The sequence below is a fragment of the Barbus barbus genome (assembly GCF_936440315.1).
Source record: "Barbus barbus genome assembly, chromosome: 35".
Taxonomy (NCBI): Eukaryota; Metazoa; Chordata; class Actinopteri; order Cypriniformes; family Cyprinidae; genus Barbus; species Barbus barbus.
This window is the reverse complement of record NC_136763.1, coordinates 12,056,934-12,199,731: the sequence shown is the minus strand read 5'-3', so window position 1 is coordinate 12,199,731 and position 142,798 is coordinate 12,056,934. Positions and strand designations below refer to the sequence as shown.

General features: G+C 37.0%; 12 protein-coding genes and 1 pseudogene across 22 annotated transcripts; 9 read left to right on the top strand and 4 right to left on the bottom strand.

The window, feature by feature from the left end:
• Positions 1-4,047: 4,047 nt before the first annotated feature.
• LOC306855188 (transcription factor MafB-like) lies at positions 4,048-5,625 on the bottom strand. Its single transcript, XM_079393676.1, has one exon. It carries the CDS (start codon positions 5,411-5,413, stop codon positions 4,517-4,519), a length of 897 nt encoding a protein of 298 aa, XP_079249802.1. The 5' UTR covers positions 5,414-5,625; the 3' UTR covers positions 4,048-4,516.
• A 2,550-nt stretch (positions 5,626-8,175) lies between these two features.
• Positions 8,176-14,133, top strand: LOC306855184 (DEP domain-containing mTOR-interacting protein-like). The gene is made up of 9 exons (XM_079393669.1): positions 8,176-8,288; positions 8,483-8,661; positions 8,817-8,940; positions 9,900-10,078; positions 10,264-10,473; positions 11,391-11,510; positions 11,641-11,711; positions 11,795-11,899; positions 12,003-14,133. Exons 1-9 carry the CDS (start codon positions 8,206-8,208, stop codon positions 12,126-12,128), a joined length of 1,197 nt encoding a protein of 398 aa, XP_079249795.1. The 5' UTR covers positions 8,176-8,205; the 3' UTR covers positions 12,129-14,133.
• A 119-nt stretch (positions 14,134-14,252) lies between these two features.
• adnpa (activity-dependent neuroprotector homeobox a) lies at positions 14,253-21,344 on the top strand. Its single transcript, XM_079393651.1, has 4 exons — positions 14,253-14,607; positions 16,598-16,713; positions 16,978-17,067; positions 17,159-21,344. The coding sequence occupies exons 2-4, from the start codon at positions 16,606-16,608 to the stop codon at positions 19,856-19,858; spliced, it is 2,898 nt and encodes a 965-aa protein (XP_079249777.1). The 5' UTR covers positions 14,253-14,607; positions 16,598-16,605; the 3' UTR covers positions 19,859-21,344.
• Positions 21,345-22,134: 790 nt separating this feature from the next.
• Positions 22,135-29,438, bottom strand: LOC306855182 (GATA-binding factor 1-B-like). 3 transcript variants are annotated; one of them, XM_079393665.1, is made up of 7 exons: positions 27,687-27,823; positions 25,785-25,992; positions 24,722-25,213; positions 24,493-24,638; positions 23,588-23,713; positions 23,194-23,505; positions 22,135-22,764 (listed from the first exon to the last, which is right to left on the bottom strand). In XM_079393665.1, exons 2-6 carry the CDS (start codon positions 25,990-25,992, stop codon positions 23,221-23,223), a joined length of 1,257 nt encoding a protein of 418 aa, XP_079249791.1. In that variant the 5' UTR covers positions 27,687-27,823; the 3' UTR covers positions 22,135-22,764; positions 23,194-23,220. The 3 variants fall into 3 exon arrangements, with proteins under 3 accessions (XP_079249791.1, XP_079249790.1, XP_079249792.1); XM_079393664.1 differs by lacking the exon at positions 22,135-22,764 and having other exon boundaries at positions 22,802-23,505; positions 27,687-29,438; XM_079393666.1 differs by lacking the exon at positions 22,135-22,764 and having other exon boundaries at positions 22,851-23,505; positions 27,691-27,822.
• A 3,773-nt stretch (positions 29,439-33,211) lies between these two features.
• On the top strand, positions 33,212-36,654 carry LOC306855194 (ras-related protein Rab-7a-like; annotated as a pseudogene). Its single transcript has 5 exons — positions 33,212-33,264; positions 35,703-35,829; positions 35,997-36,220; positions 36,297-36,402; positions 36,567-36,654. The product of its transcript is annotated as a ras-related protein Rab-7a-like (transcript).
• Positions 36,655-37,018: 364 nt separating this feature from the next.
• On the bottom strand, positions 37,019-59,984 carry LOC306855169 (host cell factor 1-like). Of its 4 annotated transcripts, none has more exons than XM_079393643.1 (28): positions 59,825-59,984; positions 58,535-58,739; positions 57,270-57,418; positions 55,812-55,972; positions 55,516-55,724; positions 55,328-55,412; positions 55,123-55,229; positions 54,436-54,615; positions 53,923-54,261; positions 53,666-53,817; positions 53,332-53,526; positions 49,351-49,569; positions 49,156-49,260; positions 48,841-49,057; positions 48,461-48,603; positions 48,227-48,359; positions 47,896-48,083; positions 46,309-47,062; positions 43,651-43,778; positions 43,068-43,400; positions 41,868-42,093; positions 41,519-41,785; positions 41,108-41,211; positions 40,881-41,018; positions 40,590-40,775; positions 39,426-39,723; positions 39,266-39,329; positions 37,019-38,846 (listed from the first exon to the last, which is right to left on the bottom strand). In XM_079393643.1, exons 2-28 carry the CDS (start codon positions 58,728-58,730, stop codon positions 38,807-38,809), a joined length of 5,316 nt encoding a protein of 1,771 aa, XP_079249769.1. In that variant the 5' UTR covers positions 58,731-58,739; positions 59,825-59,984; the 3' UTR covers positions 37,019-38,806. The 4 variants fall into 4 exon arrangements, with proteins under 4 accessions (XP_079249769.1, XP_079249770.1, XP_079249772.1 ...); XM_079393644.1 differs by lacking the exon at positions 59,825-59,984 and adding an exon at positions 59,609-59,735; XM_079393646.1 differs by lacking the exon at positions 59,825-59,984 and adding an exon at positions 59,307-59,379.
• Positions 59,985-83,858: 23,874 nt separating this feature from the next.
• Positions 83,859-85,993, top strand: opn1sw2 (opsin 1 (cone pigments), short-wave-sensitive 2; the record flags this gene model as incomplete). The annotated part of the gene is made up of 5 exons (XM_079393675.1): positions 83,859-84,231; positions 84,344-84,512; positions 84,657-84,822; positions 85,318-85,557; positions 85,707-85,993. 5 exons carry the CDS (start codon positions 83,859-83,861, stop codon positions 85,812-85,814), a joined length of 1,056 nt encoding a protein of 351 aa, XP_079249801.1. The 3' UTR covers positions 85,815-85,993.
• Positions 85,994-88,553: 2,560 nt separating this feature from the next.
• On the top strand, positions 88,554-91,095 carry LOC306855186 (red-sensitive opsin-like). 2 transcript variants are annotated; one of them, XR_013782908.1, is made up of 7 exons: positions 88,558-88,765; positions 89,096-89,392; positions 89,518-89,686; positions 89,848-90,013; positions 90,097-90,336; positions 90,423-90,747; positions 90,894-91,053. XR_013782908.1 is itself a non-coding variant. In XM_079393674.1 (6 exons), the coding sequence occupies exons 1-6, from the start codon at positions 88,663-88,665 to the stop codon at positions 90,519-90,521; spliced, it is 1,074 nt and encodes a 357-aa protein (XP_079249800.1). In that variant the 5' UTR covers positions 88,554-88,662; the 3' UTR covers positions 90,522-91,095. The 2 variants fall into 2 exon arrangements, 1 of the variants encoding a protein (XP_079249800.1); XM_079393674.1 differs by having other exon boundaries at positions 88,554-88,765; positions 90,423-91,095.
• A 4,018-nt stretch (positions 91,096-95,113) lies between these two features.
• gnl3l (G protein nucleolar 3 like) lies at positions 95,114-101,647 on the top strand. The gene is given in 16 exon segments (XM_079393661.1): positions 95,114-95,182; positions 95,288-95,328; positions 95,967-96,074; positions 96,965-97,081; positions 97,452-97,535; positions 97,648-97,783; positions 98,281-98,384; positions 98,512-98,656; positions 98,787-98,874; positions 98,956-99,133; positions 99,226-99,368; positions 100,464-100,600; positions 100,674-100,837; positions 100,947-100,956; positions 100,959-101,039; positions 101,448-101,647. Coding segments are annotated over 16 exon segments (1,617 nt in total). The 5' UTR covers positions 95,114-95,169; the 3' UTR covers positions 101,516-101,647.
• A 954-nt stretch (positions 101,648-102,601) lies between these two features.
• Positions 102,602-112,075, top strand: tfe3b (transcription factor binding to IGHM enhancer 3b). 2 transcript variants are annotated; one of them, XM_079393662.1, is made up of 9 exons: positions 102,602-102,694; positions 103,641-103,876; positions 105,570-105,794; positions 107,207-107,302; positions 108,377-108,488; positions 108,574-108,630; positions 108,723-108,798; positions 109,233-109,380; positions 109,667-112,075. In XM_079393662.1, the coding sequence occupies exons 2-9, from the start codon at positions 103,685-103,687 to the stop codon at positions 110,105-110,107; spliced, it is 1,347 nt and encodes a 448-aa protein (XP_079249788.1). In that variant the 5' UTR covers positions 102,602-102,694; positions 103,641-103,684; the 3' UTR covers positions 110,108-112,075. The 2 variants fall into 2 exon arrangements, with proteins under 2 accessions (XP_079249788.1, XP_079249789.1); XM_079393663.1 differs by having other exon boundaries at positions 102,605-102,737.
• Positions 112,076-112,330: 255 nt separating this feature from the next.
• LOC306855189 (uncharacterized protein) lies at positions 112,331-118,738 on the bottom strand. Its single transcript, XM_079393677.1, has 6 exons — positions 118,701-118,738; positions 117,901-117,951; positions 117,264-117,411; positions 117,047-117,184; positions 114,977-115,210; positions 112,331-113,330 (listed from the first exon to the last, which is right to left on the bottom strand). Exons 3-6 carry the CDS (start codon positions 117,382-117,384, stop codon positions 113,017-113,019), a joined length of 807 nt encoding a protein of 268 aa, XP_079249803.1. The 5' UTR covers positions 117,385-117,411; positions 117,901-117,951; positions 118,701-118,738; the 3' UTR covers positions 112,331-113,016.
• Positions 118,739-119,222: 484 nt separating this feature from the next.
• Positions 119,223-124,652, top strand: LOC306855179 (CXXC-type zinc finger protein 1-like). Of its 2 annotated transcripts, none has more exons than XM_079393660.1 (14): positions 119,223-119,294; positions 119,751-119,866; positions 119,944-120,044; positions 120,146-120,270; positions 120,756-120,911; positions 120,984-121,121; positions 121,311-121,418; positions 122,300-122,478; positions 122,599-122,806; positions 122,939-123,049; positions 123,183-123,232; positions 123,597-123,693; positions 124,163-124,315; positions 124,397-124,650. In XM_079393660.1, the coding sequence occupies exons 2-14, from the start codon at positions 119,760-119,762 to the stop codon at positions 124,541-124,543; spliced, it is 1,680 nt and encodes a 559-aa protein (XP_079249786.1). In that variant the 5' UTR covers positions 119,223-119,294; positions 119,751-119,759; the 3' UTR covers positions 124,544-124,650. The 2 variants fall into 2 exon arrangements, with proteins under 2 accessions (XP_079249786.1, XP_079249785.1); XM_079393659.1 differs by having other exon boundaries at positions 119,242-119,447; positions 124,397-124,652.
• A 621-nt stretch (positions 124,653-125,273) lies between these two features.
• LOC306855175 (uncharacterized protein) lies at positions 125,274-137,236 on the top strand. 2 transcript variants are annotated; one of them, XM_079393654.1, is made up of 17 exons: positions 125,274-125,373; positions 125,892-126,259; positions 126,398-126,535; positions 127,309-127,432; positions 127,518-127,870; positions 127,965-128,047; positions 128,143-128,174; positions 128,255-128,425; positions 131,191-131,253; positions 131,357-131,389; positions 131,476-131,556; positions 131,820-131,984; positions 132,435-132,659; positions 132,746-132,820; positions 134,428-134,520; positions 135,366-135,500; positions 135,582-137,236. In XM_079393654.1, exons 2-17 carry the CDS (start codon positions 125,925-125,927, stop codon positions 136,056-136,058), a joined length of 2,583 nt encoding a protein of 860 aa, XP_079249780.1. In that variant the 5' UTR covers positions 125,274-125,373; positions 125,892-125,924; the 3' UTR covers positions 136,059-137,236. The 2 variants fall into 2 exon arrangements, with proteins under 2 accessions (XP_079249780.1, XP_079249779.1); XM_079393653.1 differs by having other exon boundaries at positions 135,366-137,230.
• Positions 137,237-142,798: the final 5,562 nt, after the last annotated feature.

Genomic DNA, 142,798 nt, shown 5'->3' with positions numbered 1-142,798 from the left:
ATCATGGTCGTTACGCCATACGAGCTGCTTTCAAGATCAGCAGAGACAAACACGAGCGGTAAAACACCAGCTGAAGGCATGAAAATGTTTTGCGCTCTTAAAAAAAAACTCTTTGTCTGATCATTTCTTTACTCGGACTTTGATATTATGACTCCTTGATATTAAGGAGACAAAAGGACAAACACTGAGATGAGAAGTTATTTGCAGGGATTTTAAAATTCGTCACTTGAAATAAAATAAACATTACCTGAAATAAGATAAAATATGAAAAACCTAAACTTATTTTATTTCAGTTATTTACAAATGCAACATTTCTCATTTTCATTTATTTAAGTTGAGGTACTAAATTTACTAAAACTAAATCAACTAAAACCTGATAAAAGCGATACAGATGAAAAAAATCATAAAAATGACAAAAACAGAATTACCAAAACCAACTAAAATTAAAATGAATAATCTATGATAGTAAAATATGTGTCACAGCATGAGTTACTTTCTCTCGTCCCTGTACAATTTCACATTTTGTTGGGAGATCATAAAACATTTTACGGGTGTATCTTTGTATCCTGAGGTGGCTGGGTGAAATATTCAGGATGTAGTCTTTGCGGCTCCAGACTTACTATTGTGCACTTTTTGTCAACTCAGTGCTCATGAAATGTTCAGCCTTTAAGTTTGTGGTGTTAAAAATAAAAGAGAGCTCATGAGGCTTTGACAAAAGCGTGACCCACAGAGTTTTTACAGCCGGTTTAATCCTGTACTTTAGCCAGGCTAAAAGGCAAGTGTATCAGTGGCAGAGGTCTGGAAGGGAGAAGGAAGTGACAGTGTGGGAGGAAGCCTGAATTCTCCTCAGTGGGTCATGTGTATGTTGTGTGCTCATGAAGTGCTGTCATCAGTTCTGACGCACAAGTGACCAGCAAGCATCTTCTTAGCTGAGGTTTTCTTCTAAAACATGCACAAGAGACTTGCATGCAAAGTTTCTAAGCACATTAGCTTCCACTTTTGCAAAACTTATTTGCATGCAGTAAAAAACTTGAGATATTGTGATTTCATTTACTCCCCCTTATGTCATTTCAAACATACGACTTACTTTATGACAGGTTTGGAATGACCATGAGGTGAGCATAATATAATTATTATTTTTGGATGAATTTTCCCTTTAATCTACAAGTTTGGCTATCCATTAGATTGCTGCACCACATAACTGTCACTACATAGCAAAATTAGTCCAGAACTTACGAAACTGAGGCGATTAACTGATTTCAAGTGCTTGTGAAACCGTAAATCAGAATGAATCACAACCCCACTAGCTGTCATGGCTCCAAACGCAGAAACAAGTGGACATCCTGAGCGGAAACCACCAACCCCACCGCCGCATTGCATTCCTTCACTTCATCTCCCCTCACTCTCGAACAAAGTCACTTGACCAGACCCCTATTTAGGAAGTGAAAGAGGAAGCCCCATATATCCCCATCCATCCTCACTGCCACATGGCTGCTGCTGTTCACGTGAAGGGTGAGAGAGATAGAGGACATTGGAATTATCCACACTACAAAACAGGCAGAAAGCAGGAACAGACCAGTTCTGACCAGCCAAGTTCTGCTTGAGAGATCAGGCACTTTTGACTCAATGTTCGGCAAGAGACTATTTAGTGGTCTAACCGCTCTTAACATGCTCTTGTTTTTACCATAACTACAGGCAACCGTTGTATGTACGAACAATTTTAAATGGTGCAATTATAAATGTTCTGCATGCCTCAAAATAGATATTGTTTTGATATAATTGACAAAATTGTATAAATGTATATTACAATTATACAAATAATGTATATTAAAATTATAAATTAAATAATTACAATTATAAATAAAATTATATGAAAATGAAATTAAAATTATATAAATGCTAAATGTTTTTAAAAATTGTTCAAATTTAAATATTTGAAATGGTGCAAATTTAATTCTCAATTTAATTAATCAGTGTTATTAAACAGTATTCAATATATACACTATTGTAATTTAATATTATTATCAATCATAATATATATCATAATATGAAATTCTAATTGTATATTACATTTTAAATTTAAACATTAAAACATAAACATTAAATTCATGAATGTAATATAACGAGTATCAAAATTCTAAATACAATTAATACATTTATACAATTATAAATAAAATGAAATCATATAAATTATCAATTTTTTTAAAAAGCAATGCCCATTTAAATATAATTCATATTTGTCATTGTTATTCATTAATATTATTATGTTATTGTTGTATACTATTAATAATATAAAATTATAAATGTAGCCTATATTATGTCAAATTTATAATTGTGATAAATATTAAAATTAATGTATTATATTATAAATAATATAAACAATTGTAAAGATATTACATGTAATAAACAGTGTATATTATATTTAAAATAAATGAATATAATTGTATTTATTTATTAGATGGCTGTAACAGCAAAACACTACAATAATAAATTTAATTCTTTATAAATGATAAATGATACATTTATAAATGTAATGATAATAATCAAACAGAATAAACAATTTTTTTAGCCAAATTATAGTTCTTAAATATAACTTGCAGTTGCTGAACAATATTGACAAATTAATACTAAATATTAACAATGTGCATTTATGTGTACAATACTTTAAACCCAGCTCAGAGTCATTACTAACGTTTTACAACAAGAATTTGAAAGCCTCTGTTAGTCTAATACCAACTCTTTTTGCGCTTTTGCTTGTTAGTAGTCTCTTCCTGCCTCAGTCTTTCTGGTTTCAGTGACCCTCTGATGCCACAGAGCAGCAGACACCTTGGACAGAGTGCTGACTCAATGCCCCCCTCCCCCTCGGGCAAAGGCAGAGTGGGGGAAGGAGGGAACGGCCACAATATCTCACGTGCAAGGAGAGGTTGTTACAGACTATTACAGCAGCACTGCTTTCCTGTGATAAAACACTGTACACCGAGTCTTTCTCACTACAAGAACAGCAATTAATGATACAAATAATTATCTACATTTAAAATAATACATGCATTTGTATAGAGTCAAACAGACCCCGAGAAATGATCAGTAGCCTACGGTGAATAATCCACAGAAAACGTACAGAACAGCTTACAGAATAAAAACGGACCTGAATGCATGCCAATAATAAGCTTCTATCTAAAGTCTTATGGCACATTAGTCCGATTTTTATTGATCTGACCATATGCTTTCATAAAAATCATTCTCATGAATGACAAGCTAACTTTGGGATGAGAAAGCTGTTAGTGAAAAACTGCTTTTGCACCTGTGACCCTGCATTGCACAGCTGGCACGTCACTACAAGGAGGTCAGTCTTGCGCTAACTGTTAAGGACCAGTTGACAACAAGGTCGAGGGTTAAAGGCTGTTTTGCCACACATGTTGTTTGGATCCTGAGAAAAGGAGAGTTGTGTAAAACAAAAATAACAACCGAAGATCTATATTTATGTCAGTGTTGTGAAAGTGTATCAGCACTACTCTTTTACTTCTTTTAGCTACCTTTATGACATTAAGTTTGAATATTTAAATCATTTTCGATTCATTACCAAAGAGCAAATGTTCCAACATTGTGGTTTAGAGTGTAGATTACTCATTTTGCTCGTAAAGTTTGTCATAATGGGCTGGTCTTTCCAGCAAAACCCTGTGTTACTGGAGTTCGTAGTACAACAATTACTTTCAAGAGATATAAAAAACAATTCAGATGGACGGCCTTTGCTTTCCTCTTAAGGAGAGGGCAAAACTTATTTCCACCTTAGTACAATCAGTGTTGTGCAGCTCTTCTTTGAGTCTCTCGAGTCATTAGAAACACAGTTGTCTCAGGAAACAGACGTTAAGCGAGGTCAAAGGTTGCTGCGAGCAGACATACCTGTATACTGCTTTTTTATGTTCTCAGTATATTTTGTGTGTGTTTCAAGTCAGTCTGTTGATGGGTTACATATAAAACATCCGTGCTACGTAAGATTCGTGTAAAAACTGCGTCCTGGGGAGGTGTACGAAAAATAAGGGAAAAATGTTTATTTTTTTCTTCAAAAATTTATTCTGGAGGTAACAATGAAATTCAAATCACAATCATCTCTTCAGAAGAGTTTCAAGGAACATATAATACAACTGATTAATAAAACAAATTAAAGATATATAAAATGTTCAAACAAACAAAAATACCAATGCAATGCATCTATTGCCAAAAAGGTCAAATGTCATTTGCATAGCTGAGATGACCAGCTGAGTCTGTTGTGAAAACTAGAAGATAAAAGATACATTATCAAAACCAGCTTGACATGTCAGAGATAAAGTTGAGTGAAAATATAAAATACAGAATAACAGGATTAAAACTTTCTCTTCTGCTGACAAAAACACCTAAAAGAAGTCGTTTGCTGGTCTTCCAGCTGGTTTTAGGCATGTTTCAGCTGATCAGACCAGCAAACAATCATGTTTTTTAATATTATTAAAGGAAACTTTAGCAACATTAAATATATGAAGAACTATCGCAAAAAATCAGGCGATGAGGGATTTTCACGAGAAGGTCCATTACTCTGGCAGTTCATTCCGACAACTAGCCTCTCGCATTTGAGTTTATACGCGTCCCTCTCGCGCACCAGCCTATTGAGCTCGTGCTTCAGCTGCTCCACCTGCGTCGCGAGGCTCGTCTTCTCGTTCTCCAGCAGGTGTTTCTGCTGAACGCGTTTGTGCCGACACGACTGAGCGTACCCGCGGTTTTTCAAGGTACGGCGTTTCTGCTTCAGCCGGATAATATCGTCCTTGCTCATGCCGCGGAGGTGTCGGTTGAGCTCGCGCACAGACATGGACACCAGCTGCTGGTCGGAGAAGCGGCTCTCCGAGCGCTCGCCGCGTCTGTGGTGCGTCTGCTGGTGGATATTATGCGACTTCAGGTGCGTCGCGCCTTGAGGTGCACAGTCGAGATGCTGCATTAACTGATCCACGCTTTTGCCGTGCGCGAAGTCGGGATTGTGGCCGAGTTCGGTGTACTGCTGCTGATGGTACGGATGCATGTTTGGTACATGGAACTGACCGACGCTCCTGTATCCATGCTCCATCTCTGCCTGGTGGAGCTGAGACGGGTGTGCATGCATGAGATTGGCACTTAAGGCTTCCCGGACATCCTCGGGTGTCAGTTCAAGGCAGTGGGGATCTGCGTGCTGCGGATAAGCCCCCGTGCTCAGGCTCCAGTAGAGATCTTCAGCACCGCTTCTCTGTCCGTTTGGGCTGAAGCTCGGGGATGAAGGCACGGAGCTGCATGGGGTGCTCATGGGTGTGCTGGACACGGAGCCAGGCACGTGTACACCGCACTGCTGGATAAATGAGCGGTCCGGTCCCAAAGCTGCAGCCTCCAAATTCAGCTGATGCTGCTCCGCCATCATGATTTCTGCTACTGTTTCGATGAAGCGAACAATTTGTTACTGCGGTTTAGGTTGCATTAATGTTCTGAAAACACGGTTCCGCCACTTATCAAATCGAGCTTGAAGTCAAGACAGCTCTTTTAGCCACCCTCCTAAACGCCTCAGCCGACAGAAAGTTTGCAAGTAGCTTTTTAGTTTCAGACGGTGTCTCGGAGGCCAGCGCAGGATGTAGCTGTGTTGAAAAGAAAGTAAATCACGCAGCTTTAAAAGCAACCGCGCAGCGAGGCCACGCCCTCTTTCCTATTACAGCTGTCACTCTCACCAAAAAAGTTACGTTTACTCCGAATCCAAAAAAAATTTATAAGATGTTTTATAACGCAAAATCAAATTATCACACTTTTTATTTTATTTAAAAAAAGCAGTCCATAAACTAAAGACGAACACGCTACTATCACAACCAGGTTGCGAACTACGGGGGAGCTATAGGGGGAGCTCAGCTCCCCTTAATAAGACATGGGCTCCCCTGAAAACGTGATTTGTTAAAATTTTTTTGGGGGGGTCTCAAAAATATTGACAATGTGTTATTTTGACGTGCAATTTCAGTTTTGTGTAATGTGATCATCGTGGATTATTACTATGGGGGCGCTGCGGTGCCAATCCATTCCACAGTTTAGTGCATGTAAACACTAAGATTCGTAGAAAAAATATAAACGTTGGATTCAACATTGGCCATAGATCTGCGCGCGCAGTCCTTGAAATCCATTCTCCAGTTAGCATCATATAGCCACCATGGCAAAAAGAACACAAGGAATTTCTTTTTAAAGTTGGCCTCTCTGGCAACTGTGACCAACAATAATAAAGTCAGAGCACAGTGTCATCCACACAAAAATGAAGGCTTTAACTAAATAACATACTAAGGATTAAGTAATTAACTAAATAACATAAATACAACATAAAGAATAATAAAAAAAAAAAACAGGTACAGTTGTATTTTTACATGTTGATCATTCCGGGGACAAATATGATCTTGACATGTTTTGGGCGAGTCACTTAGCTAAATTTACATATACATAGGCTACATACACACACACACCATGTATATACACTCATTGGCCACTTTATTAAGTACACCTTGCTAGTACCGGGTTGGACCCCCTTTTGCCTTCAGAACTGCCTTAATTCTTCGTGGCATAGATTCAACAAGGTGTTGGAAACATTCCTCAGAGATTTTGGTCCATATTGACATGATAGCATCACGCAGTTGCTGCAGATTTGTCGGCTGCACATCCATGGTGCGAATCTCCCTTTCCACCACATCCCAAAGGTGCTCTATTGGATTGAGATCTGGTGACTGTGGAGGCCATTTGAGTAAAGTGAACTCATTGTCATGTTCAACAAACCAGTTTGAGATGATTTTAGCTTTATTACATGGTGCATTATCCTGCTGGAAGTAGCCATCAGAAGATGGGCACACTGTAGTCATAAAGGGATGGACATGGTCAGCAACAATACTCAGGTAGGCTGTGGCGTTTAAACGATGCTCAATTGGTACTAAGGGGCCCAAAGTGTGCCAAGAAAATATCCCCCACACCATTACACCACCACCACCAGCCTGAACCGGTGAGACAAGACAGGATGGATCCATGCTTTCATGTTCTTTACGCCAAATTCTGACCCTACCAACTGAATGTCGCAGCAGAAATCGAGACTCATCAGACCAGGCAACATTTTCCAATCTTCTATTGTCCAATTTTGGTGAGCCTGTGCGAACTGTAGCCTCCGTTTCCTGTTCTTAGCTGACAGGAGGAGCACCCGGTGTGGTCTTCTGCTGCTGTAGCCCATCTGCTTCAGGGGTCTACGTGTTGTGCGTTCAGAGAAGGTATTCTGCATACCTTGGTTGTAACGCGTGGTTATCTGAGTTACTGTTGCCTTTCTATCATCTCTAACCAGTCTGCCCATTCTCCTCTGACCTCTGATATCAACAAGGCATTTTCGTCCACACAACTGCCGCTCACTGGATATTTTCTCTTTTTCGGACCATTCTCTGTAAACCCTAGAGATGGTTGTGTGTGAAAATCCCAGTAGATCAGCAGTTTTTGAAATACTCAGACCAACCCGTCCGTCAGCCCGTTTTAACGTGGAACAACCATTCCACATTAAAAGTCTCTTAAATCCTCTTTCTTCTCCATTCTGATGCTCGGTTTGAACTTCAGCAAGACGTCTTCACCACATCTAGATGCCTAAATGCATTGAGTTGCTGCCATGTGATTGGCTAAATAGCAATTTGTGTTACCAAGCAATTGAACAGGTGTACCTAATAAAGTGGCCGGTGAGTTTATATATATATAAGTTAAAATATATCTCTGAACGGAAGTTATTTAATAAGTTAAGATGGTATTTGGATCTCAGTCTAGATCCTCCGAAATCTCATGAGGTTTGACAGTGTATGATTCTCTGTTAACTCTTTTACTGACACCATGTGGCCATTATGTGAAGCTGCTGATATGTTTTCTAATTTCCGAAACAATGGATAATTTTTACATTTAAAGATGAACAGTTAAGACAGCATCAGTGCAACTGCCTATAAATGTGTTGTCAGTAAAGTCTTGGCTGTAAAATCACCCAAAACTAGGAACAATGTTTAAAGTTCTTGTAACAAGGATGTAGTCGGAATATAGGCCTATTTGTATACATAACATTCACAGTATTGAAGAACTGGTGCCTCGGTCCACTGAATATTATTTAGTAAACACAAAAGCACCAATAAAGAGAAGGAAACAAGTGCACAAAAGTAGAGACTTGACAGAACATTCATGGAGCTACTGGGAAACATTCAAAGTACAACGATGACAAGACACCAAAAGGTTGAGGTAATGATTGCCGGAGAACAACTAAGGTACGCAATATTAACAAAGTTAGTCCCAGGATTTACATACCATAGATTTTCAATTAAGATTTAAAATATTTAATTATTTGTTATATATTGAAACATTATTCTGTTATACAGTGTCTTAGGTAATATTATATTTAATATTTAGGTAATATATTTGCATAATAACGGTTGCTAATACAACTATCTTGATTTTGAAGATTGCGACTACATGATAGTAAGTTGATCAAGGACCGCAGACACCATTTGCGAACGTACCCAAATTGTTTTGTGGCTCAGGAGCTTACTGACTGGCTGATTGCTCATAAAGAAGTGTCTGATCGAGAAACTGCAGTCCAGCTCCTGCAGCACCTCATGGACCATGATATCATTCATCACGGTACAATATTATTTACTGTACACCAAATAACAAAGCGTGTGATACAACAACGTCATGTCTGTTTTCCTTCTCGGTTGACTCATATTAGGACCCATTTATTTGATACTTAATGTTTGAGAAAACAGATTGTATTTACCATCTTTTCATCTTTATAGTGTGTGATAAGTGGTCCATGTTTAAAGACGCCAAATACTTGTACAGATTTAGAAAAGATGACGGCACATTTCCTTTCAACATAGAGGTTAAGATCTTCATGCGTGGACAGAGGCTGTGTGAACAGTAAGACATTTTCTTATAGGAAGTGTAAAAAAAAAAGTTTTAAATGTTAATTTGGTAGGCTACAGATTTGTGAAGTAAGTTTTAATTGCAGAATTGTATTATTATGCTATGATATTTGGCTACTATATATTATACCTGCCACCAAGTGCATTTTGTTGTCTAGGGGTCTTTAAGCTACTTTCCCCAAAGACCTTAAGCCTGCTCTATACATGAACTCTAAAAGTTATTTTTATTTGGTAAAACATGTATGTGTTGAAACGGCTAATAATAAAATGTGACATTCTGTAGTTTTGTCTCATATTCATCTTTTAATCATATTTGCAAATGTCTTGACTCCACAGCCAACAAAGCAATTTTGTCTTACTGTTGCAATACTTATGGAGGGCACTGTATATACCATTCAATAGTCTGGGATCAGTACATTTTTTAAAGGAATTAACACTGACTTTTGTTAAGCAAGGGTGCATTCAATTGATCAAAAATGACAGTAGATACATTTGTAATGTTACAAAGGATTTTTTTTTATAAAGAAATGCTGTTAGTTTGAACTTTCTATTTGTCAAAGAATTCTGAAAAAAAGTATTGTGGTTTCCACAAAACTATTAAGCAGTAAAACTGTTTTTTGATATTGATTATAATTATAAATATCTATTGAGCACTAAATCATCATAACAATCAATAAATTACATTTTAAAATATGTAAAACGTTTATTTAGTAATTTTGTAAATTGTAATAGTATTTCACAATAGTACTGTTTGATATTGTTTTAATTATTGCAGCCAAAGAGACGTCTTTCAATAACATGCACGATTTTTACTAACCCCAAACTTTTGAATGGTAGTACACTAATAAACGGAGTAATTAACATTAATCTACATTAATAAATGTTGCAAACGTATTTTCATTATTAGTCTCTTTCAGACAATATTTTCAAAAATTCATCTGTTGCTTTTTACAGTCTGATTGCCAGCAAAGACTCCATCTTACAGCTGAGACAGGAAAAGGGAGTGGCTTATGAACGTTCTTTCCCTGGTTACATGTTAATTGATTGGCTGCTACAGAACGGTGAAATAGAGAGTCGACGGCAAGGACTAGATCTCTGCAAGGCCCTACTAGAGCATGGTATCATTCAGCATGGTAAGAACAGTAGAGTATGGCAGTGTGTGTTTTATTTCGCAATTAACAAGGTCTAGATGTCTGTTAAGTTAATCTAATACCTGCACACAGAGCGATGACCTCTTGAAGAATTATTATATCTGCAGTGATTTCGCTCTTCATTCTTTGCCTTGCTGAAACGGTCCACTCTTCATTTCACTCTGCAGTCTCTATGAAGCACCACTTCTTTGACAGCGGGCTGCTGTATCAATTCTGCATTAACTTTCACCGGCGGCGCCGTCTTTCTGAACTGTTGCATGAGACAGAGAATGAAGAGACTGAATGTATAACACATCAAAGCCTAGAAGACCAGGCTGACAGTCCCTTTACAGTGCAGAAAACCCCTCCACCTGAAGGCAACAGTGACTTCTTACCTGGTAGTAAAATCAGTACAAATACTACAAATATATTTCAGTGCTTTGATATGGAGCGTTAGAGCTTGAGAGGTGGTGCTTAGGCAAATGGCCCAATTTAACCAGAGGGAGTTTCAGCACACTAATTGCCTGGTCAACCCCTCTGCAGTAATGAAAGCAATATGAAGTTAAGTGCCTTGCTCAAGGGCACAGCTGGGATATCACAGCATAATGAGCTCAGTAACTCTCCATTTTCGTGGACACCCATACATGTAACCTGCAACCTTTGTGTCAGCAACCCAGCTCCATAACCTAGGGTTTCTCATTATTTTATTTTACACTAAAGGCTCCTTTTCATAACCCCAAACTACTCATGGACCCCCTGACACATGACAAAATCTAATACAAGTCTACCCATTAGGCCAACATGACCATTTGAGCAAATTACTGATATATATTTGTAATTACTAAAATAATTTAATGGGGTCGGTATATGATTTAAAAAAAAAAAAATTAGTCAACAGAGATGAAGGAAAAGTGACCGTAAAGAAATTGTTATGAAGGAAATCAAGCAGCACAATTGTTTTCGACAATGATAATTATAAGAAATATTACTTGAGGACCCAATCAGCAAAATTAGAATAATTTCTAAAGGATCATGTGACACCAAAAACTGAAATAACGGCTTTGCCATCACAGGAATAAATTACATTTCAAAATATATTCAAATAGAAAACAGTTATTTTAAATTGTGCTAATATTTCACAATATTACTGTTTTATTGTATACTCTATTGAATAAATGCAGCCTTGGTGAGCATAAGCGCATAAATCATGCTGAAGTTTCAAACGGTATTGTAGATCAATGTATAAACGTGTATAAACATGTATTCTAAATGTGTATAAGCTTTTCTAATTTATCATTCTATTTTATAATTCCAGTTCAACCTACTTTGGATGGACGATGTGTAAGTTTGACCCACCAGCAGCATAGTTCACGTGGATACCCACTCACTGCTTCTCTTAACACTGCCGGTGCAGTGCGATGCAATCCCACATCAGGTTATAGGAGAGGATTTGCATGTTTTTGAAAAGCTATTACAGGCACAACTGTAAAATTCCAAGAGACAAAGTATTCTATCAGTTTTCAAATTCTGATCATAAAATGCGTGTGTATTATTATTTTCTACAGTGCTGAAAAAACATGTAACCTGTGAGGAGCTGTTATCTCCAGGTGCTCCTTATGTAAAAAGAGTTCTTACTGTAAGTCTTGCATACATCACGCTTAGCTGGCCATGAAAAGAACATTGAACTGCAATTTGTTTATGTGAGTTTTATAATTAAAGATCCTCGGTGATGCCCTAGGCTGGGGCTTTGTAGTACGCGGAAAATCACCTTGTTATGTTCAAGCAGTGGATCCTACAAGCCCTGCTGCGGCAGCAGGAATTAAGGTGATCATAACACGTCAACACAAACACAGTTGCTTACGCAATAACATTTTTGAATCCATCATCAGCTGGTCTCCAATCTTTTTTTTTTTCTTTTTTTGCTTAGGTTCGCCAGTTTGTGTGCCGAGTGAATGGACGCAGTGTGCTTCACCTGGACTATCGTACTCTTTCAAAGCTGGTGATGACTGGGCCCCGTGTTGTTACTTTGGAGGTCATGGAACCACTGGATTAATTCAGTATTGGTGTAATTAAATATTAATATATAAATAGCATAGTAGGTGAAGGATGTGAAATATTTTTCTCCATATACCATGTACATCTAGTATGTTAACATTACATAATTAAAAAATATTAATTTGGTGTTTTCATAGAAACAGCAATGATCATACTGATCTAGCTTGATGTCTGCTTAGAGTTTTGGTTCTGGGTGAGAAGGGGTGTAAGCACAGTTTAGAGGGATATGTCCCCCCATACCCATATTTATATTAGTGGTCATCCATAACATGTGTTTAGAAAATAGATAAGGTGGATTTTAATTTCATATCAGCTTTAAATTATTAAGTTTGGTGCCTAAATCTTGAATATGTACAGTGGAGATAAAAATAAGAGAATCTATAAATACTTGATTTTTTTCTGAAATAGTGTTTATCTTCATCACTCAAAATTTGAAGGAATATTAGCTGTGAGCATAACACTGTTATACTAACATGTTTGACAAAATAACCAAGGCATTTCAATACAAACCTTTATGTGGAAAAGTGATGAAAATTAGAGAACAGTAACCACTAGAGCACAAAAGGAAGATTACAGCTGTCAAAAAATAGTAGGAATTGTAGGCCACAGGACATCGCTAGCTTCTTCTTCCACTCTCTTTCATTGCTAAGTAATTGTAGTGGGTTTCTTAGCCATATATTTATTGCCAAGGATTTCCCAGAGATTTTCAGTTGGGTTTAGATCTCTGAGACGGCCATTTCATTATTTCAGTGTTCTTCAAGGAACTGCTTTTCCTGTTTTGCAGTGTGAAGGGGGCTTTGTCTTGCATGAAAATTGCAGGCTGGTTGAGAGATGCTTGCAGGGAACACACTGCATGTTGTTAAAGGATGTTGCTGAAGGAGGTTCTGATAAACATTTGCATTCACCCTGCCATGTAGCTATAAGAGGCCCAACTCCTGCTGCACAAAACATCCCCCAAAGAAAGCATAACAGTTCCTCCTCCACCTTTCACTGACTTCTTTACAAACTCAGTCTTTCCCCAGTTTGACACAGAACATAATGTTTCCCATGTGACCAAAATAAATTAAACTTGATCTCATCACTAAAGTGAACTTTGGACCAGTTCTTCTTTCTCCACACAACTTGCTCCTCAGCAAATGTGAGCCTAGCCTTTTAATTTTTTCTCCTGATGAGAGACTTTGTAACTGCAGAGAGCATTTTCAGTCCGACTTCTCTTAAACGTGCCGAGACAGATTCATACCCTGTTCATCACTAAACTGGCAAGCAATTCCAGCTGCAGTGTTGAACGATTCCCCATAAAGAGTCAGAATTCGATTAATTTATTAAAAATTTGCTTCAAAACTTCTACTCCAGTTAGGATAATTTAAGACTAAGCAGTGAGCTTGAAATTTAGGAAATTATAGGTTGTTCTCTAATTTTGATCTCCAATGTATGTACAAGTGAGAACACTGTGTCATATACAAAGACACATTCCTGCTAAAAAAAAACAATAGACACCATCACAAAATTTATAATGGTTTCACTGGTTATAATGGGACTTGTATTGGTTTTAATGGAAACTGTAATGGACCCTGTGGGTCTCTGTAACTGGTCACCTTTTATTGGTGGCTTGTTAAAACCAATAAATCCTGATGGAATATGTACCAAAACACACTACAGAAAACAATTTTGTAATGGTTTTAATGGTTAAAAGTAGATTGTTTGTAATGGTATTTGTAGTGGAAACCATTAGAATTTTCAGTGATGGTTCTATATTGTTTTTTCAGCAGGGGTACATGAAACACTTTGGTTATATTTTATGCCAAAATATAGTTAATACAGCTAATTTTTAAATCCTAAACTTACCCTCATTCGTTTAAATTTTAATGTTGGACTGGCAGATATATGACAGTACTTGACACCTCCAATGTAGATGACCTCGGACCAGTACTAATCTTAATCAATAAAACAATTTCATAATTTCAATTGATGTGTAAACCCAAACGAATAAAACTAATGCAAGTACAAAAGCTGTAATTCATGAATTGACGACTTAAACCTACTTGGTAGCCTACTTGTGTGGCGGTGTGGCTCCTTTTGAACTTTACACAAATATATGTCATTTCCGTTTGCAACTGTCGGCCATTTTGAACAGGCTGGGCTGGTGTGTGGGACGGATCGGTCTCAAAGAGAGAAAAAAGTCTGTTTTGTGCCCCGTGTTTGTACTGAATTGACACAACAGTCTATCCAAATCGTATACTAAAGAACAAGTTCACGAGGTCGACAGAAGCTGCCCTGTAGCCTGTGTTAATCCGGTTGATGACACATGGTGCGGATTCTCAGGATGAGTTGCCGAAATCCACCGGCAGCGGCGCGAAGGACTGCAGCATCTGCCGAATAAACCACAATCTGTCTCTGTCCCCTCACCCTAACTCTTCATTGGGCCTGAAAGCAAAGCGCTTGAAGGGAATTCCATGCGAGACCGTGAAGTAAAGCAGGTAATAAACGTCTGCTTTTATTTCTTTGGCATCGCTGCTTTTGTGTGGAGTTCAGTGTGAACATCAAACATCCAGTGTGGCTATGCTAACGCGCTAGCTGCATATGTGTGCATGGAGTAACAATTGTTTTGTTATCGCTAAAGTTCGTTTTTAAATGAAATTATACGTTACAAGCACTTCACTCTAATTGTAAAGTTAGTACATGCGGTCAGGACAAAGCCAGCGTAGCCAGTCAAAATAAATGAGGTATTTTTTGCTGAGCCTCTCAAAAAGGCCTGCTGTGGCCTGTATTGTCTAGTGGAGTTGCATTTATAGGAGCAACAGTCCCAGTTGCAGGGCTGCAGTTGCTGCATGCATGCATTGTATTTCAGAAGTCAGATTTATATAAGAGTGGTTTGTTTACATTCTGCAAAATCTATCACACCATTGACCCTACAGTGCTGTTATGTGTAGTGTGGTTCATTGCCCATTACTGATTATTATTGGCTTACTGTATGTCAAAGGATGAGGATGTTAAGTCTTCTGACAAGTTTACAGAACCACTTTAATAATAAATGCTCATTACATTTAGATTAATTTGTTGTTTGCAATACAACATTTGGAGTGAACAGTGACATGCACTAAATGCAGAAAAGATAAGTGAACTTGTCAAGCGCTTGTGGAAGAAGTGTGTCCTCAGCTGCTTCTGAAGTGGTCTCAGCAGATTTTTATTTTTGAGCAGGGTTTATTTTGTTTGGGCAATGCATGCACATTTACACACTGATGCCCGGTTTCACAGACAGGGTTTAGACTAAACAGGATTAGGCCATAGTTCAGTTAGGACATTGAAGTGAATTTTATAAACGTGCCTTAGAAAAACACATTACTGGTGTCCATCTTGAGACAATACAAAGGCACTGATATATTTTAAGATCAGTCAGTGCAAGTTTCTTTCAGTTGAATCCGATCATACTAGTCTGGGACTAGGCTTAAGCCTGGTCTGTGAAACCGGGGGTGAGTGTTTTGTCATTTTCACTTGTTTTTAACGCAGCATAATAATTAATGTGTTTTTGTGCATTAAAAAGTTTAACATGGTTGTATTGTTGAAAAGAATAGTATTTAGTTCACCCAAAAATGAAAATTGTAATCGTTTACTTTCATGTTATTCCAAACCCATAAGACTTAAAAAAATATATATATTTTTAATGGAACTGAGAGATTTCAGTTCCTCCATTGAAAGTCAGTTCACCTTAAGTTTTGACCGTTTAAAAATGCACAACCATTTTTGCTGGACACCTGAGAACAAACCTCACTGGTTTTTGTGAATGCTCAAACATGCCAAAATGACAAGAGCAAACCTCATTGGTTTTCATGCTTGAAGCAAACACGGGTGCGTTTACCATCTTTGATGTGCTCTATGTATGTGCATTGATAACAAGTCTAAATCTTTTCATCATATTAAGCGATTATGTCGATTCAGAAGACTTGGATTAACCATTCAATTACTTTTACAAACTATTAATGACCTTTTTGAAGCATCAAAGTTTTCCCTTAATGAACTTAAAAGGAGACTGAATTAAAATTACTTCTGTTAGTGTTTCAAAGATGAACAAAAAGGGTTTGGAGTGACATGAATGGGAGTAATTGATTATATCATTTTCATTTTTGGGCGAACTATCCCTTTAAAATTGTTTAATGTGATGTGCAATCTCATGAGGCTAATAAAAGATGGGGGCCAAGATGTTGAGATCACATGACCAACTGAATAAAACTCATTTTTATCCCTGTAACACCTCAACATTTGTGGAATAAGTTAATTATGGCTGACTGCAAAGAGAGCATTTCTACAATAACATTAGTAACTGGAAAACATTGCTTTTGCATAATGCTGCATCTATACTATATATAAGTGCATAACAAGTCTATGTTGGTCTGCACAACATAATTAGTAATTCCTGAGTGAACCTTTAACAAATTGGGAGCTGAACTAAAAATTTTCTTTTTTTTTTAGAAGAAGAAATGTTTCAACTTCCAGTGAATAACCTCACTCGGCTTAGGAAGGCCAGGAAAAAAGTCAAGAGACTGCTGAGTGACATTGGCCTTGACTACTGCAAAGAGCATGTGGAGGTGATTATTCTTGAACTGTCATTGCGAACATTCAATTCCATTCAAGTTTATTTGTATAGTGTTTTTTACGATGCAAATCGTTGCAAATCAGCTCTACAGGAATTTAAGTTTCCACAATATATATATTGCAGAACCTTAATATGTTTAACTTATGGTCAAACATCAACATCAAATTAACATCAAATCAAACTTACATCTGTTGTGTTGATGCAAATACTTAAGACTTTGCTTCACAACTGTTATTTCCTGTCCTTTTTCCTGTAGGACTACAAAGATTTTAGTCCCAGTGATTCATACATGAAACAATTTTACCTTGACATTTGTATGTGGGATCCATCCTGGACAAAGTCACAGGTATGTCAGCCACTGCAACAGAAGTCTATTAAGAAATATTTTGCATTGCATAAATATTTTGTAATATTGCTTTGTTTTTCAAATGTTGCAGGACTACAGAACAAAGCAGTTTTGCTGCTCAGATTGTCCATTTGCCTCCAAGTATTTCTCTGCCTACAAAAACCACTTCCGCAATGTTCACAGAGAAGACTTTGAGAGCCGAATCCTTCTTAATTGCTCCTATTGCACATATAGTGGGAACAAAAGGACACTGGAAACCCATGTCAGGCTCTTCCATATGCCTCATAATATGTTGCGTCAGGGTGTCGCTGGCCCTCACGGAGCTCCAATCGGGGTTAGGGACGGTATGCGATTAGACAAGCCTATGCTGGGTGATCGAAAGGAGCTCCCGGTGTACTACTGCAAAAAGTGCACCTATCGAGATAGACTGTACAACGTGGTGCGCAGGCATATTTACAGGGAACACTTCCAGCACGTGACTACACCTTACCTGGGAAGAAACTCAGAGAAGCAAGAAAACAGTGTAGAGGCCCCTGGTAACAGTCATGGGATTCACTGCAAGAGCTGCCACTTCACACCTCGTTCTTATGAAGCACTGGTCCAGCATGTCATTGAGTTCCATGAGCGCATTGGCCATCAAGTCACCGCTATGATTGGGCACACCAATGTCATAGTGCAGAGGCCCCAGGCGAACGTAATCCAAAGGGGCGTTGCAATCACTCCTGGTGTGCGTCCTCAAACACCTCAAATGAATCGCTTCAGTATGCCCAAAATGGTGGGGTTACCTGCTGGCAACCATTTCAAGCAAACTCTTGCCGGCAACTCCGTGCCTGGTCACCCAGTTCGCGTTACACTACCTGATAAAGCTTTTGTATCTGGTGTGGTCTCCCAGTCACATACAGGAAAACACCTGGGCGGCTTTGGAGTCCATGGTTCTACACATCTTAATGCCCAGTCAGCTTCTTTCTCCCCCTCATTGAAGAGTCTACCTCTCTCTTCATCTGTCCATGCTGCTACTGCCACACTGACGTCACTGCAGGCCAAGAAAGCTTCAGCCAATGCTTTGAACACCTCACAAACACAAAAGTGGAAGATTTGCACCATCTGCAATGAACTTTTCCCTGAAAGCGCATATAGTGCTCACTTTGAAAAGGAACATCAGGCGGAGAAGGTGAGGGCGATGGCTAAATACATCATGAAGATTCACAACTTTACTAGCAAGTGTCTGTACTGTAACCGTTACTTACCCAGCGACTCCTTGTTGAACCATATGCTAGTGCATGGGCTGTCATGCCCACAATGTCATTGCACGTTTCATGAAGTTGAGAAAATTGTAGCACACAAGCATCTGGCGCACCCCAACGAACCAGGGGATCCACTGATTGGTGCTCCTCTAACATTCGATCTCACACTTCAGCAAGGAAGTCCTAAAAATGTTCAGCTTATTGTAACCACCTACAACATGAAGGAGACCCCTGAAGCCTCTTCAGCTGCCAATCAACCACCACAGAACAGCGCCATGGCTAAGCCTGCAAAGATGGCTGTAAAGCAGCCAGATATGCAAACTGGTTCTGTGGTCCGAAACATGTCTCAGTCTTCTGTGTCGCAAAAGAAAGAAGTTGGGAAAACACTCTGCCCGCTATGCTTTACTATTCTCAAAGGTCCCATCTCGGACGCCCTAGCCCATCATTTACGGGATCGTCATCAAGTACTCCAAACGTTGCACCCTGTAGAGAAAAAACTAACTTACAAGTGCATCCACTGCCTGGGAGTGTACACTAGCAACATGACTGCTTCCACCATCACGCTCCATTTGGTGCACTGCCGAGGTGTTTGCCAGACCTCCAAAGGCGCCAAGCCTATTATGCCTGGATTGCGCTCACCTGGAGCTGGGTCTCTCAAACGTGAGTTAGTTACCCCAGATGCATCTGACCCCAAGAGAAGGAAGATGGTAGACCAGTCTAGGTATTACCCTACAGCCTTTGTTGAGAAGCCAGAGGAGCCGGTCGTGTTGGCACTGGATCCGAAAGGTCATGGTGACGAGTCCTACGAAGCACGCAAAGCTTTCCTTACGGCGTATTTCAATCGGCATCCCTACCCTTCCCAACGGGAGATTGAGAAACTTGCTGCAAGACTCTGGTTGTGGAAGTCCGATGTTTCGAGCCATTTTGCCAACCATCGGCGCTCATGTGACCGGGACTTTGTCACCCGCAAACCTGTTGTGTTATTTGGCTTTAACATGCGGGCAATAAGCCAGCTCAAGCATGACATGAGCTTTGATGCAAGCTGGCTGTTCGAAGTCAATGACGATGAAAAAAGCGGATTCTCAAGGACCTCAAAATTTAGGCTGAAGTCTCCTGTTGGTTTCTCTGCAGACTTCAAGGGGAAAATGCAGCCATTAAACACTGGACAAAGTAATCAAAGCAACTGTGCCTTCAAGCCATGCCCTGGATCATCCTCAGAACCTATTGCCATTGACTCTGACAGTGATTCAGAGCCAGAAGTGATGCCTATTAAAAATCTCAATCAACCAACTACAGCGATAAGGCCTTCGGTAGGTCAATCCCACGCAAAAGGGGCATTGCTGCAAGAGAGCTTCCGTTGCGAAAGAGATGTCAGGGGAAGCAGAAGTTCTCCCAGAGTTGGGCCAAAAAGTCTAGATGGCTCCGTTTCAGGTTCCAGTCCTGACGAGGCGACCTGGTCAGGTAGCATGTCTTCTGAAGAGAGCCACTACAGACCAGCAGGACGATTCGAAGTGAAGGGGAAGAAAGTTGGGTTACTTGGTAGATGATGACTTTCGGTGATTGTTCCCTTTTTGTCTATCTATCCATGCCCAGATTTGTAAGTCAGATCTTTTACCTCACATTTGGTTGACATTGAACGTTATGTTATGAACTGAGTCTGAGAAGTTAAACCGTTTTACTGAAAGTACTGTTTACTCTCGAACAATTCTGCTGTCAAAAAGCGGAAAAACTAATATACTGTATAATTTTTTTTCCAACCGATCCATAGTCCTTGGTGAGTTTTTCTTCTTTTTTTTGTATACTGTTCTCTGTATTTAATCATACACTTGTTGGAATTGTAACAAAATTGATAAAACTATTGTTTTTTCCCTGATTAAATAAAAAAGGCAATGTAATTCACAATCAAGTGCTTGGATGTTTTTTTGTTGTAAAGAAATGCTGAATTCAATTAGTATACTTTTATATTTTATAAATAATATAACACGCAGACCACTATTTCAGTGCAATATGAAGCAGGTGCTGTAATATTTATTTGAGCTTCAGAGCATTTGGTTGTGCTCAATTAGTATTAGCATCTCCACAAATAAACATCATCTGCCCTTTATAATTAATTTTGTGTTTATTTTAATCCTCAAGAAGTCTTTTTGAGTAGAACTTTTCTCAATTGTAACTTGACCGCTATCTTGACTATTGTACTTACACCACACTGCCCTTAGAGGTCACTGTCTGTAAGATTAAAGTCATTCATTAATACAGATTATACATTTACATTTACTCATTTAGCTGATGCTTTTATTTAGCGACTTACAATTGCTATACAGTATATGTCAGAGGTCGCACGCCTCTGGAGCAACTAGGGGTTAAGTGTCTTGCTCAGGGACACATTGGTGTCTCACAGTGGATTCGAACCCGGGTCTCTCACACCAAAGGCATGTGTCTTATCCACTGCGCCTTAAAACCTGCAGTCTTGTCTTAGGACAACTTTAACTTTTTTTTTGACCCACTTCAAATGTTGTATAAACTACAGTAGTCAACATGTTTATGGCAGCTACATCTTTCCAATTCGACTAAAAACATTTATTTACAACAGTCCTAAAACCTGTTTATAGTCATGTTAGCCTGACAAATGCTTAAATAAAACAAAGTGGTCTTTGTACAGACACTTAATTACATGATTAGCATGCTATCATTCTGAGAAGTATTATGCAGAATTCACACTCTCCATGAGTGCTATTGCATTCATGGAGAGTGTGGTTGCTCAAGATCTTTAAATTAATTGATGTCAGTGAGAAATATGGAACGTGCACTGATTCAATGAAATATTGATCAAAGATTTGGTAGTGGACATGTAACATATGGGGTTTGTATTTGCAAGTATTAAAGTGAGGGAGGAGAGATTGAGACACGAGAACTGTAACGGATGTCGTTTCGAATTTGCTCGACTGGTCCTGTGGTTGCTAATCTCTTGCAGTCATTTGTCACCATTTCCCCAATATATGGCTGGCCGTCCCAGCAGATAAACTCAGCGAGGACAAAACAGAAAAAAATAGATACCCACCTGCCACTCAGTTTGTAAGTTCAACGTTTCAAACTTTGTTTATGGACACACCATATATGTTAAGTTTGTTTTTAATTATCAAACACTTGATATTTGTGCAAATGTCTGTGACTAGAGAGATTTTAAAAACGTATCTGTGAGTAGTGTTAAGATTCAAGATTGAACATCTGGCAGTTTAGGCAAGCCTTTGCAAACTGAGTTTTCTGAAACCGTTTCTGATTAATGAGTCAGCGAGGGGTCAGGATTAGGTGGTGTCCACAGATGTTCATGGTTCCTTGTGAGACGTGATCTCCACACTTGCACCTGACTAATGATCAATCATGCAATGATTTGCCCACAGAATATGCAAGTATGCAAATAAATATGTATTTCTGAAATTGTCCCATGAAGTATGCTAGTTCATTTTAGGGCCTTGCTGAGGAACAAAAATTGCAGGTGCTTGAGTTATGTTTGCAGTTTTCTTATAAAATGCAAAGATACAACTCACCCCTAAGGCAAAGATAAATATTTATTTAAATTTCAGAGATGCTTTAAACATTTGCAGTCATTATTTGGAAGCTGATCCCATTCAAGGTGGTTAAAAGACAGTAAATGTGATCTCCAGTGATGCTGTGTTAGAGGGTCAGTGTTGGGAGTATGATAAGGTATCATTTTCACAGCACTCTAAACTGAACTGTCCCAACACCTTGCATTAGCGAAAACAGCAGTTTTTAAGTGTTAATGCTAAAAGGTAACAACTGAGTATATTCCTTTTTTTTTTTTTTTGTATGTGTAGGTAACAGAACACACAGATCAAAGGTCATTGTCAACTGATGTCCAGGAATGTATTCCTACTAAACAAGTGCATACCTACAGAAAATACTTAATTAACAGTCAGATCCAGTGCATACTCTAGCAGTATGTGTATGTGGACACAGGCCAATTGTTTTTCAGCATATCTTGGTTCTAATATTCTCTGTGAGAATTTCAGTGCAGGTGCAATTATTTTGCCAGCATCTGGGCCGCATGGCCTGCAGTTGCGTTATGTACACAGATATAACAGTTTTTCCATGTGAGCTAAATTTAGGACCTGGCACAAGTGGAGCCTTGGTTAAATGCTTTGTCACCCTCCGCCAGCTTTATGGAAAGTGTTTTATTTGCATGTTCATGCTCCAAAAGCAGATCAATTGTTAAAGCCTCTGTGGAGTGGATGAATGGACAATGACACTATTATTGCATGGCTGGAATGACACAAAGTCCAAATAGCGAGCTCCAAACCACAAGGTCTAAAACAGTTTGCAATATTTAAATACATCACCACATTGAAAATGGTCACCTTTGATGGTTAAACTTCTAAATATATAAAGGTCAACATGTAACGTTGTTTGGTATCAGTGAGGGGTTACTTAAGCTTGACTGTAGGGGCAAATCAGAAAAAAAAAACACATTGATAGTATTAATCAGTAGGCTATGTAATGGTATTGAATGTGCAATATTTCATTAATATATATTTTAATACTTCTTTAAATTAATGAATGTAAAATGTCTCAAAACCTCATTTGATTACAAGGCATTTATTGAACGTTTCAAAATAAGTCATAGTATTATTATAGCACATACAATAAGCCATAAAATCATATTTACATTTGTCATTATAATATAGCTGACAGTTTCAGTTTTACTGTTCCACTATTTAAACTACATGACGGGTTCAAAATCACTGGCAAGCTGGTAGATTGCGACTGTTATGGAGCAGCTTTAATGTATTTTCTCTTTACTTAAAAATGTGATGGAATGCATTTATGCAAGAAGTATGTTTACTATAGGTAAACGTAATGTACATGCCTCGTTATGGTCCAATAGATGTTTCCTTCACACTAATGTGGGCATCATGCCAGAGTTTGGGTGGTGGATGTAGGGCAAATTTGGAGAGGAGTGCAAAGTGGAAGGGGGCAATAGGTGAGGGGTGTGACTGTAGGACAGGAGAGGTCCTGGGTTCAGAGAGTAGGGTCCTACATGCTCATCAGGAGGTGTGATGTGAGACATGTCAGGGTAAACCTCTGAAACTGTGCTCTTTTTGCCCTTCTTGTTTCTGTTAGACACCTTGCGATTCCGTGTCTGTATTCCATCCTTCTTCATAGTTAAAGGCCTGTTGATCTGCAAAAAGACATAGCAGAGATTTTAGGTTTGGCAGTTCCTCGTTTTTTCCTCTGATGAATGTATGAATGTGTGCACTCACATTGTGCAATTTAAAATAGAGGCCGCAGGCGTTGCACACAGGCTCGCCGCTAGCATTGCGTCTCCACAATGTCGTAGTGCTCGTGTGGCAGTTGGCGCACTGTGTTCCAGCGCGTTTGCTGACAATCTGACAGAAGCAAAGTTTATTGTCACTAAAATGTGTAATCACCAGATAATGATTTAATAATTAAAAATAATTTAGAAATTATCAATAGTGAATTACACAAGGACTATAAGTATATCTAACTTACTTGGATACATACAGTACACTCATACAATAAAGCAGTAAATACTATATAGGAAATCTCAGCTATGTGATTTTTACATTGTTGTAAACAATATTATCGCCCAGTGATTTACTGCATACATACAGTACACTCACATAAAGTAATATATAGAATATACCAAATCCCAGATATGGGATTCTTTATATTGTGGCAGGAATGTTTTATCAAACAGTTCTGTATATAAAGTTTGATGTACTGTATGTTATATATGACTTTTCACATACATACAGTACACTCATCTGAAGCGATTTATACTATATAGCAAATATCAGCAGCCTGATTTTTTTATTTTGTTGCCAAATTAAACTATATTATCGCCCAACTCTTTATGTAAAGCTGCATACATAAGTATACATACAGGATATTCCAATAAAGCTATATACTATATAGCAAATCTCAGATGCTTGATTGCTTATAGCATTGCAAAATGAAAACTATATTACCGCCCAGCTCTAATCTGCTAAATGCAACTCTAAAACATGAAGATATTGAGATATTATAAACCATAACTTAATGATTTTATTTGAAAAAAGTGTACTTTGAAAATTCTATATAAATAATAAATAATTTTAACTCGACATGGTATAATCACAAACTATCACCTTTTTTTTTTACGTACCAGCCTCTTTTTTGGTCTGATGAGGGGTCTGTTCTGGCCGTTCATCTTATGGTACAGTCCGCAAGCATTACAGAGGTAGTGGCCCGTCCCATCTCGGCGCCACAGCGGGGTAGCAGTGGCACCACAATTTACGCATTCACGGTCCTCTGTCAAATTCAAAAGTAATTATTATGCTGAGTCATGCATGATTTTAACTTTCTTCAATCAATTCCAGAGTACATTTACATACCCGGTGGCGAAAGTCTCATCTTGTTGCGAAGTTTGGGTGAGAATGATGAAGGGCTCATCCAGGGTCCCGTGGTAGAATAGAGCGCCGCTGAACTATAGTCCTGTGACGTGGTCATGTACGACCCGTATGGACCCAGCATGTGTGAAGAAGGACCGTACACACCTCCAGTGGCTGAACTCAGATTGAGAAAGCTGCTTCCGCCTCCACCAATGGGACTCAGGCGCTCCGCTTTCAGGACTTCCTGGAGCCTGGGACTTTCCTTCCCATCACGACTCTGGGACGGGAAGCCCTCTTTGGGGGAGGTGAAAGATGGGGTAGTGCTGTTTGAGTAGATGGACATGGAGGTGTGAGGGTGGAGAGGCATCTTTGTGAATGGGCTGCTTGCCCAGACAGTGGATGTGGGGTTGTAGGAAGAGTTTAGAGAGTGACCCGCCGAGTTGTCCAGCCACTGGATGTTTCCCAGAATTGATGGAGAGGAGTAGGATTGGCGAACTATTTCAGTGGATTAAAAAATTAACACATTTTGACTCAAATAGAACACAATATTGACTTAGTATAATATTATATTAAACAGTAATAGTTTTGAAAGATGTGTTTAACAGTTTTTGCGCATGAGGTGACAATGTAACAACATTGGACCCAACTGGCTTTTAATGTATGGACAAAAAAAACATTAAGACATTGTGTTGCACAGAAGGCCCTACAAATCTGAAACAAAAACTACCCTTTACATTTGTATAAATAGAGGTTCTTTATTGGCATCTATGGTTCCATAAAGAACCTTTAATTTTCATGGAGTCTTTTCATGTTCTGTAGATTAAAATTGTTCAGCTGTTCATCGAAACTTTCTTTGCGTAAACTAAAATGTCTCTTTTATGGCATGGCTGCAAAAAACCCTTTTGGGAACCTAATTTTTGAGTGAATGGTGCGAGGAAACCAGCAAAACAGTGGTTCCATGTTCTTCCTGAGCTTTTATTAAATTTACAATACCATTTGATTAAGGGTAGTGATGGTAGTGACTCCACATTTCACAATCTTTTAAATGCAGCCGTGAGAATCTCACCTGGACTGTGTCTGTAAGACGACGAGGCTCGGCTCTGTCCGCTAGTGGAATAATACGATGGCAGTAAGTCCATCTCAGAGCTGGAGTAAAAAGGCTCATCATCTTCATCGGGTGGCAGTAAACCAGGCTCTGTGGTGTAGTTTGCCAATTGGTCTGGACTGATCAGGCTGGGGGACACCCAACGAGACTGCTCGGATGAGTTCTCCATCTTTCATGTGGAAAAAATAATGTTCAGACTTGCTTACCAGTATAGGAATAATTATTAATTAATTTTAAAATTCATTGAGCTATTATTTAAAATGATGATTGCATAATTAATGTTGACAAACAATATTATAAATTAATAAATTCAAAATTCTATACAAAACTTTTTCTCAATCCTTACAGCTGAGCAACTACCATCAAGATGAATGGGAATGCTAACAGATAGCTTAATAGGTATTGTAGACCCCCTTGGTCAGTATAATACTTTAATAAGGTATCTAGGCAGTGTGGTCTATCACACTTCCCTTTAAAAGGTCCTCATTTGACTGTGGCAAAAAGTCAGCACTAAAAATATATCAGCATGTCTGAATTTCTCAAAAGGCATTCATAACAGTTAGCATTAGCTCACAACAACATTTACTCCCTTAGGGGAATTGACTATTAAAAGATTAACAGAAAGACTATTGACTTTGAAAAACAGAATAACTGTCGCGCAAGATCAGTATTGATTATATGTTTGTCCTGCAAAATAGTATTTTAAATTTATTTTCAGTCTAGAACCATCTTCTTTTTTTTAATAACATTTAAAAATGTCTAAATCGATTAATTTTTCTATTGCTTTAAAGGAAGTTAACCTCAGAATTGACAATGTTGGAACATATTTTCTTGTCATTTCGCTCAGTCAATTATGTTATCACGAGCAGAAAAACAATGTAGTTGAGTGATTATGAATAGCATCATATTCTCCTGTGATAACTGTGGCTTATCATGTATTATTATAATAATCGAATTGTGAATCAAAGCGCAAATGGCCCATTTTACCAGTGAAGACACTTAAAGTTACATGTAGGTCTAAGAAAAATGTCCTTGCTTTACAAGTAGTTATAGACTAATTTACAAATATATTCATATAATATTAAACCTATTAAAATTTTATATTTAATAAGAGTAGAATTATGTTAATATATGTATCATTTCTTTGTATGTTTATACAAGTCAGTTAAAACAGGCAGTAACCCATTATTATATATATATATATATATATATATATATATATATATATATATATATATATATATATGAAGCGTTTATTTTCAAAAACAGATAACTCCGAGGGTTTTTATTATGTTATCATGTGTTTTTATTGTGTTAGTTAGCTGTATTGTTTTGGTTATTTATAGTTATTAACAATTAAAATGCATTTTTAATAAAATGGGGGGGGGGGGGGGGCAAAATTGGAAAATTTTTACTTGACTTTAAGAAGTAACATCAGCTTCTTTCGTTTTCTTTTTTTATTAAATTATTGTTGCAGTCTAGTCTCTTAAATACAAAAAAACAGTAATTTGCTCATCTAACACCATTTCAAAATGTGCTGGTTTTAATAGCAAACAATAATTGCAGATATATATTTGTTAAGAAAAATGTATTGCAAACAGCACACATGTTTATATGTTAATTGCATGATTAAATTGGTTGTCTGGATACTAAGATCTAGACTATAACAAAATATCCTACATATTAGAACCAAGTAGATCAAATTTTTGGAAAATATTAAAGATGTTTTAATTTAATATTTAAATATATATATATAGCCTACTCCCTTCTATATCTAAACACAGAAAATAATTTTGTGCGTATAAAGCCAGGTAATGTGTTGTGAGACACTTTTACTGGCACTTTATGGAAGAAGTCACTTACCTACAAGTGATGTATGGAGTATGGTGTTTATCAACTGAGTAGATTCACACCGCTGCACAGATCATGGAGGGCGGCTGGAAAATGAGAGTGTACTGGTCCTCTGCTCACTTGCTTATCTCCTTCAGTCTTTGGGAACTAGTAACTTCATTTGAAATTGTAGGGCACCAATGGGTGGGGTTGGGGTACTGTTTTGGACACTCCTACCATATGGCCAGTTTTGAATATATGGCAGATCTCTGGCTGACACAGAAACTAAGTATAGACCAGTTTAACAATGGTGGTTTGTATAAATATTCTTGGCCATTATGATTGTGTATGATCGTCGATAACATGATTTTGAACAGAAAATGATTTCCTATTCAGATATCACAATCAACTTTCAATAAGTTACTGAGCTTTTTGTTTCACAAAAACGATTTTAACAAGACAGCTGTTATAAGGTTTACACCAATAAGAATTTTATTTTTATGTAAAGCTGTGTGACCTAGAATAACATTAGTAAAGTCCAGTAGTAAATTTTACCAGAATATTTTAAATATTCTGGTAAAATAATTTTTTACCAGAAATCCATATACTGTTCCACACTACAAACCCGAGGTTATATGGTTATATAACATTACCTGGTGTGTAAATACAGAAAAAGAGGCAAATCTAATCTTCATTGTCTGAGAAAATCCCTCAGAGCATATGAGAAACCCTAGTTTACAGCAACCATAAACTTATCGTTCATATGATTCATTCACTGTTCTGAAAAATTCATAGAACATGTAAGATCTCTATAGCACTTACATAATTAATATAGGAATTAAAACAGCACAAAGAAGTAACAAAGACTATTCCAAATGGAAAGGTGACTATGAACAAAGCAAATGAAAATGCAAAAGCACTTTTCCCTGGTGCAGCTCAGCAAAGAACCGTAATGCAAATAAACTCAAATGCTGCAATCATGGTCAGAGATACGGACGCAGCATGGCCTGCCTGAGCACAGGACTTAGACTGTCACTGTCATTTGACAGTCAAAACACTTTCAACTTCCCTCCACCATTGTGCATTTATAATTTTCAGGGAAACTGGGAAGAGATCCAGAGAAGCAAATCCTTCAACAAGGGCCAGTTTATTGATTTACATAGGGCCCCAATTTAGAACTTCATGTAGGCCAATACCTTGTTACATTAGGATAACTCCTCCAAAATTTGATTTACTCACCCTCATGTCATTCCAAACAGTTTGATCCGTTTTTCTTCAGTGGAACACAAAGGGAGTCGTTTTCCATTTAATGAAAGTGGATGGTGACTATAGGGCTGTCACGCTGCAAAAAGCGAATAAGAACAACATAAAGCACCACAGAAGTAGTCCATGACACATTTTGTGTGAGAAACAGGCCCAAACTCATCATTATTCATCAAATTTAGTTTTAAAACATCCATTGTCAGCATTCACTTTCACTGAATGGAAAACAGTATAGCTTGGACATTCTGTTTACAAAAGAAATGATGGTAAATTATTTGTAAGTTAACTCTAATTTTAAGAACAAACCAATGAATACAACATGACTTCATTTCTGTCCTGAACATGTTGTAAAGTTACAGTATTTGTGGTGACAAGGCATTGTCTATTGTTCTATAAAAAAATAAAATGAACTTTTGTAGATGTTTGGATCTTCTCACAAAAACTAGACTGCCAAACAGAAAGAACTCTATAAAAAGAGAGAGAGAGGCAGTGTTGAGGGATGTGGCTGGTGGCTGTGTGTGTGCTGGCTGCTGAACTGTGATAAGAGGTTATCAAGATTGGAGTCGGAGGCTGGGGAATCGACCAACCATGACACTACATGAACAAACTCACTGGAACAGTGACACCCTACAGTGGTAGTCAGACAACTTTCTCTTTTTCACGCACACATACACAACGTACACATTTACTTGGCTAAATGAGGACTTATTTTAGATGTCTATTTCTATATGAAGCTATTAATATAGACTAACTGAGCTCAAATCAGTGAATATGTTTCTCATTATAACACACACAACACACATCCATAAACTAAACTAAAAGAAATGTAATAAATAAATAGTATACATGCATACATACATTAAAAAAATTATGTAGATTAAAAAAAAACAATATACAGCGTTTAAAAGTTTGCTGTATTGTTTTTAACCCCATTTTGAATATGAAAGACTCAAAACAGTTTCTGACTGTATGCATATCTACACACTACTAAGAGTTTGGGATGTTTGTTTTGCTATTTGAATATATTTCAAAATGTAATTTATTCCTGTGATATGAAGCTGAATTTCCAGTATCATTACTCCAATCATCAGTGTCACATGATCCTTTAAAAATCATTCTGATAATACTAATGTGGTGCTCAAGAAACATTTCTTATTATCATCAATGTTGAAAACTGTTTTTCAGGATTCTATGAAAATTGAAAAGAACAACATTAATTTTAAATAAAAACTTGAATGTCTTTAATGTCACTTTTGATACATATAATGTGACCTTGCTAACTAAAAAACTGACCCCATAATATAGGTCTAAAAAATAACTAATTAAATTGGTCTCTAAAATAAAATAACTTGGTACAATTGTGTGCATGCAACACACTCTTGTGCCATGTGTTTGCAATCCAAGGTTTTGTTTAGGGGCAATGTGACTGACAACAGTGACAGTGCACTTCTGTTAGTACAATGATATACATTCCTGAAACCAGGAAGTTCTCAGATCCAGGTGCAAAATACACAATGCCCGTGTGGATCCATAAAGATGCTTCAGCTGGTGAGTGACACAAGACTCTGTGGGAACTGTTACTAGTCTGGGTGGTGTGGGGGCCGGGGCAGAAAGGCCAAGAGGTTGGGGGTAGGTGTAGGTTTTTGGGGCAGCACTTCAGTTCCAAGGAAAGAAACTTCCATGAAAGCAGGCCCTTATCTCTGCCTCACACAGCCAGCTGAGCAACTCAGTGTCATGAGGTACAGCTCAAAGGACCGCCTCTCTCTTTCTGCCTCGACTTCTTATTTTTATTTATATCCACAGTTAGAATTAATTTGTTTCAGGTCACATATGTAAGTGTTATTGCCAACAAGTAGCTTTATTCCCAAGTAATGACATATCTCATCCTCAAGACTCTAAAATCATTTCTAGCCAAAAGTCTTATCCCAAAGATAAGTCCGAGTGAGAGAACATAGAATGCTTCTTGTCTATGGGTTGCAGACTGTAAGAGGATATATCACACTGAAACAATTTCTAGTCTGTCCCTCCTCACACCACTGTACTTCATCCACAACATAATGAATAAAGCTGTTAATTCATGACGTCAATTTGTAGGCCAACCCAAAAAGCTATTTACCAGCTATTTACTAAATATAAGTATACATTTCTTTAAAAAAAAAAACAGAACTTGGTGACCCAAGTTTTTTTTTTTTTTTTGACATTTGACATTTGAGTGACTGTGTAATTTATGTACAACAACAAAATGTGAAATTATCTTAATGTTATGATATTTGTGTGTGTGTGTGTGTGTGTGTGTGTGTGTATCACTTGAATATAATTCATAGAGAGAGTGATGAATGGCATGTAAGACAGAGGTGAAATTCTAAACTTTCAAAGAAGAGGATGTCTACCTGACCGCAAAGCCACAGCTCCCATAAGTAATAGTGTGACTCAAAGGTACCAGCTAATTTTGAATGTGTTTTGTGAGGTAAATTAGTCAAAACCACGTTTCAGTTGAGGAGAACTGGTCTCAGTATTCACTGTTACAACTTACAGTTTTGGCCTCCACACCCTTAACTGACACAGAACAAGACACCTCCCATGTGAGGACCTCATAGCAGGTCCTGCCAAATGTTTGCCTCTATATTTTGTACTTTGAAAGCTAAATGAATGATTAAAAGCTATCCTTACAAAACAGTACTGTGCTGGTACCATGGTATCATATGTCTACACCACTGTACTTAATATACTGTACTTGTATACTAATATACTGTACTTGATATATAATATGATACTGAATTATTATTAAATGTATGATCAGAGCTGGGTAGATTACTTACAAATTGTAGTCCATTACTGATTCCAAATTATATGACCAACATTGTAGTTAGTAACGTAATCCATTACATTACATATTTTAGGTAATATAATCAGACTATACTTTTAGATTACTTTTGACCTAGCTCGTTTATTACATTTATTTAAATTGGACAATCTTGAACCATATTGATATAAAAACAAAGAGTAAGAAAATATATTCCTTTGTTATTAACAACATAAAGTGCTTTAAACATTACATTAGCCTAATTCAAGGTTTCCCAAACTGGGTTTCCTGAAGGATCCAGAAGGAACTGCAGGGGGTTCGTGATGAAAAAGCTTAAATGAAAAAGCTTTAATGAAAAGCTAATAACTGAATCATAAAAATGTCAAATTAAAATAAATAATTTTAAAATAACATCGAAATAAAGTGCTTACTAAAAGATCTAGACGAACACTGCAATAACTCACGGCCTAGGCCTATGTTTAAGTCATCTGAGGTCATTTTCACTAAAATCGATATGAAACAAAAGACCAGCAATGTGATAGCCTACAAGAGACATTAAAAACAGTGCCATTTAAAACAAATTCATCAGATCAAAATTGAACTAATTTTGCTCATTTTCAAACAGCTTTTAAAGTTCATTTTGAATCTGGAAGTTTTTTTTTTGCTTGTTTTTTTAAATCAAAAAGCCCTAAGAACTTTATCTCTGTTAAATGAATTTGATGTTTGTGATGTCCTTCAATTTTAATTCCATCCTTTGTATCAATTTATTTTTATAGCGTTTTTTTTTCTATTTGTGCTTATACAATGGTAAAATTGTGAAATAACTAATTTAAAAAACTTGCTGAATATTGTAATTTTGAAAGTTCTATTAAAAAAAAAGCGCCATTTCATCTTTTCATTCATTCATACGCTGATCATGGATGACTGCGATTACCCAACAGCTGCGGCGCTATTGACCAATCAGAATTGTCAATAATATAATCATCTTAATTAGTGTTAATTCCCGCATTTGCTAATGCATTTTTTATTTCAAGTCATATTCGAAAATCGAATATATAAACGATAGTATATTTCTAAATTAGTAGGCCTATTAACCTACATAAATAAATGCTGAGAAATTGTTCATTGTTAGTGCAAGGTGCAAATGCATAGATGCATAGGCCTACGTAAACCTTCCAAACTGTCATTATTGGCCTACTTTTAAAAATGAAGAGCAAGGCTATATGACGATTATATTTTCAAATAGCAGAAAACAGCCCAACAGGCGAAGTCTAACATTTTTAATAGCCTACACCAACTGTTTAGTTTAGCAAGGCGTTTGTTTACGTTGCACTGCTAAGGTGGTTAACCATTACCTATTTTGCTGTGTTTTCTTATGGATCCGTGATACGAACAGGACATTACAGTCTGAAATGCAGAATGAAGAATTGTTGTCTGAGATGAGCTCCTTCATGACCTGCTTTCATTGAAAACAACTTTGGTTATTTTTATCATGACAGAGTGGAGCAAACCTCACTTGAAAGTCATTCTTATTGGAAACTCTGGGTGAGTGTCTGTCTTAAGACAGTTTTGATGGTAAATCTACTAGTGAAGCATGTACATGTAGACCCACATGCAATTCTCATAAAAGGCAATATGAACAACTTTTCCCGTATAGTCCAGAATACTTCTGTAAGAACAACAAAAACACGAATGCCACCATTTGGTATCACTATGACTATAATTTTGATGTTTCTGAAAGAATGTTATACCTTTATTCACCGATGTTGCATTATATTGACTTTTTAAAAAAAAACTGTACATACATTTCAATAATTTTTCAAAGGATTTTAAAGGACAGTAATGGCTACTGAAAAAGGGGCTTGCCCATCATAAATAAAAAAATACCCTACATTTAAAAATATATATTAATTTTTTTTTAAGTTATTTAAAACTGTTATTATAAATATTAATGTTTTTGGTTGTACAACCCGAATTCCGGAAATGTTAGGACATTTTTAAAAATTTGAATAAAATGAAAACTAAAAGAATTTCAAATCACGAGCCAATATTTTATTCGCAATAGAGCATAGATAACATAACAAATGTTTAAACTGAGGAATTTTACAATTTTATGCACAAAATGAGCTCATTTCAAATTTGATGCCCGCTACAGGTCTCAAAATAGTTGGGACGGGCGTATGTTTACCATGGTGTAGCATCTCCTCTTCTTTTCAAAACAGCTTGAAGACGTTTGGGCATCTAGATTACGAGTTTCTGGAGTTTTGGTGTTGGAATTTGGTCCCATTCTCGCCTGATATAGGTTTCCAGCTGCTGAAGAGTTCATGGTCATCTTTGACATATATTTTGTTTAATGATGTGCCAAATGTTTTCTATAGGTGAAAGATCTGGACTGCAGGCAGGCCAGTTCAGGACTCGTTTGACCATAGAACACTTTCCACTTTGAAACAGTACATTTTAAATGAGCCTTGGCCCACAGGACACGATGGCACTTCTGGACCGTGTTCACATATGGCTTCCTTTTTGTATGATAGAACTTTAGTTGGCATCTGCAGATGGCACGGAGGATTGTGTTGACTGACAGTGGTTTCTGGAAGTATTCCTGGGCCCATTTAGTAATGTCAATGACAGATTCATGGCCAAAGACCACGGGCATCCAACAAAGATCTTCGGCCATGTCTCTTATGCACAAAGATTTATCCAGTTTCTCTGAATCTTTTGATGATGTTATGCACTGTAGATGATGAGATTTGCAAAGTCTTTGCAATTTGACGTTGAGGAACATTGTTTTTAAAGTATTCCACAATCTTTTTACGCACTATTTCACAGATTGGAGAGCCTCTGCCCATCTTCTGAGAGACTCTTCCTCTCTAAGACATCCCTTTTATAGCTAATCATGTTACAGACCTGATGTCAATTAGACTTAGTTCACACTGCAGGTCTTAATGCGCAGATCAGATTTTTTGCTGAAATACGTTTTTTTTTGCGCTGTTGTTCACATTGTCATCTAAATGCGACTGTCATCAGTCTCATGTGTGAACCAAATACGGCCCTGAAGTGACCCGCATGCGTAGAAGAAGACGTGACGTCAGACACAGGGCACTGTGTTTGCGGAAAAAAAATGAATGCTGCTCGTGTTAGCATGTGTTTAGCAATTTTTAAGTTAATGTGCAATCGGAGCCTAAATAACGAAGTGATATTATTGTCTATATATTGTCTGCCATTGTGATTTTAATCCTTCTGCCTCCTCCAGCGCAGAATTGTGACGTCTGTCACATTTCAATGACGTAAAAATCGCATGAAATGCGACATGGTTGTTCAGACTGAAGTTGCATTGCAAAACATCGGATATGTATCTGATTTAGGACTACATATGACAGTGGCCTGGTTTTGATTTGAAAAAATCGGATTTGTGCTGTTCAGACTGCCATAAGAAAATCAGATATGGGATTTGGGCCACTTTAGCCTGCAGAGTGAAATAAGCCTTAACTTAATAAGATGCTAGATGTTCTCGCAGCTGAATCTTTTAAAAATGTCTTGCTTTTTCAGCCCTTTTTTGCCCCCGTTCCAACTTGTTTGAGACAGCAGGCATCAAATTTGAAATGAGCTCATTTAGTGGATAAAAGTGTACAACATTTCCGTAATTCGGGTTGTATTTTGATCAGTTGCTTCATTACAAAATAATTTTGTTTGAAAAACATTTCAAAATGATTCCAAACTTTTGAATAACACTGTATTTTGATCCAAAAAACAAAGACCAAACTGTTAAACAAAATAAAGAAGTACAGAAAGAAACTAAAAGCAGTGTTACTCTCTAAACATGGAAAACCTCAACAGCTGCTGGTGTTTCTAAACATTTTGGAACATTTACAGAGGAAGCTGGTTCTGTAACTCAGTGTTAATGCAGTGTATTGTGTATACTAGTATAATTTCACAGTTAATTCTCTGGTTAGAATTGCTGTTTCTTTTTTTTTTTTTAATAGAGTGGGAAAGTCTTCATTTATGACCCAGTTTGTCCACCATCGCTTTACTAATTTGTATCGTGCCACAATCGGGGTAGATTTCCTTACTAAAGAAATCACTATTGATAAAAGATCAGTGATTCTTCAGGTGAGATACATTTATGTATGCTAAACCCCAGTTTTTCAAAATGAAACCAACATTCACTTCATGTCATACACAGGATCCACTGATAGTTTTCATTACAGTAACACAGGTTACACCGAATAGGGCTCTACAAACTGTCATGCAATAATACACAGCTGTTCTTGCACCAGATCTGGGACACTGCAGGAACAGAGGTTTCACTCTTTGGGTACCACACTGTTTCGTGGAGCTCACTGCTGCCTTCTAGTGTTTGATGTTACCTCGTCCGTCTCCTTTGATGCACTAGAGTCTAGACATCTGGAAGAAAGAGTTCTTGGTGCAGGCATGTCCCTCGGACCCCTCTGCATTCTCTTTCATAGTGCTTGGCAATAAAATTGACTTGGATTATCGTGAGGTTAGTCAATATTGAATTACGAGCTATAAAATCTAATGACTTTGCTTAATAACTGATAGCAGGCTTTGATGGAAAGGTGTCCCCAAGCAAAGCCAAGCAGTGGTGCAGTGAAATCGGAGCTGAATATTTGGAATGTAGTGCAAAGGAAGACATTGGCGTGGACACGAGCGGCCCTGCAGTATGTGAGTGCAAGCTGTCTGTATAAACAAGACTAAATCAGGATTTTTAACAAATACTTAATTTCGTTTTTAATCAGACTAGCCAGGGATAATTGAACATTTCATACTTCACTTGTACCAAAAAAGCAGCAGTATTAAGTTAGTTGTTTGTGCCACACTTTCTACAGCTCAAAAGTCACCAGGTGGAAAACAGAGAAGACATCCAGATTACACAGAAACAACAGGAGAAGCCAAATAAAAAAATGTTATTGTTGAAGCAAGGACAAACGCCTGTGCTACTCTTCATTGAAAAATTGGAAAAATGTCAAAAAAGTACAAAGCTCAGTTTTTTTTATTTTTTTATATATCTAGTAAGTATATGATTGTTTCACCAAGAATTTCAAGTCACTAAGAATTTTTCACATTTTTGTGAAATGTTTAAACATAAAACGTTTCTTGTCACAAGATTTCTAGTTGACAAAAATGCTATTTTCACTTACTAAAATTTGCCATTTTAGTCTGTGTAAAAAATTAATTTAAAGGATATTTTTATTAAAAAAAAAGACAAAAAAAACCCCACCACTGATCTTGATTAATGAATGTGTAAAAAGACATGAAAATAAAACCTCACAAACTACTTCATTTGAATACTATGCTGGGAAATCATTCCTTTATTTCAGCTTAAATAGCTCCATATTAAATGCAAACGAGTCAACCTCCTCGTCTACTTAGCTTTCTGATGAGTGTTTCATCAAATATAGCTACTCAAATTCACAACAATTCCGGAAGACTCTAAGGGTGGAATGAAATCTCAAGATGTGCTGCATGAAACTAAAGAAATTAGTCAAAATTAATCAGGGAGACAGTTTATATTTCTGTTTCTTTTATAAGTCAAGACAAAAAAAGGCAATCAGGAGATGACCAACATGTAAAAACGTTGTACAGGTAAATATATAAAAGGCCAGGATATCATCTTCACTTCTTGCATTATGAATGAACTATATTACAGTCGAATCTGAACTTGGCTTTCACCAAGCGTGAGTACAGCCATCCTCACCCACATGACACAGGTATACACCGAACATTTAGTTTGCATACCTCTCAGATAATCAAAAGTGAAAAAAAAAAAAAATCTTCATATGGACAACTTCCTTAATCTAGGGCCGAGAAAATTCTACAAAATTATGTTGTGAAAAAGTTACGAGGACAAGCCAGAGGAAGGGAAAAAGCTGAGTGTTTACTAATAAACGGCGGTTTGGTAAGATGAGGAATTAAAAAAAATGTTTTTTAATGTTTTTACGATTTTTACATCTCAAGGTTTGGCATACACAAACGAGTGTAGAAATATGCAATAAACAAAGTAAAAGCCCTTCAGATGTTTACATCCTTTTCAGCTGTAGCACATCACCACTCACATTGAGCACAAATACAATGTCTCTGTATATAAATGTAATTGATGAGAACGGCCCATCCAAAAGCCCTTCTTCCCACAAATCCTTAAACCAATGGGGATGGCCAAGAATTTTTAAAACAAAAAAAAAGAAAAATAGTGAGTTAAAAAAAAAAGAAAAAAAGCACACAGACAAACATACACACAGGAGAAATGCTTTAAAAATACAAAAATAAACTACACAAAAGATCATCATCGCTTGCTAATTTTTTGGGAAGTTTTACTTTTTTTTTCTTTTTTTTCTTCCAGTTTTCTTTTTTTGTTTGTATGGCAAATCTCAGTTCTAGCAAAGTCTCTGTCCTGCCAGTAATGTACTTCCATGGCCACTTTGTTAACTGCAGTTCTGTCTCTATTTCTGCTCAACGCTGGAGTCCAGAACGATTCCTTATGCAGATATTTCACCAAGCCATTCAAGTGAAAAATATCCCCTCTTGTCTGAGGACAAGTGCTTGATTTGTTCCCCCCCCCCTTTCAGTTTCTTCCCCTCACATGAAAAGGACACCAGTCATCTCCAATCAGAAATCCTCCCGCAGTGTCCACACATTTAACGTGAACAAACTTCACACTGATGTCCATCGCAGAAAAGAGAGCTACTTCATTTGAGCCCAGCTGTCAGAACAAACATTACAAATATCTTAAAACTGGTGTTTGAATTTACTGAAGCAAGATATAGGTTTTGAAAGAAATGGGGGAGAGCAGAAAGGAAGACTCTACAATGGAAAAAGCTAATTTGTTTTTTTCTTTCTCCCACTCCAAGTATGTCGAATTATACTCAAAAATAAGCAATGTGCTTTTCTCCATTTATACGATTAACAAGAAAAAAAGCTTTCCCTAGAAACTGTATTCTTAAACACTATTTCCTTGCTGATTTTGTGCTGTTTTGATGGATGGTTACGGTGGAAGAGGTGTTGAATCCGGATGGAGCGTTAGGAGTAGTGCAAGTCTTTCTGGTCTTGGAGGACAAATGGAGAGAGGTGCTTACTGGTCCATTCTTGCTTTCTTCTGACCAATCCCTTTCCTGTAATAAAATGTACAAACATTTTAATAAAAAAAATCAAGCATATTTCTACTACAGTTTAAAATTTCGGGGACAGTAATTTTTTTTAAAAGAAATTAACATTTATTTAACAAGGATGCATTAAATTGATTAAATATTTATATGACGACATTTATAAAACAGCTGTGCTGCTTAATATTTGTACACGTACATCAGTGTTACATGATCCTTAAAACTGGTCACTGACGTGATCAATAAATCCACATAAGAGAATGATTTTAAGGATCATGTGACCGTAAGGACTGAAGTAACGGCTGCTAAAAATTCAGCTTTGCCACAGGAATACACCGAGCATTAAAAAGAAAAACAGCTTAAATTGTAATATTTAGCATTACTGTATTCTTGATCAAATGCACTTTTCTTATACTGGAGACACTCACGTATCTGGTGAAGAAACTGCTCTTTTTGGGGTAGGCTTTGCAGAAAGGCCATCTTTGTTAGACTCTACAAAGCAAGAGGCGAAACAAAACAATTGTTAAAAATCTACCTGGTCACTGCCTGAAACAAAAACCTGTTTTTTCCACCGAAGAAAATCTTTACCTTGCAGCCATCGCACTTGTGTAGCCGGGCCATAACCTTTCTCGTTGCGTGCAGCGATGCGGAAGATGATGGCGGGTTTGGTGGTGTAGTCTATGTGGGCGTTGGACAAGCTGGAGGACTGGACCAGGCAGGAGGGGTTTGGCCCACAGTAAACACGCATGAAGGCAAGCTGGGCCGGGGCCGAGGGTTTCACTTCGGTGGTCTGGCTGCTCTGGATAGCCAGATACACAGAATACTCCGTGATCTTTCCTGATGTCACGGATGGGGGCTCCCATGTAAGGTGGGCACCGTCTGGACTCTAAGGAGAGAAACAAGTAAAGATGCGTTTTTATGGGTGTAATGATAAATTTAAAAAATATATATTTTTTTAATGTTTTATAATGGAGTCTCTTATGCTCATCAAGGCTGTATTTATTTGATCAAAAAAAAAAAAAAAAACTTATTGTAAAATATTGCAATTTCTAATATTGGTTTCCTATTATAATATACTTTAAAATATAATTTATTTCTGTGACACAGTGCTGAATTGTCATCATTACTCCAGGCGTCAGTGTCACATGATCCTTCAGAAATCATTCTGATATGCTACTTTATTATCAGTGTTGAAACTGTTGTGCTGTTTTGATAAATAGTTCAAAAGAACAGCATTTATTCGATATAAGTCTTTATCACTTTTTATCTATTTAACAACCTTGGCAAATAAAAGTATTAATTTCTTCAAAAAAAATATAAAATTTACTCACCCCAGACATTTGGAATAGTAGAGTAAATTGTAACAAAATTTATATTTTGAATAAATGCCATTCTTTTTAAATTATTTATCAAAGAAACCTGAAAAAAGTATCAAAAGGTCCCAAAAAATATTAAGCAGCAATTCAGCTTTGCTTCACAGAAATGAATTAACAGAATAAGATTCAAATTCCTAACGACTTTAGGCGATTGCGAGCCGACTCTTTTTTTTTTTTTGATAGACAATAACTTTATATATCGTGCACTTGCGGCTTCACAACTTTGCAGAAAGTTTATGTTCACATACTGCTACATGACACTGCATGAAAGGTAATATTCGAAAAGGCATAATAGGGGCACTTTAAGGCCTAATTCCCATTACATTTTTTTTTCCCTTTATTACAAAACCATATGTAACAAGAGGTAAATGCCAACCTTGCTGATCTTTATGGCACACGGTGCCCCTGGGAAGCCCGGTAAACAGGTCTTGAAAGCAGATATTTCAGAAAAGGCTCCACGGCCACATGTGTTTATACCCGCCACACGGAACTTGTAGGCCGTCCCAGGCTGAAGGTCCACCCTCTTCATCTGGCTGTAGTCAGGGATTGTGCCAGAATCATCCTGCAGCATAATACACAAGTTCTTGTCATCATCCTTACTTTTACAAACAAGCAATGACACAAGTTCTTAAAATATGGTTAGAAATAGAATCTCATTGTGGCTCACCTCAACATAAGAGGCGTCATCTGCAGGCATGTAGAAATGGGTTACAACCATATTGGTCACTTTGACAATGCCAACATCAAACCACTGGTTTTCTTTCTTCACTTGAGGTTTGATGGTAACAGTGGGAGGGTTTTGCTTCTGTGGGGGGAAAAACAGATAACAGGATTTTAAACTATTCTTTCGCACTTCAGTGCATATTACCGTGATTCTTTCCCCATGAAACTTACCGCAGCCTCAATACCATTGGCCACTTCAGTCAGAGCAGCAGCTGCCTGCATCTTAGCTGGACTGGTAACTACTGCAGGGGCCAATGTGCTGGATGGAGCCAAAGCTACAAAGAAAATAAACAATTAAACAATAAACAGCAAATCTGTAGTCACATCTTGACATTTTATTTATATAAACGTGATGTTTTTCTGTAAGCACTAAGCTGCCTATTGTCAAGTGTAGCGATGTGTTCACCATACCAACGCAGTAAATAAGCGTGACCAACTTGAACAACAGCTGTGAACGAACTTTAGACTATTTATTTTTAATCTTTTAAAAGCACATTTGAGTTAATGTGTTATTCAACTATAATAGCGGTTCAAAACAACTACCATAGTCGATACTATTGAAAAGTGAAACTTCACACATACTCTCTGCTGAGGTCCTAGGCAGCAGTCCAACAACTGTACTTGTGACAGCGGTGGCGATCTCGTTGTGTCCATTGCTTTCTGATGAAGGATCATTTAAGCTGTCAGCTGGAGCCAAGCCCTCAGTGGGCAGTGCGGCCTGGGCAGCAGCTTGTTGCTGGGCTGCCTGGAGCTGCTGTTGCTGCTGAACCAAAGCTGCTAGTTCCTGCTGGGTCAGAATAATGGGTATGGTGTGGGTCTGCTGGTCGTCTCCTCCAGCATCACCTGAGCCTGATGAGGAATGAGACGGAAGGAGACAGAATGAGCATGTGCAGGTCATAGGTTGGAATTCCGCAGATAAATGGTGACTTACTCATAACAGCCTGCTGTGCTGCTTGTAGTACAGCCTGAATGGCGAGGGCTTGGGCCTCTTCTGTCGCTGCAGCCTGGGCCGCTGCCTCTGCGGCTGCCGTGACGGCTAGCTCCTCTGGGGTTAGACCCGTCACCATCAGTGTTGTAGGTTGCCCGTCTGACATCAGCTCTGGTGGCAAGGCCAGCGCCTCGGCCTGTGATGCTGATGCTGCCTCTACACCCTCCATCTATTTTTAAAAATAAAAAAAAGTTAAATGGATAGTTCACCCAAAAATCTAAATTCTGTAATTAATTACTCATGTCGTTCCAAACCCGTAAGACAAATTAAGATCTTTCTGATCCTGCATAGACAGCAAGGGTACTATCACAATCAAGGCACAGAAACGTAGTAAGAACATTGCTAAAATAGTCCTGATGTAGTCCATGTGACATCAGTGGTTCAACCGTAATCTTATGTAGCTACGAGAATACTTTGTGCGCAACATTGTTTACATTTAGATCATAGCATGCGCATACATACTCTACAAAATGGCACCATAGTGATGCAGAGATGACGAATTGTTGAATAAAGTCGTTATTTTTGTTCTTTGCACATAAAATTATGGTTGTACCACTGATGTCACATGAACTATTTTAACTGTTTATACTATGTTTCAGTGACTTGATCTTGATAGTAACCTTGCTGTCTATGGGAGAGTCAGAGAGCTCTCGGATTTCATCAAAAATCTTAATTTGTGTTCTGAAGATGAACAAAGGGCTTAAGGGTTTGGAACGACACGAGGGTGAGTAATTGATATAATTTAAATTTTTGGGTGAACTATCCCTTTAAATATAATACTTTTTGTTAATTAGTTTGATTTCACAAGTTATTTGGAAAAATAGCTGTAAACCTTTACTGGAAATAAAACTTACATTAATCTTTATATTTGTTTTGTAAAGAAATTGATATTTTACTGTTTTCCATGTTACTACTATTTAAATAATAATAAAAAAAAAGTACAAAACACTTTAAAAATGTGTTTGAATTCAATTTATTTGCAATAACGGTTTAATTTTTCTAACAGTTTAATGTTTCTAAAAGGAAATTAATATTTTTTATAAGAGTTAAGTTAAGTGTTAATTTAAAACAAAAGTAAATATTGAATATTGGTCTTTGCAATAATAACTGTAAATTGTACATTTAGAATGCAACTGACTGTACCTCAGCTGTCGGTAGCTGCTCTTGAGCAGTTTCTCCCTCTGCCATGCTAGAAGCGTCATGTTCCATGGGCACTGCCCCTTCCTCTGCTTGGCTCTCTGCCTGCATGGCTACTGCTACCGCTTCTCCCTGGAAGTCACTCGGCAAGGCAGCTGCCTCCGCCTGGAAATCACTTGGCATTGCTTCTGCCCCCGCCTCTGTCTGGAACTCTCCCTGCATGGCGACTGCCTCAGCTTCAGCCTGGCCTTCTGCCTGCAAAGACTCTGCCTCTGAGCTCTCCATAACAACGGGCTCAGCTCCGGCCTCTGAGGATGACTCCGTGATTGAAGAGATGGACTACAGCAGAAGAAAAGAAAAAGAAAACCTGTGTTTACACTTACAAGTGTTGTAAATGCCTCTCTTTGCAACCCTCCCCTCGCCTCCAACACCCTTCAACATGATGCCCTCCACTAACGTTCAGGCTCTATAATGGTTTGCATTAGTTCCAAAAGGGTACGAACTGTCTTACCCTATATTATCTCTAATTCAATATCATGTTAATCAAATATAAGCCCAACATTTAGATCTCAAAACACAGCCCACTCACCGGAACAGCGGGTCCTGGTAGAGGTGTGGCCTGTGTGACTATAGTAATGGCTCTACTCTGGGGCGTTGCAGTGGATGGCAGGCCTTCCGTACTGGTAGTAGATTCTGATGCTTCGCCACTCTGTTGGGCTAAATGTACAAAATAAATTGTTATCGTCAATTGTTAAACGACATGAAAAGGACAAATTGCAAGAAATAAGAAAAAATTAATATTGGGTCTCATTCTCTAATTTGTGCATGAAATCTGTGTACACACTCCGATAATTACAATTATTTTAAGAGGAAATTCTATATAGACATTTAACAAGACATGTTTTTTTAAAGCACAAAATCAGCATTTTAGAATGTTGAAGGGTCATGTGACACTGAAGACTGGAGTAATGACTGCTGAAAATTCAGCTTTGCCATAAGAATAAATTCTTATACATAAAACATTGAACTACTAAATTAGAAACTTTTAAATCATAATTTCACAATATCAGCATTTTTACTGCATTTTTGATCAAATAAAATTGCAGCCTCTCTGAATACAAGACTTCTTTTAAAACCATTAAAACTTTTATGCCACCCCTAACAATAGCCTTATAATTATGTTAAGAAAAAATTCTATACATAGATATTTAATATTAAATATAACTGTAAATATTATACATATTTATATTGCCGTGCAAATCAAAATACCGTAACTTCGATTTTGGTCGAAAATTAGTTATTGATATTTTTGGGACATTCAAGACATCCTTTATCACATGCATAAGTATCTTGAGTCAATTTCGTTGTTTTTCTGAGAAAATAATGGGTCATCTTAACCGTAACTTCGAAAAGCCCCGGAGAAACCAAGGCAGAACACCGTATAACACCAGTTATGGATCTTTCACTTAGTTTGGAACGCTCAAAATGAGATATGGTGTTCTGCCTTTGTTTAGCCACGCGTCAATATGAAGTTACGGTGCCGGCTTGGAGTTACACTGTGTTCTGCTTTGTTTTACTGCCCATTAAAGTCTGTCGTATTTTAATTACGGTGTAACTTGTTTACTTTTATACATCTGATCTGTCACTAAAGCACTTTATTAGACAAACAAATTAGATCACAATTTACCAAACAGTTCCATATAACAAGGCACTGTAACGATACCTTGGCAGCAATACATAATCGTGAAAAAACTTTAAAGATTTTATTTTTTATTATTATTTTTTCCTTTTTGTAATGCAGATTATTCACCAGGCTGTTACTTCTAGTTGAACGCGTGTGTATAGTTGGGACGCCATAGCATGCATGATCAATCCTAAAATCAGTGGCCTACAAACAGTTCGCAATTAAATCCATATCCTACCTTTTCTTGTAACCCGATAAAATCAATACATGGTGATGAATGTCATCGGAAATGTTTAATCCACAAGGATTCTGAGCATTATTCTTGCTTGCTGGCGTTCACATCAATCCACAAGCCATTCTCTTAGGTTAGGCTATTTTCATTTAAGTCAATATAAAAACAATTATGCTATGCCTAGCATTCTTTTACTTTACTGAGCACAGTGAATAAATTGGTTGCAAAACGGCATCCATTCACATGTTTAACTTTTAGTCAAGTCAAGTCAAGTCACCTTACTTATATAGCGCTTTTTACAATGCAAATTGTGTCAAAGCACTGCACAATATCAAAAAAAAAGGAAAATAAAGTGTCAATAAGTTTGAATAGTGTCTTTGCAATAAGGTCGGCGATATCGCTGGAAATGAAGCGTCCCCAACTAAGCAAGCCAGAGGCGACAGCGGCAAGGAACCAAAACTCCATCGGTGACAGAATAGAGAAAAACCTTGGGAGAAACCAGGCTCAGTCGGGGGGCCAATTCTCCTCTGGCCAAACAAACCAGCAGTTCAGTTCCAAACTGCAGCAAGTCAGGTTGAATGGGCTCAGCTGGTTCCAGTGGTCTTTTCCGATGGCTGTCTAAGTGGCGGTTTTAGTCCGCTTGTTACGGTCAAAAAACAATTAATACAGTCACACTTCTATATGCAATAGCCTATATGAGATTGCCTGTGATCACTAGATTTTATACAGGTGTTACTGTAACAATTTTGTAAATGGTGATCAGCAACAAAATATTGATAATGTGGAAGTTACTGCCTTTTGCCTTGGTGTGACTTCTCACATTTTGCAGACAATGCAAAGGCAGAGTACAGTAACTTCAAAATAGCTCACAATTTTAATACAGATCATTTTCATTACTAAAACATCTAATTGCCAAATTTCCAGTGTCCTACCTATAATTAATTTGGCTGGACAAAAAAAAAAAAAAAAAAAAAAAAAAAAACTTTAAAGTAATTTTTCTCAGTTTCACACTCTAGCGAGTTAAGGTCTTTTGCCTTTGAAAGGCAATATATATGAGAAAACAATTATATGGATATGGTTTGGAGACGAATGTTTTATGCAAATGACTAGCCTCAGACACACAGTCATTCATTTTTTAAATTCAATAATGTTAGAATGAGGTTAAGAACAAAATTACGCAAGTGCATTTCTTGTGAATTAAGACTGAATTTTTTTTTCATAAAGTTCTTGTGCATATACAAATTACCTACACAATTATTAGCGAATGAGACCAATGGTTTGTAAATATTATAAATGTGTAGATTTAAAAATGTTGTGAAAATCTCAAGTACCTGTTCCCTCATCCGTCTCCATACTGCAGGTTGCAGTGGTTGCTGTGTTGGTGGTGCCCGTCTCGTGAGTTTCACAAGGTGGGTTTGAGCAGACCCTCTGCACCGTCCCCGTTTGATTTCCGCCCATGTTAGATGATGCTGTGGTTGCTGTGTTGGTGGTGCCCGTCTCGTGAGTTTCACAAGGTGGGTTTGAGCAGACCCTCTGCACCGTCCCCGTTTGATTTCCGCCCATGTTAGATGACGCTGTGGTTGCGGTGTTGGTGGTGCCCGTCTCGTGGGTCTCACAGGGTGGGTTGGAGCAGACCCTCTGGACAGTGCCAGCAGGAGCTGTGCCCATATTTGAAGATGATGTGGTAGCTGTATTGGTGGTGCCCGTTTCATGGGTCTCACATGGTGGGTTGGAGCAGACCCTCTGTACAGTGCCCATGTTGGCAGATGCTGTGGTGGCAGTGTTTGTTGTACCCGTTTCATGAGTCTCACAGGGTGGGTTGGAACACACTCTCTGTACTGTGCCAGCTGGTCCAGTGCCCATATTTACCGTCGCTGTGGTGGCCGTGTTGGTGGTGCCCGTCTCATGAGTCTCACAGGGTGGGTTGGAGCACACTAAAGTAACACTGCCAGAAGCGTCGCCTGCACCAGACTCAGTTGAGGTGGGCTGCTCAGAGGTGGGAGAGGCCAGAATGGAAACGGGCAGATCTTGGCCAGGCTGAGCCTCCACACCACTGGGTGTTGTTATGAGAGTCACCTGGGTGGGCTTAAGAAAGAACGAAACAAGATTAGTGACTACAGATTACGTTAGATTTTTCAGTAAATTGTATAAATATTGTAAAACTGTTCATTTTAAATACAAACATTGTCAATTTTTTTTTTGTCAAATTAGCATATAGTTTCTTTTTTATTACATTATTCATTACAAATAAAGTTTGCGGTTAGTGTGACTTTTTTTAAAGAAATTAATAGTTTTACTCAGCAAAGACATTAAATTGATAAAGTGACCATAAAGACATCACATTTTTTTACCCAAATCAACAAATCAAACAAAAATTATTTCTGAAGGATCGTGTGACACTGAAGACTGGAGTAATGGCTGCTGAAACTTTGCCATCACAGAAATAAATTACATTTTAAAATATTAAAATAGAAGCTTTTAAATTATAATATTTCACAATATTAGCATTTTTACTGTATTTTTGATCAAATAAAAATGCATCCTCATTGAGTATAAGAGACCTGTAAAACGTATAAAACCATTATAACTTTCAGGCCCCTAACAACAGTGTGTACATAATTATAATATATTATTTTTATAAATATGATTAATATTGCCATTAACCAGTATCATATCGGACATTAAATAAGCCATATCAGTTCATTACTACACAAGATGAAGAAATGGTGGTTTATAGGGAGAAAATATATTAATTACTACAAAGACAATTTCAGTTAGTAATTATTTATAAAAATATATAACTACAAAATATACTTGCATAATAACAAAAAAATAACTTGAAGATAAACTGAAATAATTAAGGAATAGTTATATACAATCGCCTTAGAATCTATCTGAAAAGGTTATGTGGTCCTAACCTGCATGGTGGAGGTGACAGTGCTCTGAGCAGCTGACACAGCGGTAGCATTAATGACCTGGCTGGAGAGGGTGGCAATCGAGCCCAGAGTGGTGATGGGAGTTGCCAGGGTGGCGTTGGCACTGGCTAAGTTTCCTCCAGCTAAGCTGGTAGAAACTGTTCCTGTGACTGTGCCAAGAGTTGTTACACCTGGGAAAGAGAACAGACACAGCGAGATGGAAATACTTTAATCATTCATAATAGAGGTTGCAAAATTACACTTGGCAAAGAGACACATGCAGTCTTTTAACAATGAACGTTAACTTTTGACTTTATTAGGCTAATATCCTTACCAGTTGTTCCCTTCACAACTAGTGTTGTCACAGTTGGCTTGACCCCAGATACTGGAGACATGAGACGCACTCCTCCCATCGGTACAGTGCGAAGGATGGTTCCAGGCTGACCAGGAGCTCCCTTTAGAACAACCTTCAGAAAGGAAATAAACAAGCCAGGTAAGAAAACGGGTTTCAAGGGCTTCAACGGCATCATGTTTTCCATTTTGCACCAGATATTCTGAACCCCAATACCTGTGTTAGGCCTTGTTGGCCAGCTGCTGTACCAATCTTAGGCATTGCTGTAATGATTTTGCCAGGAGTTCCTGTTCCAGATGTCATCACCTTTGTGGTGAAGATGGTAATAGGACCCTTCACCCCTGTACTACTAGTCATACCTACAACAGATGCTCATTAAGACCAAACAAAGCCACCTAAAATATCATCATCATCATTAAAAAAATAATGTTGTTAATTGACAAACACTATTATTAAAGTTATTAATTACACAAATATAAAATCCAACAAAAAAAAGTTAATAACAATAGAAGTAAATACATGCATTAATGATATTTATAATCTTTATTGTGTATATCAAAAGACAAAGACTTCTTGACAATAGCTTATTTCTTTACCTGCAGCTCCCTGCTGTAGAGCAGACATGGGGATTGTTTTAAAAATAGTGGTGGTGCCCGGTTTGGTGGTGTTACCGTGGGACATGCCACTGATGCCCAAGATAGTGGGCTTGTTTCCTGTGCCACCTGCTTGACTGGTGGTAATTATGGTGGTTGGTTTTCCATCCGCAGATGTTACCAGCTTCAGAATGGTGCCGGGTGGGAGGGGACCCTTTGTCTATGAAATAAAAATGACATTGAAGTTGAGATTTCAAATTATAATTAATGTGAGTGTCTCAGAAACTTAAAACTAGTTATACTATAGGTTCAATGTACCTGTATAATCTGAGTCACTGGGTTGGAGGAGGCCTGTCCCGTCACAGCAGCTGTCTGCACTGGTTTGGTCTGTACCACTGACATCACCTTGCCCAAGCTGGAGAGCTAAAAAAAAAAAAATTAAGAAATAAAAACTGTCCATTCGATCTTTTTACCTTTCTAAATTTTCCTATGCCAGAATTTAAAACACTGTACCAAGTTTCCTCCCATGGAAAGCGGGCTCTTGACAAGAGTGATGGTCTTGGTAACTCCGCCCACCACCGTGGTCATAACTTGAGCCTGCTGGGCTACGGTAACTGTGCCAGACTTGTGCACAGTGATGATGGGCCGAGCAGCTGTAGTGGGACTGGACACTGTTGGAGTGGCCACCTGTGCAGCCGCAGTCTTCAGCATGCGAGTGGCAGGGTTGCTTACCTACAACAAAATAATTATGAGCCACGATATTAGAGCTAGCCAAGACTGCAACGTAAACAAATTCAGTGTTTCCCCTACCATTATTTTAGGGGGGCGGCGCGAAAATTAAAGTCAAGTTAATTTTATTTTCTCTGTAGCGCCAGATCACAACAGAAGTCATTTAAAGTTACCTTTCCTATAGAACAGGTCAATACCTTGTTCTTTTATTAAACAAACTAAATAGCCTTATTTTATTTATCTTATTTACATTACGGCATGTCATTTCGTTCTCTACGTAGTCACGCTCTCTGTATCGCGCACAGCAGTGTTCAGCCCGATGCGTGCAGACACAGACACACACACACACACAAGTGAGCACACTCCCACTCATACAGGTACATCTCAAAAAAATAGAATATCGTGAAAAAGGTCAATATTGTCACTCATTTCAGAAAGTGAAACCCAGATATTATATAGATTCATTACACAGAGTGAAATATTTCAAACCTTTATTTCTTGAAATTTTGATGATTATGCTTACAGATAATGAAAACCCAAAATTCAGTGTCTCAGAAAATTTGAATATTACATAAGATCAATAAAAAAAAATGATACATTAAACAGGAATGTCAGGCTTCTGAAAAGTATGTTCATTTCTATGCACAATACTTGGTTGGGCCTCCTTTTGCATGAATTACTGCATCAATGCGGCGTGGCATGGAGGTGATCAGCCTGTGGCACTGCTCAGGTGTAATGGAAGCCCAGGTTGCTTTGATAGCGGCCTTCAGGTCATCTGCATTGTTGGGTCTGGTGTCTCTCATCTTCCTCTTGACAATACCCCATAGAGATTCTCTATGGGGTTCAGGTCAGGCGAGTTTGCTGGCCAATCAAGCACAGTAACACCAAGTGCTCTAAAATTTCCTGGTAAATGGCTGCGTTGACTGTGGACTTCAGAAAACACAGTGGACCAACACCAGCAGATGACATGGCAGCCCAAATCATCACTGACTGTTGAAACTTCACACTGGACTTCAAGCAACATGGATTCTGTGCCTCTCCACTCATTCTCCGGACTCTGGGACCTTGATTTCCAAATTAAATGCAACATTTACTTTCATCTGAAAAGAGGACTTTGGACCACTGAGCAACAGTCCAGTTCTTTTTCTCCACAGCCCAGGTAAGACACTTCTGACGTTGTCTCTGGTTCAGAAGTGGCTTGGTAGCCCTTTTCCTGAAGACGTCTGAGCGTGGTGACTCTTGATGCACTGACTCCAGCTTCAGTCCACTTCTTGTGAAGCTCTCCCAAGTGTTTGAATCAGCTTTACTTGACAGTATTCTCAAGCTTGCGGTCATCCCTGTTGCTTGTGCACCTTTTCCTACCCAAATTATTCCGTCCAGTCAACTTTGCATTTAATATGCTTTGATACAGCACTCTGTAAACAGCCACACCTTTCAGTAATGACCCTCTGTGACTTACCCTCTTTCTGGAGGGCGTCAATGTTCGTCTTCTGGATCATTGCCAAGTCAGCAGTCTTCTCCATTATTGTGGTTTCAAAGAACAAGAGATACCCAGAATTTATACTGTAGGGATGGTCATTAATTGAAACTCAAATGTAAATATTCTAATATTTTAATATACCGATTTTGACTTTCATGAGCTGTAAGCTCTAATCATCAAAATTGAAACAAAAAAACTTTTGAAATGTTTCACTTTACATGTAATGAATCTAAAATATATGAAAGTTTCACTTTTTGAAATAAGTTACAAGAAAAACTTTCACAATATTCTAATTTTTTTAGATGTACCTGTATTTGTAAATATTAAGCCGCAAAAGACTATTTAGCCCTTGTGCATCAATAAAAATAAAATGTAAAAAAAAAAAAAAAAAAAAAAAAAAAAAAAAAAAAAAATAGTGGACAAAAATGTCCATGTCAAAAAACTGTCATAAAAATTTTAAGCTTGGGAGCACAGACTTAAATTTGGCCTCACTTTAAAGAAGACCCATGACAGATTATTGTTGAAGTAAAAACAAAAAGTGAAAAAAAAAAAGTTATACAGGTTTAAGTTCTTGAAAATTATGAACAATTTTATATAAAATATATATTTTATGAAACATGTTAAAACTCTTAACCTGCAAGAAAATCAAAGCCATACATCTAAAGTTGTGTTCCAAATTTGAGGTTGATATTTAAAAAAAGAGCTTTAAGTCAAATTTTGTTTGAGCGCAGTGCCAAATTTTCCCCATTAGATGCCAGCAAAACTCCGCTGGTGCTCACAGTGGTTGGATTTATGATTTACAGTATAGTTTTTTTCTCCCTCAAATATTACAAGCACACACACACTTTTTTTTATGACACACATACAAACCACACTATGACAAACCAACACTCCCACAACAATTATAGCTGCATTATTTATCCAATTGTTATCTATAATATGCAGAAGCAGAAAACAGGAATAAAGAGAGTATTTGCTTTATAGGCCAAACCTGGAAAAAAAAGGTACTATCTGGTAAAAAATAGTCAATTTAATTTTGAAGCCATGCCAACAGAATGAAAGCCTATTAACAAAAATTACATAATTTCACAGTTAAACGGCACGGCGATTAAAAATAGCAGATTTAATGGGTTTCAATGGGGACATTTTTGTCCAAAAGGCGCTGAGGGGAACTATTTTTGTACCTAGTGTAAAATAGATTTATTATAGGAAATGAGGGTGGAACATTAAAATTCCAATACAAATATACACCTGAGACAAAATTTATGCAGTTAGCATTAACAGGCAAATAAATAAATAAAAATATTATATATATATATATATATATATATATATATATATATATAAAAATTGACAAATGTCCATAAGGTTGCACAAGGGTTAAATATGAATTCTGCATGTCTCTGTTATGAATGGCGCAGACGCGCGGTTTTGTTCAAAAAAAAAAAAAAAAAAACATAGGGCTATTGTAAGAATACATTATTGATATAAATTGAATAACTTCTAAAAAAAAAAAAAAGAAAAGTTTTTATGCTTTCAAATAATTACATGCAAAACACAGAATTTGGTAACAAACATAAGGTTGGAAAACAATAAAACATTTCATAGGGCCCTAAACGTAGAATTTTTGTTAAACCTTTAATAAATTGATGTTAAAGTGTTCAAGTTTGATGATTTTAATTAGCAACATGCTTTTTGATTAATAAAAATGAATTTAACCATTAAAAAGGAATCCAGAAAAATTAAAACGGAAAAAAATGGAAACGGAAGATATTAAGTTTTTACATTTTTTTTATAGGAAGTTCACTAAGGCTGCATTTACTAGATCAAAAACACCATAAAAACAGTAATATTGTGAAATATTACACCAAAAAGATAAATAAAGTGAAAATGTAGTTTATTCTTGTAATGGCAAAGCAGAATTTTCAGCAGCCATTACTCCAGTCTGCAGTGTCACATGATCTTTCAGAAATCATCCTGGTATGCAGATTTGTGCTCACAACATTCATTATCATCAATGTTGAAAACAGTCGGGTTCCTTAATTTTTACAGAAAGCGAAATACTTTTTTTTTTTTTATCTTTGATAAGTAGAAAGTTCAAAAGAACAGCCATAAATTATCTTTTGATCAATTTAATACAACACTGCAATTCAATTAAAAAAAAAAAAAAAAATCATACTGATCTTAACTTTTTGAACAGGAGTGTATTTTTGCAAATAAATAAAGCCCAAGGGGCAAGTGGTAATATGAAGGACTACACACAGTGATAATCTTAAGATAATTACCATGACAGGTGATGCGACTTTAACTGTGGCAGGGAGAGTGGTGGACCCAGGTGTCACAGACATTTTTTTAACAATTGTGGCCCCAGCCGGCACATTGAGAACAGTGGCTCCAGGGGAAGGAGGGATTTTCTGTGTGGCTGCAGCAGCTGCGGCCAAAGCTGCCATTCCACTCATCTGAGGGTTGCTGCCGATGGGCTAAAAAAAAAAAAAAAAAAAAGAAAGAAAGAAAGAAAGAAAGAAAGAAAGAAAAGAGGGAAAAATACACATTTAAATAAAACAGTATACAAGACATCAACAGTTTTATAGATTCCAGCTTTACTTTTTCACTTCATACCGTTCCATGAGCAGTCTGTGTTGGCACTACCATGCGAACACCTGCAGGAAGTGATGTCATAGTGACTGGGGACTTTCCGGCCTGGGTGGCCTGCCGCACAGTGACAAATGACGTCCCGGTGCCTGACTGAGGGGCTGCAACTTTCAGAATAGCTTAAAAATAAAATGAAAAATATTAAACTAAACCTTTCATTAGGGGAAAAAAAATAAAATAATAAAAAGTCAAATTAAGCTACTAACAATTGAACAAATTGGTACCTGGGCCACGTGCTGTTGAGGCAGCCATGGGACTTGCAGGTGTGCTGGGCAGGACTGAGGCTGTGGGAGAAGCAGCCTGGGGCACGAGGGTGATGCCACTTTGCGGCAGACTCTGAGCAGACGGAGCTGCTGCGGCAGGCGCTGGACTCTTAGGCGAGTTTCCAGGGAGGGAGGGAGCTGCGTTGAGGGCTGGTGATGTGGCAGCAGTGGCTGATGGGATCTCATATTTCTGAAGCTGAAGCAGGTACATGTCTGCTGTAGACACCGCTCCCCAGCTAACCTCCAAAGAATTTGTGTTGGCCCGGACAAGCTGTACCCGTGAAGGAGGATTAGGTCGCTCTGCAAAGAAAAAGTGCAATGCCGAAAACCAGTCAAATTACATGGTTTAATACAATCAACTGATGCAAAAAAAAAAAATACTACTCCGTGTGAAACATTTTATGCATTTGGGTATTTTATGAAACAGTTTAACTGTGCCAGAAATGCCCCAAACTGCATATCTGTTGCACCCACCTGTCTCCAGGTACCACAGGTCTTTGCAGCACACCTGATTGTTCCAAGCTTTGCGGTACCCATCACGTCCACTCCAAACATAAAGTCTGTTGTTAATAGCGACAGCGCAATGTCCTGCTCGTGCACGTGGTATGTTGTCCTCCAAAGTGTCCATCAAAACAGTCTCCCATGCCAAGGTGTCTTAAAGAACAAGAAAACTCATTTGGTAACTTTGGTAAGTTTGGAGTAAGTTGTTTTTTTTTTTGTTTTTTTTTAAGGAAATTCACACTTTTATTCAGCAAGAATGCATCAAATAAAAGCTGTTATTTTGAATGAATGATGCATTTATATAGCGCTTTGTGTATTGCTGTACACTCAAAGCGCTTCACAATCATGTGTGTGTGTGTGTGTGTGGGGGGGGGGGGGGGTCTCTCCTCAACCACCACCAGTGTGCAGCGTCCACCTTTGAACTTTATATTTAATTTTAAGCAGCACTCTTTGCACCATAGAAAATAATAAATGTTTCAGCAAATCAGCATATTAGAATGATTTCTGAAGGATGAAAATTCAGCTTTGCTTTCACAGGAATAAATTACTAAATATATTTTTAAAATAGAAAAAAAGTTATTATAAATTATATTTTATTGCATGACTGTTTTCAAGTACATGTAGATTTTTAATACTACATGTACTTCAGCAAAAACATACCCAAGTTCAGGCAGGCCAGTGTGTTTGTACACTTCCATTCCTTCTCATGTGTGGCCACCTTCACATCATCCATCACTAAGGGAACCCAGCCACCAAAAACATACATTCTGCAGACAAAACAGATAAAAGGATTAAAGGTCAGTAATGCCATTGTGTGCATTTAGAGAATTCCTTGTTGATGCAATTCTGTTACACTGAAACTCACTTGTTTGTAATAGTGGTGGCTGAGTGAAGGCTACGGGGGAGGGGAGCTGTGCCACTTATCGCAGGCTTGTTCCAGGTCAGTGTATCTGAAAAGCAAATGGCCTAATTATTGCTTAACCTAATTGATTGGTTGAATTAATGACCAATGTCTGACAAACAGCATATTAAAAACAGAGATAACCTTCATACCAATATCCAATGTCCAAAGATCTCCCAAACGGCAACCACTCATTCCTCCATATACAACAAGACGTGACTTCTTAGTAGCTTTTTCAGTATAAACTACAGCAGTGTGGCTCTCCCTTGGAGGAGGCAGCACTCCATATGTGACCGGTACATCCCAGCCCATAACGCTGGATCCCGGACGCAGCTCGAGGGTATAGAGGTCATTCAAATATCTGAAAGCACATGTAAGTGAGTCTATAATATAAATATACAAATTTTTATTTACTGGCCACATTATTATTATTATATAGTAGGAGTACCTGGGAATGTTGTTCTTGGGGTCTTCACTGTCATTGGCAAGCCCCCCAAAAAGATAGCACTTGTTGCCCACAAGAGAAAAACTGTGGCCCAGGCGAGGGCATGGTGGTGCTCCATTTTTAGGGGCTTTTGGTTTCAATTTTTTCCATTCCCATCTGCTTGCCTGATAATAGTAAACACAAAAAGAGGTTTTAAACACTAGGCATCATACACTTGCCGACGATGAAAAACTGGGTAATTTACACCGAATAACTATGGGTCACACACACCAACAGACTTCCACGCAAGTCCAAACGCAAACTGACACAGAAACATGCACCTCGTTGCTTTGACACACATTACAAATAAAATAAATAAATAAATAAAATAAAATGGGAGCTCACAGACAGAAAATCAGAATGATGAGTTAAGGTCATTGCACACGGAGTAAATTTTTGCACATTAAAAAATAAATACGACATCACATTATGTCAATCACGTTTACACACTGCCTCTGAATTTTTCGTCCGTCATAAAAAATCCAGATTTTTTTCCATTTTTCACATCCATAGCAAGCATTTTGAGAGGTGTTTTGACAGTTCAGAGTCACCGTACAAGTGAACGCCAAAATCCAGAATGGCGATTGTCAAGTTCATCCACTTCGTCTCGCAGCACAAAGCACTGTTTATAGATCCTTGCACACCAAGTTCAAAGCATCAAACTGACCCACTGACATCCTGAAGTAAACTTTGAATTGCCCTTGATAATCCTGCTGCTCCTTAATAAGGAGGGGGAGCTCTCAGTCCTCTCTATCTCTCAGGATTGAATTTGGATGGACCCAATATTTCCTCTCCTTTTCTTGTTTTTAAGAAGCGAGAGGACAACAAAATCATCCTCACTGCTTGAAGACTCCATTTAGTAGGCTACTGTTTTGCGATTTCTTTTGCAACGGATTAATTAATACCTTTACACGGAGTATATTAAATATATGGCATATGAAGATGCAGAAGTCCTAAAGACAGAACAATTTTGAAACCAAATCTACATGATTATAATCATACATGTTCTGTACAAGTTCTTCAAACGATGGACAGCATACATAGTCTTTAGCATCACCTATATAATACATTTCTGCCTCGTACGGTGAGCTGACCCTGGCAAGCACTAGCACGCTTGCTTTAGGCCCGATAGTGGAAATGCAGCTAACTTGTGCTCTAAAAGATGGCTCCAAATATCAAACATGTTTGATATCAACCGACTAGATGGAGCAAAATCTGAAGCTAAAAATTCAGAGCATGTGCCCATCATACATCAAGTAATTTTCTGTGAAATCTGTCTACTCTTGACTGGCCAAAATCAGCAGGCCAGCTACAGCATTCGGCATCTAGAATACTTCAGACTGCAAATCTGGGCAAAAGTTGTCTGGTGTATTCCAGCTTTTAGTCACATAACAGAGTGATTTTAAAGAACTTTTTCCTCACCTGTAACTCATAAAGGTCATTGCTGTACTTTCCATATTCCACCATTCCACCAAACACTAATAGACGTGTGCCATCACATACAAAACCATAAGCTGCACAGCCTGGAGGAATGTCTCCACGAACAGCTGGTATGAACCACTGGTTTGTTGCTGAAAAAGAAATAAATATTTCATTACCCAGTCAATACTCAGTGATAAGGTGCAATAACATTCTCTTGCAGTTTTAAAGCCAAGGTGAATAAAACACTTTTTAAATTCAAAGCACTAATAGTCAAAATAACAAATTAGACAGTGGGACAAAATTCAAAGACAAAGGAAGACGTGACCAATAGAGGAACAATATATCACACCATGAAGTCTTAGATGAATTAAAAGAACACAAACTTTAAAGCCACAATGAAACTGAAGTAGCAGTAGATATTTTTCTTCCATATTGTGTGGTGCAACAAATTATTGACAAAGAAAAAAAATGTAGGGTGAGGACTTGGTTTTACAGGAGACACTTTGATTAAACATTATCAAGTCAAAATATTTAAAAAATGAAATGTATGCATGGATAAATTAGTATGCATAAAGAAAATAAATAGGGTGCACTTATTTCATGTCGACTTGAAAGCTACAGGCGAGGAGAGCAGACTGTATACATTGTTTTATCATTTGTTATATGTTGAACTTGTGTTTTTAAAAAAAGGCACCGCAGATTTTAACACTGAAGTCTAGTGTGACTAGCAGGAAGAGAAATTTACTGAATTGCACAGAACTGAAAGGTCAGAAAGGAATTAGATTGGTTGGCTTCACTGGGAAGACTGTGTGATAAATCATATACCTACTAGCAAAGTACTGTCTAGTCTAGAAAAGCCTAATTTCCACAATATTACTAAAGTCATTGTGGGCTCAACAGTCACAACACTCACGGAAAGATAACAAAAAGGCGCACTGGTGCACGTGCAGGAGGGGGCGTGCGCGTAACACGGCCAACGTCCATTTTTGTTTTCTGGCGCCTTTTTCTTTTCACAACATTCGAGCTGTGAGCGACAAGGCAATGAACGCACAGATTATTTTATATACAAATGTTATGATTATGTGTGATATAATAAGCAGTTCTATTCTTCACCGTAATGCAGAAAAATGTACGACTGTCACTTTAAGTTAAATCTGTTCTTCATAGTTGCGCGCATGAAATATAACGATGAAAAAGTGCACATTTAACCGGATGTAGTTTGTAGTCATATACAAACGCTCCTCAAATAAAAACAGGTTACTTACCGGTATTATAAACATGCAGCTCGTCAACGATCCCTTCGTTTCCTCCGCCGAAAACGACCATCAGCTCCTTGATGGCTACGGCTCTGTGCCCGTGTCTCGGTCGGGGAACCGGCCCGGACCATCCCAGAACCCGCTTCCATCGCGGCTGCAGCGGAGCTCCGGTGGTTCCAGGCACAACGGAACCGGGGGACGTCATGTCCTTTTACTGAGGAACAAAGGCAATGCACTCATGACTCTAAGCCTAACACATCTGTTCTGTGAGCTCAAGTCTGCAACAGAATAGTATACATTAAATAACACGTTCTGAATAGACATGCTTTGTTATAACATTACAGCGGTGCGACCAAACCCCCAAACATTGGGTTATTCAGAAGTTTGGTTGATTTAGGAATGCCGCCATTTTGGCGCTTTCAGACGGGCTAAAAGCCGACAAGCTTTACAATACCGCGTACAGCAAGTTCAGTATCGGTCATTTTATATACCAAAAACCACATAGCACCACGTTCTAGTTTAAAAAGTCACATCCCAAAATTACATTAGGCAGTTAAATGTCCCTGATGCAGAAAGAGTATCAACCCATGGAAGTCGCCATCTTGAAACAAGCCTCCGCCAGTCTGAAAAATGGCGGAGCGGGAAATAACAACAATTAATTTCAGTCAGCTAAATAAGTGTGAGTGAACAAACTGTTTACTAACGGCTAAGTGAGAATTACTGAAAACCCCATCGGCGAAATACTTCGAAGGTACACAAAGATAGAAAATCAGAGACTAACACATGAAACCCAGTCCCCATTTGCTGCAGAAGGCTATTTTCATGCCTCTCTGGGAGTCGCCATCTTGTCAGCCACTCAAAATAGCAACAATACTAGATTTTAAGCGTGCGATTTGATTCCAGTGCAGTGCAAAATAAAACCATCGCCCGAGTGCTGCAGTTTCCAAGCGGTCTGGGCATTTAAGCGAGACTTATATGATATCCATTCAGCGGAATGCGGTTCCCAGCAGCGCAGCTAAAACACGCATCTAGCCTCACTTCACCAAAGGATCCACACATAAATACGAAAGCGCAAATACATACTATGAGAAGATACGTCCGCGCAAGTCTCCACCAAGCGAAAACTATAGACGGCTTGGTTTTTATTTAATTCATGCCGCCCCGGTGTAAGCAGCCATCTTGTCGTCAAATCAACCCACTAGCAGCTCCCACAAGAAAAATGGCGACTGAGTTTATGTTCGCCATCAAAAAATACACATTTCGGCTCAATGCATTCTCTTCATCAAAAGGCATACGTACGAGATTCGTGTTGCAATATCCGAGGAACTGTTTTGATGGTCTGTTGTTGAAATGATAGCCCAGGTTCATCCAAATCTGTTAAGAAGTATCCACTCTCATGCCTCCCTGGAAGCCGCCATGTTCTTGATAGTATACAGCCGCTCCTGCAGCCACCCGTAACAAATATGGCTGAATCACCACGTCCCTTTCTAGAGCTCTTTGTAAAACACTCGCGCACAGTTCAGATATACAATCCTGCATTTCTTAAGCAATTATTTTAGAATTATCATACCCTATAGGTATGCATCTCAGATCTGCTAAAACTATTCAGGCAATTTCTACACATTTTTTACACTTTATAAATTAAGGGCTTATTGTCCCACACTAAAGATGGCGACATAAGCCGAAGTTTATTGTTAGATGTTCGTTTTCTGACACCTTTTTTGTGCAATTTTTCCACAAATATGCATGATAAAATTATTATTACGGTCGAAGAAAATAAGAATTTTTAAGTTAACCACGAATGAATGAATGAACACATGGCTTCTATTTTCTTGCAGTAACGCCCCCTTTAGTGGAATTCTTCCAGTGATGGCGCTCTGGAATACAGCCTCAAGCTGACATAAAGCCAGCTGTGTTACCTTCCTAGAATAGAAACTTAGTTACACATCGGGCCTAAAGCAAATTTAGCTTACACCCGAGTTCACAGACAAGGCTTAAGCCTAGTCCCAGACTGAAGTGTAAATCTGAGCTGTTTTAACTGAAAGAAACTTGCACTGATTAATCTTAACATAGGCTATACTAGTGTCTTTGTTTTGTCTCAAGATGCACACCAGTAATGTTTTTTCTAAGGCATGTTAATAAAAATTACTAAAATGTCCTAATTGAACTATGTTCAATTCCTGGTTTAGTCTAAACCCCGTCTGTGAAACCGGGCCTTAAAGTCTTTGAAACACATTTGAACATCAGCCAGATGCATAAATATTGGGCCATTCTTAAAATGGAGTGGCAAGCACGATGCAGAATGTGTATAATGTTAAAATATGTTAAAAACCATTTAATGAAATTGTGCATGTTAAATAAAACCTTTATTTATAACATAATCCTTTACTTGGGGTAAACCCATTATCATGTTGCAGTTACATCCAAGGATAGCTTCTTTGAAATGCATGTTTGGTTTAAACTCAACTTTGCATTTTAAAAATGCATGTTTTTATAGACATCCGCATAGCGTCTGGTCGACGCTACAGAGCTCTGAGTCTAAGTGCCAGAACGGCCAGCAGGAACAGTTTCTTCCCTCAGGGAATCCATCTCATGAACACTGGACAATTATTGTGGAACACACAACACTTTTTATACACGTATACACTTATTTATCTAACACACATACCGAGTCTGGGGTGGGGGCACATATGGATTTCATGGGGTAGTTGGTGGGGATGCCATGAAAAAAACAGGTTGTAAGGGCCAAACCCTTAATCTTTGTAAAGTTGACATGCATAATACATGTATGCTTAACAAGGACACTACTTTTTTTTCATGACATTTTAAGGTAATGTCATTTTGTGGAAAAAAAAAATATTCGAAGCTCTGTTTTCATAAAATAAAACTAATTTAATACACATATTTTAGATGTTGTACTGAACACACAAAAAATGTTTTTAATTCTGTTTAAGAGAAATTCTGTTTGGGTAGTTGTGGCCTAATGGATAGAGAGTCGGCCTTGTAACCCGAAGGTCAGGTCCGGCAGGGATTGTAGGTGGGGGAGTGAATAACCAACACTCTCCACCCTCAATACCACGACTGAGGTGAGACCCTTGAGCAAGGCACCGAACCCCCAACTGCTCCCCGGGCGCCACAGCATTGGCTGCCCACTGCTCCGGGTGTATGTTCACTATTGTGTGTACACTTGGATGGGTTCCGAGTATGGGTCACCATACTTGGCCACAAACCACTTCCCTTTCCCTTTAAAAGAGGAGTAAGTGCAAGTATATATTATATATTAAGACTCAAACCAGTACCGGCTAAGTGTATGTATAAGCAGGGGCGCAGATGGGATTTTTTAACTGGGGGGGACCAAGCTGTCAGCAGTCCTGTTGTCGGGGGGGGCAAAAGCCAACAAGGATAAGTTGTGTGAGACAAAGCAAAATCAACGCTACTCACCTATCAAAAAGAAACAACACAACCTCGGTGTCCAATTCGAGCCCTTCCTGAGTTTCTCTCCACCGCTAGAAAGCTGCTCCGATCTATACTCACACGGGTCCTACCGCTCGCCTGATCGTAACCCTTCTTTTTAATATTTTGTTTCTATGATATTTTCCTCTTTTTTTTATCTGCCATCTCTCTCTATCTATAGTCGATCTGCTAATATACGTCCTGACTCCTGTGCACTCAAATAGAGCGCTGTCTTTCTACCAGTACAAGACACGCCCCCTTACTGCTGATTGGCTACACGTGTTTTGGGACTCGGTCAGACACTGCGGTCAAAAGCGTTTTTCAAAAATGGCTTAGTGCATGTGGCCTGGCCGCCACTACTTAGGCTAATGTAACTTACATAGCGGAAACCCTCATTTATCCTCTGTATACTGATGTTGCCTTTCGTAGAGAAAGTGAGGGGGACGGATCGGGTCACTATGAATCTGGGGGGGTCATGTCCCCCCCGTCCCTAGTGCCATCTGCACGCCTGTGTATAAGTGTAGTACCAATGCCGGTGGTGTCGGTCCAGTTTCAGTACCCAGACTCGGGTCAGTACTCGCTAAGCGTTTCATTTCTCGTCGGCGTGATTGTGGCCCAATGCCGGTGGTGTCGGCCCAGTTTCAGTATCCAGACTCGGGCCAGTACTGGCTAATTGTTTCATTTCTCGTCAGCATGATTGTGGCCCAATGCCGGTGGTGTCGACCCAGTTTCAGTATCCATACTCGGGCCAGTACTGGCTAAGTGTTTCAGTTCTTGCCGGCGTGATTGTGGCCCAATGCCGGTGGTGTCGACCCAGTTTCGGTACCCAGATTAGGGCCCGTACTGGCTAAGTGTTTCAGTTCTTGTCGGCGTGATTGTGGCCCAATGCCGGCAGTTTTGACAGCCGGACTCAGGCCAGTGTATTTGGGCCGATCCTGGGGCATCATTCATCCCATGTCCATGCCGAGTCTGGCAACTGCAGCCAGGCCGAGATATTTCTTCCAGCCTGCTGGACCTGGGCCATTGTCGGGCCAAACCGTTTTGGCTACCAGGTATACTGTCTGGTTCTTGTTTCTTTCCGTTTTTCAAACTAGGTGGAACAATGCTGAAAAATAAATACATAGTTGACAACGCTTTACAGGCAGATAGCATAGCCTACAATAATTAATTAGCCTAAAAAAATTGCATAGACTTTGGTTTATTGGCAAATCAATGTTTTTGACATTGATTAAATATTTTCTGAAATATGGAGACATGACATGACATTTACCTGGGTCTTTTCTCCTTTTACACTCCATTTAATCTCATTCACTTCAACAGATTTAGATATGAAAGACATCTCATTTGTGTCTCATTTTGTTTTTTTTGTTTCTTTTCTGCAGGCAACTGGTATCCAGAGGCTCGAAACACAAATGTTTTTGCAGATGATCCATCTAAAGGTTAGCAATCAGATCAAATTGTAAGAATGTGTCACTGCAAAATTCTACCAATATACACTCTAAAAATGGCTGGGTTAAAAATAACCCAATTGGCAACCCAACGCTGGGTAAATATTGGACAGAGCACATATTGGGTTAAAGTAACCCAGCATGCTGGTTTACACATTTTAACCCAGCAGGCTAAGTTGTGGAGAAAACCCAAGATATAGTAATTTTTACCATTTATGTGTTTGCATTTTTGTGTTTCTGGGTTATTCTTGCTGGGTAATCTTATAATGTTGCCTATGCTTATACAGATTATATAGACTGTTAAAAATGATTTTCTTCTTTTTTCAGCAAATGCAAAAATCACAGAAATACAGTTGCAATAAATAAGAAAATTAGTTCTGAATGACACGTCCCTTTAACTGATTGACTATTACAATTTGACATGTTTAACTATTTAAATACACAGTGAAATGACATTGACAATTAAAATGTAAAAAGAGGATGCAAAATCATTTTGTTTGGGAATAACAGTTAAAACCCATGGACCAGGTATGATGAACAAAGACCAGGTGTCAGATTGCGATTAATTAAAGAAATTTACTTAAGAAATAGTTTGCGGTTTAATCCGCAGAAGTCAGCTTTAACACTCGCAATGGAGTTCGTAGGCCGTTTCAAAAACACCAGCAATTATACCCTAACAGAGGTTGCTAATTGCGTTAATGCATAAGTCATCAAAATTCTGATTGGTTCTAAAACCTAACTTAGACAATTTTCACATATGGGCGCAAGCTTGAAGCTTATCTTCTGATGACTATTTTAGTGACAAGTGATCAGAGGTCCGACGCAATACGCTCTACAGAAGCTGAATATGCTATACTGATTGGCTGAAAGGTGTGCTTTCAAACTGTGTGATCAATAGGACGTTCCAGTCAGTATAATCACCGTTTTATATTAATATGCTGGTTATGGAAACACATGTTTCATGTCACATGGTCACAGGAACACAGATATGTGAGATCACACTGGCACACAGAAAACTGTCTGACAAATCATGCAGGTACTGGGTTACTCCGAAGCTTTAAAATAGTCCATATATAAACACTTTTGTATAGGTGTACCAAAGTGATTGAGGACAAGTCAAAAACAGGATTTGGAAAATGAGTATATGATGTATTCGCTGATTATATTCTGTACATTCTGAACACAGTTACAAGGTGCAGCTTTAACTACAGCATGAAACAAATTTATAAGTGTGTTTAAGTTACGCGAGGGTTAGTTGATTATCACAGACAATCAATTATATGTCAAATCTGTAAAATGCATAATAAACATGAACTTACCGTTAAACGTCTCGATAAGACTGCACTCGGCTAGTTTTACGGTATCTATGTGCTTTTCTGACAAGAAAAATACATTTTGAATTATATTACTTACCAAAAACCTTTATTTACGTATGTAAAAAGACTTCATAAACCACACAAGCATCAATCGCGCGCGCGCTTTGAAATGTATCCAGGCCCTGAGACGTCGATTCCTTTCCGGGAGTCACTTTGTTCAAGAATTGATTAACCGGTTTATTTGAACCGGATCGTGGGTTCTTTTAGACCTGCGGTCCGACGACATTGTGCATAGTTTGTATGTGATTTACATGTCAATATGGACAATTGCAGGCATTTACATTACAGCAGAAAGTCGAATTCACTTATTTTAACTCATTTGACTCACTTTGTTAAATTCGCTTTTCAGTGACAGAAACGACTCTTTCCTCTATTTTCACATATTTCAGCCTTCTGTGACTGTCTTATACTTATTAAAACTGTATTAATCTGTCGTCTCACACCTTAACACGACTATGCGAGTAACGTTACATGGCCGTCTGAGGTAAACCGTTCGTCATTTAACATAACTAATGTTGACCTGTAGAAGTTTAACAATACTGTTGCAGCAAAAAAAGTTATAATTCTGCCAATTTAAAATAATTATTAATGAAAACATTATACAAACTTACCTTAAAACCGTTGAAACCAATGGTCTGGAAAATTGAAACTACCCAACAGTGTTTAAAATGTGATGAAATGACCCAACAAAATGACCCAGACTCAGCCCAGTATTTTGGGTGTAAAAAATAACCCAGCATTTTTTAGAGTGTACTTCTTATGAAATCAGATTAAACACATTGGAGAACTGACGATACTCTAAAAATAATCTTTTCACCAAAATACTTTTTAATTCAATGCACAACATTGCATAATATTTAGTTACAGCAACGACATACACTCTAAAAAATGCTGAGTTAAATACAACCCAGCCCTGGGTAAAATATGGACGAACCTGGTTGGGTGCCCAGAAGGTTGAAAACAACCCAGCATGTGTTCTGTCCAATATTTACCCAGGTTGTATTTAACCCTGCATTTTCTTAGATTGTAGCATTGTCTCTGCTGGTTTTCATTATTGTTTTATTTTATTATTCAAGGATAAAAAAAAAAAGTAGTGCCATAATACCTTTACAGTATGTTTCCATAAGGTTCCATAAGGAACTGCAACTGTTTCAGATGCCTTATAAAGAGGCTTGTGATCATTAACCTTGTACTAGATTCCTCCCTCTTCCGGACTTGTTGCGTTGTCAACTTTTAATCGCTGTGACCCTTCCGTCTTTGACCTGATCCATTTCACTAAAATCCATTACACAATCCCTTGTCAAAAATCCTATTGGAATTTCAGTTTATCCTTTAGGATCTTATTGGATTTAGAATTCTATAGGACATTCCGATTGATTTTAATGGAATTTGACTTTGTCCTATAGGATCTTATTGGATTCTTAGAATCCTATAGGACATTCTGATTGATTTTAATGGAATTTCACTTTGTCCTATATGATTTTATTTGATTCTTAGAATCCTAGACTTTGTTGTTTTATTTAATGGGATTAAAATGTTTCCTGTACAATCTTTTATTGATTGTATCAAATTGAACATTGTGAAAGCATTTGAAGTCACAACGGCGTCATAACACTGACCCTACACCTAAACCTACCCAAGAATCTTTCTGCTATTTCTACTATTTTACTGAAGTTGCGCATGCGCTGTGAGGGGGAAACAGGGGAAATGAATCCTCCCCAGTCCGAACTTTGCGTGCTTGGTATTAAGAAACGCCTCATGTATTTTCAAGATACTGCTGGCTTGACTGCAGTTAATAAAGTTAGCAGGCTAACTGCTATCTCGTGTTTGTTCCTAACAGAAACGGTTGTTCTGACTGGTTTGCCTAATTGATCAATCCTGCATTGAGAGAGGTTAGGACTGCCTACCTTATTAACATACAGACACAGAAATAAATAAATGTAAAAATACATAAATAAATGGAGTATAACACAAATGGTACAAAAATAGTACAATTAAAAATTATACTTTTAACAATTTATTCATTCATGTATTTAATTATTTATTCATTCATTTATGTATTTATTCATTTATTTATTTATACTTAAGTAATTTCTCTTCCTCCATATCGATGTGCAATACCATTCTTAAATAATTAATAGGGTATGTAAACTTAAGTTGCGTTTCTTTATCTTACAGGCTACATCAAAACTAAATTCAGCACAGAACCACGTGTAATTAAGAAGGCCATCTCCGAGAAATGTGCAGATGAATGCAAGATATCAAAAAGGTGCCACAGCAATTGTGTGAGAGGCATTGATTGGTTCAGGATGTGTTTTAGATGTTTGTTTAAAATATATATCATATATATATATATTTGTGCTCTCAAACGATTAATCGCGATTAACAATTTATTTACATGTGTGTGTACTGCGTATATTTATTATGTATATATATATAAATGTATATTATAAATAATATACATTACATGAATTAACATATGCGTGCAAATACATGCAAATATTTTCAAAATATATACATGCATGTGTGTGTATTCATATATAATCATATATAATAAATATACATAGTATGCACACATGTTATGTAAACAAAAACTTTTATTTTGGATGCAATTAATCGTTTAACAGCACTAATTTATGTATATAATATTATTGTTTTGTCTTTTTGTTAAAGCCTGTAATATAATCTAGTGAATATTAAAAGAAAATAAATAAAAATAAACTAATAGTGAAAATTCAATAATAAAGTAATTCAAGTTATGAAGGTAGAAAGAAATAAAAATACAAATAAAACAACAGAACACTATTGATTTGTCTTTTATTTAATCAATCCATTTTCAGTGCCTTAGAATTTTTTTGCACTAATGCTGTGTTGCATAAATCCCCTCCCATGTTGTTTATAATGTTACTGCAGGTTGCATTTCTCCTCGTGGCAGACGGTATCTGTCAATGACAGCCATATCATCAAGCATATCCAGAGGATTCTGATGCTGCCTGATGAAGGCATTTATAGTACATAGTGTACTCTGTGGTTGTCTCTGTCTTTGTCTTCGCCTTTCTCTTTGCCTCACTCTCAGCTGGAAAACTCGCTGTAGTGCAGCCATGATTTTCTCTGCAAGACTACTGAAGTGTGAACTTTATATACTGTCCTAAAATTGCTCACAGGAACCATATGATTAAAGTTTTTCAGGCTGTGATAATATTGACATATCACACACTGATTGTCATCTATTTCACTAATTGCAGAAGGCCCCACTTGAAGAAACTGAATCACAGATTTTAGAAATTACATTAATTACTCTTCCCTGAATTTATTCTCTTATGTTCATCATGGTCAAAGGTTGTGCTTTTATAAATATATATGGAGAGTCCATTTATATACAGCAGTGCTGATAAAGAACGTGCACATTAAACATTTTTAACATCTGCACCTATATGGATAGGCTAATAGATAGGCCCTAATACTATATTGCCACACACTCCCTCAAGACTTAGGCTGTAGTAAAAGATATACCCCTCTTTTCACAGACAAAGCTTAAGCCTAGTCCAGACTAAAATGTAAGTCTGAGCTTGTTCAAATGAAGAACACTTGCACTGACTGATCTTAAAACATATCAGTGCCTTTGTTTCGTCTCAAGATGGACACCAGTAATGTTTTTTTTCTACGGCACATTTATAAAAAAATTACTTAAATCTAATTGAAGTATGGCCTAATCCTGGCCCTGTCTGTGAAACTAGCCCATAGGGCTTGCATGCATATATATTTTTTTTTTTTTGTAAAGGTACTACAAGTAGCCATTTCAATTTCAAACACTTATACTAAGAGTTCTTCTGCTTTATAGTATTTCATTGAGCCTTAGGCTTTGAGTGGATTAACAAACATCAAAACGTTGACTGTAGACAGTTTTTATTGATTCAAGTTTGTAGTTTGTTCCCCAGGATCTGCAAAAGACATTGCAAAATGTGATGAGTGTACATATGGAAAATAATATTTCATGTTGCACAACATATTATATTAAAACATAATTATTCATGATTAAACAACATTGAACAATGTTACCTGACGCATCTGGCAAGATAATGGGCACTGAAATGGAGGGCCTTGCAAATCTCATCTCCTCCAGTGAAAGTCTCCTCTCTTCCAAAGCCAGCTTGGCCTTCTTGAGTTCAATGATTTGCTTCTGAAAGTTGTTGCTCATCTCATTGGCCTCTTTAAGACATTTATGTCTTTTAGAACATGTAGTTTCTCTCGCTCCAGTTGTACTAAGTCCTGACTACAACCACAGACATTCTCAAATCGCTGAGGTGTTGTGGCTGTAGCCTGAACAATTGAAGATAGAGGCTGGGGCATGGATGGACTGTTGGGAGGAGTGGGAGATGGTAGGTGTCTGTCAATAGGAGGTGAACCTGATTGCTCTTGTGAACATGATGGACCTGGCTCAGGTTCAGGTTGACGCAACCCTACTCCTCCACAGAGGTCAATACCACCACAAATCCCATCTGAGGCAGTTGTTCCAAGAATTGACAGTGCCTTTTCTTCTTCTGCTGTAAGAAGGGGGGCGTCATTAGGCCCACCACCTGTTTTATTAATTATTGTCCTCTGCAGTGCCCTTTTTCTTTTAGCTAGGCTTGAATAGCCCTGCCACTTCTTCCTGACCTCCTTCCCTGATCTTTTAATGCCCCTTGTTGCAGTAAGTTTTGTAGCAATATCGTCCCAGATTTTTTGTTTTTCTCTATTTGTATGACTGCCCTTAAACCTGCTGAAAATTATATGTTTTTACAGTGCAACATTTTCAGTTAATTTATTTTTTTAAACTTGCTCAAGAAGAAATTAAAGGACTTTTTATGTTATTCGAGTTGAATATACATTCACACAAGTAGAAGAAGAAACGGAAATCAAAAATTAGATAGATTGCTATAACAGCATGTGCAACAATGACGAGCCATTCTGCAACGTGACATTTCAGCACTTGACCAACGGATAGCGACTCCTAAGTAGCACGGCTACGTGCGACTGTGTTAAGTGCATTTTTGGGAAACACACGTGAAACAAGAACGAACCTTCGTAAAATGGCTCGTAGAAAACGCTCTTAAGCGCTAAGATCAATCAAAAATGAAGTACTGGTATTTCTGTTGATTAGATTAAATAATTAAGGCATCATGCAAGAGGCTTTAGCACACAGTCAGATACAGGATGTGGCAGAAAAGAGATGAAAACCAGTAATCCTCTGTAAACACTTCCTTTTACCCAAACTGGTTTTGTAACTGCATTATGTTTAAGCCCAGCTGCCCAAACCTCAGTCAATTTCATTTTTACAACCCCAGCCATTCATGTTAATTATATGCACATGTGTAAAAATTAGTTTCTTTATTAACATTAAGTGAAGTTATTTTATTTCATAATATTTAACCTTATTATATTAAAAGCTCTAAAATGTATTGGCAAGTTCTATGGTAAAGTGTTATGCATAACTGTTTTACAGCAGAACAGGTTTCAGCTTCTTTCCAGACTTGTATATATTTACTCTGCATGGTACTTTCACTTTTTAATGTTGATTGTTGAATTTTGTCACTTTTTTAATCTAACACTACCTTGATTATATAATAATTAACAGATCATTGCATCAAATATGCTGACATTTACAGTATAAACCAATATTCAGAACAGCAAATCTTCACATTTTATTTGTACAGTTTGCTCCTGTATTAGTTATTGTACTTTCACTTGTTAATGTTAATCACTAAGACTGGTGAATAAAACTGTATAAACTGACTGCAGACATACTGACACAAACTCAACTCTGAAGCAGGTTACTAGGCCGGAGATAACTATGTGACGCACTTACAGGGGTCTTTACCTCAGGCACCACTCTTAACTGATCTACACGGACTGTGGTGGATAAGAGCCTTAGCACAAGTCCAATAATTAGTCCCCTAAGCCACTAAACAGATCATCATATGGGTCACACAAGTGAGGAAATCCAGAGATTAAAACAGAAGAGGAGGGACGGGACAGAGCTTTGACCACAGAGGGTGACGAAATGGGCTGAAAAAAAGGCTCATCTGCAGAGATTTTGATGATATGGAAATGAAAATGATTTTAAGATAATGATAATTTTGATAGTGGCATGAAAATGACATTTTGTGGGCTAATACTCCTTATACCCACCCAAAACCTATATATTGTATGCCTTTCTTTCTTTCTTAGTTACTGTTACTCTTGCTGAGCTAAGTTTCCAAGGTCCTATACTTGATGACTTTCATCCAAGCTTATGTGGCACTAGAAATATTGAACTATAATGAGTATAGTATATTTAACATATAACACCACAGTAAGTACATATACTGGTGATGAATGTTTTGTTATCTTTGCTACGTGGTTGTATGGGAAATCTGCTGTTTACTTTTCAGGGACTGATTAGCTCAGAGGAGTATTATGAGCCGGAAGGCTTTAATTCAAATCCCACTCTTTGCTCATGCAGGACTTTTCACAGGATGACACAATATGACTGTGCCTGCTTTACTGATTCCTCCTTTCTGACTGATTGTGTGCAATGTATTGCATTTGCAGTGCCTAATGCACAAGCTGTAGTTGTATGAAAACCATTATTATTTATTACTTGAAAAGTGTGACGCCTCTCATTGCAATTACAATTTCATGAAACAATTGGTTTATTTTTGCAGTATTAAAACACACAGCAACTCCATTTGGTGAATCCTGTACTGCAGTCTCAAGTTATACTAATATGAAGAGCAGTTTCATTTATCAAATAGACTTTTACTAATTAATAAAACAATATTTTATTAACATATACACTTTTTATCGCATAATTAATTTGTGATGTTGTAAATTATGAACTTTAACTTTAAATTGTGTTACGTTTTAAATGGCTTTACCAGTCTATCTCAAAATATTTAGTGAGCTAAGTGACTGCTCCAAAAGACTAAGGTTTGCTACTCATTATCTCATTAAAGCAACAAAACCAATAAGCTACAAATTAACTTCGGCTTTATTCTACGACTAAAAAGACTCCATTCTGTAAATTAGTTTTCTTCTTATATCCCTGTAAAAAAATTTCCATCTATTTTAAAAATCAGTTGCTGCCATAAATCTTTAAAGTAATCATTTCAACTTTTTTTTAAAACTTATATAAAAGTTGAAATTGCTCAATTTATTTTGATGAATTAATTTTTTTAATTTTTAATTGAAACAAAAAGGTTGTCATTAATTACTGATCATATCATTTTTTACAGTGTATAGGTTTTGTATAGTCACTTTTAGTGTGATTATTACATTTACATTAATTTAGCAGACACTTTTATCCAAAGCGACTTACAAATGAGGACAATAGAAGCAATTAAAACCAACAAAACAGCAACAACATGCAAGTATCTCAGCTAGCCTAACGCAGTACACGTAGCAAGATTTTATATATATATATATATACTGTATACACTGAACAAAATTATAAACGCAACACTTTTGTTTTTGCCCCGGTTTTTCATGAGCTGAACTCAAAGATCTAAGACTTTTTCAATGTACACAAAAGGCCTACTTCTCTCAAATATTGTTCACAGATCTGTCTAAATCTGTGTTAGTGAGCACTTTTCCTTTGCCGAGATAATCCATTCACCTCACAGATGTGGCATATCAAGATGCTGATTAGACAGCATGATTATTGCACAGGTGTGCCTTAGGCTGGCCACAATAAAAGGCCACTGTAAAATGTGCAGTTTTACTGTATTGTGGGGGTCCACGGGGGTCTGAAAACCAGTCAGTATCTGGTGTGACCACCATTTTCCTCATGCAGTGTAACACATCTCCTTCGCATAGAGTTGATCAGGTTGTCCACTCCTCTTCAATGGCTGTGCGAAGTTGCTGGATATTGGCAGGAACTGGAACACGCTGTCTTATACGCCGATCCAGAGCATCCCAAACATGCTCAATGGGTGGCATGTCTGGTGAGTATGCTGGCCATGCAAGAACTGGGATGTTTTCAGCTTCCAAGAATTGTGTACAGATCCTTGCAACATGGGGCCGTGTATTATCATGCTGCAACATGAGGTGAGGGTCGTGGATGAATGGCACAACAATGGGCCTCAGGATCTCATCACAGTTTCTCTGTGCATTCAAAATGCTATCAATAAAATGCACCTGTGTTCGTTGTCCATAACATACGCCTGCCCATACCATAACCCTACCGCCACCATGGGCCACTCGATCCACAACGTTGACATCAGCAAACCGCTCACCCAGACGACGCCATACATGCTGTCTGCCATCTGCCTTGTACAATGAAAACCGTGATTCGTCCGTGAAGAGAACACCTCTCCAAAGTGCCAGCCGCCATCGAATGTGAGCATTTGCCCACTCAAGTCGGTTATGATGACGAACTGAAGGTCGAGACCCCGATGAGGATGACGAGCATGCAGATGAGCTTCCCTGAGACGGTTTCTGACAGTTTGTGTAGAAATTCTTTGGTTATTCAAACCGATTGTTACAGCAGCTGTCCGGGTGGCTGGTCTCAGACGATCTTGGAGGTGAAGATGCTGGATGTGGAGGTCCTGGGCTGGTGTGGTTACACGTGACCTGCGGTTGTGAGGCCGGTTGGATGTACTGCCAAATTCTCTGAAGCGTCTTTGGAGACGGCTTATAGTAGATAAATTAACATTCAATTCACAGGCAACAGCTCTGGTGGACATTCCTGCAGTCAGCATGCCAATTGCACGCTTCCTCAAAACTTGCAACATCTGTGGCATTGTGCTGTGTGATAAAACCAAGGTATGCTGTGTGATGGCTTTTATTGTGGCCAGCCTAAGGCACACCTGTGCAATAATCATTCTGTCTAATCAGCATGTTGATATGCCACATCTGTGAGGTGGATGGATTATCTCGGCAAAGGAGAAGTGCTCACTAACACAGATTTAGACAGATTTGTGAACAATATTTGAGAGAAATAGGCCTTTTGAGTACATAGAAAAAGTCTTAGATCTTTGAGTTCAGCTCATGAAAAATGGGGGCAAAAACAAAAGTGTTGCGTTTATAATTTTGTTCAGTGTATATATATATATATATATATATATATATATATATATATACACACTGTTAAAAATATATTGTAATTTTACAGGAAATTCCTGGCAACTAATTGCCATGAGTTTACAGCAAGTAATATACAGGTAATGTACTGTTATTTTAATACAATAAAGTATTGTATTTTTACAGCAGTGCTACTGTGATTATAGTAGCATTATTACAGTAAAATGCTGTAATTTAGTATAATTTACCGCAACTCAGTTGCCAGGAATTTCCTGTAATTTTACAGGAGAGAATTACAATATTGTAATTCAATATACTGTGTATCCTGTTATTTGTAAATGTTACAATGAAATACTGTTATTTTCCACAATTAAAACCAAAACAATGGCAACTTTTCTTTTTCTTTTTTTTATTATCACAATGTGCAACACCACATCTTACAAACTTATTTGATCTTTTTTTATTAATTAATATTAATATTAACCATTTGAAAAAATAAAAATAATAATCCTGACTGGAAATGGTTAATTCACATAAAATATTCTAATGTGAATAAAACCTTTTATGTGGATTGACTAGATATTTTGTTGAACGGATGTATTCGTATAAATTCTCATTTGTTGCAATTCTATCAGGTGTTTTAAGTTGCCCCTTACGTTTTAATCCCACAACTCATCTCCTGTCCATTTCTAATTCGCATAACAGAGCTGATGGAAACGCTTTCCAATTATAGTTTTTTTTTTTTTTGCCAAATTTTTACAAATGCGAAAAAATGCAAATGAATTGGATGGAAGCCTGTCTTTTGCCATCAATGCATGTATATGGAGTATATCAATGGAGTATATCATAGAGCCTAACAATACTGAACAAAAAGAAAGTGATTCATGGGATGTTCCACATGAGAATGATGGATCTAATTTCTTTATTAGTGTGTAAACAGTTTAAACATACCTTTGGACAAATTCAAGAGTGCTTTAGGCCTCTTTAGGATACTGCAAGTTGAACACATAGTAAGCAGCGAAGGTCGCTGCCACTCCATTCAAAAGATTGTTGTGGGGCCCCATCACAATCGTTCCTTCCATGGACATCATCCACTTGTCTGTGCTTAATGTCTCTCTTGAAATGCATTAACACAATATGATAACTAAAAGAGCACTACATAAAAACACACACATGCACGAGTGGTGGTTTTGGCATGATGGGCGAAAGTACCAATTTTATCAACTGGGAGACTTATGGTATATTGGCTGTGAGAAGTTATGGTATGGTTTTTGCTAATTTAGACTAGGCTTTTTATGGATGCAATAGGCTTATATTGAATTATAAGCCTTTCCTTTCTTCATTGGCACATATATCCATGTAACAACTATTAACAGGGCTTAAAACAAGGAAACTTTCTGTGCCTGAAATATGCAATAAAAAATAAAGTTCAGTGCGCCTCTAAAATAAAAAACATTTACCCGGCACAGTTGCGAAAAACCTTAAGCCCTGTAATAAACCTTAACGAAATAAGGGAAGAACATACCTTGCACAATTAAGCAAGGTGTGCTGGTAGGGTCTCTTTCTGGATATCAGCAGCTGTGGCAGAGGGCTAGGGAATAAAAAAAAAAAAACGTATTAACTTTACAAAATGTATTACCAGTTACACAACAAATACCAATTACAAATATATTATTATTTTAATATTCCATACAGTCTGGCTTTGAGACAAAGAAAATGGTCCACTCAACACTGAATAAAAAAAAAAAAAAAGGCTAATGTTTTTAATATACACTATATTGCCAAAAGTATTGGGTCACCCCCTTCTAATGAACAGGTTTGACTACTTTAGTAATTTCCATGAGTACAAATCTTAATGTTTAAGCATATAATGATATTCTAGGGAATTGTGTGCTTCTAATTTTATTGCAACAGTTTGGACAGGGCCCTTTTCTATTCTAACATGACAGTGTCTCTGTGTATAAGGCATGGTTCAAAAAGACATGATCGATTCAGTCAGTGTGGAAGAACTTGACTGGTCTGTAGAAAGCCAAGTCCTGATCCCAGCTGAACACCTCTGGTGTGACTTTATATGCTGTTTATTTTAGATACAGGCATCTTACCAGACACATGCTCTGCTCTTCCTCCCTGGTTCGCCAAGCACAAAGTAACATTATAACATCTGCTCACAGTTGTGGCTAATTTACAGATCAATAATCCGATTTTAATACGATTAAGACAATACTCTGATTAAGAGTCTACCATGTAAACAGAGATTTTTGATTACCTTAATCTGGCTAAAGTCGCTATCGAAGTAAACACAAATCGAATTAAGACGTGGAGTATTCCTATTTTAGTCGCATAATTGAAGTGCAGTACAGACATGTAAACACCTTAATCAAACTATTACTGTCGTGTAGGACTTTTCACCGCATTTTGTGACAATATACACACGGCAGGTCAACCGTTTGACGGCAAATAAAAGAGCTTCAACACCACCGTCATCTGTATGCACGTACAAATAATTAACTGCACTTGAAGCTTTCATAAAATTAAAAATGAAACACCCAATACTGTATATGGCATCATCACGAAGACAAACTATATGTTTATACGAGAAATTCTGGAGGGGACATCGGATGGCGTCGCATGGTGACATAATGACGTGTGCCATTAATCGATCTATGTAAAGGATCTCATGTAAACACAATCATAATATTGTCTTATTCAGAGTAAGGTAAATAATTAGATTACTGATGTCCATGTAAATGAAGTGAAGAAGATACCAGCACTGACGTTTAAGTAAAGCCCATATTTCAACTGTTTGCTTGTGTTCATTCAGTGACCGTAACATCTACAAGCTACAAAACAGAAGTCATAATAACCTTACAATAGCCTGTCCGATAGCATATGTAATGCAATAATAACCTGAGCTAAGGAAGCTGAACGGAGTAATGCTTATTTTTACAGTCTATGGGCTTACGGTAATGATGCTATCGTTATTTGAGCTGTCGACATTGTGGTGGTTTTGCATGTATTAACGTTACCTTTTTCCGTTTCACCTCCGTCGATGTTCCAAGCGAGACGAGGAGTTGATGTTTAGATATAACAGTTCAAGAGAAATCTGAAAATATACCACTGAAACAATCAGCACTCACTCAGATCACCGTATTAATATATCCATAGACTTATGAAATAGTATGTTACATACCCATACCTGAGACGTGTTCCTTCTTCCAAAAAGGATTAAATACTTCTGGTACCGTAATGCTTTTACAGTGTAGTTACAATAATATTACAGGACTGTCCGTAAATTTCCCATCATGCATTTGCATTTACAGCAAAAACATGAATACAATGCGTTGTTGTAAAATTTATTGTAAAAATTTTATCAATTGCTAACAGTGTATATTCACAGTAAGTACATATACTGGTGATGAATGTTTCGTTATCTTTGCTACGTGGTTGTATGGGAAATCTGCTGTTTACTTTTCAGGGACTGATTGGCTCAGAGGAGTATTATGAGCCGGAAGGCTTTAATTCAAATCTAAGGTTTGCTACTCATTAAAGCAACAAAACCAATAAGGTACAAATAAACTTCGGCTTTATTCTACGACTCCATTCTGTAAATTAGTTTTCTTCTTGTATCCCTGTAAAAATGTTCCATCTATTTCAAAAACCAGTTGCTGCCATAAATTTTTAAAGTAATAATTTCAACTTTTTTTAAAAAACTTATATAAAAAAGTTGAAATTGCTCAATTTATTTTCATGAATTAATGTAAAAAAAAAAAGGTTGTCATTAATTACTGATCATATCATTTTTTACAGTGTATAGGTTTTGTATAGTCACTTTTAGTGTGATTATTACATTTACATTAATTTAGCAGACACTTTTATCCAAAGCGACTTACAAATGAGGACAATAGAAGCAATTAAAACCAACAAAACAGCAACAACATGCAAGTATCTCAGCTAGCCTAACGCAGTACACGTAGCAAGATTATATATATATATATATATATATACTGTATACACTGAACAAAATTATAAACGCAACACTTTTGTTTTTGCCACGGTTTTTCATGAGCTGAACTCAAAGATCTAAGACTTTTTCAATGAACACAAAAGGCCTATTTCTCTCAAATATTGTTCACAAATCTGTCTAAATCTGTGTTAGTGAGCACTTCTCTTTTGCCGAGATAATCCATCCACCTCACAGATGTGACATATCAAGATGCTGATTAGACAGCATGATTATTGCACAGGTGTTTTATGTTGGTTGGGAAAATTCATCCACCATTACTAGATTATTCTGAACCATGTGTGCAATTATAGAAGAAAAATTATGATTGAAGTCTTTAGTTTTACCATACGCATGTCATGCTGTTGTAGAATTAAGGATTCTTTTGTTTTATTGTAGTATACATAGATAATAAAGGTAGCTGCTTTCTGCATTTTGTAAAGAAAAAACTGCTTGCTGTTTTTCTGCAATGAAGAACTTGCTTGACTAAAATAGAATAAGGGAACTGCTGTTTTTAACCAGATGAAACTTTTTTATTTATTTATGTTATTTATTTATTTTTATTTAACCTATTTTTTTATTAATAAACCATTGAAAGAGATGGTTGAAAAGTGAAAATAAGATAAAGAGCAGATTGCACAGACACAATTTGGTCAGAGTTTACAAATAAAAGGTTCAATTTGATTAATGCAGTCTCTGAGTGTTAAAAATTTCAGATGGCTTCTGGAACAGAAGTTCTGGAACTTGACAAAAGGAAGCAAAGAACTGGAGTCTGTCTAATTATGCGACAAAGAAGCAAAGACTCAGCTGCAGAGAGAAGAAGAGTGAGGGGCTGATGGATTGTCAACTCCCCTCCTGAAAGAGGAGTGAACACTTCTGCATGGAGAAAGGCTGACTTAAAGCAGGAAAAGGTGAATCTTTCACTTGAGACTTTTCCTAAGCGTAATGAGAACATCCTAAAATGCAAAACTGGCAGGATCAATCAAAAGCCAGACTGAGGAGAGGCAGAGAAACAACGGCGACCATACACCACAACATTAGACCTTTGAGTGCCATCACAGACTGACGACCCAGTGCAACAGCCAAACAGCTTCAACAGACTGATGATCTAAACAGAAGGACTTCCATCCCTTCCCTTGGCGTACACAGGTGCTGCATATTTATTTGATCACTATAGAGACTGTTTCAAAGTTTGTTATTTTATTAACTGTATTAATCTTGATTATTCACAGGTCTCCCAGCAGTTCTCTGAATTCTGTGTTTTAACTAACATTCTCAATCTGCTTTTCAGTAGGTACCAGTCCAGCCTTATGTCTTAAAAAAAGGGAATTTTGACAGATAGAAGTGGGTGCTTGACTCACCAATCAGATAAAAATGGAGCTGGATTTGGCACAGTGAGGGCTATTTCATTAACCAACTAAGGGGAAATGCACAACTGAATATTTAAAACAATACTGAACTCTTTGGGGAAAAGAAAAAAAACAACAACAAAAACAAATTTTAAGTAAAAAAAGGGTAGACAAGATGTATATTAGGAAAATATAGCTGATAAAATAAAAATACTGGTCACTCCATTTTGTTTAATGGTAATTTTCTAGGGCTAGATTGAATAAAATAATTAGAAAAAATAATAAATACAAAGTTCCAAAATCATTAAATCACATACTGTATGCTGTCATCACTGGGAGTAACAAGATAGAAATGTTGATGGCCATGGATCCTAGATTATGCAGAGATCTCCAATCCTCTTCTCAAAGTAGCTCATGAGCAATAACAAAAAGTATGTGACTAAACTTTAAATTACACACACAAGTGACAAACAAGTGAAATTACAATTGGCTGTCTCAATTGCCCAATGCCTAAATCAATTATTCTAAACCACTTAATCTATTAGATTGTGTTAGAGAGAAAAAAAAGAGGTTTATACTGTGGTGTTACATTAAACCTTATAGTGACTGACATTGTCCAGTTGCATATTATGACATCCAGCAACTATGTGGAATGCTACCAGGTCTACGCTCAATACAGTGTAATGAAAAAGAAGTTTGTGTTATCCTATTTAGAATCCGTGGCATTCCACAGCTAAAATCATTCAGTTCACAATCTGCTGAGATCTCACAGAGAAAAATAAGTTTTGGCCATAAGGGGGCAGTGAAAGAGCGTGAATGATGGTGTTGTGGAGTGAAAGAAGGTGTCTGGTGAGACACTGAGGCAAATTAATAATTTTGCCAAAACAGCTGTATGCAAATTTTAATATGTGGGCCCACAGGGTAAATTATTCCCAGTAAAATAATGACCATGGATGAATTTGGTTAAGTTTCCTGGTCAGGACCTAGGTCATTGTTGTGGCAGAAAGAAAAACAGTGCCACACTTGCCCAGCACATTAATGGGAAGGCAAAGCAAGCTTACTCTGTCCACCCCATATCTAACTTTCTTTTCAGCATATCATGATGGAGCTGATTCTGTGTCAAAAGTATGAAATATTATCTTTCTGAATGTTAACATAATTAACGTGGGTTGAGTGTTTTCCAGGTCAAAATGCCTATGCTACTGAGCAAGATAGGCCCAGGAAATTATCTAGTGATATAGTGGAACTCAGTTCATAAAACAAAAAGATAAATGAATTAGTAAATTGTTGAGAATAAATTTGAAATAATTTGAAAAACAATAAGGATGCAGATAACTGAGTAAAACTGAGTAAAACCAAATTCTTTATTATATTATAGAAAATGGGTATTAGCCCTATACTCATTGTATTGACAGCAATGTATTTGTGAGAGCTCAAAAAAGGGGCCAGGACAACCCTCAACCATCATAAAATTTCCACAGGTCACACCAAAAAAGACGACTGGCCAGATGAGCAAATAAGCATGCTTGATATCACTAACAAAAACTGTGAAGGTTTCCATTTACAGGTGACTGCAATTCTATCAAGGCCAGGGAATGGTTTGCTCCACCAATAAGAACCACTTCAACAACCCCACACAGCATGAAGTGAGGGATGAAGGGCGTGCTAGTAACGACCCTCCCTTGCCAACGAGGGAAAGACCATTGCAACGACTCGCAAAGAGTCACCCTGGTGAAGATGAAATGATTGATGGGAGATGGCTAATAAGATGATCAAAATACTTTGGAGCAGTTGTGGGCCAACAAATGGAAAAGAGGAAGTGGAAAGAAAAGGAAACGACAAGCAGACAACTCAGGAAGAAGTGACAAGAAGAGACCAGTGACACAAGATGAAGTGCAAACTGATGACAACCCAAAAAGAGATAAGCAAGAAGCTCACATTCTTTCATCAGAGAAGCAGAAAAAAAAGTGAAAAGATATCTGATGATCATCACATGCCTAATGCATCTAATTCTACAAGCTCAAGCCGTAGACAAGAGCACCCAGACTTGCCTAGAATTGACTTTTCAACTCTCATCTGAATCTGACAGTGGCTTTTACTTAATACAACATGAATAAGAATTGGACGAGAAGCAAAAAATATTTAGATAATATAGACATATTGTAGATAATAATCATAATATCAGTTATAAGAAAATTAGCAATTCAAATGTTTTATGGGAAAAGGTAGAAGAAAATAATTGGTATAAATGAGTAAATTACACAGAAAAAAAGGGGGGGAAAGCTTACACAGTTCACGGTGTAGAATAGAATGGTTTAAGAGACAGAGGTTCTCAAACTTTTCCATTCCACGACCCACCTAAACAAGTATAGGCTAATCTATTTCAAGACCCACCAAATAATTTGAGATCAAAAAACAAATGACATTACGATGAGTATTTGAAATGTAATCCGTGCTGAGTGTTGCTCATCACAGGGTTTAGCGCAGAAAATGCTCATGATCCGTCTGTGTGTGTAGGGGAGAGCGGCGCACAACCCAACACTTTTTATTTTAGCAAAGCAAAAGAAGCAAAGCAGAATTATCTAAAACAGTTTGGAGATTAAAACAATTGTGAAATAATTGTAAAAATAATAAACAGATGTGTCTCATTTTAAATAGGCCTAAACAAACCAAGATGACAAATTTGTTTCAGCCAGAAATGTACTTTTGCAATGATTAAATAGCTGTTCAGCGATATCTTCAAAAGAGTTTCTCTAGCCTAGTAAGGATAAAGCAAGGAAATAATAGGAAATGTTTCCAAATTTTGTTATGCTAGCGTGTGGAAATATTTAAATGTTGTAGTGTTACAATTAACCCCACATTTGTGCCCCGCTCACCCCATACAAGTAAAATGTTTTTTACATACCATTTCTTTATTGGGAGGCAAACAAATGCATATGTAGGAACGAAAACAACTTACTCTTTATATGGAGTGAGTGAGTTTCTTCTCATTAATAGCCTAATGCGGACTGGGCCTCTTAATAGTGAGACCCTCTCTGGTGTTACAACTAGTGAATGCTCGCACTTCAAAACATACAACGTATGTTTTAAATCGCGGCCTTTGCGATTCGAAAATCGCACTAAGCAATATTGCAATTCATGAGTAATGTTGGTATATCGTGCAGCCCTAGACTAAACTGAGTATGTGTGTGCGTATCATTGAAATGCAAATTTTGCTACAGCACTCTGCAACCCACAGTTTGAAAACCCTTCTAAAATCTAAAAATCTAGTGAAATAGGAATAAATGTAATAAAACTGGGAGGTAAATGCTTAATAGAAAGAGGCAGATAAATAAATACCTTTAGAAACTGTCCCCAAAAAATGGCATTATGCACATGCTGGTGCTAGTTTCTCCAATCTACAAAAATCTACAGAGAAGCAATTGACTACAGTGTACCCATCTTTATGATGGCTTCTTCCAGCAGGATAATGCACCATGTCACAAAACTTAAATCATCTCAGTCTGGTTTCTTGAACATGACAATGAGTTCACTTTACTCAAATGGCCTCGACAGTCACCAGATCTCAATCCAATAGAGCACCTTTGGGATGTGGTGGAAAGGGAGATTCGCATCATGGATGTGCAGCCGACAAATCTGCAGCAACTGCGTGATGCTATCATGTCAATATGGACCAAAATCTCTGAGGAATGTTTCCAACACCTTGTTGAATCTATGCCACGAAGAATTAAGGCAGTTCTGAAGGCAAAAGGGGGTCCAACCCGGTACTAGCAAGGTGTATCTAATAAAGTGGCCAGTGAGTGTGTATACACACACACACGCATTAACATTATTAACAAATTATTAACCTCATTAAATATATTTATTGACAAAAAATGTGTACCAGTTTCATTAGCACATTTTCTGTCATTTACAGTGGGTGCAATGGATCTCTTGACTTTAATTAATATAATTAATTAACTTGAATTAATTGGCTTTAATTAATATAATTAATTAATAACTATAAAATTATCATAGACTCCCGTTTAGATAGCATATAGAAATACGATGTTCTAAGATGTAGTCCTTTTCTCGGCTCTGACACAAGAACCCTCTACAGACCGAGTGTCGAGGGCATTTCAGCTGTCAGGTATTTGAGGCTCTTCACAAAGGCGGTGATTCCAGGCTCAGAGCTAGAGATAATACGATGGGAAGCAGATTAAAGAGGGGTTAACAGCAAGTGATTAGCTGCATTAGCTGCACTGTGCAGCAGATTACCTGCCATCGCTAACACAGAACCACACTGCAGGGTGAAAGGGATGATCCGAATTAGCCAGGTTTTGGAGTTGGAAATGAGATTAGGTGAATTTTGTATCTTGCAATACACAGATGTGTGCATGCACAAGTGCCTGTGTGTTTGGTAGATGACAACAAAACACAAATCCTTCCATTAAGACCATTTGGGAGGAGCAAAAAGATATCTTTTGAATCCTTATAAAAGAAGGATCACTTGGAAATTGATTGAGGGAGGCTTCATCTGGTCATCAATGAAGAGAGAATTTACATCGATACGGGTTAGACTTAATTTTTTTGCGATTCTGAAGTAATCTGCGAAGGAAATAACACAACTGATATAAGCTTCAAGGCGTTGCAGCGTTCTCGGTGGAGTGGTTGCCAGTTTCAAGCAAGATGAAGCAAGTACCAGAGTTTCACGATGACTTCTACATCCCCATCCATTTAGATGTCAACAACGCCACAGCTTATAGCCCTTTTTTGGTACCCCAGGACCACCTGGGACACCACGGCGTATTCATGGGCATGGCTGCCTTTATGTTGTTTCTTTTCATCGGAGGGACATTGATCAACATCCTTACCATTGTTTGCACAATTCAATTCAAGAAACTCAGATCTCACCTTAACTATATTCTTGTGAACCTCGCCGTTGCTAACCTGTTTGTGTCCGTTTTTGGTTCCTCAATAGCATTCTACTCCTTCTTTAAAAAGTACTTTGTCTTCGGGCCGACAACATGTAAAATTGAGGGCTTCCTTTCATCAATTGGAGGTAAAATGCAACATGTGTCCACATTATTTTAAAGCTTCTGTGTTAGCCTGTAGTAGTTCATTGTAGTTGGCTTCAATAAATCATTTAACTGCTTTTTTCTCTGTTTTTGCAGGAATGGTGAGTTTGTGGTCTCTTGCTGTGGTGGCGTTTGAAAGGTGGCTGGTCATTTGCAAACCCCTTGGGAGCTTTACCTTCAAGACCCCTCATGCCATAGCTGGCTGTATACTTCCTTGGGTTAGTGCAAGTGCAGCTGCATTCCCTCCGCTGTTTGGCTGGAGCCGGTAAGTCCCACTGCTTGTGATACATTGATAAGAATGAACCTGAAGAAAGCAAATCCTTTTCTTCCAACTAGTTCAATTCCAGGAGTGAAGTCCTCTGATTATAATTCAAGTGTGCAGAGTTGTCTACTGAAATCTCTTTTACAGGTACATACCTGAAGGTTTGCAGTGCTCCTGTGGACCTGACTGGTATACGACTAACAACAAATACAACAACGAATCCTACGTCATATTTTTGTTCTGCTTCTGCTTTGCGGTTCCTTTCAGCACCATCGTGTTCTGTTATGGTCAGCTACTCATCACACTCAAATTAGTGAGTACAATGTTCATTTCCAATCGAAAGCTGCCCCAGAATTAGTAATTAGTAAAAGGTACATGTTTTCAGAAAAGAGTAAATGTTAGGGTGAGGAGGACGAATTTTACAGAAAAACAGTGTTACATTTTAGATATTTCTATAAAAATACAAAAATAAATTATTATAATAAATATTAAAACCACAAAACCATATTATTTTATGTTAATTCCTGTTCTTTATTTTGATTAGAAAACATTATGAACATTCAATTGATAAAATTAAATGCACTTCTATGTTTTCATAAAGGTAAGGTTCATACTAACATTAAATTCTTTAACCTAGTTGGTCCAAATCCTAACACAACTGATAAAATAAGATTTATTATGTATTTATTACATGAATAAATTCTAAATATCTTTTATTATTTTGCCACACATTGTTAGCGTCCACTAGATGGAGACTGTATGTGGGTTAATGTAGTGTTGGTCTAAAATCGCTTGTTTGTCCCACCAGGCAGCCAAAGCTCAAGCAGATTCAGCTTCGACCCAGAAGGCGGAGAGGGAGGTGACAAAGATGGTGGTGGTAATGGTGTTTGGCTTCTTGGTATGCTGGGCACCATATGCTTGCTTTGCTCTCTGGGTAATTTCCCACCGTGATGAAGCATTTGATCTGAGACTGGCAACCATACCATCCTGCCTTACTAAAGCCTCTACAGTGTACAATCCTGTCATCTACATCTTAATGAACAAACAGGTATGGTATTATGTGCTAAGTGGAGATTTGAAGAATTGTTGAAGTTTGTCCCCCACAGGGCTACAATACCAAATGCCATGTTCACATGGCATATCTAATCACTTCAAGTAACATGTATAAAATAACTGCTCTTTTCTTTTGAAACCCAGTTCCGTTCCTGTATGATGAAGATGGTCTGTGGCAAAAATATTGAAGATGATGAGGCCTCTACTTCATCTCAAGTCACCCAGGTCTCCTCTGTTGCACCAGAGAAATAAATCCATTCTTAATGTAACCTCATTCTGTGGACAGAACTACTCTGCCAGTGAAAAACAGTTTTACAATGATTGTAAATAATAAACATAGACGCAATAGGAATTTTTGCTTTTAATGTCAAGTTAAAAGCAGTAGAATTAGTAGACGTCCATTGTTATCATTAAAAATGTACAATAAATGCAAAGAAAGAAAGAACTGTGTTGTTAAATGTATATGTTTTAACAGTTTATATATTAAATACATTACATTAGTCTTATTTCTTCCTGTTTTAAACAGACTGATGTAGTGAGCACACTATTTTACCACAAATAAAACATGAAAACAAAGAAGTAGCTCATATATCTGGTTGTAATCCAGTTCGTAGCTCTTCGGTTATAAGAAATGGAGTAGCACATCCAAGGATGGTCTGAAAAATAAAGTCAGACAGAATATTATTTAGTATGCTAAGCCACTTTGCATTGAATTGCTGCAATAAAATTGTATATTTTCTAATTGCACTAATAATTAATCATGAAAATTTATATACAGTAGTTTTCAATAAATGTCATTGCTCACATTATTTATTTGTGCATGCATGCTTACTCACCTTAACTTCTTGTACTTCATCCAATAGATCACTTCCAAATCAAGAGAAAATTGCAAAGAAAGAATGTGAAGTTAGCTTTTGTCATTTGCAAACCAGCCTAACACAATCAAATGAAGAACAAGATCAACTTGGTAGTTCATCTAGAAATTAAACCACAAATGATGTTAGAGAAACTATGAGCAGTGAAAGCAAAGTTTTGCCCATGTTAGATTAACATCTATTATATGGATTAATTTCATTCAAATGTATTTTTTAAAAACACATTCAGCACTATATACCGTGAATATAGCAGTTGTCCAATGGCAGGCCGTGTGAGACCAAACTGTGCTAATCTTGAGCTTTCGTTGAGAATTCAGTTGTATATCCGAGTTCTGCTAGTAGTGAACTTTTGCCAATCACGAATAGTTCAGAACTAGCGGAATTCCAGACATACGACTGACTGAGTGCTGTTCCATGATATTTTCTGATCCATCTGTTTCTGAAAAAATCCTTTTCAACTACATCACTGAATATCTGTGATTTACACCATGAAAGCAACAAAACATCACAAAAGTGAGCCTTGATTCTCAGTCACACCAAAGCTATTAATTCCATTAAGTTCACCTTTAAAGAAAGTAGGAAAGATCATAATGAACAAATACCTGATCTGAATAACATACATATCAGTACAATTCTTAAAAATCAAGGATACAACTGATAGAGTGAAAAAAAGTTTACAGACTGCTCTTGTCTTTGTGTTGACTCCATCCTCATCCTGGTTTGGTGCGTTCACGTCCTAGTATTCAGTTCCTCCTGCTCCACTTTGCTACAATTGAAGGAGAAGCAGATGACTGAAAAAAAGAAAGAAAAGAAAACGCCTATCGTTAGAAGCAGGGAGAGATTAAAACTGACCTCATCAAGATTTTCAGATAAACCCTGCTTTCCCTAAACTGAACCATCAATCCAGTGGGATTAGGAAGGTTTGGGCTGCATCCTTGTCAATACTAATTAGGATCCTGTGTGGAGGGTACCTGGGTACCCCAGTTGTCCCAATAAGCTGATTTGGATTTGGACTGTAACCTAGATGTCTGACTTACAGTTACCCTGCACAAAACATGATGATTATTATTGAAATTGTTTCGAATTGGCACGAAAGAGTAATGATTAAGAGTTGTTGGGCATAAACTGTACAATGACATTAATATCATTGAGAAACTTTTCATGTCCTTTATTAAGACTTAAATATACTCTGTAAAGTATTCAGTAAAGTTACATTTATATTTAAGTTATATTTATGACTATGTTATGTTTGGAAAAAGTAATCACAGCTTCTTTAATGATATTAATATCCTCAGAACCACATACACATAAAGAACCTTTTTGTGCTGAATGTTGCATGTGTGTTTGTGTGCATGTGAGTGTGGAATATAATAGAATGGAAGCAACGCAATAGATTCTATGTAGCTATGCATTATATAATATATGAATGTGCAAATGTGCAGTATTTTGTGCAATGTGCCAATTAATACAATCTACAACTTAAAATAATGTAAAGCTTCTTTACTCCTGTAATAGGCAGCAGGGGCCATTATACAAAATACATGCTAACTCTAGAATCTTGTTTTATTTCCTTATTGCTATTTCAGTTAGAAACTTTTAAAGCTTAATTTTTTTATTGTAAAACCCAAAATGGAACCTTTCTTTACATCTTTTGAAACCTAAAGTAGAGTTCTACTGAGCACCAGAAGACTGAGCATGTTTACAAGCCAGAGCACTCTAATGCTATTTTTGTTTCAGAAAATGCCATCTGTTTTTACTTGCAATAATTATCTTATGCATGTTTAATAAGTCATTCTTGACACACTGTCCAAGAGCTTCAGTCAAGGGCAAAAGTGATCTGTGACCTAAAACTCAAAACTTAGAAAGCATCAAAGGGCGCTTTCGCCTTATAATCACTCCTGGTTCGGTCATGCCAAATGTCACCGCACACTGTTTTGGTTTGCCTGTGATGGCTTCAACAATCCTAGGAAGGAACAGTGGCTTAGGCCTCCTGTAAGCCTAATGAATGAGTCTTGGTTCTGCTCCTGATACCTGTTTTGACCTCAAAAATTCTCCACCCTGTAAGCCAGGGCATCCTCCTTTTCCGCGTATAAAAGCACTTTCACAGAAGCCCAAAGTCTGTCGGTGAGAGTCGGCCAGAGACAGCAGATAGTACAAGCATAAAGGCCCAGACCTTTACGACAGCCAAGTAACTACAGGTTTGGGCTACACAACCACCGCCAACAATGGCAGAGCAGTGGGGAGACGCAATCTTTGCAGCCAGGCGAAAGGGAGATGAAACGACGAGGGAAGCAGTGTTTGTATATACCAACAGCAATAACACCAAGGGTGAGACTTTATAGTATTTCTTTCTGTATTATTTCTCAACACATTATAGTAATTTAAAAAATATAGATGTTCTGTTAACATAAAGCCATGTTAAAGGCTTTGTGGGCTTTAAACTGTTTCAAAATAGTGGCAAAGTAATAGGAAAGGAAATTTTTATAGACATAGTATTAAACTTCAAATGTTTGATTGTAACCTGCAAGAAGGAACACACAGGACAAAGAACAATTTGACTGATAAATGAGAAGCTTTAGAAACATGAGAGTTGGTTGCAATGGCTGTTATGAGAACTCCTTCAAGATGGTATCACTGCTCTTTATTTCTCATTTCCAGATCCCTTTGAGGGACCCAACTACCACATTGCCCCTCGATGGGTGTACAACGTAGCAACAGTATGGATGTTCTTTGTGGTCCTTGCCTCGACCTTCACCAATGGACTGGTGCTTGTGGCCACGGCAAAATTTAAGAAGCTCCGTCACCCTCTTAACTGGATCCTGGTCAACCTCGCTATAGCTGATCTAGGAGAGACTCTTTTGGCCAGCACCATCAGTGTCATCAACCAGATTTTCGGCTATTTTATCCTCGGACACCCCATGTGTGTTTTTGAGGGCTACACCGTGTCTGTATGTGGTAAGTTACTGCCCAGAGACATAATTGTTCACAACCACAAATAAATGCATTGGATCAAAGTTTAATATTTTACATTATTGAAGCTTTGTCAGGTTTTTCATAGTATCTAACAACACAATCAACAGGTATCGCTGGTCTGTGGTCTTTGACTGTCATCTCTTGGGAACGATGGGTGGTTGTCTGCAAACCATTTGGAAATGTTAAGTTTGATGCAAAGTGGGCATCTGGTGGTATCATCTTCTCCTGGGCTTGGTCTGCTTTCTGGTGTGCCCCTCCCATCTTTGGCTGGAGCAGGTAAAATCCATTATTAAATTATCAAAATGAAGACAGTTGACATCTAGGTGAATATCTTAGTAGTTCAACATAAAATGGTTGAATTCTTTGGCTGGTAAGACAAGCATGTAAATTCCACACAAGCATTAATGTGGATCTTCCAATCCATTATCTTCTCACAGATTCTGGCCTCATGGTCTAAAGACTTCCTGCGGGCCTGATGTCTTCAGTGGAAGCGATGACCCTGGTGTCCAGTCCTACATGATTGTCCTGATGATCACCTGCTGTATTATCCCTCTGGCCGTTATCATTCTCTGTTACATTGCTGTGTGGTTGGCCATTCGTGCAGTAAGTGGTCTCCTGGACTGCTTTCAGAAGTTTATTCTAGTTTGTAAAAAAGGCACTAAGCCTCTATCATTTCTTTCCAACAGGTCGCCCAGCAGCAGAAGGATTCTGAGTCCACACAGAAAGCAGAAAAGGAAGTGTCCAGAATGGTGGTTGTCATGATCCTGGCCTACTGTGTTTGCTGGGGACCTTACACTTTCTTCGCCTGCTTTGCTGCTGCAAACCCAGGATATGCCTTCCACCCACTGGCAGCAGCTATGCCTGCCTACTTTGCCAAGAGCGCCACCATCTACAACCCAATCATTTATGTCTTCATGAACCGACAGGTAGGTCAATGCTGTTTAACAGAGCTCAGACCTTTTGCACATTGAGAAAACTTTGCAAAACAATCTTGATTTGTCTTTCTTTGCAGTTCCGTGTATGCATCATGCAGCTCTTTGGAAAGAAGGTGGATGATGGCTCCGAGGTGTCCACATCCAAAACAGAAGTGTCCTCTGTTGCTCCTGCATAAATTGCACACCAGATCTCAGAGCAAACGTCTTGACTCAGACATGGGGAAAAAATTACAATGGGACTTTTTATATTCCTTGTTTACCCTCACCGTATCTTGACGATTTTGCTTCCAGATATTTCCCTTGGAGTGGGGAATACCTTGTTGCATGACAGTGTGTGTTAACATTACTTTCTCAATGGCCCTGTGGCTTAAGATCCACAGGATTGATGTTACGGTTTTTATGGCAATCATTTGTCCACTGGCCATTCAGAAGGTTGTGCACCTATATACAGCACTTCTTTGTGGGAATGTGACACTGAGTGTGGATTAACTAACAGCGAAAAATAATCGCCTCATTCTAATGTACAATTCTGCTGGAATGCTGTTCAGTGGCAATGTATTAATGAGTTAAGTTTCATTTTTAATTTAAAGAGTTAAGTTTAATTTAGTAGCCATCTTGCAAGAAAACAAAAATGACAAAAAAAGGTTTGATAGATAGATGCCTCTCCATGTACAGCATGTAATATGGTTCTATTTTTTTTCTTTGATGAAAATAAAAAAAAGCAGCAAAATAAATATTTTGTTTTTCGTCTTTCATTACACACATTACGAGAATTGAGATGATCATATTTAATATTTAAACATTTAAAGTAACGTTGACTATACTTTATTATGGCATTCAATTTCAATCAATCAATAAATCAATAATTAGTACAAGGATGTTTCTAATACAGCTGCTGAGGAAGTGACTGTAAATCTGACTCCTAATTATGCATGGCAATCCATCTCTCTATATGTTTTTACTATTTCGGAAAGTCTTGGAAATCCAATAGTGGATTTGTCTTTTGCAGTTGAAGTTGATGGGAATGGAAAAATATTATTTGCTATGGTCTCCTATACTTCTGTGTTCCAAACCTGGAAATGTGAAAAGAGTCCATTATCTTGTTTAAAACTTTCTTGTCTCTTATTTCAATTTTACACATTTTTCCCTGGTTTCACTTCAAAGAAAGTAAAAAATAAAGAAAATGCACTGAAATCCCTAAGACAGCCATGAAATCCACTTAAAAGAGAATTACTTTTAATTCAATAAGTTTTATTGTGCTAGACAGGATTTAAAGCTTAAAAGTCACTTAGAAGTCTGTAAATAAGAGCAAGTCAATTACAATTCCTCCATTTAAGCCTAAGGGGACTAAGCAATTTCAATCAGAATGTGACACTAAAAGCACTTCTTATCTAAGGAAGATTAACCTCGAACTGAGGTCTTACCTATTTAATTCGGAGTATCCATGTGCCCCTATGTGTGTGGGTGCAAATGTACAGTATGCATGGACGTGTGCTTTCATACCAGGTGTTAGGCCCATACTTTTACATGCAGATTTGGGTGCACTTCCTGTTATGCGAGACTCCTGTACCTCCCACCTAGCCTTAATTCACTTCCCGTAAGAAAGTTACAGGGAAAATCTTTATGACGATAATGCCTCGGCCAGTCTGGCAGTTTGATGAATGAGATTTTAACCACAAAAGGAGACATAAGAAACAAAGGAAAGGCCAACCATCAAGAATGTTGTAACAAGTACAACCACTGCAATATGGTTACACTTTATTTTAAGGTGTTCTTGTTATAGTGTAATTATACATGTAAGTACTGAGTAATATTAATTAATTACATGTACTTACTATTTGGTTAGGGTTCGGATTAGGGTTTGGTTTAGGATTACTTTCTTATGCATTATTTATTGTTATTATAATAGTTAGTACATGTAAAGTGTAACAAGGACACCTTAAAATATGATTAAGTTTCGAATTTTTTTATCTCCAGGGTCTTCAAAATGGCAGAGTGGAACGACACAACAGCGGAGTCTGTTTTCTTCTATACCAACAGCCAAAACACAAGGGAACTTCACCAACTTGATCTTCAGGAAACAGCTGGACTTCCATACATTATGAATAAGTAGAAGTGAAAGGTTGTATAATAATTTCTCATCTGTTCACAGATGCATTTGAGGGACCCATCAATAAAGTTGGAATAGTCTTGACTGTACATATTTAGCTAAAACTCATCTGTTTACCGTCCTGAGAAATGTTGAACTCAAGTTGAACAACATTTAGTAAAACGTAAAGAGATTTATTTGCAATACAATTTTATTTGAATGTCATTCCAATCTGTTATGACATTTCTCATAAAATTTCTCATATTCTTAAAGTTGAAAAAAAAAATCTTCAAAAACAGGTTCATTGAATAATGTTGTTGTTGTTATTGTCATCATAGTCACAGAGAATTTTGTTTTGTAGATGCATTTGAAAAAAAAGGTAATATTTGGTTTCTGAAGAAAAAGAATCGTGCAGCAAAATTATGCATTGTAGTCTTGCTTTCAATATTTTAGTTCTCAGTATCTCAGTATCTTGATTATTTCTGCTTGCTGTACGGGGAACAGCTCAGAATCCATGTAAAGGATTTTTGCAGATGAGCTAAGAGAAATAAAAGATGAAACACTTTAATGATGCTCTTCAACAATAGATAACTTGCTTTTTTTACTTAAAAGATAACTGCACTTTGAATTTCCTGAACTTTTTCAAAAAAGTATCTTGCAATGGTTTCATATAATAAGATGCAGAGCACATGAAGCCAGGTAACATTTTGTAATCCCACATAAGCTCTATTCCACATCAAGCGGATAGAGGATTTCACCTAGGCTGGCCAGTAAAGTCATGACTTTTACAGGAAGCTTATATGACGGAACTCATTAGGTTAAAACAATGTTGAGTGTATTTGTGTATCACTGACTCTTGAGAAGTGGGACAAAACAGAATGCATATGAAACTACATTTGTGTATCTTATATTTACTAAGCTATTGAGCTATGCTTTGATGCAACCTCCCAACTTTTCTCTTTTTTATCAAAATGTGCTTCTTTTTTTTTTTTTTTTTTACCTTGGATTGTGTAATATAATTTAACTTTATTTTTAACAGCAGTCAAGATACTTTTGACATTTTAAAACACATTCTCATGTTAGCAGACAGATTACACTTTCACATGTGACCATTCCACAACAAATATAAATATCATAATGAAATATTATCAAAATATTCGACATTGGAACACAAATGATCTATTTCCTCTCATCTCACAATAGTGCGTCTGCTATGGCAACAAGGTAACTTTTAAAAACAGTTAAATGAACAAATGAAACAATTAGTTGTTACCTCTATCAATTTACATTCACTAGGATCTTAATATTCAGATTTAAACATCTTAATAAATGATCCAAAAATGATCAGAACCCATATGATCAGAACACAAACAAACTATAATGTTTTATCCAGTGTTTTGTGTTCACTTAATGTTCCCTGAATATGTTCCCTCAACCCTAACTCTGCTAGAAGTGATGACTATCAATTCACAAAAGCAATATACGCTGTCAGGTCACATATTTAGTATTTATACATTGTTGGAAAAATTCAACACTATTTTATATTTAATATGACTTGAAAACCACAAAAATGCGATGACTTCACATTGAAAGTCATTGGCCCGTCACCAAAATTTGGCATTTCTTTCACAAAACAAATGGAGTTCATGTAGTAGCAATTTTGTTTTTGCTGTTGATGCTAGATGCTATAGAACCTGCTTCAGGATAATAAAATTATATAAATATTTCAAATAATTTCCTCAGAAACTGAGAGATGGTGTTGACATATCATGGTTGTGACACAGGAAATATTAACATTAGGATTTAAAATATTATAAAACTATAAAACTTAGAGCCTGTCTGACAGTGATGACATTGATGTACACTGCAGAGATGCACTGTGGCAAGGGGGTCCTTTAGAGTGACTGATATTTTTTTTTTTACATTTTAATGAATGTCTGACGGTGTTGACAAAAAGTGGGGACAAAAATCTGAAACCTTATGAAACATGCATGTGTCTCTGAAAAACAACCTTGCTTTGATATGAGATAAGTGTTGCTTTTGATAAAACAAGCTGTTTTATCATTAAAAAATATTTGTATCCATATATGACTGAATCATTTTCTGTGGACACACTGTTTTAGATGTAGTGAGAAGACAATAAGTGTCATAGATTTGATATAATAATGATACAATTAAATTGAAAGGGATAATTGTGTTAAATACATTCTATTATTAATCCCCATAACATTTACAATTAAAAAATAGCCTATATTAATTTCTAATACCAGTTACAGTTGCTGGACATGTTTTGTCCCATGTCTTAAGAATCAGTGGTATGTTCGTACAAATGTGTGAGTGTGTAGGTGTAGACAGACTGATTCGGTATTGCTCATGTGCATGTGTATTTGTTTGGAGAGAAAAAAAGAATCAAACAAATTACAAAAAATAAATAAAAAATTCAGGAACTTTTTTGATATTTAGATATCATATGATGCCATTTTTTTTTCTCATCAACTATGAATGGATTTCAAAGTGGGTTTTGGAGGGACATCATGCCACGTTGTAAGAATAAAGTCATGTTTTAACTTAATTCACGTCTTAGTAAGTATGTGGCAGCATTGTGCCGCTGTACAGTTTTCCGATGGGTCTCAAGACACAGGATAGTGTTGTTTCACTCAGACTTTTATTTTGAAAAGCACTGGCGCTCGTTGCAGCTTTCACATTAGCACTTTAAAGCATTCACACGTGCAGTTATGTCTAAAGCAAGTGAGTACATGTATCTCTGAGTCTATTTTATACGTAGAGCACTAAAAAGTTCTGCTAACACAGTGGCCATTATAATTGAATTAAGTTACCTTTATCATGTTACAGAACAAAAGCGAGCGAAACGTCTGGGTTTTTGCGGCAATAAGGTACGTAGTTTAGCCTAAGTTACCTGCTAAATTACTGTCAAATCTATGTTACGTTTAGTTCAGTTGAAGTGAATATAACTCGCTTGCTTACTGTATGTCTAAATGTACATTACCAGAACAAGAAACACTACCAGTCAAATGTTTGGACACTCCTACTTCATTATTATTACGATTTTCCTATTTGAAATAACTAAAACCCATGAAATAACTCTATAATGGAAGTGTGGGACATATGTGGTTTAATAAAAGGATTATATTTGAGCAGCTTCAAAACTCCGCTCTTTGCCTAGATTTGCCACTGTTTGGATTTAAGATAACGAGAAACATAAATTTACCCCAGATTTCACAGACAAGGCTTAAGCCTAGTCCTAGACTAAAATGTAAGTCTGAGCCGTTTCAACTGAAATAAATAAACTGCTCTGACTGATCTTAAAATATATCAGTGCCTTTGTTTTGTCTCAAGATGCACACCAGGGATGTTTTTTTCTAAGCATGTTTAGAAAAAGGATTTAAATGCCCTAATTGAACTATGTCCTAATCCTGGTTTAGTCTAAGCCCTGGCTGTGAAACCGGGCCTAAGTGTCCTACCGTCTGACAGGCAGTGCCTGTTAACTGTCATTTGTTTCTTTTCTCTAAAGTCCAAGGATGGACAGCAGTCTCATGGAGGGAAGAAGGATCCTGGTGTACCTAATGTGCGCAGCTTCAAAGAACACAGTCAGAGACAAGCTGAACTCCGAAAACAGAGGGTGAGGAAGGGATCTGTACTAAATATGCTGGATATTTACACATCTGAATGGCATATGATTTGACCTTTGCTTGTATCACTAATTGAAGAGCTTTATATAGGGTGAACATATTTCAGATTTTCCAAAAAGAGGACCGTGCGGGCCAGATGCAGAAGGGGGGGTGTTTGAGGGGTGATTAGTGGTTGGCTTTGTGGGTGGTATATATAATATCTACCACCGTTTATCATGGGTAGAATGCTAAATATTTACAAGAATTTAAGTAAAATGTTATTTATGCAATATTACAAAGTTCAAACCTTTAAACCAAGGGGTTAAATCAACCTATGGCAGCAGTAGCCCAATTCCATTTGCAACACTGCATCCAACACCAGCTGCAGGAGTCAGATTTAACTGATCATGGGTCGAGAGTAAGAAGAGATGACTGACAGACCATGCTGAAGGATTTGCTGCTCTGCAGACTTTATCTGATCTTAAAAGGTGTTCTCCCTTTATACAGGGTGCACGTGATTGCCATAGTGAAAGTAAACAGCGGGCGCTCATTCATAAGAGATTTAAATACTCTGTATATTGATAGCGGCTTCCTGATTTGCGAAAATTATATGCAATATTAGAATGTTTGCAGGAGCAGGCAGTAATGGTCAGAAATCGGGACTAAGAAAACAGTCCCACGTAGGGCTTTAATACAAAAATGCACACAATGAATGGTGACTGTAGAAAGCAAAAGACGAATCCTGGATATTTTGGGCAATTTAGAAATCCTGGCCGGGCACATTTTTTGTAGGTCCAAAAAGAGAACATGTCTGGGGAAAAGAGGAACGTATGGTCACCCTACTTTATATAAAAAAAAAAAAAAAAAATGCTGATGTGCAATTTTATCTGCTGTTTTCTAGTTGGAGGAACAACAGGAGAGGCAGAGGTTGTCAAGAGAAAAGGAAATGATGAAAAGGAGAAGTCTGGACAGTTTTCAGAAAGACATCCAGTTCCGGCAAAAAGAGTTTGAACAGAGGGTTGGTGTCTCTGACATTTTACTAGATGTGACAATGGATTAGTTTTCTCTAGAGCAGAACAGAATACATCTGTTGACTTTTAAAATACAGCACATTTCAAATATGTGGGGACAATAAGACTTTTTTTTTTGTTTGTTTATGAAACGTTGTCTTTTCTCAAGTTCAGAATTCGTCAAAGTGGTGTTTCTTGGTAAATTGGTATACCGTAGGATAGCCTAAAATGTTTGCAAATTGCATTTTATAGTTTAGCCACATCACTATTTTGTGCAACTGCTGTAGCACCCCTATAAATTATTATTTTGTAATTGCAGATTGTTAAAGAGCTGCAGCTTTTTCTTAATAACCCTTTATTTTTGTTGCAATGATGCAGGAAATTCAAATGCAAGACTTGGAAAAGCATGTCAACTTTGAGACCGAGAACTCAAGAAAAGCATACTGCAGAGAATTTAAAAAGGTACTGTTTTCTGTACTGACCTGTTTTGATAGCCCATTTCACCTTGAACATGATGCACATCTAATGGCCAATTCTTAATGACAGTTTACTTTTTTGATTCTTTTTATACCAGGTAATAGAGGCAGCAGATGTTATTTTAGAGGTTCTGGATGCCAGAGACCCCTTAGGCTGCCGCTGTCCACAGGTTGAACAGGCTGTTGTCCAAAGTGGAACCAACAAGAAAATTGTCCTTGTTCTTAATAAAATTGGTAAGGGGATACTTGGTTTTTAGTAGGGATGCACGATATTGGATTTTTGCCGATATCCGATATACCGATATTTTTCAACTCATTTTGGCCGATACCGATATATTTCCTTTTGTTTGGAAACAACACAAAATCTCTCCTGTGCAGAAATTATGAGCAAAAGTTTTTTCATTTTGGTTAGTTTTTAACAAGAACTTATTTGTTAGAATTAAATCAACAAAAAGAAATTTTTTTTTTACATTACATTGAAGCTTTGAAAATAACTATAAATAAACTATATATCAATTGCTGCATATATAGTTTATTTATAGGGGGGGCTGTCGCCACTGCAAGTGCAATCACTGTTTACTATATTTATTTATCTTATTTATATTTATAAGCCATTATCGCTGATTGCGAGTCCAATAATATCGTGCATCCCTAGTTTTTAGTATGCATAACTTCAATCAGCAGCAGACAGAAATACATAAAATAAAAATGTCTACATTGTTCACGTGCAGATTTGGTGTCCAAAGAAATTGTGGAAAAATGGATTAAGTATCTTCGCAATGAGTTTCCTACTGTGGCTTTCAAATCATCCACTCAGCAGCAGAACAAAAATTTGGTGAGCTGCATTAATTGTTTAGTTCTATTATTTCAGCAAATCTTTGTACCATAGTTTTTTTTTACTGTAGTCTGTTTATAAGAAAATCACAAATTTACCTTAATATTTTTCTATCTGACGTTTACAGAAACGCAGTTGTGTGCCTGTGACCCAAGCTACTCAAGAATTGCTCGAGAGCAGTGCATGTGTCGGTGCAGATTGTTTAATGAAACTATTGGGAAACTACTGCCGTAACCAAGATATAAAAACTGCCATAACTGTAGGAGTGGTTGGTGAGTTTCACACAAAAGTTGAGATATGACTGCTACATTGTTTATTGTAAATAAGTATGTTGCATAATAAACAAACTGGCAACAGACACCTTTCTTTTTGGAATCGCATTACCTCGCTTAAATGTTTCAGGTTTTCCGAATGTGGGGAAAAGCAGTTTAATTAACAGCTTGAAGCGTTCTCGTGCATGTAATGTCGGAGCTACACCTGGAGTTACGAAGTATGTTAATTAGTTTTGTTGATACTTTCCATACATTTAAAATATTCTGCTCTCTTACCCTAAAATCAATCTGTTTTTCAGGTGTTTACAGGAAGTCCATTTAGACAAACACATCAAACTTTTAGATTGCCCTGGTATTGTCATGGCAACCTCAACCAGTGATGCTGCCATGATCCTTCGGAACTGTGTCAAGATTGAACAGCTGGTGGACCCAGTTCCACCTGTTGAAGCCATATTGAGGCGCTGCAATAAAGTGCAGGTAACAACTCGTATTTGAGGATCTTTAATTGAATGGGGAATCACAGTATTACACACTATTGAGATCAGTTGTTTGAAATCTTTCTTGCATAGATTATGGATCATTATGGAATTCCTGACTTCCAGACGGCACATGAGTTCCTGGCCTTACTTGCCCGTCGACAAGGCAAGCTGAGGAAAGGAGGACTGCCTGACACTGACAAAGCTGCCAAAAGTGTTCTTATGGATTGGACAGGGTGAGGTTGTAGTCCTGTTGACCTTAACATCAGTAACCTATTGATTTTTAAAAGTGAAACTTCACACAAAAATGGAAATCTTTCATGTTGTCCCAAACCCCCATGACTTTCTTTCGCAAAGCAAAAAATAATGAGATTTTGAAGAATTTCTCACCTGTTTTAGCACATACAAATGGGTGCAAATTTTGGACCCCATGAATTCATGGATTTCATGGATAAACCATGAGAAGTTTTTTCATCATCTTTTGTGTTTCACAGAAGAAAGGCATACAGATTGGAAACAGTATCTCTTTAAAGGGATCGTTCTCCCAAAAATGAAAAACCTGTCATTAATTACTCAATTATTCAACCGTAATTTTATGAACCTATGAGAATACTTTCTGTACACAAAGAAAACAAAAATAAAGGCTTTATTCAACAATTTCTTCTCTTCCGTGTTGGTCTTCGATGCGTGTTCATGAGAGTACCCAGATACGCTGCAGCTTGTTTACTAGCAGAGGAATGCACACACATGTGTTGTGGTAGTCGTGAACACGCTTTGAAGACTGATGCAGAAAAGAATAAATTGTTGAAAATTGACTTTATTATTTACTTTTTGTGCACAAAGAAAACAAAAAGTATTCTCGTGGCTTCATAACATTATGGTTGAGCCACTGATGTCACATGGACTATTTTAAAGGGTCAGTTCACCCAAAAATGAAAATCTGTCACCCTCGTGTCATTCCAAACCCGAAAGACCTTTGTTCATCTTCAGAACACAAATTAAGATATTTTTGATGAAATCTGAAAGATCTCAACGTAATCGGCGTTGTTTACGTTCAGGAGAACGTGCACGCATGCTGAACTAGAGTATTTTGTTCATCTTTGGAACACAAATGAAGATTTTAATATTCTTTCATCATTTTTAAAAAGTAATTAAAAAGCATATTAAAATAATTTCATTTCTTGAAGAAAATACTAGTGCTTTTAATACAGAAAAAGTTCAGTTTTAGATTTTGATTCTATGTCAAATTAAATGCTACTTTAGCACAGCTGATGCTGGTTGGTCAAAAACAGTCAACAACTGTAAAGTTAAATTTGTTTTCTGTTTTGCAGGGGTCGTATTAGCTACTTCACACATCCTCCTGAGACGCACACGCTGCCCACTCATGTCAGTGCTGAGATTGTAGCTGAGATGGGCAAAGCGTTTGACTGGGATGAACTGGAGAAGGGCAATCTGGAGGCACTCGCTGGTAACCCTGTGTATACTTGCAGCTGTGTATTACCTACACACACTTCTGCCATTTATATTTTTGTCCAATTTAGAATGTGGGACATCTGATGTACAGATGGGTTTCTGTATGGCTACATCGGGATTGACACAAGGAGGTCTAGGAGTAGAGCTAGCGGAACAGCAAATGGACGACCCATCAGAGGACCTTGAACCTCCAGACACTATTGAATCAATGGATGCAGATGAGGACAAAGAGGTATCATGCAGTTATTAGCCATTCAGTGTGCAAAGGTTAGGTGATTTGTTTGGTGCGTTTTAAGACTCAAATCTAATTTTTGACTTTCAAATATAATTCTTCCCTTAAGTTTGGACCAATGTCCTGGATGTTGACCCACTCCTGCAAGGTCAGGCTCTCCTGGCTGCCAACAAAAAGAGAAAGAAGCAGCAAAAGAGAGCTGGTAAGACCAACTTTATTTTTCCTGCCTCCAAATCCACTTTAAGGCAAGCCTGGATAGCTAAATTTGTGGTAAAACAGCTTATTAAATGAATTAACAGCCTGTTGGCTAATCTTCAACATGCTTGAGGTTAAGCATTTTGGATTGATCGGTTTTTAGAGTTTACACTGAAAAAGTACCGTTTTATAAGAAGTCAAAGTCATTTTTAAATCCATTGTGTGATTGCCATGGAAATACATTTTGAACAGTTTAATTTACATGTATTACAAGTAGGGTTGCAAAAAGCTAATTTCGGAAAGTTTCCGGAAATTTTCTGGAAATTTTCCACCCCTTTGCAACCCTTATTACAAGTCAAACAGCTGCTTTTAAAGACATGTATTATAACACATCTTGTCCTTTCTTCTTTTATAGATAAACTGGGCACTAAACTTTCAGATTCTCTTACGTCAGCTTTGAATTTCTCCTTCTCTGACAGCTGATTTTGAGCATTAAACCAAGATGCTCAGGGGAGTTCATTCTACTTTTTACATGTGGTTGGAAATACCAACACTTGTATATTTAAATTATTTACAATTTAATAAGCAAATAAATAATATTTTCCTCTGACTGAGAAGAATGACTCAACTATGTGTCTGTGGCTATTTATTGACCTTCTTTCTACTCACAAATCACCTGTAAGTTTTTATTTTACCATTCAGCTCCTTTTACCAGAGAAACAGATACCATCTTTCAACAATTTCTTTTAAAATCTGCTAAATAATTTTGATTTTAACTTTCCAATTTATGAATTTTAAGAAAAAAAAATTACTTTTATAGACACAATAATTTTTATTTTAAATTTGTCTGCGTTTAGCTATTATGCGGCCCGCAGCTGGAACCAGCTTCCAGAAGAGATCAGATGTGCTAAAACATTAGCCACATTTAAATCAAGACTCAAAACTCATCTGTTTAACTGTGCATTTGAATGAGCACTGTGCTATATGTCCGAACTGACTGCAATGAATTTTATGTATAATCATTTTCTTTAAATTTATTTTAAATCATTTTCTATATCATTTTAAAATTCCTTGTTTTTATTATTCTTATTTCCATGTTTTTATTGATTTTAATGTCTATTTCACTTTCTTTTATGTAAAGCACTTTGAATTACCACTGTGTATGAAATGTGCTATATAAATAAACTTGCCTTGCCTTGCCTTGCCTTAAATTCTCTACTATTATAGTATTTATTAATGGCTTTTATTTTCATATGTCCTGTTTTTTCTTTTAATTTTTCGTTTTAAATTTTAGTAATTATGTGCTTTTTAAATGAGTTTTTTTATTAGTTTTTTATATATTTTAGCTTTATTTTTTTTTAGTTTGTAATTTTGTAAGTTGCCAATGGAGTTTTAGTAATTTTATTTCAGTTTGTTGCAAATGCAACAGTTCCAATCTAATTTTATAGCTTCTCATGTAATATTTATACTTTATTTAATTTCAGCTTTATTTCAAGGAACTAACTTTTTAATAGTATTAGTTAATAATGTGAAATGGGAAAAGAGGTAAAGGGTGGTTGAGTGTGACGCGGAGACATGGGACACATCCAAAACAAGGAAATCCTCGTGCGAGTACTGGCGATTCTTCTAGCAAACTCGCTTTACTTCTGCTAACACAACCAGGTTACTCATCCAACTTTATTTCGACCTCTTGTTGAGCTGACACGTATGTATAAACCGTGTTAATCTCAGAATAATTCTGCGTTAAGGAAAATAAAGTTGAATACAGGCAACGTGCCAATTTGACGTTGGTTTACATGTCAACTAACGTTAGCTAGCAAGTTAGCCTAGCGCTAACAGCTGGATTCTGTCAAAAACAACTTTTCCGAGCTTGTCAAGTGCAGTAACATTGGCTTTATGTTGTAAATAACTAACACACACGTTAATTTGGTGAAAGTTAACGAATTTAACGTTACTCAACTTTAAATCCCGACAATGTAGCGAACTATTAATTTACGTAACGTCCTAGCATATATAACTGCACAATCGTAATTGATGTGTTTTGTGTTTTTATAACTTCAGACATACATCCAGACTAGTGTTTATACCTGATGATTTGTTGGTATTTAAAAAGACGTTAATTTTAAAGATAAATCCTGAACAATAGTAGTTTGGTTAGCTGTCTGTCATCTGGTAAATTCTGTACTTCCCCATGAAAGAGAACTGCAGATTTCAGTCATATGACTTATTACAGATTCAGATCTTAAACTTTAAGGTGTATTTTGGTCAGACACATGTTTTATATTGTATATTTGAACATATCTCTCTTGTTGGGTAGTCTTTAAAAATGCAAAGTTGCAATATATGAGGCGATATACAATATGATTTGTGTTTGTATATGAATATATATATATATACATACAATCTGAGAGATGAATCTGTGATGATCATACTTTGGTAGAGTATTAAATTTCTCTTTGAATGCAACTATCTGAGTGGGATGACTCAGCTCAGTTCAGTTTCCCTGGTTCTTAACCCTTCATTGTCCAAAAGGAGAAGTGATTTCCATTATTTCCTTTTATACTGCTTGTACTATTGCCAATGTTCTTGTTTTTTTTCACCATTGCAGCTTGTTAATTCTTCTCATACGTGGCCTGTGGAACCAGCAAAGCCATGTCATCCCGGGTGTTGCTACGGCAACAGCTGATGCGGGAGCAGGCGCAGGAGCAGGAGAGGAGGGAGGCGCAGCAGCAGGCGTCTGCCGCTCAGCTCCGTCTGACAGAGTCCACTCCCTCTATCTCCGTCACGGTGCCACCCATGGCCACTCGCCCTCCTCCAGCTCAAGTACCGGTGGAGGTTCTGAAGGTGGCTTTGGACCTTCTTATGCTTCTTTTTTTCCCCTTATGTTTCTTGCTGTGACACAGTCAGCTGAAAGTTTAGAGCTAGACTCAAAACACTGCTAAAATGAAACTCAGTAGAATTTAAATATAAATAAATATATAAATGTCAGTTTTTGTTATTGTAAATTAAAAATAATTTCCTAACTAAATGAAATAAGATATAAATATTAGATGAAAAACCTTAAACTTTAGCTAGGCTAAAATTAGATTATAAAATTAAAAATCTTGCCCTGGCAACTACGGGAAATAAATATTTTTTTAAATAAAATGTTTATTTTAAATATCTTTGTTGAAGTACTAAAATAACTAAACCAAAATAGAAATAAAATAAATTATAGCTGAACAGAAATATATTTTTTTTTAATGAAGAAAATCATTGCTAAAAATGAAAACAATTCTAAATAGTTTTAAGAATGGTTTAAATTACCTATTTTTTTAACATTCTATCAGACATTATACCAACAAAGCACAATTTAACTTAAAATTAATAAGTTACTAAAATAATATTTTTGGGCCGTTCTTGAGACCCCCTTCTTGAATCATGCATGTATTGTTTACTGTACAAATAAATGAAGAGACTTCTTTTAGAACATTAGAATATATTACAGATCCCAATTTGAACACCATGCGTGAGTGTTGTAATAAATGTATAGAGCTGTTTTAGGGCAATTATTGTCTTATTTTTTCTTTTCTTTTACAGAACAACAGTAAAATTACAATACTGTCATTTATGAATGTTGATGGAGTTGTTGCTTTTTCTTAGATTTTATTTTGGCAGAAATCCGCAGGAAGATCTTAGTGCTGCTTTTTGTTGACAACAGCATGCAGATATTTAAATTATTCTCATTACGAATTTGGGAAGATGTTGATCACACGCATCACATTGTCACATGCCTTTAAAAAAATCATAAAAATGTTACTGAGCAAATGATGAGTAACCGTGTTTTAGAGCAGATTTTTCTCTTTGAACCCTGGCGCCATGAGCTCGTGCAGCGCCGTTTGAATTTGTGCGTGTATTTGAAAACATAACATTCTGCAGTTTATTTACTAATCATCTGAGGCCATTTCACAATTTCAATCGTCATTGTAACCAGCAACAACCACCCCTTCCTCTTCTCATCGGAGACGCGAGATGCAGCGCTAAGCAGTCTCTCGTTGTCGGTGCTTCGTGCTTGTAATGATTTTTGCGTCTTTCTCTGACATTTTTAAATGCTTTCACACTGCAGATGTGTTTGCTGCATTAGTGCAGTAGCCCCTCACTGCAGAACAAAGATCCAGGGGGCGGGGTTGGATCCACATCTAGAGGGTGGAGATTGGTAGGTTTAGGGGTGGAGATGGGTAGGTTTAGGGGTGGGGATGAGTGGGTTTAGGGATCAGGGGGTGGAGACGGGTAGGTTCAGGTATATGTAAGGTGGGAGGAGTTGGATCTAGATCCAACCACGCCCCCTGGATCTTGTGTTCTGCAGTGAGGACCATCTCGAACACCGAAAGAGTTTTTATTTTATTTTTTTGCATTTTTTTGTTTTGTTTTTTTGCCGCACATTAAAATGTCCTTCCTTAAAACTACTGCATGGAGAAAAACATATCCATGTGTAGAGCATGAAATGTCACTGACGTCTTTACGTGACCATTGATCCACTGTTTTTGCTTTGCTGTAGGTGCAAACTCATCTTGAAAACCCAACTAAATACCACATCCAGCAGGCCCAGAGGCAGCAAGTGAAGCAGTACTTGTCCACCACGCTAGGAAATAAAGTTGCCACGCAAACTCTCGGTGTATCCCCCGTTCCACTGTCAAATTCTGCTCCGGAGAGGTTCCCTTCTGCAAGCAGTGCTCCCAACAGTCCAATGGCACATCTTCACCTGGGCTCCAATAAAGAAGAGGTAAAGCACATCTATATATACACTATGTACTGATCATCTCATTCAAATGTAGAAGTTGCTTAAAGGCCAGTTAACACCAAGAATGAAAACTGCATTGACGTCCACCCCAACGCAAAATAACATTCTATTGCAGTTATGTCATCTGCTAGTTTTAATGCTTTGGCTCTTTAACGCCAAGTGGATTCAATGTTTTTATTATTCATCAACTAGAATTTTTTTTTAGAAAATATATTGTTTCTCTGTCATTGTTAAGCCCTGTTCAAACCAAGAACGATAACTATAAAGATTTAGTTCTAAAAATCGTTCTCCATATAAAAAAATAGCAGAATCTACACCACAGCTATAATGATAAAGGACAGAGAAACGATATCGTTGGAATCACTTTCAGAACGATTTTGTTTTCCAGCTGATGAACGATACAAACATTGACAGCAGAATCAATCAGAATCCATCCTACTTTAATGAGCTGGAGAAACTAAAGAGACAGATGCGTGTGCGCTTAATATTGTCATCTTTATAGTTATTGTTCTTGGTGGGAATGTGGCTTTATACTTGTTTTGTGGACTTCAAATTCCACTACTGTTAAAACTTTCTAGTTATAGTATTAGTTATTGTTATAGTTATCATAGTTTGTGCAAACAGGCCTTTATCACTTTTCTCTCAGGTTTGGAAAGCTTAAATCGAAAGTAGTATTTTTAAATATTTTTATACTGGATATTAAATGACGACCAAACACAGCATCAGAATTGTTTATTAAACGACAGTAAACAAAAATGTCTTTAAAATTATACAGTGGATTTACACAGAAATGAGGCGGAAGTGTTTTTTCCTTCCTTAAAGTTGCTAAGCCTATTTTACTGTTTTATTCTCCTAAAATGCACAGTAATATGTTGCGTAGTTAAATTTAATGTTCATTTTGCATTTTTAACACTGTTTGCGACCCTATAAAACACATCTGCCCACCAGCTGAGAAATATACTAATGGAGGCTTTTCCACTTTTTGCTGTTTTTACGTATTTCTGCTGAAATGTACATTCATATTCTTCCTAACAGAAGTTAGGAAGATTAATAAATGGTTTATTAGTGTTTTCATTGTGAGTTTGTTAACTAATGTAATGAAGTAATGTTAAAAATAGAACCTTATTTTAGTAGGTGAACATGCTTACCTTTCCCTCTTCCGCTTACCCTCTCGCTAGCTTTGTGTCTCAATGTACTGCGAAATAACACACCAGCGGCTTAATTATATTTTCTCCACTCTTTCACACCATACAGCACTTCTGCTTTAGATCGCCCATAGAACACACACTTGACTGTTGTCTTTTTAAGATACGTTTATAACCCAGTTTGTTTAATTATGTGATTAGATATGCAACACTCAGTACTCATTCTAAAACTTGATTGCATCTCCTCAGATGGATGATGTAATCGACGACATCATCAGCCTTGAATCAAGCTTCAATGATGACATCATGTCACTGATAGATTCTGGCCTGCAACTCCCTAACACGGTAAGCTGAGCGATCATCTTCATTATTGATGAAAACTTCCATAACATTACGGCAATGTTCTGAATAAAAGCCTCTTTGAGCCGCAGCTGTATTTGTGGTAAACCAACACAAACCATTTTGAAAGCTACAGAGAGATTATTTCCTGAACGTAAATGTCCTTCCCCTCTTAAGAGTGAGTGCTAAGCACTGCACTTGTGAGGGAGGTGATAAATGAGGAGGCACCTCCGCAATCGACATAAACATTCACTTCTAACACTTTACTAAGAGCTGCCAGGCAGGAATCATCAGGGAGGGCACAAAAAGGACTGTCAACGGATTGTACAGAGCATGCAGGGGCTTGGCACGGGTTAGAAAGAACTTCGGAAATAGCTGATGAAGGATTTAATTTCATTTTTTTATGGAAGGAGTAAAAGTGAATTGACATAAAATGAAGATTTTAGTTTTATTGCGGGAGCATGAAAAGAAAGGTAAAATCTCATTCTTGAAATTATTAGCCTTTATTCTTAAAGAATTCCACCTAGAATCGCTGCTGTTTCAACATTTAGTTCCATGCCTAGTTCCAGACACTCAGTTGTCTGTTGACAGAGATCGCAAATGGAGCAGTCAAAGGCGTTTTCTCCACAACTACAGCCGCACGCCTCCATGTATTCAGTGCAGCTGCAACATGGGCAAAAATCTATAAAGTCCTCCAGATAGGAAGGGTCACAACAGCATGCGTTAGAGCAGAAGGACGAACAGGAATATTTGCATTAGAGTGAAGTTGCATAATTAAGGTTATTTTAGTTGTTAATAATGTTACCTATAATAATTTGTCTGCAATTTTTTTTTGTTTGTTTTTTGCATCTCTGTGAATATTATGAAAAATTCATTAATTGAATTTCATGTAGTAATATAGTCACATATTTTTGTAAAGTTTATTTATAGTCAGGTGCTTGAACAGTAGTATATTTGATGGTAAAGTGATCTTTAATTTTAAACAATGTTTTAGGCTGATGTGATCACCATATCCTGGTGCAGCAGTTCAATGTTTTGAAGATTTTTTTTTTTATTTTCTCCTCCATTTTATTATCTTAGCTACCAGGCAACCTTCTGGATGTCTACAACAGTCCTGGCATGACGACCTCCACCATCACCGTCAGCAATTCTTGTCCAGCAGATCTGGCTAATATTAAAAGGGAATTAACTGGTAATGATTTATTCAGACCAACTTCTGTATTTAATTTGTTTGAGTTGTTTGTTGTGTGGTAGTTATAACAGATGTTTATTTTCAGACACCGAGACCAGAGCCTTCATGAAGGAGAGGCAAAAGAAAGAAAGTCACAATCTCAGTGAGTTCAAAAGACACACGCTCTGGTAATATATTGCTTGTATACTGTGTCATTGCATGGCTTGGTCTCAATAAGTGTTTTGCTTTGTGCAGTTGAACGGCGGAGAAGATTCAACATAAATGACAGAATAAAGGAATTAGGAGCGCTGATACCCAAAACCAATGATCCGTAAGTTTCCTTGAAACTTTAAGATTTATGGCACCATTTTGTTTTTAGAGAAACCACACATAATGTCGCAAAAAACATAGACTACCAGTGAAATGTGTTCGACAGACTTGGCTGATTTTATGGCTTATGTGATCAGACTCTTACTGATTTAGGCTAATTCTGTTTTTAAATTGAATGGTATGTCTTGAACTACTGCTATTTTGTTGTAAAATTGAAAAAAGTGTCTTAATAAAATAAGTCTTTATTTTCAGAAAGAAATGAATGCTTTTATTCAGTCATTTATAATGTTACAAATGATGCATTTATAATGTTACAAATAATGTTACTTTTTAAAATACATTAAAACAAGAACATTGTTTTTTAAAATTATAATAATATTTCACAATGTTACTGTTTTTGCATACTATTTATATCTTGTCTGGTTAAAATTGCAGGGAGATGCGCTGGAACAAGGGAACCATTTTGAAAGCTTCTGTTGATTATATAAGAAAACTTCAGAAAGAGCAACAGAGGGCCAAAGAGATTGAGATGAGGCAGAAGAAACTGGAGCAATCCAATCAGGCCCTGCTGCTCTGCATACAGGTATGTGATCAGCAGTAATTTTGGGTTACAGTACAAAGTCCAAACAAGGGTGTTCGCTTTCCTGTCTACCCAAAAACACATCATCCCATACTAATCATGATCCATACTTCCTCCTCTAAATGATCAGTATTTACTCATTTTCCATGATACTTCACCTGCAGGATGGCATGAACACGCCATCAACATACATGTGAATGTAAATACAGTACATAGTCTGGAAAATGGAACACTGTGATATCCTGTAAAAAGATGGACTCCAACACCCCCTGCTGTTTGTTGCACACAGGAGTTAGAGATGCAAGCTGGTCATCATGGCCTCTCCACCGCCATGTCTCAAGGCCTGAGCGCAGACGCTTCCTTCCTTCAGCAACAGCTACTACAAGGAAACCAGTCCATGCAGCCTGGCTCTGGGGAAGTCCAACCTCACAGTCACCTCAGCATGGATGGAGTCACGACACAGACTTCTCCGTTCCTCACAGTACCTTCCTCCGGCTCTCCAGCTGCTGCAGCACCAAGCGGCCCTCTCAATCTGGATACATTTAGCTTTGCGGAGCTGGACGACCCTTCTGATCTTTACCTTGACGTGGGTTTTAGTGACATTCTGATGGATGACGGCTGCACGATGCCCACTGGTAGGCCTTTAGATACGCTTTTCTCCCCAATGTCCCCAGGAGCCTCCAAGACCAGCAGCCGCAGGAGTAGCATGACCATGGAGGACGACTTGTGACCGAACTGACCACTAAATGTATGTTTCTGTGCTTTTTCACATGTGGGATGCCATGGGATTTTTTGAAAGAGGTCTTTCACTCAAAAATGAAAATTCATGTTATTCCAAACCTGTATGACTTTCTTTCTTCTGTGGAACTTGAAAAAATATATTTTGAGAAATGAACTCGGTGGTTACCAAAGCTGATTGGTTTACCGACTTTCTTCAAAATATCTTCTTTTGTGTTGCCACATTTTTTGGTGGACTATCCCTGGAAACACTCCACGTGTTGTGCTGTCATGTCTATATATCAGTTAATTTTGAAAAACAATTAACTATAGTATTACACAGTTTTGTAGGCAGTCAGTGATCCCAAATTCAAAACACACCCAAAACAATTAGCCTTTTTGTAGCTAAAATTTAGGACATTTTAGCCTTTCTATGCATAGCTGTGTTGCTCTAAGGGTAAATCATGTGATGTTTATTATTGTTTTAGAAATGTGTTTTCAGAGCATGCAAGTGCACATATATGATTTTGGAGTGTGGCATGAGTAGTCACGTAGCGCACCGAAGGGATGTTTCCGAGTTGTTTAATAGCATGAACTCATTATTCATATTATGTTGAAAATGTTCAAGCAATATTTCTGCATATATGAGAAAATTGTATTTTTTTAACAGTCTTTGCTGGCTTTACTTTCAGCCAAGTACTTGCATATTTACTTCTAACTGGTTTGAAATTTTTATTTGTTAGTTTTCAACACTTCCTTTTATTGTTCGTAAGTTTGAACTTCAATGTTACATTGCTAAACAAATTTGTGATGGTGCAGGCGCTCATACATAATTTTTGGTAACGCTGTACAATAAGGTAAATTCGTATCTTCAGTTAATCCAGTAGCATTACTTAATACATCGGGTATCATAAAAAACATCAAATAATTTCTGGTTTTACTAGAAGTTAATTTCTACATATACTAATTCATTAAAAAAATTATTGTAATACATTCTAAAAATGTATAAATAAAATGTAATTATGCACTTATATTAACAATGTACAGTAGTATATTTATAAATTAATATTTAACCTAGATTTATGTTGATCTATGTATTCATGATACCTAATGCATTAACTAGTGTTAATGAATTTTGTGTAAAGTATTACTGATTTTTAGGATGATATTAGGAGACAAGCCACATAAACATCATGCACAAATAGCTTTTCAGGTATAAAATGTTACAAGCTACCTCTGCCTAAAGTGCTTTTTTTAACCTGTAGATCTAAATCAGCAATTTGTTAGATGCAGCTAAATACACACTTGCCTGTAAATGTTATGAAAAGGAATTTACAAATCCGTGTTGTGCTCAGAAATATGACATTAAGTGTTTTGCCGGTAAAAGCCAAATGAAGTTTCCTCTCTGATCAAACTGTGCCTTCAGCATAAAGGAACAAAAGTCTGTTTTTTTTGTAAATCTAGAAACATTAATACAAATGAGTCTTGAAAGGTTTAAAATTTGTTCTCTATTAATACTGCAGCAATTCAAATGAATGTATAATGTATAAAACTATATGATTCAAAGATAAATGCAGACTTGTAAAATATATTTAAAAACTTGAATGTGAATGTGATTATGCAGTTTCCCGTTTTTCTGTCACAGGCACAGAATGGGCGTAAGTTTGAAATGATTTAATTATGTGAAGTCACACAGCAATAATATTTTTCTCATATGCTGACAGTACAGTCCTTAGAAATAATCATTAATGTGTGTCTTAAGACATATTTCCACTCATTAAAACTAAATTTCCAGTTATTATTCTGTTGCTGGTGTGTCATTGCTTTTACTTTCATTACATCTGTACTCAATTAAAGGGAAGGTGTTGTTCTTTTTTGTAAATAAGTTTCTTTTCACTGCATAATTTATAATTGAGAGAGAATGTATTTTAATTAGGATTTTCCTGTGTGTTGGTGGCCTTTAATTGGCTAAAATAAACTGATGAGAAAAATATCAAATGTCATTGACATTATTTAAACCTGTTTTTCAGTGTTTGCCATTTGCATATTCACTTCCAGTATCATCTCAAAATTAATTTAATGTGCTAGATTTTATGTGCAAATGATCTAGGTAAACAAATGTAGTACTTGCGTATAAACTGACTTACATACAATATACATATGAAGATTTCATTTGCAAAAAGAGAACTATGTTTTTAAAAATGTTCAAAAATCATGTTTTTTTTTTTTTATTATTATCCTGCATTTCAATTATCAATCAAACTGCAGTTGGGTTGTTTTGATTAAATAATAATAACAAAATACAACTAACTAACACAATAAAACCATGATAACACAAGAAAAACATAATTTATGAAAATAAATAAAAACAAATTAATCTGTTTTTGCACATAAACTTTTCATATACATTGACTCGTATCCATTTCACATAAACGAGCTTTAAAAAATGAAGACAGGTGTTTTATATTTTTAATTCAAGGACAGAATATAACATGTTTAGTATAATGCAATCTCACTTTGCCAACTCATATCATTAATTTGTTGCATAACAAAATTAGCCAATAAAAACATTATATTATAATGTAAAAAAAAAAAATGAACATAAAAATACATTTCTTTGATTTTCAAAGTAAATGAGTTTTACAAATATTTACTTTCAAATTGTAATGCGCTAAAACAAAACATTGCAATGAGTTAAAACAAACCTTTTTACCATTTCAATATCATCTGGTTCAGCTGACATGTAAACGGCATATGATTTTTGTCCTCTAATGCAGTATCAAATGCAGGCGTGCAGTATCACAGCCATAATCAACCAGCAGATTTACATGCTTGTGAAATCAGGCCATAACATTTGCTACATTCCATTCCAGCTTTATGTGATTGTCACGAGCAGTATATAAATGAATGTAAGATGAGCAGCTAGTGAAACAGAAGCTGAGAGAGTTCCATGCCTAGTTCCAGACACTCAGTTGTCTGTTGACAGAGATCGCAAATGGAGCAGTCAAAGGTGTTTTCTCCACAACTACAGCCGCACGCCTCCATGTATTCAGTGCAGCTGCAACATGGGCAAAAATCTATAAAGTCCTCCAGATAGGAAGGGTCGCAACAGCATGCGTTAGAGCAGAAGGACGAACAGATAGAGGCCACACAGTATTGACATCCGTCACCAACGGCCAGCACGCAATCCCAAAACTTGCAGAACAAACACGCCAACAGAAAGGATGCACACAGGTCTAGAAGTGCAAGGAAAAAGAGAAAAAAGAAAGAAAGAGTTTTTAAGATTAAATATTTATTCTGCATTCAATACAAGATAAGATAGTCGACATCTGTGGCATAATGTTGATTACCATATAAAAATTATTTAAACTAATGTAAAAAAAGCACACCTTGAGGTTATGGTGAGGCATTTACATTAAGTATATGAGGCCTTATGAATCAGCTTATAATTTTTTAAAAGCACTTACATGAACTCTGCTAAATTATTTGAGCTGCAATGTGTTTAAAGGAATAGTTCAACTAAAAATAAAAATTTACTGAAAATGTACCCACCGTCAGCTCATCCAAATTGTAGCTGAGTTTGTTTCTTCACCTAAAGATTAAAAAAATTTAGCATTGCATCACTTGTTCACCAATGGATCCTCTGCAGTGAATGGGTGCCGTCAGAACGAGAGTTCAAACAGCTGATGAAAACATCACAAAAATTCACAAGTAAGCCAAACAAATCCAGTAGATCAATTAACATCTTGTGAAGTGAAAAGCCGCCTGTTTGTAACAGGCAAATCCATCATTAGGATTTTAACTTCCTCTATCCATAATAATGGTATCTCCAGTAAAAAGTCATGTAGTGTGATTTAGGAGAGAAATATGCTCAGATCAAGCACCATTTACAGACAAAAAAAGTCCAAAACAATATGGCCATGAAGCAATGGTTTAAAGTTAAAATGTCTCGATGGATATATTTCTCTTACAAACTATGAGTTTTTCGCTTCACAAGATGTTTATTAATCAACTGGAGTTGTGTGGATTACTTGTGGATTGTTGTGATGTTTTTATCACCTGTTGAACTCTCATTCTGATGGCACCCATTCACTGCAGAGGATCCATTTGTGACTAAGTGTAATGGTACATTTCTCCAAATCTGTTGTGATGAAGAAACAAACTGACCTACATCTTGGATAGCCTGAGGGTGAGCATATTTTCAGCAAATTTTCAGTTTTGGTGAACTATTCCTTTAAATCATAATTTTACAGTTTTTTTAAGCATTACATTCTCATAGCAACAAAGTTTTAAAATTGATATAACTTTACACAGAAAAGTGATTTTCACAATAAAATCATGTTAATACACACTTTATATCTTGTTGCTATACTATTAAAACAGTAATAGGCCTCATTCAATTACTTTACAGTGCCTCGCTGTAAAAAACTGATTCGTTTTTAAAGAAAAGTCGAAAATAATTTTTTGTGGTAATCAACAACATTAAACACAAGTGCTGTCGAGAAAGCTTAACTTGTATTGAACCTAGAATATTCCATTAATGGCTGAATCACTGACAAAATATTGATGCGGTAACCAAGCTTTGTTTCCCGCAACAATATTTGCCAATATTGTCAAGCTTTGCTGACAGTGTTTCTCATCATAAAACTGCTATCCTGTTTTGTAAGTTTAAGAACCTTTATACTACTAATCAGCACCACACCAAAAAAGTTTGGTGTGCATCCTCATCAATTTATCATCATAATTACGATAAAAGATGACAGGAAGAGGGGAAGCTCGTCAGACATGCTAGCGAGGATTTCAGCATCTATAATGTATTAGATGTCATAAAAATTGAATCCCTCATTTCATTGAGTCAAATGTAATTTGAGGTGTTGCTTACCTTCAACAGGGGCTTTCAGGCTCATACGACTCAATGTGGAGGTGGAGGTGGAGGACCGGCTGATTTTGCGATGACGGTGTTTTGTTTTAAAAGCGGTGATATGTGACTTTTTATGATGGTTTGTGGGAAGTTGAACGCAGACGGGAAAAGCATCACTGATGTCACTGCCATGTGGGCTCAGAACATTCTGAAATGGCCTTTTCACATCTGCTGGGACTTCTTCGATATGCACATCTATATATATATATATATATATATATATAAAAAAGGAGATTATAATAATAAAGTTATTTGGATGTTCGTACAGTTCAGTTCAATTTTATTTATATAGCACATTTAAAAAACCACCATGGTTGACCAAAGTGCTTCACAATGTCCGGAAAAGCCCACACACAAACAAAACAAATACAGTAAAAACGTCACAATGTCTAAACTCAACTCAAAATAAAATCCAAGGAATACAGGTGTGTCTTAAGTAAACACTTAAAAATTCCAACAGTCTGAGCAGTTCTTATGTATACAGGTAAACTATTCCACAAATTAGGTGCCACCACTGAAAAAGCTTTGTCACCTTTATTTTTTAATCTGGGTCTCGGAACATCAAGGAGCACCTGATTAGACGACCTCAGTGCTTTAACAGGAGTGTGGACATGTAAAAGCTCTGATAAATAGGCTGACGCCAACCCATTTAAAATCTTAAAAACAAACAATAATATCTTGAACTCAATCCTGAAACGGACAGGAAGCCAGTGTAGTGAAGCTAAGACTGGGGTAATGTACTCATACTTTTTAGTCCCAGTTAGGAGCCAAGCTGCTGCATTCTGGACTAACTGCAAGAAGATGACTGATCCAAACCAACATATAAAGAGTTACAGTAGTACAGTCTAGACGTTACAAAAGCATGATTTACACTTTCAAACTCCTTACGCTGAAGGTAGGGCTTGACTTTAGCCAACAGTCTCAGTTGAAAAAAAAAAGGTTTTTACAACAGAACCAATCTGTTTTTCAAATTTAAAAGCACTGTCATAAATCACACCGAGATTCTTGGTAAAAGGACGAATATACAATCCTAAATTACCAAGTGCATCTACACAAGCACTTAGATCCCCTGGACGACCAAACACAACAATCTCAGTCTTATTTTCATTAAGACAAAGAAAGTTTTGATCCAGCCATCTCTCAGGCAAGTTAGTAATGACAAAAATGAAGCTTTGTCATTTGTTTTGACAGGCAAATAAATTTTTACATCGTCCGCATAACAATGGAAGGAGATATTGTGTTTTCTAAAATTATACCCCAAAGGCAGCATATACAAAGAAAATATAGGGCCCAATATGGATCCTTGGGGGACGCCACAGGAAAGAGGGGCAGCAGATGAAGAAAATTCACCAAGGTGAACAGAAAAACTTCAATCTGTTAAATACGATTGGAAACATTTAAGGGCCATGCCCTTAATGCCCTTAACACACTGTTCAAGTCTAGATAAGAGAGTCCAGTGAATGATCGTATCAAAGGCCGCACTCAAATCCAAAAGGACTAAAACAGCAGAGTTACCAGAGTCCACAGCTAAAAGAAGATCATTAGCAACTCTTAAAATAACAGTTTCTGTATTGTGACAGGGCTTAAAACCAGACAGAAATTTTTCAAAAATACTAAATTCATCTAGAAATCATTGAAGTTGATTAAAAACAACTTTCTCCAAGATTTTCCATAAAAAGAGGAGTTTAGATATAGGTCTAAAATTAGACAAAATTGAAGGGTCCAAATTATTCTTTTTTAGAAGCGGTTGCACAATGACATGTTTAAAAACAACTGCTACACACCCTGAGCTGAGAGATGTATTAACCAAAGATTCAACACTTGGCCCAACAGTGTCAAAATCATCTTTATCTAAGCGTACAGGAATGCTGTCAAGGGGGCCGTTTGTAGGACCTAGCTGTTTAACTATGTCAGAAAGATGGGAAAATGTAACCGGCTCAAACTGCTGGAAGACAGCTGGGCAGAAAGAGAAAAAAAGGGGGGTCAATGATGTTAGTTTAAAAAATGAATTGTTGTGTGAAGGATATTTACCAAATGCTAGTGGTTTTGATTTGCTAAGAGGGGAAATAAGACATATGTTTTCCTTCCCAGAAAGTTCATCAGTTGGTGATAATTCACTATCCTTTAGACTTGTCCTAGTAGTTTCCAAGTCTTTTACATCAGACGACTCTGTAAAATAAATAAATCACGCTACTAGTTGCTCTTTTCCTCTATACTGAAGTATTAAAAGAGAACAGAAAAGTCTCACCAGTGTGTTGAAAAGTTGATGCACTAAGAATTGAATTATTTTGCAGCTCATCTTCATGAAAGTTGGATTTCGATCCAGTTGGTGACCGGCCACCATGTTCATTCTCATGGCCACAGTCCATCTTTTCAAACTCCTCTCACTGTATTCACTACAAGAAGAATAAGTGTAAAGTAATGCCAGAGCATTTGAACTCTTAACTATGTCATTAAATATTCAACACAGGAAGCAAAGAAAAGAGATGTGCTATAGTCTGTGGCATATTTTAAATACTAATGGTAAAATACTGTATAGGGAGAAAGCTAATTGATCACTTGACATGTTGATATGTTACGGAACTAACCCTGTTTTGCTTCACTTCACTTTCCCTCATTTGTGACAAACATGACTACTTTTACTGATGACATTCATTTTAGAGTTATACATTTGATGTGCACAAAGTATATAAAAGTATTAAATATATACAAAAAATACAAAGCCTAGCATAAAAAGTACTGATGGAGCAAAAAGTGCCAGAGTCATTAATCTATTATTAATCTCAATCCATTTGGCGAACATATTGTGCGACAGGGATAAGAGGCATCTTAGATGTAAAGAGGGCAATAAATTTCAGCAACCTATTAGTCCAATGTTTGCTTACCTTGAGTCAGAGAGATGCCAGGAAAACTTCTTTTCAAGCAGATCTCAAAACCTTGTTTTGAAAAAATAAATAACTGTTCAATTTTGCAGGATATTCATTGAGATATAAATAAATTAAAATACAAGATATTAAAACAAAATGTTCATGTAGGCTATAATATAAATTTCTCATCACAAAGAATTCAACATTACAAATTATTATTATCTCCTGGAACTCAAATGTCACCAAAGATAATTGAGGACCAAATTATTATCGTAAAACACACCTGACCACCTCAACCTACTGCGGTATTGTGTCTCCAAATTTATACAGATACATATATCAGCAGCAGTGATGTTATATTTTTTATTTATTTTTATTTATTTATTTATTTTTGTCAAAAATCGTATGTTTATATATACACATGAAGAGTTCATTTGCAAAAACAGATAACTGTTTTTAATAATTTTCAAAAATCATGTTATTTCATTGTGCATTCAAATTAATCTCAATCAAACTGCAGTTGTCTTATTTTGATTAGGTTAAAAAATAACTAAAAAATACAGCTAACTAACACAAAAACTAAACAACTAAACAAAATAAAATCATGATAACATAATAAAAATATGACTTTTGAAAATTAAAAAAACGGAATTATCTGTTTTTGCAAATAAACCCACACATATATATATATATATATATAAAGGTGCCTCCTTTTCCTACTTGTTTTCTACGATTGCCAAGTTATGCCATATAAAATCTTTTTTTATTATTATTATTGTTATCTTTGATCATTCAACTTAAAATTAAAATTCACTAACCTTCACCACCACATTCATCCCATCGTCCGTCAGATGCCAGATTGATTTTCTCTCACTTGCGCTGTAGGGGCAGTTGCTTTGCCTGATCATTATCCATTCGTTAGCATGTCACAGTGTTGATAGGACGCACATGCACCACACCCCCTACCAATAAATAAACGCAATAAAATATAATTACAACAACAACAACAATTACAAAAAAAAAATTAAAATAATAATAATAATAATATAATTACTACTACTAATAAAAAAAAAAAAAAAAAAAAAAAAAAAAAAAAATATATATATATATATATATATATATATTTATTTATATATAATTACCAATAATAATATTAATAATAATGTGTATCCGTGTTAATATTGGTGTGTTTTTTTATTACTATTATTGCTGTTGTTTATTATAAAACAGTAACAGAAAACACATTGATTATTAGGTATTTATACTGCACCACAGAATCTACTTCGTCTGTAAACGACTCAGAAAATGGACATAGCTTTTCCCCGGCGAGGACTTTTATTATGACAAGTAACCCTCTGCCCAAACAGACAGAAGAGACGCTGTTAGCCACTGATCGAGGTAACAATTATTAGGTTTATAATATCGGTTAATTTCGCAGTATTGTGTTAGGAATTTACTGGTATCAAGGTCGGCACATTCAGGATACAGACGTGTTCATGCAGTGAAGTATTATCTTAATCAGTCCTCATTTACTCTGTTTGATTGCTAACGTTAAGTCTGCTAACGTTAACTTATAATGATTTGATAGCATTTTAGCTGCATCTTGAGCAGTCAAAATAAAACAAAAATTGTTTTACAAAGACAATTGTTACAAATTAAACAACGCATTATTTAACTAACTGTATTGTAAACGGGAGTAAATAACCTAATCGAGTTTGTTGTTAACAAGTGTGCTATCATGCTAACATGTAATTACTGATTTCAATCTGTGGTCAAAACATGTAAATAAGTACTTTTTGTGTCAAGTGAATATCTTTTATTTTTGTTATTATTTATTGCTAACTGGTGTGTCGATGTTGTCATTGTAGGACAGCGAGATGTCTGATATAGACCAGACTCCAGCTATGGACAACACTGTAGCAGATGCAGAGAATGCTCCTCTCTACTGCATTTGTCGAAAACCAGACATAAACTGCTTCATGATGTAAGACAAATCTCTCCAACCATGTGTACGTTTCCAAACTAGAGTGCTTAATTTTTCATCAAATCCTTTTCCCTTAGTGGTTGTGACAAGTGCAATGAGTGGTTCCATGGTCACTGTATAAATGTGACAGAGAAGATGGCCAAAGCGATCAGGGAGTGGTACTGCCAACAGTGTCGGGGTCAGTGGCTAAAGACTTTCACCTCAAAATATTTAAACGTGCACTTGAACATATGTTGTTAGAATATGTTAATTCATTCTAAAATATTCTTCATCTCTTAGAATTGGATCCATCTCTTACAATACGGTATCGGAAAAAGAACCGTGATAAAGACGTTGAGCCAGAGAGAGTTGAAAAGCGATCCAGCACTCCAGAGTACAAGATCGATAAGCGGCGAGGATCAAAAGTTAGTGTTTCTCAAGTTTACCGTCAAAGTTTGCCTTTTATGATGTCATTTTCTCTATTGCATTATGGGTGGGTAATTTGACCAAAATTCGGTGTATATATATTACCATAGTTATTTTCCTAGAAAAAAAAATTACTTTTTAAAATATATATTTTTTTAATAATAACCATGTGATAATGCGTATTTTTTTAAATATGCACTGAATTAAATACTTCAAATAATTTGATTATTTAGATTATGGAACTTGATTTATTTTTAAACAAAATTCAAACAAGAAAATTAATAAAATAATAAAGAATTACATTTCTAAAAAATAAATTGAATAAATACATTTAAATAAAGCTTTATAATATATATTTATATTTATATATATAATCCTCCAGCCCTTAAATATACCTTGTAACGTCCATTAAACCTGCATGTAATTATTACATTTACCAAAGAACGAAGGTAAAAAATATTATTGTCTGCGAACTGCATTCCAGGTGAAGCGCTCTGCCCGTATGTGTGGTGAATGTGAACCCTGCACTAGGACAGAGGACTGTGGTCATTGCGACTTCTGTAAAGACATGAAGAAATTTGGCGGCCCAAACAAGATTCGTCAAAAATGTCGTCTAAGGCAGTGTGTTGTCCGTGCACGGGTAAGTTTATATTTAAGTGTTTTTTTGTTTTGTTTTTCTTTTGTAGTTAATTTTCTCACAATGTTTTTGCAGAAAATGCTGCGTGTTCGAGACGAGGAGTTTTCTCTGTGTGAAAGGAAGGACAATATAATGCACAGGGATAGACGATACTCAGATGATTATGATGAGAACGATATGGAGCCATATGAGCATTACAAGGACAGAAATGCGGTAACTGCTAATTGCTGTAGCTCAACCACAACCACTTAGTACATACATTTCTTTGAACTCTTGTCAGGTTATAATATATATATATATATATATATATATATATTAACCTGAATTTTTTTGTGAGATCTGCTTGATGGGCATGATGCTATAGGTCTTGCACTCATACACCTCACCCTTCTTTTTTTTAAGTCATGGGGCAGTGATGATGAAGATGGCCGACTTTACAGACCTGTCCCACGGAAGAAAGCTATAAAAGTCAAGCATGTCAAGAGGAGAGACAAAAAAATTGACAAAAAGGTACAATGAGAAACACTGTTCCTTAACCCTTGTTCTGTGCTGACATTCCTTTACCAAATTTGATGTTCCTGGTCCAAATGAACTTGAAATCTCTCAATATGCTATATCATCACCAAATCTTAGTCAATGTTTTTGTCAGCTTTTCTTTCAGTATGTACAGGTTTTGTATTTCTTTTTGTAACTGATTGATTGTTGGTCTCCTTAATCTGCTCTTACACGCCTCAATTTTGAATGAGAAGAGTATTAATTGTACGTAATTATGGCAATGTTCACTCAAAAACTGAGGTGTAAAAGATTCATGTATAGAGAGGCTTACAATCAATCAGTTCCAAAAAGAAATATAAAACCTGTGCTAATGAAAAGAAAACAAGTTGATAAGATTAAAACCAATATTTGTCAATATTATAGCGTAAAGACAAATTTATGAGCAATTTTTTGTAGGCTGGTCATTTTTTGACTGGGAACATCACAAATGTACCCCCCCCCAAAAAAAAAAATATATATAGATGTTGTTTTACCCTTTATGAGGAAGGTAAGAAAATTTTAGTCCATTGGAGTAATATTAATAGCATTTTCAGAAAGTCAAAATGACCAGAGCATAACATGTGGGTTGAAGGGATAGTTCACCTAGTAATGAAAATGATCATTTATTCTCCCTCAAGTTATTCCAAACCTGTATGAGTTTCTTTCTTTTGTTGAACATGTATAAGAAAATAGTTTGAAGAATGTTGTTAACCAAACAGTTTTTGGTCCCTACTGAGTTCTACAGTATGCAACAAAATACTATGGCACTCAGTGAGGACTGAGGACTAGAAACTGTTTGCTTACCAACATTCTTCAGAATAGTTTGATCATCCCATAATTGTGCTTATCTTTCACAGAAAGAGTCCCGTCGCCACAAGCAGAAACAGAAGCACCGTGATCGTTTGAGACACAGCGAGAGCGGAGATGGCAGACATGGAGGAGACATGCAACAGTGTCTGGGGCCGAACTGTATCGAGTCAGCACAACCAAACTCAAAATACTGCTCTGAGGACTGTGGCATGAAGCTGGCCGCCAAGTAGGTTATTTCATTAAGGGCAGCCAACCAGCATGGAACAGTCATGCAATGTTATACCAATACCAGTTTAATGCGTTTTGAAAAGATTGTATTGATTTATTGGTCTGCTGATCTGTGCAGCCGCATCTACGAGATCCTCCCACAGCGCATCCAGCAGTGGCAGCAGAGCCCCTGCATCGCTGAGGAACAGGGCAAAAAACAGCTGGAGCGCATCCGCAGGGAGCAGCAGGCTGCACGGATGCGCCTCGCCGAGATGGAGCGCCGATTCCACGAGCTCGAGGGCATCGTTGCTAAAGCCAAACAGCAGATGGTCCAACAGGATGAGGATGTGAGTTTCCAGGAAGCTTTCTTATGCTAATGTCACTGAATTTTGTAGAGTGATTAGAATAAGATGAAATTTTTGTGTTTCAGGGTTCTCGCATGTTTATTAGTATGGGCTAGCTAATGTCCTGTGTTGCAGGTGAATGAAACGGACAGTGAGGACACAGACCTTCAGATCTTCTGTGTGTCCTGTAGTCACCCTATTAACCCCAAGGTGGCGCTGAGGCATATGGAGAGATGTTATGCCAAGGTGAATCTATTTTGTTTTCTGAGCCTATTTGTTGATCAGTGATTTATTGAATAGTGGATTTTTTTGTCCCATATGGCATCTTTTAAAACAAAATTAGTTGATTATAGTAACACTTGATTTATTATTTTAACAGTATGAAAGCCAGACCTCTTTTGGTTCCATTTTCCCAACCAGAATAGAAGGGTAAGTGGGCCGTATATCGATTGTTATTATACATTACAGCAGTTTTGACTGAATATGTATGTATATCCTTTGGTCACTTAGTTTTCTTGTTATACTTCCTTTACTTGCTTTACGGATGGGCAGAGTTTGACCAAAAGTTTATGGTGTATATAATACGATTGTTATTGTTTTTGGTATTTCAAAAAAATTGTATTTTATTATTATAACCATATGATAATGACTTTTTAAAATATATACAGTAAATTAAGTACTTGACAAATGGTTTATCTAAATTGTTTTCTTTTTTATGGCAAGGCTCAAAACAATAACATTTCTATATATTTTTTAAATATATAATATATAATTTTTCTCTCTCTTCTAATAGGGCAACAAGACTCTTCTGTGATGTTTACAACCCTCAGAGTAAAACATACTGCAAGAGACTCCAAGTTTTATGTCCAGAACATTCCAGAGATCCAAAGGTGAGAGTTTAGTGATGTTCTCACAGTATTTCTGCTCAAACCAAGGGTATGTTTACACAACAATGAAGTTTTTGTAAAGCTTCACGTACAGACAACAGTGTCAAAATGACCCCGTGTTCCACGGATCTGCAAAATGACTGAAGAGGCTGTAGTATTTATCCCAGGCCAGCAGTTGGCGATGCTACATTTTATACAGAAACGACACAGAACGTATTGTTTTCAGAAACCTGTTTTCAAAAATTCTCCATTGTCGTGTAAATGAATGGCCAAAACTCATATAAAGTTTTCAGTTTTTAGTTGAAACCTGTGCTGTGTAAACACCCCCTAAACCAGGCTTTTTCAAACCTGTTTGTCTAACACACTTGATTCAAGCTCATTAGTGGAGACTGCAAGACCTGAATTGTGTGTGTCTGATAAGGGGGATCTAACCTCATAACAGGATTTGTGTTCACTGTTTCTCTCTTCTCAGGTCCCAGCAGATGAGGTGTGTGGATGTCCACTAGTACGTAATGTGTTTGAGCCAACTGGAGAGTATTGCAGGGTCTCGAAACGCAAGTGCAACAAGCATTACAGCTGGGAGAAGCTCAGAAGGGCGGAGGTGGACCTGGAGCGTGTCAGAGTGGTCAGTCAAGTTCTTCAAAACTTAGTTTCATTGTAATCCTATTTCAGTGTCATAACACTAATATTTTCCCCCTCCAAACAGTGGTACAAGCTGGATGAGTTATTTGAACAAGAACGCAATGTGAGAACGGCCATGACCAACAGAGCAGGACTATTGGCCCTGATGCTCCACCAAACCATCCAGCATGACCCTCTGACCAATGACCTCCGCAGCAACAAAGACAGATAGCCATGTGTTCAAAAATGATTTTTATATTTGTATATTTTTCATATTGTATATTTGTCACTATTTGGATGATGTCATTCATAATAAATCTCTCTTCGTGGGTCTCCTTCAGTCTGCATTGATTTATTTACTATATATTTTTTGGTTGTGATCCTTAGGTTTCTTGCTTTAATTTTAGTTATTTTTATTTGTACTATATTGATATATGAGTAAGTATGCTTACAAGGAATTTGTCTTGGTAAAACAAGCTTTCAGAAGAGAGACAAAATAACAACTGGACTTATAAAATTACACAATATAATTTTTTTTTTTTTTTTTTTTCAAGTTTGATGATGTGAAGTATTTTAGCCTACTCTATAGTTAATTTTTTTTTTATAAAAGCTCTTTTTATTACCACGTCTAGGGATTAATAACAGTTTTTCAATCTATCATATATTCCGTGGGATCTAGAAGTCAGAAAAATTTTATGATGAATACATATTAAATACCACTTATGAAAAGCAAAATATAAAAATACGACGAAATTCTGAGATTCATGTTAATTTTTCCCACTTTTGACCCATGTTTACACTAAGTAATTTGTAATCAGAAGTTTTAAAAAATTATATCAAGTGCTATTCTGTTAAATTCAAGATCTGTCGAGTAGCACAACGCACAAAGACGTAAATGTTACATCAAGCAGCGTAAAATCAATATTTAGAGACGTGAGGAGGGAGCTTTATTTATTCAAAATGCTCGAGTCACGTGTTTCCGGGTTACAACAGCACTTCCGGGCCCTCTCCTGTTTCAGTATTTAAAATATATCAATGTGAGGATTGTTGAAGGGTGTACAGGTAGGTTTTTTTTTTTTAAAAAGTGGCGGGGTCGTGTTTATGATTTTAGTTTAACATAACCGTTAACAACAGCAAACAGTCCTGGTAACGTTATATCTCCATAACTGTTTTATTTACTGTCATTTAGCGTTTGCTAACACTTTAGCTATCACGCTAAGTATTGACGCTAATACGTGTTAGGCTGTGTCTCAAAACCTAGTTTGCTGACTACCTAGACAGCATTTTCTGCATCAAAAGTCGTGGTTTAATAGATAAAACGTTTGGTATTTATACGAAGAGCAACGATAGGCAGTCAGCTGACTGTTGGATTCAGTTGCAGGTGTCTGAGCTGAATGCATAACATAGTTGCAAAGGGATTATTCAGGTACTTCAACGATTATTAAAATGAAGGAGCTTCAGGTGGTCAAAAAGTAGATGATTTACAGTGCTGTAAGGTAGAAGAACTAAACAAGGATTGTTTGCTGCTTACAACACTGTATCTGAATGTAGCCCCACTAATGTGTATTTCCTTATTGCAGCTGTTATAAGAAGAACAGGGAGGCTTTACTAACATGGAAACAGAGGAAGTAGCGGCTGAGGCATCTGCAAAACCAACAACCGAAGTCAAAGATGCAAATACAGCGGAAAGCAAAGAGCCCACAGAAAGCACAGACATTCAGAATCATGTCACCGATGAAAACAAAGAGGGAGCTGTAACTGAGAAGGAGGGTGAGTCTTCAAAAGACGTCGACAAACCACCTTGTGACTGGTTGGAGCCACTTGAAGAAGACTGTGACGATTCCCAGAGTGTTGATGGAGAAGTAGAGAGCCTTGCGGGGAGTGAATGGAGCGGCAGTGTGATTAGTGTTCGGAAAAGCACTGGAGAGAGAGGTGGCAGAGGTGTTGGGTATGTACATGACCTGGATTCTACTAATTTAACACCTCACAGCAAACTTTAATGAGTTATAGAAAATGAATTTTCCTTTTAGACTTAACTATTTTTTAAACTAAAACAGATTTATGTTTTACTACTTTTTTTTTCTAGGAGACCAAGAAGGAGAGCACAATGCGAGGTAGATGAAGACTGGGAAGATTGGCCGTCATTAGGGCAAGGATGGAAACGCAAACAGGTTTTTCGTCGGTCAGGCAACAGTGAAGGACGCAGTGATACATACTATATGAGGTATCATAAAAACAGCTCAATTGAAGGAATAGTTCACCCAGAAATGAAAATTTGCTAAATATTTACTCACCCTCAGAACATACAAGATGTAAATGAGTTTTTTTGTTTTGTTTGTCTTTTCCATCTGTACAGATCTGGACAAATTTAGTATTACAACACTTGCTCACTAATAGATCTTCTGCAGTCAATACATGGGTGCTGTCAGAATGAGAGTACAAACAGCTGATAAAAACATCACAACAATCCACACAATTCCAGTTTATCTATTAATGTATTGTGAAATTCAAAAGCTGCATGTTTGTAAGGCATTTTAATGTTAAACCATTGCTTGTGGCCAAAATGTGAGTGTGATAACGCTGCCTCCAGTGAAAAAGTCCATCCGCTTTGGTCCTCTCACATCAAAATATTGAAAACATATTTATTTAGAACTGTTTTGGACAGTTTTTGCTTGTAAATGTTGCTTAATCTGTGCATTTTCACTGGAAAAAAAAATCAATGTTATAGATAGAGGACTCGTATTTTAACCAGAAGCAATGGTTTGAAGTTAAACGTCTTGATGAATTTATTACAAGCATGCAGCTTTTCACTTCACAAGATGTTAATTGACGTAATCGTGTGGGTTATTGTAATGTTTTTATCAGCTGTTTGGACTCTGGTATCCATTCACTGCAGAGGATCCATTGGTGAGTAAATGGGTGCAATGCTAAAGCATTACTATGTGGCACTTTCATTTTGCATCACTCATTCATTTTATTATTATTTTTTCCTTTCAGTCCAAGAGGTCATAAAGTAAGAAGTAGGGTTGAGCTTGTGAAATATATAAGTAAATCTGTGGACCTCACAAATTTTGATTTTAAATCGGGCCAGTTTCTTGGTGAAGGGCCTCGAAGAAGAAAGGTGAGATGTTCAACATGCTCTCTTCATTTTTGGCTTCAATTTATTCACATATTTCCCACTAATACCTATGTTTTGGTATCCATAGAGAAGGAAACTGGATTCTCCCCAGGCACACTTTTCTGTACCTAGTTTACCAAATGAATTAGCAGATACAGGCAGCGGTAATCCAGGATCTTCAGCTAGTCTCAGCTACGGGACAGCTCCGAAGTTCAGCTCCTATTCAGTCCAAAAGGGTGCCAATACAGTGACCACGCCAAAATGCAGTACCTATACTAGTCCTGAGAAAGAGACCGCTTTACCAAGTGCCGCTGCACAACTTACTGTTGATCTGACTGAAGATTCTGCGAATCCAACTCCTCCTCCTTTGGGCGATTCAGTGTCTGTGGCCCCAGATAGGCCCGTCAATGGTGCCAGTGGAAATCCACTAAAATGTTTTGGGTAGGCACTTTTTTTTTTTTTTTTTGCATTATAGCCTAAATGTCAAAAACAGTGGTGATATATTTCTTCACTCTGTTCTTTTGGTCTTACTCAGTGTCTGCCTAAAATGTCATAAAACCTATACTTTTGAAGAGGGACAAACTTTGTGCCAGAATTGCAGGCTAGAGGGTAACACATGTAAGTCAAAATGTAGTCATTTTTCAAATTTTTGAGTGCAAGCAAAAGTGTATTTCAGCTAACGTTGTTGTTGTTGTTTTTCTCTGTTGGTTTAGCAATAGTAAGACAAAGAAAACCCTACAAAAAGGTACTTTTTTTATGGGGGTTTTTTGGCTTTATGAAATGTTGCCTTACAAATAAAAACACATTAATTTGTTTTTTTATTAGCGGGTTCCATGTGGCCGATGTCGGGCTTGCCAAAATACTGTGGATTGTGGAAAATGTGTTGGTTGCAGAAATGGTCGGCTACGCCTTCGTCTTAATATCCACTCTCGTAAAGTCGTTAAGTGTCGCAAACGGAGGTGTTTGCGCCCCATCCGTAAAGAAAGGGCTGTGAAGGTAATTTTCTTTTCTTTTTTCAGTCAGTAGATGATATTCTATGTTATGTAAGGACATCTGTGTAAGAATAAGAATATAGTTGAACTGTTAGAATATTCTAAGTAATAAGTGGCCTTAGAAAGCGTTTGAACCATTGCCCACACTTGCAATGTCAAATGAGAGGTCGACTGATTTGCGTTTTTCTCTGGCCGATACTTATGGCGGCCGATTTATGATGCAGATTTTTTTTTGGCCTATATGTTTGGCCGATTTTCATAAAAGAGAGTTTGAGTAAACGATTATTGCAGGTTACAAAATAGTAAGAGTAGTAGTAGCAGCCTAATTCATAGTAATAATACATTGCTCAAAACTTAAGCACCTTCTCAAAACAGTTCTGAAGCATGCTTTTTGTTTATGTTTGCTGACAGACACCAGTGTTTCCCACAGACCCCGATAGGGTCTGCAAATTCATTCTCTGCCAGCAGGAGGCGCTGCTGGAGCGGGAGATATAGCGGTTTCACTGGTAACAGCTGTAATCAATTAAGTGTTGCATTCACAAATAATACTTTATGAGGTGTTACAGGAAAAGCGAAATGACCAGTGTTGGGGGTAACGCATTACAAGTAACGCGAGTTACGTAATATTATTTTTTTTCAAGTAACTAGTAAAGTAACACATTACTTTTTAATTTACAAGAAAATATCTGAGTTACTTTTTTCCCATTTATTGATTGACAGTGCGCTGTGTGAACATGCTGTTACTGTAGTTCTAGACTAAATGTGAATGTGCATTAATTCATCCCACTCACAAAAAACCGATTTAGTATTCATTAAAATGAATTAAAACAGTGAAATGCACACTCAGAATATGACGCAAACCTGCAATAATTAAATGTTAAACAACACAAATGTATCTAATCCCATTTTATTAACCAATGTCTTTGCTGCTGAACTTTGATGATCCAGTTCAATCATACTAATAAGCCAAAATGACTTTAGATAAACTAACAATTGTGCTTCATTGTTTTGTTTTTTTTATTTCTGAAGAGTGTTGAACCTTCTTCTCCTGCGTTCTACTGTACAGACGTGAATTTACTTTTCCTTCAGCCTGAGGTTTATTCATGACACTTTTTGGTGTGAAAGGGCTTTTACATTTGCTATGATTAGAACTTCTTGTATTAAAAACAATCAAGCCCTGCTCATATTTAAAAAGTAACGCAAAAGTAACGTAACGCATTACTTTCCATAAAAAGTAGCTAAGTAACGTAATTAGTTACTTTTTTAGGGAGTAACTTTTAAAAGTAACTTTCCCCAACACTGGAAATGACATCCGCGCTACATTTAAATTTTGAAAAGTGCATTGCGAAGTATATTCAGCGAAGTATAAGCCTTTTGGAAAATCTATTTGTGGCGGTCAGTTTTTATATTGTGACAAGCCGCCACAAATAACTCAATGTATGGGAAACACTTGACACTGCTATAAGTCACATGGCCATAATCTAAGTGATAAAAAAAAAAGTTCACATGCATTACACAGCCTGCAGCTCACACTAGCGATGACATCGTGGAGGCTATTGTTGGACCCAAAGACACATTTCATTAGGAAAGTTAACGTGCATGTTATAATCAGCCCAAAAGTTTAGTCTCAATTGAACGTGTTTCTACTTTCACATGCAAATGACTGACTATGAAGAATATGATAACTTTCCGGCATCAATTCTAGTCGGATGAAACGTAATAACGCTTTCGAAACTGTCTGTTTTCCCCTGCCATCATTAGCTGAGGCTGTGTGTGAAAAAGACATGCCTGCAGAGTGTGAGGTGCTCTGAGGGAGAGAGATTCTCTGGTACAGCGTTCCACAACAATACTTGGCTGCCCGTAGATGCGCCTGCCTATAAATCGGCCTAATTTGCGGCACAATCGGCCAATGCCGCTTAATTAAAAAATGCCAAAAATCGGCCATATTGTTAAAGATTATTATAATTTTAATAATTATAAATTTTAAGACAATTTATTCCTGTGATGGCTAAACAGAATTTTCAGCAGCCATTACTCCTGCTGCGACATGTTCTTCAGAAATCATTTTAATATGCTGATTTGGTCCTCCGGTAATTATGTTTAAAACATTTTTGTGGAAGCAATTAAACTTTTTTTTAATTTATTTTTTATAGATAAATTCAAACGTACAGGATTTATTTGAAGTAGAAATCTTTTGTAACAATATAAGTGTCTTCACTAAATAAAATAATAATTTCTTTAAAAAAAGAGAAAATCTTACAGACCTTAAAACAGTTACTTTCTGAGTTACTCTTTGTGTCTAATGTGGGGAAGTCGTGGCCTAATGTTAGAGTCGGACTCGTAATCCAAAGGTTGTGGGTTCGAGTCTCGGGCCGGCAGGGATTGTAGGTGGGGGGAGTGAATGTCCAGTGCTCTCTCCACCCTCAATACCACGACTGAGGTGCCCTTGAGCAAGGCACCGACCCCCCAACTGCTCCCCAGGCGCCGCAGCATAAATGGCTGCCCACTGCTCCGGGTGTGTGTTCACAGTGTGTGTGTGTTCACTGCTGTGTGTGTGCACGTTGGATGGGTTAAATGCAGAGCACGAATTCCGAGTATGGGTCACCATACTTTTTTTTTTTTTTTTTTTTTATTTAACCTTTATTTATCCAGGTAAACTGTTTGAGAACCACTTCTCATTTACAAACATGACCTGGCCATACTTGGCAGTATGTCACTTCACTTTTTTAATGATCAAATAATCTTTACTCACCTTTATCTAATCCACAGGCATCAGAGTGGCAGTTTCCAAACACGGCTAGATCACTAAGCACAGCTTCAAATATTTCACAAGTGAGCATAAAATGCTTTAAACTACAATGTTGTTTTCACAGTGTTTCAGTAGGCTTGTAGAACAGTTTTAATCATTCAATCTCCCTCTTCTTTTATTTTTCAGCCCTCAGTCTCAGATGATTTTGAGGAATCACAGGTAACAGTCTTATAAATAATCTCTCAGAGTAATCTGTGGGATTCCTGTAGAACAACTATATCTAAATGTTGTTTTCCTGTAAGCAGAGCTCCTATCTGCAGTACAGTGACTCAGAGGATCTGTCTATGTTCTTTGGGGGTAATGATGGTGACAATGGCCTCGATGAGGTAGAGTTCTATCTAGCCAGATAAATACACTGCATCTTTACACTGCAGTAACATGATCCAAGTGTCTTGATCACATATATACACATTTGAAGAGATTCACAAGTGTTTGTTCTCTTCTTAGTTGGGATATATTGCATTTTTAAAGAAATTGTCATGCTTCAGGCTTAAGCTGCAAATATTTAATACAGTCAGATGTAATCAGAGACTTAAAACAGTGTCCTGAATGTTCTTCAAATAGTGATTTTTGTTTTCTTGATTTGCAGATGGGTGTACCAAAAGTACGTCGCCGTTCCTGTGGGAAGTGTAAAGGCTGTGTTCGCCGTACAGACTGCGGAAGCTGTGATTTTTGCATGGACAAACCCAAGTTTGGAGGCAGAAATAAAAAAAGACAGAAATGCCGTCTGCGACAGTGCCAAAGAGAGGCTATGGTGGGCTTCCATAATATCATTTTAATTGCATTATTTGTGTTGACTTTTTCATATGAATGAGTGTTGTTTTATGGTGCGTTATTTTGAAACCTTTAGTTGTCCACTAAATATAAAAAAAAATTTTTTTTGGCTCATATAATATTTGTTTTTGTGTAATATGTTGTTTACCTGTTTGTTGAGAGTGAATTTTGATTTAGTCAGAATTTAACTCGTTGAAAATGAATGACTTCTATAAGCTTGTTCTTTTAATGTAATCTAAAAAAAATAAACAAACTGAGCCTAGTACTGTTACTAACTATGTGTATTTTGGTCAAGTGTATGACAAAGTGTAGCTAGAGAAATCGAAGCAGTTAAATCCCTTATGATTTTTCCATATTATTACATGTCTGTTATATGTTCAGTAATTGTGCAAAAAAATGATAATCTTGTCTCAATGTTTGTGTTTAACAGAAGCATTTGCTGCCCATGGATGAAGCGGAGATGCTTTTTTCTCAGGGCTGGGTTACACACGGCAGGCCACGGTACACATATGGACGTGGTAGACCCAGGTCCAAAAAGTTGTGGGATTTTGAGGTTTCAGATAACGAGGCTGAATCGTATGTGCCAAAGGCTTCCTCGGGTGTTGCCCATGTGCTGAATCGGAGCAGGCTCCTTCATCCCAATCACAATAGAAAGGTATTCCAGAGTCCTTAAAGTGTTTCCGCTTGTTCCGGTTTGCTCTCAATAACCTTTTCTTCTTGGTTTTATTTTTGTTGATTTAGGCTTATGTTTATGCTGATGTTGCTAACAGTCATTTGATGAATAATATCCCACTCTACAATTCACAGAAAGTTGAGGTATGTTCTCACCATGAAAATGAATATACAGTTGGGCAAAAAAGTATTTAGTCAGCCACCAATTGTGCAAGTTGTCCCACTTAAAAAGATGAGAGAGGCCTGTAATTTTCATCATAGGTACACTTCAACTATGAGAGACAGAATGGGGGGGAAAGAATCCAGGAAATCACATTGTAAGATTTTTTATGAATTAATTGGTAAATTCCTCTGTAAAATAAGTATTTGGTCACCTACAAACAAGCAAGATTTCTGGCTCTCACAGACCTGTAACTTCTTCTTTAAGAGGCTCCTCTGTCCTCCACTCGTTACCTGTATTAATGGCACCTGTTTGAACTCGTTATCAGTATAAAAGACACCTGTCCACAACCTCAAACAGTCACACTCCAAACTCCACTACGACCAAGACCAAAGAGCTGTCGAAGGACACCAGAAACAAAATTGTAGACCTCCACCAGGCTGGGATGACTGAATCTGCAATAGGCAAGCAGCTTGGCGTGAAGAAATCAACTGTGGGAGCAATTATTAGAAAATGGAAGACCAAGACCACTGGATAATCTCCCTCGATCTGGGGCTCCACACAAGATCTCACCCCGTGGGGTCAAAATGATCACAAGAACGGTGAGCAAAAATCCCAGAACCACACGGGGGGACCTAGTGAATGACCTGCAGAGAGCTGGGACCAAAGTAACAAAGGCTACCATCAGTAACCCACTACGCCGCCAGGGACTCAAATCCTGCAAAAGAACACCATACCTACTGTGAAGCATGGGGGTGGAAACATCATGCTTTGGGGCTGTTTTTCTGCAAAGGGACCAGGATGACTGATCCGTGTAAAGGAAAGAATGAATGGGGCCATGTATTGTGAGATTTTGAGTGAAAACCTCCTTCCATCAGCAAGGGCATTGAAGATGAAACGTGGCTGGGTCTTTCAGCATGACCATGATCCCAAACACACCGCCCGGGCAACGAAGCAGTGGCTTCGTAAGAAGCATTTCAAGGTCCTGGAGTGGCCTAGCCAGTCTCCAGATCTCAACCCCATAGAAAATCTTTGGAGGGAGTTGAAAGTCCGTGTTGCCCAGCGACAGCCCCAAAACATCACTGCTCTAGAGGAGATCTGCATGGAGGAATGGGCCAAAATACCAGCAACAGTGTGTGAAAACCTTGTGAAGACTTACAGAAACCGTTTGACCTCTGTCATTGCCAACAAAGGGTATATAACAAAGTATTGAGATGAACTTTTGTTATTGACCAAATACTTATTTTTCACCATAATTTGCAAAGAAATTCTTTAAAAATCTTACAATGTGATTTCCTGGATTCTTTCCCCCCATTCTGTCTCTCACAGTTGAAGTGTACCTATGATGACAATTACAGGCCTCTCTCATCTTTTTAAGTGGGAGAACTTGCACAATTGGTGGATGACTAAATACTTTTTTGCCCAACTGTAATACCCATATAATATTAATCAAGTTATAATGATACTTTAAATGAATCTCAGAGCAATTTCCCCTAGACATAATTAAGCTTATTTGGTTTTGTTGCATTTATTTGAACAGACCTATATAAACATGTTTATCTCATTTCTGTCATCCCTATCTCTTGAGAAGATGAGCCCCCAGTTGCACATAGGACGGGCAGAGATGATAAAAAAAAACGGGCTTCAAGGCAGTGGCATCAGTAGCAGAGCCCTTCTGTCTGCGGTAAGCTCCTTATGCCTGTCTGTTTTCAGTGTAAACAAATAAAAACAAACAAAGATTAGCAAGTGGGAAATAAACAGTAAGCCAGGAAGGTTGTCTGAGGTGCTGTCTTACCTTAGGTTGGGTGGTGAAAGTAAAATAAATTCAAGATTGTAGTTGTACCAATCGGTGTTTGATCTAACCAGTGTGCATGCATAGCTGTACTATTCTGATATTATTCCCACGCAGAGAGGAAAAAATGAGGTGCAGAAGGCAGACTTAAAATTATGACTTCAAAGCTGAATGAGAAGGCAGTGTTTCAGTAATTACATTGATTTTTGGTTGTCTTGACAATGTCTTGTTTTCTTTTGCAAGTCTGAAAATAACAGTAATGCATGGCCTTTAGATAATGTTTTAAATTAAATATTTCTAACATCTATAAAAAAACTTTTTAAAGAAATTAATACTTTCATTCATCAAGGGTGCAATAAATTGATCAAAAGTTACAGTAAATGCATTTATAATGTTGCAAACGATTTCTATTTTAAACGCATGCCATACTTTTGAACTTTCTGTTCAAACATACAAAACTTTTATAACAATTTCCACAAACATATTAGGCACTGTAATGTTAAACTGTTTTTAACATTAATAATAATAATAAGAATGCTGACTTGAGCACCAAATCGAATGATTTCTGAAGGATCATGTGACACAAAACATGTTAAATTCAGCTTTGCCATCTCAGGAATTATTTTTCAAAGTAAATTTTAAAGTTACGAGATTTGAGTAATGATTTTAGCCGTATATATCATTTTTATACATATTTTAGTATATACTATATTTATTTCCACTTCCCATTTATTTAGAGACCAGAGTTTCTTCCTATGGCAGTTCCATCAAACTGCCCTGGAGAGAGTTTGAGGGTAGGGAATCGATCACAAGGTTCGGCAGGTCAGGAACCATGTCAAGAAGAGCAACAGGAGGACGAGTCTTGCCCGTCGGTAAGAAGCCGTTTTAGGCATACGGTGTGTGATATGGAAGTCTTGGGAGTAGCAGTGATTATGTACATCTGGCTTTTGCAGATCACTCAGATATTCAGCATGGCAGACAGTGACCCCACCATCCAAGGCATCGACGTCAATCATGAACTGATGCCTCTCCTGAGATCTCTTCGTAGTATGGTACTTCCTGTCCTCTGGTTCTGTGTTGTGGTGGAAGGCCCTCAGTTACAGCTGATGCAGTGCTCTAAGCGCTCCACTATGGCAGACACCACCATTCATATTGAGCCCAACTTCCACTACCACATCAGCGTCCAGGGACAGCCGCTCCTGCCCACCCACAGACTCTACGACAGCCACCCGTCTCGTCTCACCACTACAAAAGAGATTGTTGCTCTCCTCGAGGACCTAGAAAGGTACTCGGTCTGCCAGGGCTCTGAGCACAAAAAATCCACGACTGGGTCAGAGCCTGTGGTTCCTGAACGGGTGGCTACCTGCGACTTCCTCGTTTTTTCAGAAACTGAACGCTGTGAAAAATGCAAAACTCTACAAAAAGTATAGAGAGACTATTCTGCACGTGGGAATTGGTCTTCAAGTAATACATCTTCTATTTTCAAATTTTGAACTATTCTAGAATATCTTTCCACTCTAATATAAAAATATTAGAGCACCGTTTTTGTTTTTTCAGAAGGGTGCCAGCATTACATTGATGAATCAGTTTTTGGTTACTTTAATCCACAAAAAAGGACTAATATTACGTCCCACATTAACAGGATAGTTTGCCCAAAAAGAAAAATGACGTAATTATTTACTTATCCTGGTGGTGTTCTAATATTGTATGTCCTCCTTTCTTTTGTGGACCACAAACAAACTGCACCAGGGTGAGTAAATGATGACTTAATGTCCATTTTTGAGAGAACTATCCTTTTAATGAGTGACCACTAAACATTTTTTTTTTTTACCCTAGAATATGTGACGCGTTTTGGTACCTACTATGGCTAAGGATGCTCATTGAATCCTGGTCATATAATTGGAGGTAGTGAATGGGCATGTTGTACACAATGAAACATTGAGCAGTTTAACTGTACATCTTGCCTTGCACTAAAATTGTAATAGTGCTTCACATCCATTTTGGTTTAATTCCTCACACCAGTGATATCTGTACATGTATTAATGCTTATGTACTTCTCAGGGGGGATTTTTCAGAATGCATTAATCAGGTGGAAGATCCATGTTTGTTAAAGATTTAATATTTGCTGTATGATATGGGATGAGGCTGCTTTTGTTTTGGATAGACAATTTTGTACATAGTGCAAGTGGTGGCAGAGAAATTAGATAAAAAAAAAAAAATAGCAAGAATGTTTTTTTATAAACGTCTTTTGCTTTCCAGAATTTGTTTCCTCTGTTACAAAACACTTTGAATTATGTTTGTATGTGCTTTCATATAAATAATCTGATTTATTTCTGTTTATTTAATAAATCATTATCCGTTGGACGACTGCCATTATGTGCTCAAGCCAATAGATATCACCATATTTTGCCAGTTAATCACAATACATTAAATTTTATATTACAATTTTCCTCAAATGTATTTTATTGGTATATAAGAGTTAAAGATTTTTACAGGGGGGGGTGGATATCTCTATGTTGTCAACAGTAAGAAAAGGAATGAAATATTACATAAATTAGTGCAAATCTGTAAACAAGCTCCTATGTAAAAAATAATGGAATAAATTGGGAAAAAGGAATGTTTAGTTAAAGTGTTACTCAAGTGGAGTAGTTTAAATGTGTGTTTTGGATTAATTCTTTCTACTAGTTTGATAGATGCGTAATGAAAGCAAACGCTATTTTTGTTTGTAGTGTGTTGCTTTTGTAAGGAGTCATTAACTTATTTTAAATGACGGACTTTAAAAAACAAAACTTGTGTCGGATGTCGGAGCAAAAACTTTAACTTTAACGTCTTTAGCATACAGTTGCGGCAGCATCCCCACATGTAAATTTCCTCCTGCGGTATCATGTATCAATTATGCATTACACGCATGCACCAAAGGGGGCGCCATAGCACAGTATAATTCTGCATTCAGTTCGTGCAAAGTTGAATCTAAAATCATTTTTTTGGTATGTTGTTGTTCAGATAAAATAAAATGTATATTCAAAACAGGTAATAATCAGTTTATCTAAATAGTTCATTATTTGCTCATGAAATGCTCATTTGTTCACTAGTCAACCTGCTTTTCATTTCGTTAAACGTCCTAGAAAGCCATGCAAACCTCAGTTTAGACATAGACAGTGTGTGTAGTTTGCCAGTTGGGTTTATATAAATTGGCGAGACTGAAAGAGTTAATCAGACAAGTGGATGCGTGTTGCTCTTCCCTGTTTGCCAGTCTTGTTCCAGAGGTGTGACAGCGCTTTACAGCTGATAACTGGGATGAATGCTGAAATTTGAGAGATGTTATAATATCATCGTGCTGGCGCGGTGCAGGGACCCTGTACGCGTTTTGCATTAAAGGGAAGGATGTGATCTGCAAGATGTGACTGAGGAGAGCCGCAGATGAATATTAATTGGCATCGCAGGTCCGTGTGCAATTCTCATCTTCTCTTAAATGTCGCGTTTTCTTAAACAAGTAGTCTTTAATGGGAGTAATATATGAAAAATGAACAGCACTAGATTATATTTGGGTTGGAGAGGGCATATGCTACCTAAAATGCAGGGACGCATGGGGAAAAAATCTGCGTGCTTTCCGCGATTTCTAGGACATTTTTGGTGTTGTGATGAATGTTTTTAGAAAATATCCTGTCATTGAAAACCAGCGTTTACATTCTCTTATTCGCGTCCCATTCATCCAGTTCTTACTGATGAAGCGTCGTGCGTGGCTTTCAATGGGATTTCTCGTGGCATGTTGCTATGCAATGGATTGATGCAAAACAGTCACATCTGTTATTTATCTGCTTGAATTGATTAACAGTAAATATGTCGTGTGTAAATGCATGTGTTCGGATAAGCCACTCTGATCAATAATGCGATACTACGTATCTGTTTGATTCATTTAAGTGAATCGAGTCTTTTGAATCAGATACTTAAAAGATTCATCCAGTGACCCTTTCCACAGGTTACATCGCCAGTAGGTGGCCACAAGTCTGAATTCGGAATAGCATCGTTTTACTATTTCTTACTATTTCATCATTTCATAACGATATGAAGTATGCTAGCTATTACGAATTCATTTTGTGTGTCTTGAGTGAGTCACTTAATCGATTCTTTAGAAATACCGAATCGTTCACCATCGTCTTATAATTCTCAAATATTTTTTGTCTATAAATCTACTAATAGACAACAGAAAGAACAATTAACTGTTATAACTTTATATTAATAGCATAAATAGATCAATTTCTTTACCAAACACATACGATGATTACACTTGAAAAAAGTACCATGGTATTCAATGCTAACTATCATAGTTTTTTATTTTAAAGTTTTAGTAAATTTATGTGTTTTTGTAATTTTTATTACTTTTTTTATATTGAACCCCGATGGGAGCAAGCCAAGAGAGAGTTTTTTTCATATATTTATATTTTTTAGGGCTGCAAAATGATTAATCCCGGTTAATCGCATTCAACATAGAAGTTTGTTTACATACTATGTGTGTGTTCTGTGTATGTTTATTATGTATATAAAAATACATACACATATATGCACAGTGTGTGCAGAATTATTAGGCAAGTTGACATTCTTGTCCAATGAGCATTTCGCTGACCAATGGTCATGCCTTAACTTAGCTAATTATATTACTGCATTAGTATTGCATATTTCTCATGGGCATTTAATATTTTTTTTTACTTTTATTCTTGACTTCAATCTCTTTTTTGGCTCATTTTATCTGTAAAAGAAAACCTGCCTAATAATTCTGCACACCTGAAATAAGGAGTTTTTGACTTTCAGCCTTCATGGACAATTATATATCACTTATAAATGATTAAATACAAAATCAATAGTAGTTATTAAGATTGATGTGGTTTGGAATTGGTGAAATGTTCTTGGAAAATAAATATGACCATAATATCAATTTGCCTAATAATTCTGCACACACTGTATATTTTAAGGGAAAATATGTTAGATTTATATATAAAATATTTATATTTATATATATATTATATACAAGTATAAACATATATACATACAATTGTTTTTTAAATATATATATACGTGTGTATTTATATATACATAAATATACACAGTAGACAAAGAGTATGTAAACATAAACGTTTATTTTGAATGATTAATCGTTTTGCAGCCCCGCTTTATTTCAATTAACAAAACTAATTTTAATAGTTTGTTAACAGGAACAATACTGTCCTGCAGTCATACAGCACACATTTGACAAGGGTTGGTGTGGCATTTATATCATGTGGTTTGTTTCATCCAGCCTACATCATAATGATTAATTTGAATGACAATAAACAAATTTGCCCATTAATTTAAATGAGACATTTACATTTTGCCTATCATGGCACATAATGAACTGCACTTCTATAACTGAAACTCTCTCAATCACATCCACTATGTTCACTGCTAGCTGATTATGGTGAGTGTGGTTTGAAGTGTCTAGACTCGAGTCACTCTGCTTTGCAAAGCACAGATTTCTTGCTCCATCTAGCACTATCAAGAGTGTATTTTCAGCAGATCTCTTCTGTTTCTGAGCTCCTCCTTCTCCAGGACGCACTGGCAATAAACAGTTCAATTGTGGCTTGATGTTGTTACCATGTGCACAAAAGCATGCACTAAAGACTCGGGGTAACATCTGTTTAGCTTGTTATTTTTTCACTTGTCTTGTTTGCAATATTTTAGATGGCTATAGGGAGTGATAATATATCACAGCTAAATGCTTAAAGGGATAATAAATGCCATTGACTTCTATTGTATTGACAAAGACAAGAATGAAACATTATTTAAAGTACCTTTTTTAGGTTTCATACAGGTTTGGAACGACAGAGTGACAGAATTGTCATTTTTGGGTTAACGATCCCTTTAAAGGCTTGAGTCATGACCACAAATTATAGTGCAGGGTGTGAGTGTTATCTGTCCAGCTGACCCAAGGACAGGGTCTGAGGTGGCAAAACACTGTCTCCTCCTCGGCTAGGCTGTGAAATGTACATGTTTTCACAGAGGGATTTACCACAGTGTTGCCAAGCTGTGGTCAGCTTTGTTGCTGACTGTCTGTTTTGTCTTTGTTTATCCAGTAGTAAAGAAAACATGGAGGAAAGAATTTTGTCTTTGGGTGGACAAGAAAGAGGAGTTGAGCAATTACTCAGGCAGGAATAACACAAATTTAAACTGCTATTCAACTATTCAAGGAGAGATTACCTTTTTGTTGGGTTTTGTAGCCTCTGATGTTCTGTAGTCGAACTCTGCTCACTTCATGAACACATTAAAAGTTGTTTTTACCTTTTTTACAGCACACAGTTAAAACATTCCAGAAAACTAGTATTCTTTGTAAAAATACGTGTTGGTATTGTTAACTAAATCTAAAATGAAAACTATTGAAATACTGTTTTTGTTCATTGAAACTAACATTACTAAAATTAAACTAAAATTAAAATGAAAAATGAAAATATACAAATAAAAGCTAATTCAAAATATTATTAAATACTATAACCCGAATTCCGGAAATGTTGGGACATTGTTTAAATTTGAATAAAATGAAAACTAAAAGACTTTCAAATCACATGAGCCAATATTTTATTCACAATGGAACATAGAGAACATAACAAATGTTTAAACTGATCAATTTTACACTTTTATCCACTAAAGTGAAGTGACATACTGCCAAGTATGGTGACCCATACTCGGAATTAGTGCTCTGCATTTAACCCATCCAACGTGCACACACACAGCAGTGAACACACACACACCGTGAACACACACCCAGAGCAGTGGGCAGCCATTTATGCTGCGGTGCCCGGGGAGCAGTTGGGGGTTCGGTGCCTTGCTCAAGGGCACCTCAGTCGTGGTATTGAGGGTGAAGAGAGCGCTGGACATTCACTCCCTCCACTTACAATCCCTGCCGGCCCGAGACTCGAACCCGCAACCTTTGGATTACGAGTCCGACTCTCTAACCATTAGGCCACGACTTCTAAATAAGCTAATTTCAGATTTGATGCCTGCTACAGGTCTCAAAAAAGTTGGCACGGGGGCAACAAAGGGCTGAAAAAGCAAGGCTGGCTGAAGGGACAAGGCTGAAGACCTTTGTTAGATGCCCGTAGTCTTTGGGTGGAAAAGTGTTCTATGGTCAGACGAGTCCAAATTTGACATTCTTGTTGGAAATCACGGACGCCGTGTCCTCCGGGCTAAAGAGGAGGGAGACCCTCCAGGGTGTTATGAATGCACTATGAATGCTGAAAGGTATATAAAGGTTTTAGAGCAACATATGCTCCCCTCCAGATGACGTGTATTTCAGGGAAGGCCTTGTGCATTTCAGCAGGACAATGCAAAACCACATACTGCAGCTATTACAACAGCATGACTTCGTAGTAGAAGAGTCCGGGTGCTGAATTGGCCTGCCTGCAGTCCAGATCTTTCACCTATAGAGAACATTTGGCACATCATTAAACGAAAAATACGTCAAAGATGACCATGAACTCTTCAGCAGCTGGAAACATATATCAGGCAAGAATGGGACCAAATTCCAACACCAAAACTCCAGAAACTCATAACCTCAATGCCCGCACGTCTTCAAACTGTTTTGAAAAGAAGAGGAGATGCTACACCATGGTAAACATACCCCCATCCCAACTATTTTCAGACCTGTATTGTACATTTCTAATTTAAACATTTGTTATGTTCTCTATGTTCTATTGTGAATAAAATATTGGCTCGTGTGATTTGAAATTCTTTTAGTTTTAATTTTATTCAAATTTTTAAAAAGTCCAAACATTTCCGGAATTCGGGTTGTAAAATAGTATGTAAATAATACTAAAATAACTAAAACTATATAGTTTATAACTTGTATGATGTTATGTCTTTTGTGGAACACAAAAGAAGATATTTTGAGAAATGTTTTCATTGTTTATTTGTTGTTACAATGAAACAACACGGTTGTCAATGGGGTCCAATATTGTTTTGAACCTTGTGGAATTTTATTGGGGGAAAAAAACAGTTGAATTATTTTTTTATCTCCTTATATAAAATTATTTATTATCCTATTTTGCATAAGAATTTGGATAAAAATGTGACATGATACAAACATTAACATATTAATGGGCACAGCGACAAGGTCATAATGTTACCTTACCATAATATGAAG

Coding starts and splice junctions, on each gene's coding strand:
- LOC306855169 (XM_079393643.1), bottom strand. CDS start 58,730: ATGACGTCCCCCGGTTCCGTTGTGCCTGGAACCACCGGAGCTCCGCTG. Junction 49,058..49,155: donor CAGTGACTCAGATTATACAG/GTACATTGAACC, acceptor TTTATTTCATAG/ACAAAGGGTCCCCTCCCACC. Junction 43,779..46,308: donor GGAGACGGATGAGGGAACAG/GTACTTGAGATT, acceptor TTGTACATTTAG/CCCAACAGAGTGGCGAAGCA.
- LOC306855184 (XM_079393669.1), top strand. CDS start 8,206: ATGGAGCTACTGGGAAACATTCAAAGTACAACGATGACAAGACACCAA. Junction 8,289..8,482: donor ATTGCCGGAGAACAACTAAG/GTACGCAATATT, acceptor TTGATTTTGAAG/ATTGCGACTACATGATAGTA. Junction 11,712..11,794: donor ATGTAAAAAGAGTTCTTACT/GTAAGTCTTGCA, acceptor TTATAATTAAAG/ATCCTCGGTGATGCCCTAGG.
- LOC306855182 (XM_079393664.1), bottom strand. CDS start 25,992: ATGGAGAACTCATCCGAGCAGTCTCGTTGGGTGTCCCCCAGCCTGATC. Junction 25,214..25,784: donor GTCTTACAGACACAGTCCAG/GTGAGATTCTCA, acceptor CCACTGAAATAG/TTCGCCAATCCTACTCCTCT. Junction 24,639..24,721: donor GATGAGACTTTCGCCACCGG/GTATGTAAATGT, acceptor TGAATTTGACAG/AGGACCGTGAATGCGTAAAT.
- LOC306855175 (XM_079393653.1), top strand. CDS start 125,925: ATGGAAACAGAGGAAGTAGCGGCTGAGGCATCTGCAAAACCAACAACC. Junction 127,433..127,517: donor AAGGGCCTCGAAGAAGAAAG/GTGAGATGTTCA, acceptor TGGTATCCATAG/AGAAGGAAACTGGATTCTCC. Junction 131,390..131,475: donor ATGATTTTGAGGAATCACAG/GTAACAGTCTTA, acceptor TCCTGTAAGCAG/AGCTCCTATCTGCAGTACAG.
- LOC306855189 (XM_079393677.1), bottom strand. CDS start 117,384: ATGGACTGTGGCCATGAGAATGAACATGGTGGCCGGTCACCAACTGGA. Junction 117,185..117,263: donor ATCAACTTTTCAACACACTG/GTGAGACTTTTC, acceptor TTTATTTTACAG/AGTCGTCTGATGTAAAAGAC. Junction 115,211..117,046: donor ATCAAAACCACTAGCATTTG/GTAAATATCCTT, acceptor ATATATATATAG/ATGTGCATATCGAAGAAGTC.
- LOC306855186 (XM_079393674.1), top strand. CDS start 88,663: ATGGCAGAGCAGTGGGGAGACGCAATCTTTGCAGCCAGGCGAAAGGGA. Junction 88,766..89,095: donor CAACAGCAATAACACCAAGG/GTGAGACTTTAT, acceptor TCTCATTTCCAG/ATCCCTTTGAGGGACCCAAC. Junction 90,337..90,422: donor ATGTCTTCATGAACCGACAG/GTAGGTCAATGC, acceptor CTTTCTTTGCAG/TTCCGTGTATGCATCATGCA.
- tfe3b (XM_079393662.1), top strand. CDS start 103,685: ATGTCATCCCGGGTGTTGCTACGGCAACAGCTGATGCGGGAGCAGGCG. Junction 108,489..108,573: donor TATTAAAAGGGAATTAACTG/GTAATGATTTAT, acceptor GTTTATTTTCAG/ACACCGAGACCAGAGCCTTC. Junction 109,381..109,666: donor CCCTGCTGCTCTGCATACAG/GTATGTGATCAG, acceptor TGTTGCACACAG/GAGTTAGAGATGCAAGCTGG.
- LOC306855188 (XM_079393676.1), bottom strand. CDS start 5,413: ATGATGGCGGAGCAGCATCAGCTGAATTTGGAGGCTGCAGCTTTGGGA.
- LOC306855179 (XM_079393659.1), top strand. CDS start 119,760: ATGTCTGATATAGACCAGACTCCAGCTATGGACAACACTGTAGCAGAT. Junction 119,867..119,943: donor GACATAAACTGCTTCATGAT/GTAAGACAAATC, acceptor CTTTTCCCTTAG/TGGTTGTGACAAGTGCAATG. Junction 123,233..123,596: donor TTCCCAACCAGAATAGAAGG/GTAAGTGGGCCG, acceptor CTCTTCTAATAG/GGCAACAAGACTCTTCTGTG.
- adnpa (XM_079393651.1), top strand. CDS start 16,606: ATGTTTCAACTTCCAGTGAATAACCTCACTCGGCTTAGGAAGGCCAGG. Junction 16,714..16,977: donor ACTGCAAAGAGCATGTGGAG/GTGATTATTCTT, acceptor TTTTTCCTGTAG/GACTACAAAGATTTTAGTCC. Junction 17,068..17,158: donor CATCCTGGACAAAGTCACAG/GTATGTCAGCCA, acceptor CAAATGTTGCAG/GACTACAGAACAAAGCAGTT.